The 144,179-nt window shown below is 41.8% G+C and overlaps 1 protein-coding gene across 1 annotated transcript; it reads left to right on the top strand.

Annotated features, from left to right (window-relative positions):
* Positions 1 to 40,722: 40,722 nt before the first annotated feature.
* On the top strand, positions 40,723 to 122,527 carry LOC311144885 (pre-B-cell leukemia transcription factor 1-like). Its single transcript, XM_084181053.1, has 10 exons — positions 40,723 to 40,953; positions 41,700 to 41,773; positions 106,493 to 106,734; positions 107,566 to 107,756; positions 108,822 to 108,957; positions 109,844 to 109,873; positions 115,793 to 115,958; positions 116,558 to 116,635; positions 118,248 to 118,337; positions 120,762 to 122,527. Exons 1-9 carry the CDS (start codon positions 40,760 to 40,762, stop codon positions 118,292 to 118,294), a joined length of 1,158 nt encoding a protein of 385 aa, XP_084037179.1. The 5' UTR covers positions 40,723 to 40,759; the 3' UTR covers positions 118,295 to 118,337; positions 120,762 to 122,527.
* The last annotated feature ends 21,652 nt before the right edge of the window (positions 122,528 to 144,179 follow it).

Raw genomic sequence — 144,179 nt, 5'->3', positions numbered from 1 at the left:
AAAATAAGGCCTTACCTTGAAATAAAAGAAACATTTTAATCTCCCTCTCTTTCAACATCGGCAACAACACCTCCAATGACAGTTGTGGCTTTTGCTTTGACTGTATGCTAGCAGGATAATCCATATCGCTAATCATCTTTGCTGACAGTGTTGTTTTTGTTTCCATAAGTGGATACATTGGTCTAATTTAAAGCCTCCTGTAGCTCAGTTGGTAGAGCATGGCGCTTGCCACGCCAGGGTTGTGGGTTCGATTCCCATGGGGAGCCAGTATGAAAAATGTATACACTCACTAAAAACTTTAAGTCGCTCTGGATAAGAGCGTCTGCTAAATGACGTAAATGTAATTTAGCATGTATGGTAAAGCCTCAACCCTTTGCTACCTCTTTCAATTCATATGAGCTCGAAAAAAACTGAGTAAAGACATTTTAATTGTTTTGTGTGACTACAATCTAATTGAGCTGAGTGTGAAAGCGGACTGATCGCTTACTGCCGGCCTGCCCGGCTTCAGTTGGGTCATTATCATTCAAAATGAGGCATTCTAAAAAACACTGAACAAAAATATAAATGTAAAGTGTTGGTCCCATGTTTCATGAGCTGAAATATAAGATCCCAGAAATGTCCCATACGCACAAAAAGCTTATTTATCTCAATTATGTGCACAAATTTGTTTAAATCCCTGTCAGTGAGCATTTCTCTTTTATTAAAGGTATTTGTGACCAACAGATGCATATCTGTATTCCCAGTCATGTGAAATCCATAGATTAGCGCCCAATTTATTTATTTAAATTGACTGATTTCCTTATATGAACTGCAACTCAGTAAAATCTTTGAAATTGTTGAATGTTGTGTTTATATTTTTGTTCAGTGTAAATTGCACGGGCGCCTCACATGCAAGCCTTGAGTGCACCTTTCTGCCTGTCTTGAGAAGACAAGTTGGGGTTGTCACTGGATAGGTATTAAACATATCAGCTAACTGCATCATAATATGATATAGCAATCTGATGTTGATGTAATGCAACACCTGCACATCTAGTTGGGCAGGAACTCAAACCACTATCTGGCCAAGCTGCAAAGCCAGAATATAATTCTATAATTTATAATTCTATAATTTCTCTTCTTAAAATCTGACTTTAAACCTAACCCTAAACTGAACCACACTGCCCAGTGAACAAATGAAAATAATTTTTTTGAAAAAACTTGAGCGTCTCTGTCGGATGTCCAAGGCACGTTGATTTTCAGTTCTATTTGAGATTTGAAAAGACGTCTTTTTGAGGTCGTTGTTTCAACGGTTCCATTTCGACCTAATTTCAACATGGAATTTTGACTGTATTCGTGCCCTATATCCTCCCCCACCCCCATCGCAACCAACTACATGTAGGCAACTGGTTCAACAATTATTTGATCTATACTCAACTAAAATATAAACGCAACATGTAAAGTGTTGGTCCCGTGTTTCATGAGCTAACATAAAATATCCCAGAAATTGTCCATATCACAAAAAGCTTATTATGTTCATCACCCATTTCGAATTACGGATTGTTGTTTCTACCATATTAATGTGATGTTATTCCATCCACTAATGTGTAAAGAAATATAATGTGATTGCAATGCATTCATTAGCATGTTTATGCCATGTGTTATTGTCACGATCGTCGTAAGTAACGGACCAAGGCACAGCGTGATAAGCGTACATCTCTTTAATAGTGTACTTAGAAACACGATACAAATAACAAAACAACAAAATGAAACGTGAAGTCCTCGGTCATACACAAACCTACACGGAACAAGATCCCACGAATCACAAGTGCACAAAAGGCTGCCTAAGTATGGTTCCCAATCAGAGACAAAAAGCAACAGCTGATTCACGTTGCCTCTGATTGAGAACCACCCCGGCCAACATAGAAACACATAACCTTAGAACAGAACATAGAAAACGAAACATAGACACTACACAAAGAAACTAACACCCTGGCTCAACATATAAGGGTCCCCAGAGCCAGGGCGTGACAGTACCCCCCCCCAAAGGCGTGGACTGCGACCGCGCCAACTAAACCCAACAGGGGAGGGGCCGGGTGGGCATTCCACCTCGGAGGCGGATCCGGCTCCGGGCGTGACCACCACCCTCTAACAACCCCCCCGTAGCGCCCCTGGTCTGGTCCCGCTGGCTGGAGCTGGACTGGACATCGGTGGAGCGGATTGCTTAGGCTCCGGTGTGGAGCAGCTGACCGGTACCTGACCAGGCACCGGTGAAACAGACACGGGCTGTGCCGGACTGATGACGCGCACCACAGGCTTGGTGCGGGGAGCAGGGACGGGCCGGACCGGGCTGACGACGTGCTCCACAGGCTTGGTGCGAGGGACAGGAACAGGCCGGGCCGGGCTGGCGACGCGCACCACAGGCTTGGTGCGAGGGGCAGGAACAGGCCGGGCCGGGCTGGCGACGCGCACCACAGGCTTGGTGCGAGGGGCAGGAACAGGCCGGGCCGGGCTGGCGACGTGCATCACAGGCTTGGTGCGAGGGACAGGAACAGGCCGGACCGTACTGGGAACACACACACCACTGGCCTTGTGCGGGGATCAGGAACGGGCCGGACCGGACTGGTAACACACCTCAGTACCTCTCGCCGTGCCTCTACACTCTCCTTCCCTCTAATGACCAATGGCCCCCGTAGCCTGGTGGCCTTCTCTCCTAGTCCACAAACTCGCCCTGTATCTGCCTCCAGCAGCCCCGTCGTCCATGCCGTGTGCCCCCCCCCAAATAAATTATTGGGGTTGCCTCTCGCCTGTCCGACGACGACACTGTTGGCGCCGTACCTCCTCTCTCGCCTGGGCATCCTCCCTCATCACCCTCCGGTAGCGGACGGCCTTCTCCTCTGTGATTCTCCCCCAACCGAGGAGGACATCTACCATAGTAACCTCCTGTTCCATACCCGGCGTTTGCTCCTGCACACGCTGCTTGGTCCTATTTGGGTGGGATCTTCTGTCACGATCGTCGTAAGTAATGGACCAAGGCACAGCGTGATAAGCGTACATCTCTTTAATAGTGTACTTAGAAACACGATACAAATAACAAAACAACAAAATGAAACGTGAAGTCCTCGGTCATACACAAACCTACACGGAACAAGATCCCACGAATCACAAGTGCACAAAAGGCTGCCTAAGTATGGTTCCCAATCAGAGACAACAAGCAACAGCTGATTCACGTTGCCTCTGATTGAGAACCACCCCGGCCAACATAGAAACACATAACCTAGAACAGAACATAGAAAACGAAACATAGGCACTACACAAAGAAACTAACACCCTGGCTCAACATATAAGAGTCCCCAGAGCCAGGGCGTGACAGTTATCACATCTATGGAGGTGACATTCATGTTTTCACAGAAGTCATTTGACCAGTGTTTTAGTACAAGCTTTATAACAGAATGAAAGGTATGCATATGGGTCTAAAGGGTTAACCCTATACGCTAGGCACTTACATAAGTCTGACTTTGTAGTATCATATTCAAAATTAAAGAATCAAACTTTAAATACAAAGTTGCACTTGCCACAAGTGATCAGCTTGGCAAGACTTGGTTTAAAGGTCATCATATCATGTCAAAAATAACATTATTTGAATTATCTGATGCTGAATTGCAAAACCTCCTACTCCACATAATTGCCACGTGTCAGAGGTGTTGTCAGATCAATTATTTCTTCTGCCACATATTAGAGTTAAAAATAAATTATCAGGTTGGTGCTGTCAGAAAAGTTGATTATCCCCCCCTTTAAGAAAACGTGACCCAAAGCCCAACAAACAATGCCAGTCGTATTTATGGGGTTCCCACATGCGCACCTGAACTTTTCATTAGGCTGTCATAACAGACTCACCGTAACTACCACAGAGCAGAGCTAAACATTTATATTTGTGGCTAATTAAAAGGTTTTAATCTGGATTTTTTAAATATACAATAATAGTCCAATATTAGCAACGTGTCTGACCTTGCTCATTGACATAAAGGTCCCATTTATTGTAATCTTTAGGTAATACTAATGGCCACAAATGATACGTTATTCAGTGCTGATAACCCATAACCCCAGGTTGTCCTTGATATGTGATTACTTTAAGTGATATTTTCTTATCTGTACAATGTTGTGACCCATCTGTAGATTGAAAGAAAATGGACATACAAAACTTGAATTGTATTTAATGGAAGCAGACAAGGTGTAGCACGTAGTAAGCCGTTGCTGTCTGTGCTAATTCTGACAGGTAAATGTTGTTTCCCTAATGAAGGAGGGTTTCTCATTAAGAGCAGCACACAGGGTTGTGGCATTGATGGCTGGCAGACACACGCCTGTGTCAGGACAGACTTGGCAGGAAGCAGCTGCACACAGGCAGCCTAAATAACAAACAAAATAAATAAATAAACCAATAAGGCTCTCAGAGTGAAATCAAAAGTGTGTACTTTTGGTGCCATAGGGTAATCTTCTTAATATGCTAAGATTGAGTGGCCTGTGTGTGCCAGTTATGTGCCCTATGACCCCTGGCACATTGCCACCACTTAAACAGGAGTGACAAATGTACTATAGTTTGTTTTTCGCTCACCCATGAAGTCCAGGCATCAAAAGCCCATTGAGTTCATAAATAATTCACTCTGCAAGGTGATCTATAATGGTAATGCCAAATTCTATAGTAATGATGCAACAACAGTGCCAAATGATTTCAGTTGAGCATTTTATTGTTCAGATGCACTTTTAAGGAACTCTGTCTCCTTAAATCATATTCGTACAATAAAATCAATGTGGTTAAAACATTCCAGAAGGATTTCAACACCATAAGGATGAATTACATATACTGAAACTCTATTAATTTCAGCGGTACATGGTGTCATATTTAGATTTAATAGAACATTTTTAATTAAGCGGATTGGAAAAGGGATCCTCTCCTCCATTACCGGATGAAGGATAACTGGGAAAGTTTAGCAGCCACTCATTAACACTTTCTTAAAATACAAAAGTACATGCAGATTTTTCTTTTGCCTTTCATTTTATTCCTTAAAAAGATAAAATAATATTGAGAGGAGGGGTGTTGAATATAGTCCAGGCATAATTAAATACACCGAAGGGGTGAAAGTGTTCTCTGACAACGCTGGTCGGAAATGTTGCCGTGAATCAAAATTGGGTAGAACATTTATATATCAAGCCATGTCAAAACCATGGAAGTCTCAAAACTATAGGAGAATCTGTTGTAGCTAGTACAGGTCCTGTGTAAAAAATGGTAGCTATGAACAGCATTAAAACCAGTTTTTTCCTTTTTCATTCTTATTCAATATTTGATCAGAACAAGGTTATCCTAACAATATAAAATGGTTGGAGTTTAAAAACCCCTAGAGTCTATTGACACACTGGTGCGTCAATCTAAGAAATCCCCATCAAAATCCGTCAGTTTACGCTAGAGATACGTTTTTTTGCATGGGCTGCATCTCAATCCACCGCATCCGCCTATGTCGCCCTTCCGCATCTGCGGTGGAAAGTGGCAGAGCTACAGCGCTGTTTGTCAGACCAGGAGACATCCTGAAAGTCAGTCTTCTCACGAAATCGTCTGTAGCATCCGAATGCTTTGGCCTACAAAATATTACCACTCTATAGAAAGGGGAGACTCTCACGAACATGATGGTGTTCTTCGTTTTGCTCTACGACCCCCACAAATGTCACGGGGCTCATCTAAATGTAACACATACAAATTAATGGAGGTTTTGTGCGAACAAAAATAAGGGGTTAAATGTCCAAAAAAACAAAAATATTTCTTGAGCTTTCTTATTTCTTATATCTCCTAGATATAGGACAGACACTTTGTCTGGGAAGATAGAAAATGGCATGGGGCCCTTTCCAAGTTAGCATGCATGCTAATCAATATATTAGGATATATTAGGATGTAGTAATGCACACTGTATGTAAACAAATACAGTCTATTTGCAGCATTGTGTGTGTATTTTTACAGAGCGGTTAAGAATTCAAAAAAGAAAAGGGAGACAGGCGGTAACAGAGCATCTGATAAAAAAATAGAGGTCATGTTAAGGTATTCTTCGTTTTGCTGAGTGCTACAGAAATGGTCCCACTTGGGATGATGCTATACAGGACACACGCTGCTAAAACACTGCCATACAACCCAATGATTTCTACTTGATCCTTCCGAAGTTGAAGGCTCATGCTTGTGGAAATCAACTTCCCCGATGCTAACAACGCTCTACCCTAGGCTTAAAAGATAATGGCCTAAAATATAGATAGAGAGGAGACAGATGTTTACGTAGTGAGCCAGCATTAAGACAACATGGTGCCCCCCTCCACTGCAGAGAAGCCCGATTAGTAGCGTTGGGAGGAGCGAGGGTGAAATAAGAGGGCCTCTGGCTGTGTCTGTGAATAGATCATTAGGACACCTCTTTAGCTTCCCCGTGTGACGATCTATTGTGCTCCTCTCCTGTCAGAGAATCATTATGGCCTGATCATTAGTGACATTGCCACATGCTCATCACTCAAAGTGGTGCCATATTGGCAGATGAACAGCCCCTGCTCTTGGACCACAAATCTGGAGCCTCCTGACTGAGAGTTTGAAGGAATGTTCACGTGGCATCACAATGACAGAGGAGTGATGCTGCCTGCCTGCCTGCCTAGACCAGACCAGATGGACAGACTGCAGGTCTTATTTGACATGATTGGGGTGTGCTGCTCCCCACCCTCAACCAAAGGACATGTGGATTTATACCTTCTCAGAGTTCAGGTTTCATTAAATATGAAGTGGGGAGATAAATCTATGGAGAAACCATTCAACACATTAGTAGCTAGCACCTAATTGTTTGTTTTATGACCAGGAAGTGTAAGACAATAGTGCTGCAACTGTAAAGTCAGATCATGCACGTAAACTGTATGTGTAGAACTTTGACCTCAATTGTGAGGCCAATGACTCGTAGTAATTTGCATACCTCAAAACGAAATACAAATCCTATATAGAATGTAATCCTTATTTAAATTGCTGAATCAAACTACATACTGTAAGTTCCACTACCTTCCTTGCATTACAGCTATTGTTGGAGTTTTGAGCATTACCCGTAAGTATTGTTTTATTCCTTAGTGACTGGGAACAAAATTGTTGCCCCTTTTCCAGTGACACATAAACAATGATAAATCAATTGTCTCATGTGACTGAAACACCAAATAATGAAGTAATGCAATTTTATCATTTACATTTTGGTCTTAATTGTTGACTTCAATTAGTAGAAGTACCAGCACGGCAGAACACCATGCCATTTTTCAATTAAAAGGTCCAGATGTTTTGGAGGCTTCAGTAGACAAAGGCAGTTATGAGAAATGCTTTATCTGTAATAATCACTACAACATCAGCTCCAGGCTGCATTTACATACTCATGTTTTATTCCAGCCCTCTTTCCAATGTACCACTTAATTATACTGAGGGCATCACAATGCCAGACCCCCATAGCCCAAAATGTATTATTTTACTGTTGTGTTGAGAGGCTACAATCAAGTCTGCTGCTGAATCCACATGAAAACATAACACTCACCTACCACATATACAGTGTACAAAACATTAGGAAAACCTGCTCTTTCCATGACAGACTGACCAAATGAATCCAGGTGAAAGCTATGATCCCTTGATGTCACCTGTTAAATCCACTTCAATCAGTGTAGATGATGGGGAGGAGACAGGTTAAATAAAGATTTTTAAGCCTTGAGACAATTGAGAAATTGATTGTGTATGTGTGCAATTCAGAGGGTGAATGGGCAAGACTAAATATTTAAGTGTCTTTGAATGTGGTATGGTAGTAGGTGCCAGGCGCACCGGTTTGAGTGTGTGAAGAACTGCAAAGCTGCTGGGTTTTTCACGCTTAACAGTTTCCTGTGTGTATCAAGAATGGTCCACCACCCAAAGGACATCCAGCCAACTTGACACAACTGTGGGAAGCATTGGAGTCAAATTGGGCCAACATCCCGGTTGAATGTTTTCGACACCTTGTAGAGTCCATGCCCTGACGAATTGAGGCTGTTCTGAGGGCAAAAGGGGGTACAACTCAATATTAGGAAGGTGTTCATAATATTTTGTACACTCAGTGTATATTGCAAGCATATAATATATTTATACATGTTCATACATCCATATACACTATGCATGACAATGGTAATAGTGGCAGCCAGCTATATGTTTTGCAACTAGCTACACTATCTGATATTACAGTGGCAACCCCATATACTGTATATGATATTAAAAGAACACTGTCATTAAGAGTGCACAATGAATACATGGAAAAACACTTTTTAGACAAATAAGCAGACTATCTATTGTTATGTTGTAAAGGTCACAAGTTTTGTTACGATGAGCAGGCAAGAGTGAATACCTCTGTGCAAGGCAAACAACCAGAACCAATTCAGTGTGCATTCTATTTCCTCCTCCGAAACAGCCAAGCATGAAAGAACCATTTCCAGGGTGTGTTAGAGGTATCTGCTATAGAGATACAGTGAGTGGTGTGGCACGCATTGAGGTCTAATCCAAACACACTCTTCTCTACAGAAGCCAATCAAATCTGGACCTAATTTGTAAACACTTATCTGCTTGGGGAGTATTTCAACATCAAATTTTCCAAGGGAAGTGATTATCTGTACTGACAGCAGTTTGCCACCTTTTTATTTTGATATTTTCTACATTTATGTAACTAGGCAAGTCAGTTAAGAACAAATTCTTATTTACAATGATGGCCTACCAAAAGGCAAAATACCTCCTGCAGGGACGGGGGCTGGGATTAAAAATACAAATAAAGGACAAAAAACACATCACGACAAGAGAGCCACCACAACACTATATCAAGAGAGACCGAAGACAACAACATAGCATGGCAGCAACACATGACAACACAGCATGGTAGCAACACATGACAACACAGAATGGTAGCAACACATGACAACAACACGGTAGCAACACAACATGGCAGCAGCACAACATGGTAGCAGCACAAAACATGGTACAAACAAGATTGGGCACAGACAACAGCACAAAGGGCAAGAAGGTAGAGACAACCATGATACATTCATCTCTATAGAAATTCCACCTAGGAAAGAACAAATAACAGTGACATTTTCTGAATGAGAGGACAACCCTGCAATCACAAAGAAAACGAACATTTGCTTCTTAGTATTCAATTGATCGATTTATTGAAGTCACGGTGGAAGAGATCATAAGGAGATAAAGATACAGATTTGAATCAGAAACTCTCATCTCGCTAGCATGCTGTTACCCTACTTTCCATGTTCGCTGCAGGCAGGTTTTATCATTTGTTTGAAAACAATTTTCCTCTATCATCGCCAGGCAGGTAATATATGGCACATTACACTGCTTGAAGGAAGGAAGACTTAATACGTTTCTAAATTCAAAAACAAACAGCTCACTTTTGATATTGTTGTTCAGATGGGTTATATTTCTGTTAGCTCATGCCATGCACCCCAAACTTACCTATTTAGTCATCTTCAATAAATCCTCTAATGTAGCTTTCAGTGCAGCATGACAACACTCCTGCTAAAGACAGAGACTGACGTTAACAAACGAGCTGTAATATCATAGGTACACTTGCAAGTGTGGAATGACTTTCCAAACCACAAGTGAAATGAGTTCCTGTTTTAGAGAGGGGTGAAAATCACATTTTCCCACTCTTACTTTATAGCATTGGTTCAATGTCATGGCTAATGGAAACTCCTCCATAGACTGTCGCTCCTCTGTAAATTAGTGCACAAGTCCTCTTCCAAAACAATGACTAATACTGCACTTAATCATAGAAACGCTCAACTCCTATTAAAAATCTTATAGAAGTGGCTAGAATGACAATGATGCATCGGAGCATTGCCTGCCATTGCATTCATCATGTTCCTGACTTAATTAATCTTGAAAGGCTAGAAACCAAATTACTTTAGTTCACACACATTGTTCCCCAAAAGCGCTGAACAAATGTTTATTGTTAATTTCTGGTTCCTAGTGTAATGATAGATATGTGATAAGACATGTTACATAAAAATGAAATGACAGTTGAGAGTCGCTAATAGTTTTTAAATGTTACACAGACACAGCAGAGACCAGTGCTATGCATTGTACACAATGAGTTCAAGCTCCTCATTCCACTGACTGGTAGCTCGGTAGCAGGGGCGGTGTGTTCATTAGGGCGATATGGGCGACGCACTGCCAAACGGGAAAAGGAAGGTTTTTTTTTCTAATCAATTATATCACGGCAACAGTAGTTATCAGTGTTCTAATCTAGACGTCTGATCTGCCACTAAATGTCCAATCAGGCTAAAGTCGTGCTTCAAATGTCCCCGCCCGTTTTGGGGCGATTTCAGTCAGGTTGAAAATCGCCCAGAAGTCTCTCATAGCCTCTAATGTAAAATCAATTTTTTTCAAATATCAGAGCTTTCAATACAATCTCTATGGGTTTCTGAGGGCTTGCACTTACGCGCTTTCGTCATACGTAACATAACCATGAACGTAACTAAGAAAAGAGCGGGTAGCCTCATCAATCAATTCACTACTACTGTCAAAATGGCTAGCCTTCAGTGCAACTCGATTGTCTCTTTGAAAGAAGTTCCTTTTTGTCGGCGAACAAATCAAGATAAATTGGCAACGAAACAATTAGGACCTCCCAGACCAAATTTAATAATTCAACAGGTTTCTACTAAGCAGAGTCGTGAACACTGTCTACGAGAATCGAGACGACCTCATAGAATGTTTTGAAGCCATTCGGACGGGTTCATTGGGTTCATTTGACCAGCCCACCGTGAGAGAGGCATCTGGCTACGTGAGGATGCTACATGATGAAGACTTTATTTTTTTCCTGCGGCTTTTTCACAAAATCATGCCCCACGTCGACATTCTGTACCAGAAGCTACAGAAGAAGGACATCGATGCTGTCTTTATCAAACGTGCCCTCGACAGCTTCACAAGCAGTGTGCAGGCCATAAGGTAAGATTAAACAATATCATTCGATCTTTCTCAAAGCAGAGCTTTATTTGAAAATGTATGCATGAAAGGAGACTGCATTTGTGTTTGAAATTACATTATTCTCATTATATATGGCCAGTGGTGTAATCTAGCTTATTTTATATACTATGTGTACTGTACAGTGGTGCTCATAAGTGTATGAACACATTCTAAAGTTGACTAAAAAGAGGAATAAAAAAATAAAAAAATCATCTTTTGGAAATTGATCTTAATGACTTAATTAAAAAAGTTGGAAAATCCAACCTTTAAGGACACCAATTTTCTTTTCTTTTTTATTCCTCTTTTTAGTCAACTTTAGCATGGGATCATAAGCTTATGAGCACCACTGTATACTGTGCTGAACATCCAGGCTATGTGAGACACAAAGGCTAACTTAAACACTAAAGACTTTATGCATCCCTGCCCATTTTAAGTGGAACTGAAGTATTTGTACTATACATGGATACATTGCATATACCTGTGCATCACATAGACAACAGTACTGTACAAAGCCAACAAACACATTGGTCTGTTTGCCTTCAGGGACTCCTCTCAACAGCAGCTGCAAGAAGCAACAGGAGCCAAAAGACCCAGAACAGCTTTGAGAGAAGAGGAGAAGCAGAGGCTGTCTGAAGAGGTCTGCAACACCATCCTGGATCACACCAAAGAAAGGTTCTCTTTCTCTGGCCACCTTGTGAGTGCTACCTTACTGCAAGCAGACATGTTTGAAAGGTACTGCCATTCATTTCCTGATGAGGCTCTGAATGCCACTGTGAATGCATACCCCATGCTGAGCAAGGCAAAGCTCAAGACAGAACTATCTCTGATCTATGAGAATCCTGAATTCAAGGGATGCTGTGGTGCACTGGCACTGTACCAGGTTCTCATGAGCTACAACCTCCAGGAGACGTTCTCTGAGACTGTGACTCTGTTGAACATCCTCATAACTACTCCCATGACAACAGCTGAAGCTGAGAGATGTTTCTCAACTTTGACACGAGTTAAGACATTCCTGCGAAATTCAATGGGCCAGGAACGTCTGAATGCACTGGCCATGCTTTCCATGGAGAGGGAACTAGTCCTCAGCATGCCTGATTTCAATGAGAAAGTCATTGAACGCTTTGCTGTATTGAAACAGAGAAGAGAACAGTTTCAGTACAAGTAATGTAGCCTCTCTCTCTCTTTGTCCCTCCCTGTCTGTCTCTTTAACACACACACGCCCAAATCAGTTCACAGTTGATGTTGTTTAAAATAGTTATTTTTCATTTAAAAAAAAGTTTTTAAAAAAATAATCTGTTCATGTTCATTTTTACAAATCTATACAATTGGCCAGAATATGGTTGTTCATATTTACAAATCTATACAATTGGCCAGAATATGGTTGTTCGTTTTTACAAAGCCATACAGATAGCTGTGTTTACCTTTTCTAGAAATTACTTTCAAATTCTGTTTTCAGGCAAAATGTCTATCACTGTTCATTTTCACAAATCTATACAAGAGGGCAGAATATGGAAGTCTATAAAAATGTCTTATTACCAATAACTTGCATCAATGTTTTCAGTAGCCTCTATCAAAAGCTCCTGCTTGCTTGTTGTGAATTATGCTCAGGTGCACATATTTCCAATTCAACCATGAGGCAAAAAATGTGGTAAAAGCTCTTGTTGATCCTGCAATCTGAACAAATACCAAGATGCTGTATTTTCAGCTGATATTTCATTTGTTTATGGAAATGCATATTGTTTATGCAGTGTTGAGGAATGTGAAAGAACACCCTTGATTATTTTTACTGTGATAACTTATTTTGATTTTGTAAGCCAACACTTTTGAGATCAGTCAATAAATGCTTCTGGTATTGACTTATATGCTGCCCCTGTCTTCATGTTGTTGCTGGACATATCTTTTAAAAAATGTGTGTAGGTCACCTAAATCATCAGAAAAATTGCCCCCCCTGAGAATTTTTTCAGGAGCCGCCACTGCTCGGTAGACACATCACAGTAATGATAACATCAATAACAGTAATTATCTTTCTCTCTACATACTCCCTGATTGTAGACACCCCCCACATGCCGTCTCCATATTCAAATACAGTATGTACATGTTTTATTTCAATTCTTAATTGTCAGATTGTAGTCGGTAGTTCACTATGAGGCAACCAATCAGTAAATCATATTAATAAACTTTTTGATTGAAACAACAAGCAAGCACTTAATCAGAATACACATTGAGGTAACACTACTTTACAGTCCTGTTTCAGCTGATGTTTTCCTGGTATTTACTAAGGAAGAGTGTGGTAACGATGGGTAACTTACCTGGTACCAAATGGTAGGTAATGGTGCGTGTTTGAATGAACCTTAGAGAAACAATGGAGTAAGTTTTAGGTCATTACTAAATTATTACATTTCTAAATACCAGTTAAATAACAGTCTGTAAAATAAAGCGTAACTGAAACTTCATGAGGTATATGCAAATTAGTCTTTCAATTATTTTCCTGAAAGAGCCCATGCTGAGATGTATACATCTTTAGCTCTGCCATCTAAAAAACAGACATGCATAGCTCATGTTATTTATCTTCCAAATGAACTCATTTTTCATGACTAATTAATATGTTGAATGGAAGAAGAACATTGAAGGAGGAAAGCATTGTTTGTAAATTGCAAATTAATTAATTTAGATATGTATGTTTGTTTTTCTGTAACAAAAAGTGGTGTAACGCAGAGCACGCTGTCGTTACCAGTAGGTAGAGCAAAGCATGTGTATTGTGTCGCTAATGTTAACACACCAAACGGCTTGACAGGGCCTTAAAATATTGGGAAGTTTGCCGGTCTTTTCAGGTGCCCACATTTTAAAGTACATCATTATGTCACTTCTTTAATGTACCATGATCTATTAGGGACATGGCAAACTAACAAGAATATTTTTAAATGATGGGTTTTATGGCTTTGTGTTGGTGATTAATTAAATAAAAAGATGGCGTTTCACAAATCATCGCTTTAATTAGTCTGTGAATGTCACAGTGGCGATGCTACCTCTGTTTGAGGCTGGTAGGTGGGGGGTGCCAGCCAGAGCTACAGCAGGTATAGGGGAGCTGTAGGGGGGAGGCGAGGGGGGTTCCTACGCCAGCCCCAGGCAGCCTGATCTGCACACCCAGGTGCTGGTGTCAGCTGGAATCCAGCTCCAGCTGCTCACACAATAATTATTCCCATTCTTTCCGTAATTCTTTGTCTACTTTCTTTTGGTCTTTCTTTCGGTCTATTGTTTGTCTACCTACATATTTTCCCGGGGTCTTCAAAACACCTATATCAAAAGCACTGCAATGTTTGTATAGTTACGGAATATTGTGCATGTTGTAGAACTATAGTAATTACAGTGTTATAACACAGGTATAGAGAAACTTAATGTAAATCGTAACCAAACAGTCAGCATGTCAGTCCATACTGCATGTCTTTTCTTAGTCATAATGTATTTAAAGTGTGTAGGCCTATACCCTTACATACTTTACATTCGCTAAGTAGGCAGTTTTACAATAATGTTGTATAATGACATACAAAATGCATTTTTTTTCATTGTTCAAGCCACATTTTAATAAATGGTTTATAGAATTAACTATGCACATTGTCTGTATAGATTTTGTGTAGAAGAAATCATAGCAGTAAACGGCAAGTGTATGATAGCCAATATCCAATTCACCTTCCTTTAAACCCTAATGTTAAACCCTTTGACACACTTGCTTAATCCACTTCCCTTTATCTAGAACCTATTTAAAATAATGAACAAGGTTCATTTCATAATGATACCATTTACATAAGTACTGTATTGTGACAGTCCATATAACTGCTGAAAGAGATTTTTGTTACACTCTACTAGTTCTAGGTCATGTGAGTTGTGTTATCAGTCCTTGGCAATTGAAATTACCAGGGTTATTTTTTCTTTTATCTGATTCTCTAAAGAGCCCTGAAAAATCCGCTCTTTTCACGGAGATCCATCCTCAATCACGGTTAATGTTAACTTCATGTACACATGAGAGGGCTGATAAAGAGTCATTAGTCTCGTTAATGCAATCATGGGTCCTCTCCCTCCATCCTTTTCTATTGAAAACCGCTGTTCATTTCAAAGTTGTTCTGCTTTATTAAAGCTCATTACCATTTGTCTTTTAATAAGCATTTTTTTAAGTCATTACCTGCAGTGGAGTTAAAGGCTCAGCTATTAAAAGGTTACTTTGATGTGAATAATGGCCTCCTGATATACTCAAGTTAATTACTATTGGAAACTGGTTCTACTTTAATTGAATGCTGAACGCCTAATGAAGGATATGCCAGAGTAACAAAATTGACAAAAATTATTCATGGTCAACAGACCTATTTATGCTATCTCTTTTCACAAGGATAATGTCCTCCTCTAACACTAAAGAAACCCATCTTGAAGGAATTCAGGACTTTACATTACCCCCCCACCCCTCCTCCTCAATATAATGCGGGATACGAGGAACATTATTTTTAAACAGTTGAATTGAGTCTCAGATGTTCTCACTGAATCAGTCATAGCCTACTTCGCTAATGACACTCCCCATTAAATGAGTAAGAGAAAACATTTTAATAATTTCACTAATTTTCTTGCTTCCTATTCAACTTCTTTTCGAAAACCTCAATGTCAAATACCTAGACATGATTTGAATTCAATAGCATTCATAGTTCTATCCTATCTGAAGAAGAGTATTTCTAGCTATTAATGAGTGCTGTCAGCCTGTTCAACAAAGTTGGGGGCAACTTTAAATAGTAATGGTCAAATTGATTTCCTAAAGTTATGGTACATTACAGTAAGTCTTCCACAACTCTTCTCCTACAGAGCTACAATAATTCCTAAAGTACAGTTATGACCTGTGCCCCAGTTAACCTAACCACATATGCAGCACATGATTTAGTACACTGTATATACAAAGGTATGTGGACACCCCTTCAAATTAGTAGATTCGGCTATTTCAGCCACACCCGTTGCTGACAGGTGTATAAAATTTAGCACAAAGCCATGCAATCGTCATAGACAAACATTGGCAGTAGAATGGCCTTACTGAAGAGCTCAGTGACTTTCAACGTGGCACCGTCATAGGATGCCACCTTTTCAACAAGTCAGTTCGTCAAATTTCTGCCCTGCTAGAGCTGCCCCGGTCAACTGTAAGTGCTGTTATTGTGAAGTGGAAACGTCTAGGAGCAACAACGGCTCAGCCGCGAAGTGGTAGGCCACACAAGCTCACAGAACGAGACCGCCAAGTGCTGAAGTGACTGTCCTCGGATGCAATACTCAGTACGAGTTCTGCCTCTGGAAGCAATGTCAGCACAAGAACTGTTCGTCAGGAGCTTCATGAAATGGGTTTCCATGGCCGAGCAGCGCACACAAGCCTAAGATCACTATGCACAATTCCAAGCGTTGGCTGGAGTGGTGTAAAGCTTGTCGCCATTGGACTCTGGAGCAGTGGAGCGTTCTCTGGAGTGATGAATCACACTTCACAATCTGGCAGTCCGACGGATTAATCTGGGTTTGGCGGATGCCAGGAGAACGCTACCTGCCCCAATGCATAGTGCCAACTGTAAAGTTTATTGGAGAAGGAATAATGGTCTAGGGCTGTTTTTCATGGTTCGGGCTAGGCCCCTTAGCTCCAGAGAAGGGAAATCTTAACGCTACAGCACACAATGACTTTCTAGATGATTCTGTGCTTCCAACTTTGTGGCAACCGTTTGGGGAAGGCCCTTTCCTGTTTCAGCATGACAATGCCCCCGTGCACAAAGCGAGGTCCATACAGAAATGGTTTATCGAGATCGGTGTGGAAGAACTTGATTGGCCTGCACAGAGCCCTTACCTCAACCCCATCGAACAGCTTTGGGATGAATTGGAACGCCGACTGCGAGCCAGGCCTAATCGCCCAACATCAGTGCCTGACCTCACTAATGCTCTTGCGGCTGAATGGAAGCAAGTCCCCGCAGCAATGTTCCAACATCTAGTGGAAAGCCTTCCCAGAAGAATGGAGGCTGTTATTGCAGCAAGGGGCGACCAACTCCATATTAATGCCCATGATTTTGGAATAAGATGTTTGACGAGCAGGTGTCCACATACTTTTGGTCATGTAGTGTATGTGGAGCAGTCAAATTACAGGGGGGACCCATCAAATTGTTATCAGCCTTCTTGATTCAACTCTCCAATGACCATTATTGTAATCATCATACTACTGTATTCTTTTTATGTTGAACTCTATGTTATCTGCTTCTCACAGACTTTAAGAGACCATGTTTAAAGCTGTCCCTTTAATCTCAGCACAACAATTTCAATCGTTAAAAAAAGCCTAATTACAAGAATGGCTGCAGAAAAGGCTAGTGCAAGGGTTCCTACATCACATTAGTATTCAAGACTTTCCTGACAAATTTTTTTTGTGTGTTTTTGTGATTTTAACACCAAGCTGCAGAACACTTTACATTTTCTTATAGAATGTGTTATGGATTACTCTGACTTTAGGGACAGAGAGGCTACAAACGCCCACTATAATGGATAGTGAAACCAGGACGTGACTATGCGGGTGGCTAAGAGTCACTTCCTGGTTTTAGTGAAATTGGGTTAAATCCCAAACACCCGCTTCCCCTCGCCCCTCGGCCCTCCATTTGAGCGTTCAGGCGCTCCTCCCCAATTTGCATAAGTGTCACAAAGCTGAGGGAGTAAAAAAAATCGATGGTGTAAGGGCTAATTTGACCCGCAGACAGCCACTTTGACCGAGCCGAAGTGCTATCCTGACACGCACTGCAATGTTTGCGCAATTTTATACCAAATAATAGATAATTCTATGCCGCAGGGGGATTTGTTAATTTGAATTTCTTGCTCGTTTTATTATTTAAAAGTGGAACATAAATTGCATCATTCAAGTCAGGAGTATGTCCCGAAGATGATGGGTTTATTGATCTCATCGCCACTCTCTGAAAGTCACCCTCCGAGTTTCGTCAGCAACACGTGACAACGGAGGGCCCTCCGATCGAGTTGGTAGGGGTGAGGGGGTGGTTTGGGATTCACATAGGGAGTGAGTGTGACAGGAAGGGGAGAAGCCATTTGGGGGATTCGATTAAACTGGCCCCGGCACCTGGTTGGGTAGACTTTGTTCCGGGTTAAAAGTGATTGAATTCATTATGGAAACGGGCGTGAGCCTGGTGTCGCGTTCTGGCTGAAGGCGAAGTCAACAAAATAAAAAGTGACGCAGGTTAATCACGGGAAGTAATGAGTAGGATTCTGTGTTTTCACATGCAAAAGTGTTTGCTTTTGATAAAAATGCTTTATTTGCATTCCCAATTAAACATAGTTTGAACATTCAAACATACAGAGCCTTCAGAATGTATTCATACCCCTTGACTTGTTCCACATTTTGTTGTGTTACAGCCTGAATTCAAAATAGATTTGCACACCTGGATTATACAATATTTGCCCATTATAATTTTTTTTATCCAAGCTCATTATTGATCATTGCTAGACAGCCATTTTCAAGTCTTTCCATAGATTTTCAAGCCAATTTAAGTGAAAACTGTAACTAGGCCACTCAGGAACATTCAATGTCGTCTTGGTAAGCAACTCCAGTATAGATTTGGCTTTGTGTTTTTGGTTATTGTCCTGCTGAAAGGTGAATTAGTCACCCAGTGTCTGTTGGAAAGCCGATTGAACTATGCTTTCCTCTAGGATTTTGCCTGTGCGTATAGCTGTATTCCTGTTTTTATCCTAAGAAACTCCTTAGTCCTTGTCGATGACAAGCAAACCCATTACATGAAGCAGCCACCACCATGCTTGAAGATATGAAGAGTGGTACTCAGTGATGTGTTGTGTTGGATTTGCCCCAAACATAACGCTTTGTATTCAGGACTAAAGTTAATTGCTTTGCCAAAAAAAAATCAGTATTACTTAAATGCCTTGTTGCAAAAAGGATGCGTGTTTTGGAATATTTTTATTCTGTACAGGCTTCCTTCTTTTCACTCTGTCATTTAAGTTAGTATTGTGGAGTAACTACAATGTTGGTGATCCAACCTCAGTTTTCTCATATCACAACCATTAAACTCTGTAACTGTTTTAAAATCACCATTGGCCTCATGGTGAAATCCCTGAGCAGTTTCCTTCCCCTCCGGCAACTGAGTTAGGAAGGACGCTTGTTTCTTTGTAGTGACAGGGTGTAATGATACACCATCCAAGCCTAATTAATAACTTCACTATGCTCAAAGGGATATTCAGCGTCTGCTTTTTTTTATTTCATCTACCAATCGGTGGTCTTTGTGGTTGAATCTGTGTTTGAAATTCACTACTCGACTGAGGGACCTTAAAGATAATTGTGTGTGTGGCGTACAAAGAACAGGGTAGTTATTCAAAAATTATGTTAACCACTGTTATTGAACACGGAATGAGTCCATGCAACTTATTGTGTGAATTTGTTAAGCATATTTTTACTGCTGAACATATTTAGCCTTGCCATAACAAAGGGGTTGAATACTTATATTCAAAAACTTTCGACAAACAAAATTCCACTTTGACATTATTGTTTACATGCTTTGCATGAAGAACGATTTGCCTAATCATCCTGTTTCCATCGACACATCTGAAATCAGGCTGACTGATTGGCAGACAATCAGCAATCAAAATAAACATTCTACCATGTTAAGCATATTTGATTCTTAGTTCTGCCATATAACGTTTGTATGTGATAACGACTTCTAAGACTCATACGTTCAGTTATTCCGAACTCATGTCCTAAAAATGTGAAAGATTTCTCAGAAAACCAGGTGTTTTAATCGGCATATGCTTACTTCGATTTTGACCTTATGCCGATTAAGATAAGCAGAGGAAGGTGTTTACATGACTATTTCCAAACTCTGTCTACTGCCATAACACTCCTGTGGTCTAAGGCACTGCATCGCAGTGCTAACTGTGCTAACTGTGCCACTAGAGATCCTGGTTCGAATCCAGGCTCTGTCGCAGCCGGCCGCGACCGGGAGACTCATGGGCGGCGCACAAGTTGTCCAGGGTAGGGGAGGGAATGGCCGGCAGGGATGTAGCTCAGTTGATAGAGCATGGCGTTTGCAACGCCAGGGTTGTGGGTTCGATTCCTACAGGGGGCCAGTATAAAAAAAATATGTATTCACTAACTGTAAGTCGCTCTGGATAAGAGTGTCTGCTAAATGACTAAAATGTAATAATCAGTTTAATATCGAATTATTAGTGTGCATGTAAAGGTACTCAATGACTATGGGGTTAAAGTGCAGACTGTTAGCTTTAATTTGAGGGTATTTTCATAGCCCCAGGAAGTAGGGGTGCTGAGGGTGCTGCAGCACCTCCTGAAAAATCTAAATATACAGTATATTTTTAAAAAATTTCACAAATGTAGTGAACTGGACCTTTACAAGTCCTGTATTAGCTGACCAATATAGCCGTCTGTAGAGTGGGCACATTTATTTTTTATATTTATGCCTCTGTAACTTTATCACTCATCATTATTCACGATTCATTCAGGACTATTCATAATCATGGTAGCATCCACATTAATGTAGAAGTGTATAGAAACATATTCTATTCTTATTTACAATAAAAGTGGCTCCAAAATGACACATTACATTATTTACCATTTGTCCCAATGCTTTTGGTCCCCTAAAATAGGGGGACTATGTACAAAAGGTGCTGTAATTTCTAAACACTTCACCCGATATGGATGAAAATACCTTCAAATTAAAGCTGACAGTCTGCACTTTAACATCATAGCCCGATTCAACCCAGGCCAGTTTAATCAAATCCCCTGATTTTGACTGCCATGTTGTTGTCAGAAATGTTTGGGAACTAGGAAACTGGGGTGTATTCTCTAGAAACCAAACAGAACCAAACAGAAGCAAACGGAACGAAACGGGGAGGGACCTACCTGAAATTATCCAATAGGAACTCTTATTTTCGTTGCAAAACAAAATGCTTTGCAGCTGTTTGGACTAATGATTACACCCCTGTTTATGGTTTAAAATAATAGTTTTCTCAGTCCAAGTGAGAACTTTCTAAATTACTTGTAAGGGATATTTTATCGATCAAGATAAGTCACCACAAGCCAGGTCTGCAAGTAGATGCCTACCTGGCTCCTCATTGGGAAGGAAGAACACCAATGTCCCAGCTTCCAATCACACCCTCTCCAATCCCATTCCTAGCCACACCTCACTCCCTCCACCACCCCCAGAGACTGACAGCTGGGCTTAATTACAGCATTTAAAGATGCTCTCACTGGCAGACCACAAAGCTTTCAAATCAGCAATTTTCACTCATTTGCATTATACAGTAAGAAAAATAATAATAGCCATGATGATATCACCACCTAACAAATTACACAGATTCCTCATAGCTAAAGTGAAGATTTTCTTAATGTTAAATATATAGTGAAAGAACACATCATTCTAAACTTCCATTTTTATTTGTCTACTTAAAAATGTATCGTAATTGCCTTTTTAATTAATCTAGGCTGAATGCACCGCATTAACGTTTTTCGGCAATCTGCTTCCCTCGCTCTCAAGGTTGTGTGACTTTAACGCAAGGCCTAAGTAAGACTTATGAGTGTCAGTGTGAACCCTTTCATAAATCCCCTGGCCCTTTTTGCTGGGTACTAATTAGTACAGGTCAGGATGTCATCTGATCACTTTCTTCAAACGAGATTGCATTAAGACAATGGTAAAGAATAAAACAGGTTATACGGTAGAACATGCAGGAGGGATAGAGAGGGCCAGTCTAAAATGTAGTCATGATGAAAATAATTTTGCCAACAAACATTAAGTATTCATTAAAGGCATCATTGAGATGCTGTGGATAAATCATGATCATTGACAGTCTCCATGATAGACAGGTTATTTGCAGAACTTCAATGTGTCTTTGAAGCCCACAGGTCAGCCACTGTCAGCCGAGAGATACTGAACATTATAAATGAGAGGGTGGACAGCCGACATCCAGCAAAGACATGATAAAGATACATTATTTAGACATTGTTTCTTGATCAAGAAGATGCAACTGCTATTGAGCAATGGCATTATTTTAAGATCAAATATTTCATTGTTTAAAACTGACTATTGCATGGGCTGAATGGCTTTAGAGTAGCACAGATATTGTTCACATTTCACTTAATGAGTAGCCAACAAAGAAGCCAGTCACAATGATGATACTGACAGACATGCTCAACAAAAGGAGTTTGAAGTATGGTAACAATGGATAGCATTTTCAATTGTATGATTCTATTGATAGGAACAAAAAATAAGGGGATTGCTTTTAACATGTATGATGCTGTAAGTGTACCTGAATGCACTGACACTTCATTTGGACAAGGTTTTTCTTTTTCAGTCACTGTTACTTTCTCCATTGTACCTTTCTGTTGCCTGCTTTTTTTTGTGCTTTTTATGTCTTTGAGCTTAAAGACAAGGACATATAACAGAAAGAATAGAAATGATGGAAATGATCACACAGTGCTGTCCAACATTAATCAACTATTTTTCTCAGTTGTGAAATATAAAGTGTCATTTTTTATCTCTGGCATTTGTCATGAAAGATGTCTGCGGATACGGATAAAACAAAGTGAATCTGTCTACTGCTTAACAGTGCCAGTTCAGAGAGAGAAACAGTATTACAATAACAGCCAAGTCCAGGTCCTACAGTATAGTAAGTCCTGAAGAGTACTTTAAAAGTCATGATTCTCAACATAGCAGAATAAAAACAACAAAAGGGAAAAAAGTCATAAAATATCTTGTGATACGCAGCAGTAGTAAAAGAGAGAAAAAAAAGTACACAAATATTATCTGAACATTTTGCTGATCTCTCCAAACAGATCGATATGTCCACTGGACAGGAAAGTTGTCTCTATCCCACCCAAACAGGTGCTTACATTACACTGATGAATGGAGCACCCTGCCAGATTACTTGATTTGATAAGCAGTCGGTAACATAATACATCACAAATTGTTTTGTCAACAATTTATGGCACTATTTATCAAATGACCATCGCAGTGGACTGAGTTATGGTGTCATTTCTGGCATGATGTCAATACCCAAGTTGAGTTGAGGGCAGCCTGGCTACAGTGATTTAGACACACTGTGCTATGACCTTTGCACAATGTTTAATTCATGTAGCAGGGAAAAGTGCTGTACCATTTAAAAATCATACGGAAGGAATACCAATAAACTGATGTGAATTGTGGGTGTGTCATTCAGGTAACAAAATTGCTTTATTTATCATAGTCATCCTAATTTTCTCATCTTTAAGATATCTCTCTGGGTACATTTGAATAAGATGGGATACTGTATATTCAAAGTCTATGTTTCAAGTTGTTTACAGAGTATATTGAATTATATGTTTCACATCATTATAGGCTACAGCAATCAATGATTACACAAACAACTTTTATCCTTGACAAGAACAAATCAAATCAAATCAAATTGTATTTGCCACATGCGCCGTATACAACAGGTGTAGACATTACCGTGAAATGCTTACTTACAGCCCTTAACCAACAATGCATTTATTTTTTTATTAAAAAGTAAAATAAAACAACAACAACAAAAAAGTGTTGAGGAAAAAAGAGCAGAAGTAAAATAAAATAACAGTAGGGAGGCTATATACAGTGAGGGAAAAAAGTATTTGATTCCCTGCTGATTTAGTACGTTTGACCACTGACAAAGAAATGATCAGTCTATAATTTTAATGTTAGGTTTATTTGAACAGTGAGAGACAGAATAACAACAAAAGAATCCAGAAAAACGCATGTAAATTTTTTTATGAATTGATTTGCATTTTAATGAGAGAAATAAGTATTTCACCACCTCTCAATCAGAAAGATTACTGGCTGCCAGGTGTCTTTTACACAGGTAACAAGCTGAGATTAGTAGCACACTCTTAAAGGGAGTGCTCCTAATCTCAGTTTGTTACCTGTATAAAAGACACCTGTCCACAGAAGCAATCAATCAATCAGATTCCAAACTCTCCACCATGGCCAAGACCAAAGAGCTCTCCAAGGATGTCAGGGACAAGATTGTAGACCTACACAAGGCTGGAATGGGCTACAAGACCATCGCCAAGCAGCTTGGTGAGAACTGTCAATCTCCCTCGGCCTGGGGAGGAACTGTCAATCTCCCTCGGCCTGGGGCTCCATGCAAGATCTCACCTCGTGGAGTTGCAATGATCATGAGAATGGTGAGGAATCAGCCCAGAACTACACAGGAGGATCTTGTCAATGATCTCAAGGCCGCTGAGACCATAGTCACCAAGAAAACAATTGGTAACACACTACGCCGTGAAGGATTGAAATCCTGCAGCGCCCGCAAGGTCCCCCTGCTCAAGAAAGCACATATACAGGCCTGTCTGAAGTTTGCCAATAAACATCTGAATTATTCAGAGGAGAACTGGGTGAAAGTGTTGTGGTCAGATGAGACCAAAATCAAGCTCTTTGGCATCAACTCAACTCGCCGTGTTTGGAGGAGGAGGAATAATGCCCCGTCAAACATGGAAGTGGAAACATTATGCTTTGGGGGTGTTTTTCTGCTAAGGGGACAGGACATCTTCAACGCATCAAAGGGATGATGGACGGGGCCATGTATCGTCAAATCTTGGGTGAGAACCTCCTTTCCTCAGCCAGAGCATTGAAAATGGGTCGTGGATGGGTATTCCAGCATGACAATGACCCAAAACACACGGCCAAGGCAACAAAGGAGTGGCTCAAGAAGAAGCACATTAAGGTCCTGGAGTGGCCTAGCCAGTCTCCAGACCTTAATCCCATAGAAAATCTGTGGAGGGAGCTGAAGGTTCGAGTTGCCAAACGTCAGGCTCGAAACCTTAATGACTTGGAAAAGATCTGCAAAGAGGAGTGGGACAAAATCCCTCCTGAGATGTGTGCAAACCTGGTGGCCAACTACAAGAAACGTCTGACCTCTGTGATTGCCAACAAGGGTTTTGCCACCAAGTACTAAGTAATGTTTTGCAGAGGGGTCAAATACTTATTTCCCTCATTAAAATGCAAATCAATTTATAACATTTTTGACATGGGTTTTTCTGGATGTTTTAGTTGTTATTCTGTCTCTCACTGTTCAAATAAACCTACCATAAAAATTATAGACTGATCATGTCTTTGTCAGTGGGCAAACGTACAAAATCAGCAGGGGATCAAATACTTTTTTCCCTCACTGTACAGGGGGGTACCGGTGCAGAGTCAATGTGCGGGGGCACCGGCTAGTTGAGGTAGTTGAGGTAATATGTACATGTGGGTAGAGTTAAAGTGACTATGCATAAATAATGAACAGAGTAGCAGCAGCGTAAAAAGATGTGGTGGCGGTGGGGGTGGGGGGGCAGTGCAAGTAGTCCGGGTAGCCATGATTAGCTGTTCAGGAGTCTTATGGCTTGTGGGTAGAAGCTGTTGAGAAGCCATTTGGACCTAGACTTGGCGCTCCGGTACTGCTTGCCGTGCGGTAGCAGAGAGAACAGTCTATGACTAGGGTGGCTGGAGTCTTTGACAATTTTTAGGGCCTTCCTCTGACACCGCCTGGTATAGAGGTCCTGGATGGCAGGAAGCTTGGCCCCAGTGATGTACTGGGCCGTACGCACTACCCTCTGTAGTGCCTTGCGGTCGGAGGCCGAGCAGTTGCCATACCAGGCGGTGATGCAACCAGTCAGGATGCTCTCGATGGTACAGCTGTAGAACTTTTTGAGGATCTGAGGACCCATGCAAAATATTTTCAGTCTCCTGAGGGGGAATAGGCTTTGTCGTGCCCTCTTCACAACTGTCTTGGTGTGTTTGGACCATGATAGTTTGTTGGTGATGTGGACACCAAGGAACTTGAAGCTCTCAACCTGTTCTACTACAGCCCCGTCGATGAGAATGTGCTCAGTCCTCTTTTTTTTCCTGTAGTCCACAATCATCTCCTTTGTCTTGGTCACGTTGAGGGAAAGGTTGTTATCCTGGCACCACACGGCCAGGTCTCTGACCTCCTCCCTATAGGCTGTCTCATCGTTGTCTGTGATCAGGCCTACCACTGTTGTGTCATCAGCAAACATAATGATGGTGTTGGAGTCGTGCCTGGCCATGCAGTTATGGGTGAACAGGGAGTACAGGAGGGGACTGAGCACGCACCCCTGAGGGGCCCCCATGTTGAGAATCAGCGTGGCAGATGTGTTGTTACCTACCCTTACCACCTGGGGGCGGCCCGTCAGGAAGTCCAGGATCCAGTTGCAGAGGGAGGTGTTTACTCCCAGGATCCTTAGCTTAGTGATGAGCTTTGAGGGCACTACGCTGAGCTGTAGTCAATAAATAGCATTCTCACGTAGGTGTTCCTCTTGTCCAGGTGGGAAAGGGCAGTGTGGAGTGCAATAGAGATTGCATTATCTGTGGATCTGTTGGGGCGGTATGCAAATTGGGGTGGGTCTAGGGTTTCTGGGATAATGGTGTTGATGTGAGCCATGACCTACCTTTCAAAGCACTTCATGGCTACAGACATCAGTACTACGGGTCGGTAGTCATTTAGGCAGGTTATCTTAGTGTCCTTGGGCACTAAGTGGGTGGTCTGCTTGAAACATGTTGGTATTACAGACTCAGTCAGGGACATGTTGAAAATGTCAGTGAAGACACTTGCCAGTTGGTCAGCACATGCTCGGAGTACACGTCCTGGTAATCCATACTCTAAGCCTATTCCGAATCTAACATATTTAACCCTAACACACCAAAACAACTGAATAACTAGAACTCACGATTATCGTTATTGCTTGTTAGCATCCTCAGTAGCTACAGCTTCTTCTATGATAAATGAATAACAATGATCTCACAGTACTTTGCTTTGCTTGTTGATCATATCTGGCATATTGATGACTCATTGATTTATAATGCATTGTTTGATGTGGAAACTACTATCATGTTGGGCTAATTCAATGCATAATTACTTAATCAACAACGCAATTCAATTTCCTCCAATGTTTCATGATCTGTTTTACAATGCCAGATTTTTTTTCTTTTTTTGCTCTTTAGTGCAGCCTTGTAATGAAGGCCTGAGTCCAACGTAGTCATAAAATAATCAATGAAACTGCAGCAAACAGTCAGTGAGTGGCAATTAAAGAGAAAGGCCTTAAATGCTTCCTCAAGTCAAACCTCGATCCTGTATTGGATATATGGCCCGTGTCCAACCCACCACTGGCCAATCTTAAAGGTTACTGCGACCACTACATGGACCCACATTAACAGGTCTCCTCACTCTCAGGGTTTATGGCCTGTGTAATAATTTTAAGCAAAGAGAGCAGTGCATTCATTGGAGACAGTGTAACAGCTGGAGTCTAGGAAGGACAAGTAGAGTATGATTGATCATGGGGAGCAGTATAGATGTGTAGCTCTCACCTTCCCCTTGTGCTTACTGCCTGCTCCTGATCTCTCACATCTGTTTTGACTTCCCAAAGAAACAGTCCCCCAGAATACCTCTCACAGTTAAATTCCTGACTCTCTTTTGATGGGTACTTTGGAGGAACTTTGGGGTTAGGGACAATACTTTCAAACCATAGTGTTGGGATTTCCAGTATTTTTAATTGTACATGCTGTATTGAGGAGGGTTAGTTGTAGGGTTATAGTAGGTTAAGGTTAAGGTAAGGGTAAGGATTATGGTCAGGGTTAGGGTCAGGGTTAGGGTTATGGTAATGGGTTGGCAAATGTTTGCCCAAAAACGTAAAAACTTCAAATCGTGAGATCAGGCTGTGTTGAAACAATTGGGCAAAAGGTTCACTGTGCCCATTGTCATTGACCTTGCCAATGATGGTCATATTCTCAAGCTTAATATTCTCATGCTTAACTGAGTACATTTATCTTTCTGGCTTCAATTATTCAACCTCATAAACCACATATCACATCACAAACACTCTGGCTTCCTCATCTTATTCTTTTAAAAGTACAGTGGTGAGCTGCCAGTGTACAGTATCATGAACTTTAGAGTTTATTAATCTAAGGTTGAGCAGTAAAAACAGCCATGGTCTACAAAGCAGGAACGGCCAAAGATAAAGAAGTGTGGGGTGAAAGGCACATGCTCTAACCCAGATCTAGTGGTGGTTACTCATTTCTAATGACCCATTAAATCAGGGCACATCTTGAGACCTCTTTTTCAAACAGACTTTAGACTATATGGTGTTAAAAAAGGGTCTGCAAATTACGAATAAAAAATGACTTCTCATGAATATGTCATAGAAATGTTGGCATGCTAATTGTGCATTTAAAACATTCTTAATGGTTTGTTATTTCCCTCCTACACTAAAATTGCACTTGAAATGAGTTAATGACTACAGTGGGAGTTAACAACATGCAATGGCAGATGCAGTATTTTAAACATACAGTTGAAGTCAGAAGTTTGCATACACCTTAGCCAATTACATTTAAACTAGTTTTTTCACAATTCCTGACATTTAATCCTAGTAAAAATACTCTTAGGTCAGTTAGGATCACCACTTTATTTTAAGAATGTGAAATGTCAGAATAATAGTAGAGAGAATTATTTATTTCAGCTTATATTTCTTTCATCACATTCCCAGTGGGTCAGAAGTTTACATACACTCAATTAGTATTTGGTAGCATTGCCTATAAATTGTTTAACTTGGGTCAAATGTTTTCGGTAGCCTTCCACAAGCTTCCCACAATAAGTTGGGTGAATTTTGGCCCATTCCTCCTGACAGAGCTGGGGTAACTGAGTCAGGTTTGTAGGCCTCCTTGCTCGCACACGCTTTTTCAGTTCTGCCCACACATTTTCTATAGGATTGAGGTCAGGGCTTTGTGATGGCCACTCCAATACCTTGACTTTGTTGTCCTTAAGCCATTTTGCCACAACTTTGGAAGTATGCTTGGGGTCATTGTCCATTTGGAAGACCCATTTGCGACCAAGCTTTAACTTTCTGACTGATGTCTTGAGATGTTGCTTCTATATATCCACATAATTTTCCTTCCTCATGATGCGATCTATTTTGTGAAGTGCACCAGTCCCACCTGCAGCAAAGCACCCCCACAGCATGATGCTGCCACCCCCGTGCTTCACGGTTGGGATGGTGTTCTTCGGCTTGCAAGATCCCCCTTTTTCCTCCAAACATAACGATGGTCATTATGGCCAAACAGTTCTATTTTTGTTTAATCAGACCAGAGGACATTTCTCCAAAAAGTACGATATGTGTCCCCATGTGCAGTTGCAAACCGTAGTCTGGCTTGTTTATGGCGGTTTTGGAGCAGTGGCTTCTTCCTTGCTGACCGGCCTTTCAGGTTATGTCGATATAAGACTTGTTTTACTGTGGATATAGATACTTTTGTACCTGTTTCCTCCAGCATCTCCACAAGGTCCTTTGCTGTTGTTCTGGGATTGATTTACACTTTTCGCACCAAAGTACGTTCATCTCTAGGAGACAGAACGCGTCTCCTTCCTGAGCGGTATGACAGCTGCGTGGTCCCATGGTGTTTATATTTGCGTACTATTGTTTGTACAGATGAACGTGGTACCTTCAGGCATTTGGAAATTGCTCCCAAGGATGAACCAGACTTGTGGAGGTCTACAATTTTTTTTCTGAGGTCTTGGCTGATTTCTTTGGATTTTTTCATGATGTCAAGCAGAGGCACTGAGTTTGAAGGTAGGCCTTGAAATACATCCACAGGTACACCTCCAAATGACTCAAATTATGTCAATTAGCCTATCAGAACCTTCTAAAGCCATGACATCATTTTCTGGAATTTTCCAAGCTGTTTAAAGGCACAGTCAACTTAGTGTATGTAAACTTCTGACCCACTGGAATTGTGATACAGTGAATTATAAGTGAAATAATCTGTCTGTAAACAATTGTTGGAAAAATTACTTGTGTCATGCACAAAGTAGATGTCCTAACCGACTTGCCAAAACTATAGTTTGTTAAAAAGAAATGTGTGGAGTGGTTGAAAAATGAGTTTTAATGACTCCAACCTAAGTGTATGTAAACTTCCGACTTCAACTGTATGTATCTACCTTTGCAAAAAGCACACACATGTACTTCTAAAGAATCAACATTAAAGCTGGAATTAGTAATGGTGAAACTGCCACATCCGTTTGCAATATTACAACAACAAAGAAATTACTTAAAACAACGAACAATGTTTTTTTCCCCTCGAAAATCATAGCACATCATTGCTTGCGCAATAGAACAGCAGAGTATGTATTGCTTTTTTTTTTTTTACCACGATACTGGATGCTCCTCTTCTCCGTTTCATAAAGAGAAGAAAATTAACAAATATGCTGGGGGCGAACAGTGGCGCTGTTTCCCCTAATGCAGATTCCTGCTTTAAAGTAGGCAACATTGAAGATTTTCTTGGACCGGTTATTTACATTTACGTCATTTAGCAGACGCTCTTATCCAGAGCGACTTACAAATTGGTGCATTCACCCTATAGCCAGTGGGATAACCACTTTACAATATGTTTTTTTTATTTTTTTAGGGGGGGGGGGGTAGAAGGATTACTTATTCCTTAAAGAGGTGGGGTTTCAAATGTCTCCGGAAGGTGGTGAGTGACTCCGCTGTCCTGGCGTCGTGAGGGAGCTTGTTCCACCATTGGGGTGCCAGAGCAGCGAACAGTTTTGACTGGGCTGAGCGGGAACTATGCTTCCGCAGAGGAAGGGGAGCCAGCAGGCCAGAGGTGGATGAACGCAATGCCCTCGTTTGGGTGTAGGGACTGATCAGAGCCTGAAGGTACAGAGGTGCCGATCCCCTCACAGCTCCATAGGCAAGCACCATGGTCTTGTAACAGATGCGAGCTTCAACTGGAAGCCAGTGGAGTGTGCGGAGGAGCGGGGTGACGTGAGAGAACTTGGGAAGGTTGAACACCAGACGGGCTGCGGCATTCTGGATGAGTTGTAGGGGTTTAATGGCACAGGCAGGGAGCCCAGCCAACAGCGAGTTGCAGTAATCCAGACGGGAGATGACAAGTGCCTGGATTAGGACCTGTGCCGCTTCCTGTGTAAGGCAGGGTCGTACTCTCCGAATGTTGTAGAGCATGAACCTGCAGGATCGGGTCACCGCCTTGATGTTAGCGGAGAACGACAGGGTGTTGTCCAGGGTCACGCCAAGGCTCTTCGCACTCTGGGAGGAGGACACAACGGAGTTGTCAACCGTGATGGCGAGATCATGGAACGGGCAGTCCTTCCCCGGGAGGAAGAGCAGCTCCGTCTTGCCAAGGTTCAGCTTGAGGTGGTGATCCGTCATCCATACTGATATGTCTGCCAGACATGCAGAGATGCGATTCGCCACCTGGTTATCAGAAGGGGGAAAGGAGAAGATTAGTTGTGTATCGTCAGCGTAGCAATGATAGGAGAGGCCATGTGAGGATATGACAGAGCCAAGTGACTTGGTGTATAGGGAGAATAGGAGAGGGCCTAGAACTGAGCCCTGGGGGACACCAGTGGTGAGAGCACGTGGTGCGGAGACAGCTTCTCGCCACGCCACTTGGTAGGAGCGACCGGTCAGGTAGGACGCAATCCAGGAGTGAGCCGCGCCGGAGATGCCCAGCTCGGAGAGGGTGGAGAGGAGGATCTGATGGTTCACAGTATCAAAGGCAGCAGACAGGTCTAGAAGGACAAGAGCAGAGGAGAGAGAGTTAGCTTTAGCAGTGCGGAGAGCCTCCGTGACACAGAGAAGAGCAGTCTCAGTTGAATGACCAGTCCTGAAACCTGACTGGTTTGGATCAAGAAGGTCATTCTGAGAGAGATAGCAAGAGAGTTGGCTAAAGACGGCACGCTCAATAGTTTTGGAAAGAAAAGAAAGAAGGGATACTGGTCTGTAGTTGTTGACATCAGTGGGATCGAGTGTTGGTTTTTTGAGAAGGGGTGCAACTCTCGCTCTCTTGAAGACGGAAGGGACATAGCCAGCGGTCAAGGATGAGTTGATCAGCGAGGTGAGGTAGGGGAGAAGGTCACCGGAGATGGTCTGGAGAAGAGAGGAGGGGATGGGGTCAAGCGGGCAGGTTGTTGGGCGGCCTGCAGTCACAAGTCGCAGGATTTTATCTGGAGAGAGAGGGGAGAAAGAAGTCAAAGCATAGGGTAGGGCAGTGTGAGCAGGACCAGCAGTGTCATTAGACTTAACAAACGAGGATCGGATGTCGTCCACCTTCTTTTCAAAGTGGTTGACGAAGTCATCCACAGAGAGAGAGGAGGGGGGGGGGGGGGGGGGGGGGGATTCAGCAGGGAGGAGAATGTGGCAAAGAGCTTCCTAGGGTTAGAGGCAGATGCTTGGAATTTAGAGTGGTAGAAAGTGGCCTTAGCAGCAGAAACAGATGAAGAAAATGTAGAGAGGAGGGAGTGAAAAGATGCCAGGTCGGCAGGGAGTTTAGTTTTCTTCCATTTCCGCTCCGCTGCCCGGAGCTCTGTTCTGTGAGCTCGCAATGAGTCATCAAGCCACGGAGCTGGAGGGGAGGACCGAGCCGGCCGGGAGGATAGGGGACACAGAGAGTCAAAGGATGCAGAAAGGGAGGAGAGGAGGGTTGAGGAGGCAGAATCAGGAGATTGGAGGGAGAAGGATTGAGCAGAGGGAAGAGATGATAGGATGGAAGAGGAGAGAGTAGTGGGAGAGAGAGAGCGAAGGTTGCAGCGGCGCATTACCATCTGTGTAGGGGCAGAGTGAGTAGTGTTGGAGGAGAGCGAGAGAGAAAAGGATACAAAGTAGTGGTCGGAGACATGGAGGGGAGTTGCAGTGAGATTAGTAGAAGAGCAGCATCTAGTAAAGATGAGGTCAAGCGTATTGCCTGCCTTGTGAGTAGGGGGGGACGGTGAGAGGGTGAGGTCAAAAGAGGAGAGGAGTGGAAAGAAGGAGGCAAAGAGAAATGAGTCAAATGTAGACGTAGGGAGGTTGAAATCCCCCAAAACTGTGAGGGGTGAGCCATCCTCAGGAAAGGAACTTATCAAGGCGTCAAGCTCATTGATGAACTCTCCAAGGGAACCTGGAGGGCGATAGATGACAAGGATATTAACTCTTCGGAGTCTGGAGCTTTTTTGGCCGTTTTTGGGTACCTTCAATTTTGCCCTGATATACTACATAAAGAAATGTTTACCAGACCAATGTTGGGTATCTTTTTTTTCAGCACAACCTCACCTATATGATCTGTTAGTAAGTTTTTCACTTTGACATACTATTTCAACACACTGGACCCAAACACACACAGAAAACACAAAGTCCGTTTAGAAAAAAGATGGTTTTTTTATTGTAAAACCCTCAAACATGGTGAACCAAGCATTTAAAAAGCTTCAAATTGAACCACAAGGTGCAAATATGAACATATAAAAGTATTTTGGTGATATACAAGCAATAAATAACTATTTACAATAAAAAGTAGGTATAACCACTGGCGTTTTTCTTCTATTCTAACCCTAAACCTTTTTGTGCCACTCCTCAAAACAGTTTCTGTCCAAAATGAAAAAAAAAGCTTCAAATTGAACCACAAAGTGCAAATATGAACATATAAAAGTATTCTTGAGATATATACAAGCAATACACAACTATTTACAAAAAAAGTAGGTATAGCCACTGGCCTTTACCCTATTTGTGCCACTCTTCAAAACAGTTCCTGTCCACAATGACACAGAGAGCCACATCACAGGCCTTGCACTTCCATGGTGTGACAAACCTCTTCTTGTCAACTTGTTTACAGCGTTGACAAACCCTGCGGCCTGCTGTGGCTTTGTCTTTGGCCTCTGCAACATTGGCAATGGCCACAGGAACATGGCTGGTGCTACTAACTCGTGAAAAACTCTCCAAAACTACTCATGAACTGAACTAATTCCTCTCGTTCGTTCTTTCGCAATGGCTAGTTGTCATGGGAATGAATGTTTATATACTCGTGTGCATCCTGAAGAACCGGGTTAGCACAAGCACACGTTTTTTTCCGTTCCTTTTTATCACAAAAGACGACAAAGTTATTATAATAAATGCAAAGCGCTCATAAAAGAGCGCATATTTTGACGCACTTTTTTCATGGAATTGAAATTATCATAACTTTGGTTTTAGTTGGTGTATTTACATGAAACAAACACTCAAAACGTAGCTTCGGGTCTCCATTTCTGCATGAAATCGACGGCAGCCCTCTGCGTCACTTGGTTTGGATGCTGCGCGGTCCTAAAGCCGGCCCGCGATTTGAACGCGCCGAAGCGTTCGCCGACTCGGAAGAGTTAAGCTTAAATGGGCTAGTGACTGTGACAGCATGGAATTCAAATGAGGAGATAGACAGATGGGTTAGGGGAAAAATTGAGAATGTCCACTTGGGAGAGATGAGGATTCCTGTGCCACCACCCCTCTGACCAGATGCTCTCGGGGTATGCGAGAACACATGGTCAGACGAGGAGAGAGCAGTAGGAGTAGCAGTGTTTTCAGTGGTAATCCATGTTTCCGTCAGCGCCAGGAAGTCGAGGGACTGGAGGTTAGCATAGGCTGGGATGAAGTCAGCCTTGTTGGCAGCAGAACGGCAGTTCCAGAGGCTGCCTGAGACCTGGAACTCCAGGTGTGGGGTGCGTGCAGGGACCACCAGGTTAGAGAGGCAGCAGCCACGCGGTGTGAGGCGTTTGTGTAGCCTGTGCGGAGAGTAGAGAACAGGGATAGGCAGAGGCATAGTTGACAGGCTGTAGCAAATGGCTACAATAATGCAGAGGAGATCGGAATGAAATGAACTAAACATCTGGGAAAGGAGAGAGTAGGGCCTCCCTCACCAAAACTCCCAAATATAACTCACCCAACTTCCACCTCAGAAACTATAATTGTTTCACTGAACCACCCGAATAAAAACTCTCCCAACTTCCACTTTAGAAATTAGAATTGTTGTGAGCTACAGCGGTTCAATGTTTCAAGGAATAGACTCAACTTACTTTATTCAGCTAGCTAACTATGACGCCATAGCTAACTAGCATGCTAGCATCCAATAACACACAGTTTAGCACCAATACTTGATTACAACAAACTACCAATAGTGTGTTAACACACTAAACAGATAATTCGTATCCGTGTCTAGTTCCTTTCATAACGCAGCAATAATTAAACGTTGGCTAGCTAGCACAAATATATTGTATTTAGCTGCTACAGTACAGCTAGCTGGTCGTGTTGGCTAGCTAGCAATGGCTGCTGTGTTGACTTTGTTTGAAAAAACGGCGGCGCTGCGAACAAATGTAGCTAGCTAAAAGAATATTGTATCTAGTTGCTACCGTTGCTAATAGCTACTCGGCAGCTAGTCCAGGAGGTGAGTTAGCTAGCTAGCTAGCTTCGTGCTACACCCGGCACCGCCGAATACAATGCTAACCTACAATAACTACCCACAACAGCCCACGATGCCTACCTACAATACCTAACTACAATCTAAATACATAATTTAAGCCTTACTCGACAAAGCCCAAGCTATGTATAAAGCCAAACTTACCCGACGCCAGCTGTCTGGGTGGCAGACAAGAAGACATTTGTCTTCTGCAATCAGTAGCTGTAATTAAGTACAGTAGCTACTAACTACCTAACGTTGATGCCTCAGATAATGAGGTTAGAAAAACAGCTGAATGGTAGGTAGCTAGCTGGCTTAATTACAGGTACTCTTAAGCGTGAAATAACATTGGAAACAACTATCCACCGTTGCTAAAAGTTACCAGTAGCTACCCGCTAGCTAGCTTTATTGGTCTAGGTAGTGGGTTAGCTAGCCTCGTGCTTCGCCGGGCTCCGCCGAATACAATACTTACCTACAATAATTACCTACATTAACCTACAATAACTACCTAAATAAACGACCTACAATACCTAACTACAACTACCTACCTACAATCTAAATACATGGTTTAAGCTTTACTCAACACCATATAAGAAGCCAAGCTTACCTCCTGCTAGAGAAAACACAACCTCTCCCGACCACTGCTTGCTGGTCTATCCCTTTGTATGAATAAGACCATTTCATAGATTCATTTTGGAACAGTCGATGCAGGCAAGATTTCAATACACAATCACAAAACATCTATTGCATGTTGTATTTCATACAAATTAAGCATGAATTGAGAGCCTGAAGCAAATAAGATATTTACCTCACATTGTCAATAAAAATGTATATAGCTTGATATTTCTGAAATGCAAAATGATCGCAAAAATGAGCAACAAATTCTAAAAGTCAAGCCAAAAGCAGGCAGAATGTGTATTTCTTCACCCCTCTACAGACATAAACAGATGCAACAAACAGTCACAGTACCTCTCATGTTTCACATGTGCAGCAATAATGAAGACAAAGTGCAAGCATTGAACAAATGCCGGGAAATAAATAAACAAAGTACACAAACCAAATGAAAGGCTGTTCATAATTTGGTTAGTAATGTCTCTGGCACCGTCTGCTTGGTCATTTCCTCAAATCTCCCTCAACAAGGGGATCACAGAGGCGACACTCAGACCAGGATCCATCTCACCGCTCCTTAGTACCATCGGTCAGAGGTAGCCACATTACCAGCCGCTCTAGTTCTATTGAACATACAAAATATAAGTCATAACAATAAGATCTACATTGTTAATTCATTTCATTTTGATATATTAAAGCTGCAATCCTTAATGGTGAAACTGCCACGTCCATTTGCGATATTACAACAACAAAGAAGTTACTGCAAACAACAAACAACACAGTTGTTTTCCCTCTGACATCATTGCATGTGCGATAGAAGAGCACCATTTTTTTTTACCATGCTGCATGATGCTCCTCAGCTCGGCAACAAAAACAATAACAATGGGGGTGGGATGGCCAGTGACGCTGTTTCGCGGATCTCAGCTTTAATGCACAAACATTTGGATTTTCAATTCATTTGGAAATGTTGTTGATTCATTCGTTTTGTGTTCAACGGGACTGGGTGGTTTACAGAATTTTCGTGTTTCTTTTAAAAAAACTCTTTAGTATTCCCTTAACCCCTTTCAGACAACAGCCTTCTAAAATCAGACACCCATAACTTCCTCACTTAAACTGTATCCCTCCCATCACAACAGAGCAAGCCACTCTATCAGTAAATGCTAATCTCCTAATTAACAAGCTAATTAGGGAATTACAGCTTTGCAGAAGGATGCCTAAATGAAATATGACAACACAGTCACTGCTTTCTATGGCACCTGTGGGTCTTTTCAGATGTCACATTGAAAAGCATAATATCAATTTGAACAGATGACAAACTGTTGTCTCTGCACACTCATGTGTAGTTCAAACAGACGAGCATGCTCTGCTTTAAAAGTCCTCATTTCATTAGTAATGACGAGTTGATGAGGCTCAGTAATTTAAAGTCCTCATGCATTAAACATATAATGTTATACCATACGTCCTTTCCTCCAATACCATGCCCATTCTCGACAAAGTCCACAGAAGGTAAATCATAAATGATCAGATTATCTCATATCCAATGTAATGCTTAGTTTTTTTGCCATGGGTTCAAGTGGTGTAGCTATAACAGCAATAATTAATTTCAAATGTTCAACTTTTCTTCATCGAAGTGGTGCTTGTTTCAATTAACCCAAATCAACAAAAAATATATACCAGGTATACAGTAAAATTGACTTTCGGTTATGTCTTACTCCTTTTTAGATCAACTGCAGTGGCATTATAAATGCATTAGAAGGTGTTTTTATTAATTTTATTATTTGCAATGGTTTTCTACTGAAGATGATTAGGGAAATTAATAAAAGTAGAATCAATAATTTATTTTATATTAATAATATGGTTTCAGAATTGAAAACATAATTTTATGACAATAGTGCACGCCTGGTTATGTAAACATAGTGTGGTGAATTTGTAATGCTACGGTGTCTTTTTGCAGGGGGCTGTCATAGTACGGAAATGAATTATGTTGACATATGACTGAAAACAATGGTGAAAAGGTATGGTATGCAATGCAATGAAGAATCATGCACTGCAACAGAGGAGAGGAGCTCGAGCTGTACCTTTGAGCCCTCCTTGACAGGTATGCAGTGTGACTTGACAGCTCAGTATTTCAATGATAAATGCAGTAGTCCTGGGACTCCCATTCACTAAACTCAAGAGTGTGTTGAGTTGATACTTCAAGGTCAAGTGAATAAGAAAGGAGCGGAACCACACAGTTCACTTGGTAGAAGCTGCTTGCCATGATCTCAACACTCAGACCTTTGAGGTTCTTGATTCAGTCCTCTCTTGAATGTATTTCATTAATTTTGTGAAGGTACACAGTACACAGGGTGGTGTATAGTATAGTGTAGTTCACTCAGTGGTATGACTTTTCCCAAAGGCTAGATTGTAATCTTGATTTTTTTTGTGATGCAAAACCTCTTGGTGTTCCTTTCTGATAAACAACACTAAACCACTTTTGTCTTTGTATTTTTTGATGACTGTATAGTCCAATATAAGTTTTTAAACATTTTGCAATTTATCTCAAGAGTTTTGACAGAATGAAAGAGGCTATACATAACTTTTGCCTCTGGGAATGCTGTTGAGCCAAAAGGGGTTCCCTTCAGTTTTCATTAGAGGCTGTACCTAAATGTAGTTACCGTTTTACCTCAAAACAGTAAATCAATTTCGTAACTAATGAAACCACATAATATTTTCTTTTAGGCTAACAGGGCTTTTGCTCATGGGCATGGATGAGCCCCTTTTTGTCTAATGAGGTAATTTCTGTAGAATATCTGTCCATTTAGGGGACTCCTTTTGGCTCAAAAACACCACCAGAGGCAAAGATTCTGTATAGCCTCTTTAATTCTGTCAATGTTATACTTACAATGAATTAAGATAATAACTAAATGTTGTGTCGTGGTTCATATTGCACCACCACAGTTTGTGTGAGCTACACCATCACCAACATGTGGAGCTCTCCGACAAGTTTGCACAGAGATACTCTTCACACACTTGCTATTCTGGAGTATTTGTATGATGGTGACATTTCATTAAAACCTGTCTTATATGAATGGTGGGTAGGTAGATGATGCTTAAATGTTGCCCTAGAATTAGGAATTAGACTACTAGAATACTATTTAATAGGAGCTCTATGGTTGTAGCCTTGCATCCAGCTCAACAACTTGTCTGCTGCCATAGCAACTGCAGGGGAGCGCTGAGCAGTGCAGCCTGCTTGTGCAGTGGATGTCACCCGTAGCAACGACCAATCAGAAGTTTATATCATTTTCAGAGATCTGTATATAATGAAGAGATGCTCAAGTCTCCGCCCTAACAATGGGAGTCATTGTCCCAAAGGCGGGAAGGAAGGCGACAAGCTTAGGTTCAAAATAAGCCCATAGAAACGCATTGGGCTTATTTTTGACAGATTTTGGGGAGAGTGAAACCTCTCGCTTTGCCTCTTCCTCTCTGTCCTTTTGTTCAAGTACATGAAGGGATGTGGTGGGTGGGCTTTCAGGACCATGCATCGGCCAGCAATAGGACACCCTGGTCATCAGTCGCATTCAAACACAGCGTTGATTGGTCGAAGAGGTTTACTTCCAATATTATAAACATGTCTACTGCTTGCCTACCCTATGAGGCAAGGCTTGGTAGAGACGACCATACATACCATAGCCCTGAGAAGCGAAGAGTCAGTGCAATTCATTATCAGTTCTGTATCAAACTATAAAACTCTGATATGCATTTTATTTTGTGTGTTACACTCACATTTTTTATTATGTGTGGAGAATGACGGCATTTTGGTGCACGTGTAAGGCATACGACAAGTGGGACTCCAACGTTATTTCATCATTATACTAACCATCTCAAGCACAGTTCTAGCATTTTATTTTCGGGGTTCCAGAGAAAAGTGACAAGAATATAGACCCCTCCTCTGAAGGGAGGAGCGTGCATTTTTATTCCGATTTTGTATTTTTTGCTCTGACACGTCTGCAGTGAGTGAGTGGCATTGGCACACTGTCAATCGCTCACTACCGCTGCCATCAAACAACATAAAGCACACACAGGCAGAGGCTCGGGCTCATAAATTTCAGCAGGCAGATATTTTTGCGCATCGCTTTAAAGCGTGTAGCCTAATTAATTTCTCGCTGTTCTTTTTTCTATAATTTTTCCACTAACGCTATTAACTTTTTTCTACATTTCATATTTTTTATTATTGTATTTGGCTACCAATGCCGCTCATGATTTATTTAATTTTCAGTTATCTTGGAAATAATTGCTATACATTTACAGGTAGCAGGTACTCATTTACTACCTAAGTGTTGTATTTTGTTTTTAATTTTTTGTTTTTTTTCATTCACTTGCTCATTGCTTAATTTCACTTTGGATATTTTTTCCTGCTGACAATAATGGGGATTTGAACATTTACAAGAGGAATTGCAAAAAGAAACATAATCAAAAGAAGACTGCTAATAAATGAGAGATCAGCAAGGATCAGCAATACCCAACACGTCAAATCTAACGAGAAAGACGAATTGACAAGAGGACTCGTGCAGGATACGAGGGACAGCGGCTGTCATTTTGACAAAGAAGTTTTGAAGAATTATAGCTTATGCATTTTCGGACAAAAACATTCATAACTACACACACTTCGGACCGTTCCTAAAGAAAGAAGATAGTAAGAAAGTGATTACATGGACACGCGATATTGATACCATCACTGGTACTCACCTATTTATTTTTCTTATACGCGTAAGCGCAATATCACCAATATACAGCTCCTTAACGCAACACATGTTCTAGTAGTTTTTGTATGTAAGTTTTTCAAGCTAAGTTTCCATTTGTGTGGCTTAGTGCATTGATTCTGTTGCGGCTGACTATGGACGAACAAGCCCGGATCATGCAGGCTCTCGGCGGTGTCAGCTTGGCTGGCCACTCCGTACAAGGAAGCATGGGACTGCAGCCTCCACATGGACACGATGGGACAGATGATGGGCGAAAACAAGATATCGGTGACATTCTGCATCAAATAATGACCATTACTGACCAAAGTCTGGACGAGGCGCAAGCAAAGTTGGTTCATTTACATGTTTTCTCTACAAAACACTTTACGCACCATTACGCACTATAGCTAATGAATATCCATGTAATAACAGGTAGCTAGGCTATAAAATGTTGCTCCATACCTGAAACCCATGGTCAATTAGTTGCAGGGGCCAATGTAGATGAAAAAGTTAACACCTGTCATCCAGTAATTCTAATAGTTTTGACACGCTTCATTGGCTCGTGTGGTCTACAAACAATTTTAGGGGAAAGTGCAGGCTATATATTTCATTTACATATAATGTTGCGTATTGGTAGGCTGGGCTACTGTAAACATTGATTGATGCGTACTTGTAGAATAATGTGTTTCACAGTAACTCCTGATATTTTAAAATAACATTGGGTAATATCCTATTTTAATTCCGTGGCGTTATTTTCCATTAGTAATAATTTTGAATGTACAGTCTTGAGTAATTTCAATTGTGAATTTTCAACAAATAAACTTTTTTAAACTAACTTTGAAGTCTTACCGAATAGTTAGTATTTCAACAAACAATGCATCCATTGTCATTCGTGTTGACAAAGCACTCTGTATGCTACAACTTTGAGATGCATGTCAACATTAACTACAGATCCTCCATGTGCAAAGTGAGCAAGACCTCGAAGTTATTGTAAAGAGCAAGGACATTATTCAGAGTAATTTCTTACACGTTTTAACAACTATGGTGTTATAGTGACTATATTTCAATGTTGGTTCTTGTCTCAAACTGAAACAGGAAACATGGACTGAACTGCCACAGAATGAAACCTGCTCTCTTCAGCGTCCTCTGCGAGATCAAAGAGAAAACAGGTAAGATTTCACATGCATTAAAGTGTAGGATTAAACAACACGAGGACTGTAATAATAGGCAACATTGCGGAGCCTCAACGCATTTGCACACCGCCATCTTTATTCTCCCCTAGGCAGACTTATCCGATGTTATCAAGCGGGAGACAGAATCAGCTCCGCAATGGAGCAAATTTGCAATGGGAAAATGTAGGTTATGGTTTCAGCCGTTGAGAAGCATCCGCACCCCACAAAAAGGTATATGTGCTCTCACGTAGAAATTGATAGAGGGTTGTTATTCGATGGTTGCATCGGGGTGGCATGGACAAGCTGGTAACCTGCACATGTTTACGCTGTGCGTCACATTCCGCTGTATCGCACAAATAAAGGACATTCACATGCTTTGGTGTTTTTAGGCTACACCACAGAACGCGCATTATGTGAGCTGTTTCTGAACTATGCGTCATTGTCTTTTATTAACGTTGAAAGTATAGCCTACAGTCATTATCCCTGTTTTCACTATTTAAATTAATTTAAAAAATGTGTCAGTTACATTGTAATCTCCTGCATAATGAGGTTTGGTGACCACAGGATCACTATTGACATTATTGGCGCTAGTCTATCTAACCATTGTTGCCATCTGTAACGCACATACAGCATTCATTGGATCAATAAAGTCACACGTTTCTAACGTGACAAGCTAAGTGCAGTGAAACTGTTTAAAGTATATATAACATCATTGTATAGCCTAATAGAAAACACATAAAAATTATTGCCCAGCATGCGTGGACACAGCCTTTAGAACCAGTCTCTGTGCACATAATTTGACTTTCCTACTAATACAAATGGGTAGCATACAAAGGAGTAACTGTATTAGGGTTAACATATTGTTAGAAAGTAGGACATGATTGAAGATTTTAATTATTGTACGTTTTTTTATTTTTATATATTACATTTGTTTGGTCATCTTAGTAGCCTTCTGCAAGATGATGCGTAAAACACGAAAATATGAAATAAGCTCCCCCCAAACAACAACATTGTGTGTGTGTCCACTGTGAGTGAGTTTGTGCATGCACAAGCGTGTGAGTGACAATTGTGGCACCATGCGACTTTAGGATCACCTTTTTCAAATTCTAACCATAATAAATCCACAAACCGAATAGGTTATTAATAGTGGGTTAACCTGTCTTGTGCACCTTTCTTGTGCGTCGTGATGCCATGCAATTCTGACATCACAGAAAATGCTGCAAATCAAATATGATACACTGATAGCACACAATTTTATCATAATGCGCCTTTTAATTTCTGTTGTTTGCTCAAGGTCGAGTGGCCCTGTAGGTTTTGGTGAAAGGAGAATGCTCATAAGAAGCCACAAACCACATGCTACAGCCAATGATGTGATGCTTTTGTTAGGACAGGTAGACAGTCATTCCAAGGCCAGACGCATATCGTATGGACCTAATACAAATAATATAACGTTTTTATATGACACCAAATACTAAGGATTTTATGCCCACACTATTGGAGAAGGTCTTTTTCATGGATAGGATTCCTCTCACAATGTTGATGAGCCAAAAGGAGGTTACTGCTAGTCAACTTCTCACATATAAACCTATTACAAAAATGTGTTTGCACTGCAATGTAAAATACAAATAAACGTTTTCAGTATTGTAGGTGTATATGAAAAATATTCAAAATATTGCAATTAATTATTATTGTTAAAGGGTGTATGGCTTATTTTTTTGGGGCAATACCCTATTCAGTGTAATAGGCAGAGGCTCTTATTCTTGTCCAAAATATTGAACTATTTTCCTAAAACTTTATTCAATACATTTAATATAAAATGTCATTTTCATTTTAAAGATTTCAAGTTGTGGAAATTTCTTATTCTATATCAAGCTGTTGCCAGGAGCATTATACTTACGCTTGCTAGTGAATATTTGATATATTTGGTATATTTGATACCAGTGGCAAAGTTGCAATAGTTAATGACTACAAGAGACAATACATAGGATTACAAGAGTGATGTAAGCATTTGGCATTTTCCCCTACATGCTGGTCAGGTCAAAGTTTTGTATATTGGTGTTCGTAGAGAGAAGAGTGATGACAGCTGTCAAATACCGGTAAACTCTTAAACCTGTTTGAAAACACAAGAAAAGTGGCCTGTCATACAAAAAACAACTTTTGCTATTGCTTCAAAATAGTGATGGCTTGCCAGATTTGTGGCCTTTGTGTGGCTTATAATAAGCAGAAGTGACTTGGGGAAGACCATAAAACTTAATGAACTTCTTGGCCACAGGAGGTGTCCACAGGGGCAGGAGAAGGGCCCGCTTGGCTGCCTAGCCTACTTGAGGCATTTTTTATGCCTGTCGAGAAGAAAGAGGGAAAGCGAGAGAGCGATCGTGTAAGAAAAAGGGAGAATATGATCACTGGATGGTTTAGGTCTATGTAATAGTGTGTGAGCGACTGTGCATATACTGTATGCTTCTGTGTGTGCATCATAGATGAATCCATGCATCAATATAAACACACACACAATATGTATGTTTCCCTATACACTTTCAGATCTAAACCCCACCTGTAGAACTCAAATCTCCATAGGCACAAATTGGATTACTTTTTACATATTTATATTTTATATTACATTAAAGATCTAATTAAATATGCAGGAGGAATAGAGTCTCCAAGTATGCAAATTATTTAAATGAGCTTGTTTACCAGCTCAGTTGTTGTAATCTTCTTTAATCCCTTTGATGGCCCATGTTTCAATGTATTTTTCCACAATAACTAAACCACTAAACAATATTCTTCTGTACTACTTTGTTTGAGCACTCAGTTTAGAAATGGCTGTGTACTAATGCTTCTGGTGGTACATTTTCTCTATCTCAGTCCCTCTGATCAGTGTGTGTTTTGTGTGCCGTTTGGCGTATGAAAGTAGCTGTAAAGTTATTGTTTTTACTTTAAAGAATTTAAATCCACTTTCTGTTTTGAATTGAGACGTGCCTCAAAATTCTAGGTGTGTGTGTGTGTGTGTGTTTTGCTTGTTTGCAGTTTTGTCTATATCTTATATGTATGAAAACATTTGACATGTGGACATTATTGATCTCATTGTAACCAGATACTCCAGGGCCTTCATTTGATTATACTTTATCAATAGTTACATAATACAATTCAATGCAATTAGTACCTGTACAATGAACATGTATGCATGACACAAGTTTGATAAGATATTTTGTCGTAAATCAAAGGAGAGAGAGATGTTTGGAAATATAAAATGCTCATTATTATTCTTGGATCACACTGTACTAAGCATAAATAAAAACAGGCTAAATCAAACCTGAAGTGTTTGTAATGTAGCCATGTAAACAATGACAGCAAACATACTTGTATTTACATCTGTTTAAAGAGTCAATGGATGATGTGTGTATCTGTCTTGAGTGTGTGTGTATCTGTGTGTGTGTCTGTGTGAGTGTGTATCTGTGTGAGTGTGCGTGTGGTTAACATGTGGTTTGGAGTCACAGCCTCCCCCCTTTCAGCCATTGACAGAGCTCAGCTGGTCTGGTGGCCTTCTTGACTGGGTTGTTTTTCTCTCCCACTGTGGGCCATTCACATGTCCCTGTGATTCTTTGCCCCTTTCATGTCTGTTCAAGTGGCACACAATCCCAATGTCATTTAACCATGCAATGATCCCATCCGGTGAAAATAATTTCCAACCATGGATTTGACAGCAGTGCAACAAACAAACACGGCTGTAATTATTTGATGTTTACAGTATGTGCTTCAAAACTGTGCAGAAAATGTATTTTTGGTAGAAAAGCAGAGTAGTTGTATCAAGGCTCTCTTGAACAGCTCCAGTGGAAAGATGTGAAACAGTACATGATATGTATCTAGAATCTTTACATGAATATGTATGTTAGAAATACGACAGCCATTTCAACCTGTGTGGAGATTTTTTTAAATGTATGTATGCCTCCCACTTAGAATCTCAGAAACTCACCAGGGACCTCGGTGCATGGCGGCAAGGGCAGGGGGTTAAGTTAAATCTATTTTTCCACTTGGGTCAGTAGCCCGTGTTGTGTGGTTGGGAAAGCGAGAGAGATGCACTTGACTGGGAAACAGACAGATGGGTTTTGCAATGCAAGGCTGTTTGTAGTGTTCTTATTGTAGACCTAGAGCAGATTTCCTCATTGCTAATACCCTAGAAGTATTAATTCACTTTGATATGCTAATTAGAGGGCATTATGCAAGAAATGAGATTAAGTGGCAGCATGAAGTCATTTGCTTGTCAGTAAATTGAGTGTTTTTAGCAGGAGGGGTTTGTTTTTTCACTTTCTCTTGGTTTTGCATTTCAATGAGCTGAATGTGAGATATTGCTAAAACTGCTAGAATTCTGTGCCCTTTTATCCGTTTTGTTTTTTCTCTCTCATTATGTTTGACACTAGCAATCTGCAAAAGATCACACTGGTTTGTTCTTCGACATTTCCTTTTTTCCACACCTCTTCTGAATTGTGCCCAGCATGTCAGGGGCAGATAAAGAAAAGTAAACTCTAAAAAGATAAGTATGCTGTCATTTTGTTTTTTGCCATAGCTGGTCGGGAGATCTCAGTGCTAATCAGATGTGCTGGGTTTGTTTTCTCTTGCTCTCCTTTTCCCCTCTCTCTCGCCCTGGAAGAGCGGCTCACAGCAGCAGCGGGAGCAGCAACAATAACAACGGTGAAAGATTACCTCCATATGGTATTTCTGACCAGGAAAAGAGAGGTTCTGCAGCAGGACCCCTCTTTGATGTGAGGTTTAATCAATAGAAAGAGATTACAGAAAACTATTACAATCTAAATCACAGCGCGCCACAGAGAGGCTTAGTCCTCTTCACAGCTCTCTCAGCTGCACTGCGCTCCTCTTGGCTGCGAATTGACCTGTTGTTTCCCTGACCTTTGACTCATCAAGTTCAGAAACGGGAGGTCTGGAGAGGTAACAGAGTGCAGGAGGCTCTGGCTGATAAATGCCCAGATCCAGTGTGTAGAGCAGAGGATTAGAGAGACTAGCTACACTAACAGACTAGGGGAATGTCAGCATTGTGTTGGACAGCATTGTGTTAGCCTCCTGACACTACTGAACACACTGCTGAACATGCTACAATATGTGTCTGTTTGTTCATCTATGTGCACGCTGTGGTTATGAACACTGGACTGACTGAAATAATTTCAGAGTGAGGTTGTAATTAACCACATGCAAGGCTGAGTAAAAGCCTTACCTTGCGTAAATATTGTTAGGTTTTAGGGGGTAAGCATTTCTCAAACCTTTAGGGAACATTCATTTCAAGGCTCTCTGACAGAGTTAATGAGCCGCCTTAATCTAGTTTGTTGTTAATTTGACATCCCATTATTATTATTATTATTATTATTATTATTATTATTATTATTATTATTAGTAGTAGTAGTAGTAGTAGTAGTAGTAGTAGTAGTATTTTTATTAGTATTATTAGTATTATTATTATTATTATTATTAAATTGAGAAAACAATCTAAGTTAACGATTTCAGTATCCTTACCATGGCCAAAGATCAAAAGTCAATATTTGTGAAGACTGCCTTGTTCTTTACCATTTGTTTTTTTATAGTGTTGATTTGTGCATAATGCCACAGTCAATGTATGCCGGGGAACAGAAAGCCATTCAGCAGACAGACAATTGACTTTGGCTGCTTTTTGTTTGAGAGTGCCTCAGTGATGTGGCTGCAGTGACTAGATAGCGCTCGGCAGAATGGTTCCCTCACAGCTGGGTTCCTGGCCGTCTCAATGGCAGGGCCACTTGTGCTTCCTCTGCAGCGGGCAGCGGCCAGGGGATTGGGAAGATGGGGCTGTTATCTAAGCAGCTCCCAAATTCCCTCCTTTCTCCTAACAACAGAGAAAAAAGAGAGAGCATATGACAAAGAGAGAAAAGAGAAAAAGTAGGGTGCATATCAGTATCAATAGGGAGAGAAAATCTGTAATCTCGTGCTTTCACATGCTCCGAGTATTTGTTGTATTTTGTTATCCTGAGTCCTACAGTATATAGCAGCACCTCCATCTGATTCTGATCTGAATTAGGTGCTTTTGAACGATAATCTGCTGGTGCTGATGTCCCTCCATCTGTACTCACACAAAACCTTGCACTTGCCTCTCTCGCTCCCTCTTCTATAGCTGGAAGCGTTTTCTGTGGGCTCCTGTGCGAACAACAGCCCATAATTGTTTTTTTGCACATACGTTATGCAAATGAGTCTTTATGGCAACTGGCATAAGAATTAGCATCCTCCAACAATATTTTAGTAGGTTAATTGCAACATTTCTAAATTGTACATCTGCGTTGTTAATTAGGCATGACAGAGGTGGTGAAATAGCTATCTTCAGGCTGTGGCAGCCAGGAGATGCTTGGGATGCAAAAGGGAAGGATTGATTGAAATTGAGGGGTTACAGCTGTAGGAGTGTGGCTGTTAAGGAATACTTCTTCGTGTCTGCCACACATTTATTCCACACCTTTGACAACGGTAAAGCTTGGAGCAGCATGGCCCTTGCTTGCTTTCTGTGCACTCTCCATTGTCCTCAGTGTTCTGGTCCCTCTCTCTGCTAACCAAACAGAGTATCCCACCTGAACCAACATGCTGCTGAAGCGTGATGAATAATAGGAGAGAGAATTAGAATAAATCTCTCAGATCCTCCTCAGCATTGGTCATCCCCCTCCATCAGGCGGAAAGGATCCTCCCACACTGACCCAGTCTGGGTATCAATGACATTGTCTTATATTTGCTAATCTCATTTAATAAATGTGGTCCCTGCTCCCCCACCCCCAACTCTGGAAATGAGCTCATGTTTCATTTAATTACCTTCTACCTCAGATCCCTCGGTTTGTTCCATTCTTTGTTATTCAAGAAAACACAGTGAATATGAACATATAGAATATTAACTCATAGCCAGAATTCTGGTATTGTAATTTAATTAGAGTAGATAAATTCAGTTGGCTTAAAAAAATAAATGTAAATGGGAATACGTTTGTTTTACGTATGAGTTACTCACACTATTTCCCTGTGATCGTTGCATAGCTAGGCCCTCCTCTCCAGGAGCGAGAGGTCATAATGTTTCCCCCTGTGGGCTAGATGGTGCCCTTATGTTCATGGAGGAACTGAAATGTTGGAGATGTTTTAGGGGCACGGCAACATGAAGGAGGTATCTTGTTCTCTATCAGGGCCCCGGCGTCTGTTAGCAAGGCATCTCCTCTAATATATTACCGCAGCTGCGCGCTCTTCAGACCAGAAAGAGACCGGCTGATGAATTTGACATCACCTTTGACTTGTCAGCTATTCTTTGCAGGTTAACCAAATCGTGCTCAGTATTGAAACGTTACATTTTCATTTAAAGTGAATGTTCCACCAGCCACCGCTGTTTTCAATATTTTATACTTTTCCCCTGACATGTGTATATGAAATAAGTACAATTTGTGATGTGTTGTCATCAATAATTTTGTCAGCAAGCTTAAAAAGCCATCCACCCACCACAGTGTTTATGTCTACAGCAAAATGTAAAATTACCATTTACCCATGCACACCTCGCTGGATGGTTCCTGTCAGAAATAGATTTGACAGCGAGTATGTCTGTTAAATCAATTTGTTTTATGTTTATTTAATTACGTTTTCTCAATTATACATTGCTAGATTTGTGTAGGTAATATTCAGTTCAAGCCCATTGAGGACTAGTCTGAAAGTGTCTTATGGAGCGATAAGTGATATTGATTTAGTAAGAGCTGATCACAGATCAGGTCAGGTAACAGAGACACTGGACCATGGGGAAGACTATTATACAGTTAAAACAATGATACAACTAGAAACAGAGCAAAGGTTTGGTTACCGGATGTTTCCTATAGAGTTTCTTTATCTGAGACCAATCATGGTCTTAATGTTTCAACGCAGCATCATTAGACGGTGGAGCTGTATTGCCATATAGCAGTTATTAGTGTAAAGAGGGTCAGATGGAGAGACTGGTCCGCTGTCAGTAATGATACTGCTATTTATAGGTCCCCATTTCATTAGCTCCAGTGTTTCAGGGAAGAGATTTTCTCATGGGGCAATAGATGCCTGATGTTCATTTACTCTCCATACACATTAAATGTGGACAACCAACATGCCATAATGGTTTTTAGGACAGAGGTGCCCCACTGCTGTTCACAGGAAATACATTTTGATGATGTTATTTGTTTTGGTGTTCATCTATTTTATGATTTTTTTTCTTCTTCTAGGTTATATGATTAATATAATATTATCCATCTAATACAGTAACAGGTAGAGTGATTGGAACTCTTACAGGTGATAATTTTTTCTCTCAGAGAAGTGTTGGCATTTTCAGATGCACCTAGGCTATTAGATGTACAGATTTTATTTGAGCATTTATAACAGTACAACATTGCAAGGCTGCTGCCGTGTTCAAATCATTATCAATGTTATCACACACATGCTATACCATGTTGAATGACTTCATGCATCTAAAATAGAAAACCTATCAATGCGTTATTGTAGTCCGTTTTCTCCCTTACCATATGTATTTTCACAAAAGGTATTTTCTAATGTTCTATCCTTATTTGCTCAGCTGAAATTAAGACCCTTTTCCATTGTTCCACAAGCCATTGTTCCACATGGTTCATACATTAGAATGATATATTGAAGTCAGAAATGGGAAAAAGACTGCAATGCAATGAAAATTTAATCAGCGTCTTCTGCTGCTGCTTTAATAAGGCAAATAATTCTTATTGGCTGCTGTGTTAAGATTTCTAATATTTAATTCATAACAAACCTTGCATTATTCTGCCGCTGCCCTGACAAGCCCCACACTGCTGCCTGCCAAAAGACAACCATAAAAACGTTAAAGCAGATGTAAATGTCTAATGGCAACTGGATGACCAGCTTTGAAGTCATCAATAAATACTGTACTGCCTTACATTATACTATTAAATTGGGACAGAGATTGTCTATTTTTACTCAACATTAAGATAGTAATAGAAAAAGTAGAATATTTATATTTTGAAGGTCAGATGGAAACAACAATTCCATGATGGGGCTATATTTGTTTTAAAGGCAACATATTGGTTCCTGGTGTTGAACACGCAGAGAAAGCTTATATTATTGAGTGATCCAGATTTACTGTCTCTACTCCTAGAACAATACACAAGGGACTGAAATCCCCTTCCTCTTCTTGCGTCATATTTTCTTCAAGGTTTGGTAAATGTATAAGCCTACTCTAAATGTATCTTTCTTTTTCTTCACCTAAGCCCTTGAAGTTCATTTTTGTGGGCTGAGGCAATGGAAAGATGGCAAGTGGCCAACGGCTAGGTTCTGGCTCATGTTACAGTGAAACGGCGGGTCCTGTTTTCGTCTCTTGGTGAAATAGCTTAATTGGTGTCAGAGCCCCAGGGATAAAGGCCTCTTGCTCTGAAACATAGCCACACCGGCCCTGTATTCCCTCAGCCAGGACGAGCGGGTAACGCCTGGTGGTGAATGAGGACTGAGCCATGCCATAACAATACGCAATGATGTTTGGGATGACAGAAATTAATACGCTCTTGCTCCCAGAAAGCCATGATTAATGACGGCGAGCAGGGGAACGCTGTCCCTCCTTTTACTCCACATTGATGGGCATTGAAAAGCGAAAAAGGCTGGTTTCTCTTCTCTTTAGAAAGTGGAGGTCACCCAGAGTACATTACTGCTATTTTTCGCTCCCTTTTTTCCGGTGGGATATTGGATGGTTCCTCCTAATGAATTTAGGATGGGTCCGCTCCCCAGATTTGTGAGCTGGTATCCTGTCCACTAGCATGCTGTTGGGAGTACTCAGTCTTTCCTGGAGTTATGGCTGTTAGGAAGTACATGGGAAAGGAATAGCACCTACTGATATATGGAATTACTAATATTACAACATAACAGGTATTCACTGATGTTTGCTTGATTTGATTAACAGATGTCCCTAATATCTTTACTACATGTCTATAGATATTATAAAACAGTTAATGACATGTTGGCAACCTAGATCCATATATCAATATGATTGATCATGTCTGTACACTTGGAAAAGGAACAGAAAACAAAAATAAGATATATTTGATGTTGTAAAGAAAGGATGATGACAATGTGCTTTTTCATAGTATGTGTGTTTTTGGATATTAACAACATTCATTTTATTTAACATCTTGAACATTGAGGATTTTCTGAAAGTGAAAGATTCGGGAGCCTGTGTGTGAACACACTGAGCTGATGTGCAGTAGCCATGATATGAGTATCTGTTGTGTCCTAGCAGGAGACACATTAATATTTAATCCTGTGTGCCACAGACATCCCCAGAGCCTTCTGTTCAGGCCTTACTTTCACTAATGTATTTTCCACCTTACCAGGTATTTCATTTCTACGTAATGGAGAATTAAAGCATGCATTAGGATGATACCAGGCACCTTGTAAGGGATTTCTAAGGTCATTTCTATCTGTACATTGCAGTGAAAATTCAAAAAGCAAGTTTTGCCAATGGACATTCTGCTGACACAGAGTATTTCCCTCACTTCTGCTTCTCAAATAAGCACTAGCTCTGTCAGAATGATTGATACATATTTAGGTAGCACTTTTTTTCTCGTAGCACTGTGGAAGGTAGGAGTGTATGCGAGCAGCAGAGATGTCAAAGTTTTAAACTGTGAATCAGTAAGCCTCATAAGGGTGTCTCTCTGCTCTCAGACGGATGTGTAGGAAGACAATGTCAGCTTTGATTTGTCAGTGATTTGAACTGTTACTATCTCACCATTCGTCATTTCAATTGTTTCCTGTGTATGAAGGCTCAAAGCTCCCATCAACAACATCTCACAAAGTAAATGAATCAGCATAGTTGGAAGGGTTTGATTACTATTTAAACCTCTACAGTTTTACTATATATAGAAAGTTGCTGGACTGTGTCAGTCTGTACTCTGTACTGTATATGTAATGCCCTCAATTTGCTTTCGGTCTTTTAATACAATTATGCAAAGTAAGAGGCTTCCCATGCAAATGTGCACATAGCTGGGTTAGAACAGAAGGCGTGGTTCCCCTCATTCTCTAAATAATGAAAATATCCCCTAAAGTAGTGTGTGTGTGTTTTTGTGCGGGTCGGCCGACCCGTCAGGTCCTGGAGTGAAGGCTGGGTGCGAAGGCGCCTGGTACCTCTGTCTGTAAGTATGCAGAGTGGAAGAGTTAATTTATTTAATGACTGAGTGTCTTTTATCTCCCGAGCCCTGATTAGAATCCATGCTTGATGAGGGAAGTGATAGAGTGGTGTGCACCAGCCTAATGCACGTAGACCCACGGGTTCCGATTCCTCCATCCTCTCTCCTCCCCACTCCCACTCTATCCGTCTTCTCCGCTTCCTCCAGTAAAGATCAGAAACTAGGGTTAAGGAAAAATTATGCTATAGAGTCAGATATTTTACAATTATTGTCTGTACACCTTTGATCATTGTGTAGCCTACTTTGTATATGATTTAGTATGGTGAGCTAAAGGGAGTGATGCTGGGAAATCCGAGTGAGGAGTAACGTTACATTGTGATTAGTTGTGTGTGGCGTGGGGCGTGATAAAGATGAAGGGCTGTGGAGCTGTATGAACGTGGGAAAGCCAAACAGTGTGTGTCACTTTGGCAGCAGTGGCTGTCAGCAGTGGGGAGCTGCAGTTGTAAAAACCATGACCTCGCTCTCTGCCAACATGCCTCTTGTGGAGCCAAAGCACTGCCCTGCAGATCTGGGCTGGTTGTGGGAGGGAATACAAAAAACACAGAGGACAGTGGAAATAAGTGCTAAAAGCCCTAATTGTGAACGGGTTGAAGTAATGACATACTTCTCTGAGCTATCATGACTAGAGAGGTGAGAGAGGGGGAGAGAAGTGGCGCAAAGGGAGAAAATACTCCCTGTTCTAACATTTCCATAAGCCATCATCAGTAATGGAACAGCAGCCTCACAAACCAGAAATGATTTCTTCAGGCATTTCTGTCAAGTCTTATTCAAATAACACCAGCCTCACATTTGAATAACAGCCGACATTTTGAATTAATTAATCAGACAAGATAGTCTAGGCCTCTTCTCATTAGTCTACAGGTCAGGCTGGGGAAGATATATGCGCTGGTGATGATATACTTCTCTTTAATAGTGATTTATGGAGATTTTGGATTGCGCTCAATTTGTCAAAGGGCCTGGTAGCAGAAGACAATAGGACAGTATATATTTCATTACCTAATCTTTGATTGATTCCATGATGCTAAAATGTATAATGTTGTTGTTTAGATGCATGGAAATCCCTGGTTGAGGCTGCAAACCTGCATTGAGAGCAGAAACACACACACACACACACACATACACAAACATGCACGCACACACACACACACGCACACGCACACACACACACACACACACACACACACACACACACACACACCACATTTTAATCTCCTCATAGACCTTTCCCATTTTACTTTTCCTATGCAATTAAGCGAGGGCTGTAAATTATAACTGTGCCGTACTTTAATTATGACAGTGTAAAAATAGAGTTCCTATCTTTGAGAGGATTTCATTAACTTACTGATTATCCTGTGTGTGCTAAAAAATTTCTTCCCGAATAATAAGAGGAATTGTATTTACATTATGTAGTAGGTATGTACTGACACAGCCAGCCTTGGGCTATTCTGGCTAGTGAAATATAAGTACCTAAATAGAGACAACATGTTCATGTCAGTTCCCAAGTCAATAAGGATCTTGACATTTGCTGACAGTCTAGTGTTAAACTATTTTGGCTTTCAAGTTGTTTTCATACTGTACTGTAATGTAATGCAAGTTTAGTATTTAGTATAGGTGTGAATCCAATACATAAAAGTTTTATGACATGCTCTCTTTCTTGTTTTTTCCTGGCCACAACAACTTGATCTCTACATGTATTTCTTTCATTCTTGAAAATGGTAATTATCCACCATGCTTGACCAGGATGTAAGCCAAGAACAGTTCAAATAGTGAAATGAACTTACAATTATATTCAACCTACTCTGTTTATTGCTCTTAGAGACTTGTGTTTGTGGTTGCAGATTGAAGAATAGTAATGTTCTTGCTGGCTGTATATGTCTGTGAGTGTGCATGTGTGTTCCTGCTAGCTTGCTTTGGGCCGGTGTTATTAACACTGTGTGAGAGGATGAGGCTGCGGTAGGATCTGTTCATAATTCTCTACATGGGCATGACTTTGCAAGCGTGTAATTGGGCATGGGCCTACACTTATCAGGGTAAAGGCTGCTTGTACAACCCGGAGGTGCAGAGAGACTGCTGATCTCCACCTGCTAGAACTGCTTAATAATACTGACTATTCAACTACGACTGAGGTTATAACACACACACAATATTATATTGATTATTGTCTGATTGCCTTACATTGGTGGAACGTGTCAGTGTGTCTTTGACTCAGTTCATTTTGCACAAATCTGTCATTTTGGTGGTTTCGATGGTTGAATATAAGACATACCGGGGTCTGGGTTGTGGACAAGTAATTAAAAACGGTATCACCTCCTCACTGGCCATTTGGCTAATATGGCAGGACTTGTGACATCACTACATGTGTGTGTCAGAATGGTATGAGCTGCTGCCATTCTGGTGTGCAGGCAGCCCACACAAAATGCACCACCGTTGTGACGAAACATTCAAATAAATTGCTGTCAGCCTGCTGAAACACCAAGTGCAGAGATTTCTATCTGACGTGTGGAAGACCCAGACATGCGGTCGTGACAAGTAACGCTGGAGCACCTGTGAGAGACTGACGATAGATCAGGATATGCCTGATCCTCTGCATAACAATACCTATCATTACTTGATATTATTACTCTTCCTTAAGAGAGAGCTCAAGATGGAGAGATATTTGAAACGTGGCAGCGTTTTTTTAAAGCCTGGGTAATGAATACACGCCTGCTTTTAAATTTTTTATTTTACTGCATTAGTCATTATACAGTAAAATGCAGGACTGCTGATATTGAACTGCCAATTCTCTTTGCATTATAAATACATGTAATACGTTTCAACTCCCCTTTCTCAAAGAAGAGTATTTTCTTTGAATTGCAAAATTGGGAACGATGGGTTTACCTTTTACACAGTTCTGATTGTGATTTCTAAACATGATGTTTCAATGATAGGCTTCAAGTGCTTTACAATTAACACTACAACATTTTAGTCAACTTTAGAATGAGAAAAAGCTCTGCAGAAAAGCCAGAGGACACATTGTAAAATCTGCCATCCATTCTCCACTGCATTGTTAGATTCTACCTTATAGGTTGTTAATGAGGAAAGGCCCTCATTATGATTTTAAGGATGAGAGAGGAAAGCTTTTAATTAATGATATGTAAATGGTTCTGAATTGATTATGTTAGAATATCAAGAGAGATGGGTAGAAGCTGTGGTGTAATATATTTTAATTAAGAATTAATTAAAAATGATGGCAATTTTATAGAGCCTCACAGAAAATAGTGGAATTTACTCTCTGTCAGAAGTAAATTAGACTTTGATTAAATAAACGAGCACATATTGTATTTATAGAAGAGTTATTTTTAAACTTTGCCAGGAAGAATTACACCGTTTTTCAAAAATAATTAGCCTATGTCAGTGGTCGACCACTAACTGAGTTTGCCATGGGTTAATTGTGATTTATCCCAATTATAATTTATTAGATTTCCTTGATTTGTGTCAGCTGAAGTTTATGGATCAATAAAGCTGTATTTCATTTCATGTATTTAGTGCCTGAAATTAGATTGGACATAATGAAAGCAATTAAAGTGCATAGAACTGCATCACACAAACACATAGTATATTTATTACATACGTATATGTATGTACTTATCATATATGACAAGTCAATTATAAACCACAAAGATATCAATCAATTTTTTGAAGTATCATACAATTTCTCTAAAAAGATTAGTTGTGACTAGTATGAGACCCTAGTTAACCTGTATAATAGTGATATATTCTTTGGAGAAAAGAAACAAATATTTGAGACATTAGGTGCAGTAATCGTGTGCAGTAGTTTATCAAGGCAGCACAGGCCTTTGTTCTCTGTTAATACTAGCATGCATGCTCTTTGCAAAACTCTGCGATCAATGGCAGAGAGGATGGTATCACAGCACTCGGAGCAGGCATAGCTCGGGGGGAGGGGGGGAGGGGGGAAGGGGGGGGGGGTCCCTGGTGGTTAATTTTGATTGGAGCACAGAGTTTTGTGTTGAAAGGCCAGGGAGAGACAGGCTGTTGGAACCAAATCCCCCTGGATCAGTTAGGGCTTTGCAACAAAAACACCTTGATATTCCGAGGGAACATTTTGCTTTGGAAAATAATGAATTGAAATGAATGAGCTATTTAAAAACAGAAAAAATAAACAATGAAATGGATATATTTGACTTGTGAATGTTTGTGTGTTTACATTGTATGAATGTGTGTCCTGTGTAGTGTATTGGGTGAATTAGTTAAATATACAGTACTTATGTATAACTGTACCACAATATTTTATAGTGTATATTCTATTATCAAGTATTGATTTGTTATTATCAGTTTTCTATTGAACATATGTCAACAGTACTGTATTCAAAAGGCACATACATTATGGCTGTTGAGATGAACCAGACTGTTAGCTGAGTAGTGTTGTTAAGAAGCAGAGAGCGAGAGAGAGAGAGAAAGAGAGAGAGAGAGAGAGAGAGAGAGAGAGAGAGAGAGAGAGAGAGAGAGCAGAGGAGAGAGGGGTTTGTGAGGGGAGGAGATGAGGGCTTTGATGGGGTAATGAACCAGTTATGGGAGGCAGTGTGGACATGGTGGCTGAGAGGGGATGGGGTATCAGTTCTACTCCCCCTTAACCCCCCCCCCCCCCCCCACACACACACACACACACACACACACACACACACACACACACACACACACACACACACACACACACACACACACACACCAATGGCTGGCCAAGCCTCTCTCTTCTCTGACACCTGCAACCAGTTGCAATACATCACTGTCAGGATTGCTTTCCCCACCCATCTGCATTTGCACGTTAGTTACCCATGGAGGCCCTCATCAAAAAAGTTGAGCAGTCCTGACACAAGCTCCCTGGTGGGAACACGAAAGGTGAGGCGATGTTGGGAGGTGCCATGGCGGGTGTCACTGCTGGCTGCACTCTCTCCCAACACAAACCTGATTAATACTGAAGGCAAAAATGGATTGTTAGCTCATTGGCTGTAAATGCTAAGTTAAATATTGAACACATCACATGAAAATCTTGGCTTTGGTTCTTGATAGCTGATATAGGCACACATTTAGCAAAAGAGATTACATCACACTTCCATAGCATATTTCCATTGTCGGTTATCGTAAAGGGAGTATAACACTGAAATAGTCTGAGTCTGAGGTAATCTAGGTTCAGAGTCAATGGCCGTCTATTAATGGTTCCTGTATCATCTGCGAGGTTGTCAATCAAATTGGCTGTGAGTCTGGTCATTGAGGAGGAAGTGAATGCATGGCGTCTCCAGTGTGTGTGAGCTCACTGTGGCATGGTGGGGGTAGTAGTCATCTGACAGTGCCACTGTTAGCTAGCGGTCAGTGAGTGGAGCGGTGGCTCCGGCCACGATGGCGGGGGGTCAGCATCTGAACTCGCTGATGGGAGCCAGAACATGAAACAATGCCGGGGGAACGTCTGGTGGGCGAGCTGCACAGAATTACAAGCGAGGGAGTGGGCCTGCTGAGGCAATTACGGCTTAATGGGGTCATTTGGAAGGCAATTGCCAGGGGTTAATGTAGTATGGAGAGATGAGGTGAGATTGAAGTGAAATTTGGGGCTAGTAAATGTGTTGAAATGAAAAGGGAGCGAGCAGACATGTTGTGCATCGACGAGTTGGGAGGTTGGATGGGGGCACGAGAGCATAGGCACTCCGAGCAACACATATGGACACATGGCTCTATCTTTCACACTCATACACACACACCATATGCCCTGGAACCACTACCTCTCTCCCTACTGGAGGTCTTTTTCTTCTCTGTCTCCTCTCTGTCTCTTATGTCTGCCCCTCTGTTCTTTCCATGGCCTCTCCTTGTTGGCTGCTCTCTGAACAAGGGCTGCAGTGTTTCACCCCTGCTGATGACAAGGAAGTCTACAAGGAAGTGTTATTTTACAGATGCATACGTTTCAGCGGTTGTGATATAATTTCCTATGTCGTAAGTAGGGTTGTAAAGGGAGGGTATATTACTGGAAACTTTCTAAGTTTACCGGTAAACTACCAGAATTTTGGTATCTTTCAAGGATTTTATGAAATCTATCACAAGCCTTTTTGGGTACCTCAGATTTTTTACATCTGTAATTATCTCTGGCCCTCTGTGTGGCCTTTTCACATGTAAAATATATGAAATAATATAAACCATCAACCTAGTGAATACCATTGTTGTTTAATGTGAGGGTTTCAGCATGAAATATCCTTATATTTCTTTGTACACATTTTTATTTATTTTACTATGTCAGTATGCATTTGTTGTCAATGTTTTGACGTCGAACTGGTGGCAGTTGGAAGAGTTCCAGAGTTAATTGAAAATAATGCCATTGTTCTAGAAACTCAGGGACAATATGGAGACCGACATAATGAATACTATATATAGATAGATTAAAAAAAAAGTTATTTAAGTATAAATTACCGAAGTTACAATAGATTACCATAGATTTTCTGTTAATTACCAAAATTGCTGAAAATTCCGGTTACTTTGGTAAACTACCGGTAGCTTTGCAACCCTAGTCATAAGTGTGAATACTAACAGTTAGGATGATCATAACATATCAGTTTGATGAATTCTGGGTGATATAGGATAGGGAAGTCCTCAGTTAGAGACATGTCAAGCCCTCCTATCAGTTATGATAGAGTGGTAAACATGTTAGAAAAAGTAGGACAAGCACCTCAATGGATGGGGATAAAGAGGGTAATTATGCGTTTTTACGTTACCCAGTTCATTACCTTAATTGCCAAACATAATCCTGGTTTGGAAGGGTGCACTGGAGTTTTGGGAACAGATCTTTGCCAGGGCCTCCTAGCCCAGGCTTTATCCCCTGATCCCCTGGCCTGATCTGCAGCAGGCAGCCCAATCCTGCTAACGCTAAACTTTGATCAAAGCCAAACTTCCTTAAGGTCAGCCATGTGAATTCCCCTGGAGCCACTGTGTGCGCTGAAGCGGACTGCAGTATAGGAGGTTGTAGAGCACTGGGTACCTTGCTGCTGCTGCCTGTGACCGTGCTGGATCACTGGCCAGCAATAGCATTATCATCAGCCCTTTCAAGTCTTCAGCGTTTTTACACGATTATGCTCAACACTGGAACTTAACATCATCCATGGGTGAAGATTCCTAGAGCAGTCTCTCTCTCTCTCTCTCTCTCCCTCTCTCCCTCTCTCTCTCTGCCTCCCCCTTTCTTTCTTGCTCTCGCTCTCCGTTCGCCCTTTCTCTCTCACACACTGTCCTGCCATCTCTGTGAAGTCGGCGCCTCCCCTCCCCTTCCCCTCTACACATAGTTTTGGCCAGGAGCCGGCCACTTCACTGAGGCACATTTTCCCAGGCTCCCAGAAGGCTATTTTACTAGGATTCCCATTAGGTCTTAACCCATTACCAATGTTCCAAATAATTTACAGAAGAATTGATTTACTTTATATGCTAATGCATTTATTTGACATAGCCTGCTCAATGCTAATGAACGTCAGCATTTCACATCCATGTCTTACTCGTTTCTTCTGTATAGACTTCATGATTTTCTGTTGAAGTTTTGTGACAGTTGATATACATATTTACATGATTTTGCTGTATGACAGAATTTGCACTCAAATGCCTGCAGCCTTTATTTGTGTATAGTTTAGTTGTTACTGGAATACTTTACATAGCGCTCTCTTGTCTGGTCTGGTCAAACTGTAGCCTCTCAACCATAGCACAGCCCCATGTGGAGGAAGGATTGTGTCAGTGCCATGGGGAATACTAGTATGATGCAGCTACAGTATGTTGTCATTTCAGAGTGACAAATACACACTGGCAGAACATCAGAATGGGGGAATGGAATGGTGTCACTGACAAAGTGCCCTGACCTCTCGGGCCCCTGGCCTCCAGAGGACCAGGCACAGATTCACCTCAGGTCAGCAGTGGTGTGAACATGGTGCTCCCCCATGGAGAGCAGCTCATCCCATCGCAGTTCAGATTCTACTGGTGGAGAGGACAGGCATCAAACCCTTTTGCCTATAGAGTGGGATAGAAATTAGGTTAAGACTTTGTTTGAGATTTTCAATGGTAAACATGTATACCCTTTCTGTATTTTTATGATCGCCATCTTGTTGCATTTTAAAATACCGTCATTGGTCCCTATTAAATCTTTGTACCTAATATGAGAACAGGCCATAAAGCAAAGCCTTTACAACGGCAACAGAAAAGAAGATGTAGAAAGCCTAAAGCTACCAAACGCCTCGCTTCACCTGCCTCCATTTCATGTCACCAAAGCATCCCATCAAACCCAGCCTCTTTCCTGTTGTAAGGTAGGGGAAAAATCAATGCTGCAATCTTTTTATTTTTGCCTTCTCCAATCCGTAATTGAAATGGAAAATCAAATGAACGGCAAGCAGATAATTGTTTTATCAATATTCCCTGCCTGCCCTACAAGGGTCAGCGCAGAATGATCATGAGTCGGGGATATGACGAGGACAAAATGTGAAATTGAACAGCTAGGAGGCAATAAATCATCAAGAGTGACCAGCATGTTGCTGGAGCAGGCAGCTCTCCCCTCGGAATTTGTCCTAAAGCTTTCCACGCTAAATGGGGAATATTCATCTCATTATGGCTGCAGTTAATATTGTTATCAAATAGTACTCTTAGAATTCATGCCGAAAGTCAAGGTCAGTTTTGTTATTATTGTTGTCATTGTGACTCTGGTATCAAACCTATAATAGAGGGCATAGCAGAATGGCATACGCTTGCTGAGATGAGAGAGAATATAACAGAGCAAATTAAGATTAGAATCCCTATAATGTAAAGCATAAAATATAAGTGCATGCTGTTTTGTCATAATACAAAAATGTCTTACCTTTTGCTAGTTTGTGAATTAGCTTTTAGGTACATGTCTAGGAAGATTATATTTTAAATTGTTGTCATTGTTTCTAAATCTAATCTTAGTTTTTTGTGCTCCACAGACATAGACGATGTATCTCTTGTCTCATAGAATTGCAGTGTTTTTATCACCTTTGTCCTTTAACCATTTGTTTTGAGAGGTGATTAAGAGGACTGGGTGTAGCTTGTGGTGATTGACAGCACATATTTCTTCCTTTCTATGTCCTTAAATGAACACATAGTGCCAGATTTAAAAATCTTGTAAAAACTGCAGATAAAACTGTTGCAGAAAATCGACATCCTAAATCATGTATAGTCCCTTTCCATCAGCCTCATTCTCTTGCAAGGCATTGACAAAAATATGAAATTGATTTGGTTGAAGGGTGTTAAAGAGGCGACAGGAGAATGTCACAAACAATGAATGGTCGCAGCTTGGAGGAAAATCAATGGAGGAAGAGAGCAACTTGGCAGGCGCACACTGTTCCAGGAACAAATCTGCCTTCTGGCATTGGTTGCATGATCAAAGGGAAAACTTGATAGGTTTAATGAAGGGAGATACTACACTGCTCAAAAAAATTAAGGGAACACTAAAATAACACATCCTAGATCTGAATGAATGAAATAATCTTATTAAATACTTTTTTCTTTACATATTTGAATGTGCTGACAACAAAATCACACAAAAATGATCAATGGAAATAAAATGTATCAACCCATGGAGCCACCCTCAAAATTAAAGTGGAAAACCACACTACAGGCTGATCCAACTTTGATGTAATGTCCTTAAAACAAGTCAAAATGAGGCTCAGTAGTGTGTGTGGCCTCCACGTGCCTGTATGACCTCCCTACAACGCCTGGGCATGCTCCTGATGAGGTGGCGGATGGTCTCCTGAGGGATCTCCTCCCAGACCTGGACTAAAGCATCCGCCAACTCCTGGACAGTCTGTGGTGCAACGTGGCGTTGGTGGATGGAGCGAGACATTGGATTCAGGTCTGGGGAACGGGCGGGCCAGTCCATATCATCAATGCCTTCCTCTTGCAGGAACTGCTGACACACTCCAGCCACATGAGGTCTAGCATTGTCTTGCATTAGGAGGAACCCAGGGCCAACCGCACCAGCATATGGTCTCACAAGGGGTCTGAGGATCTCATCTCGGTACCTAATGGCAGTCAGGCTATCTCTGGCGAGCACATGGAGGGCTGTGCGGCCCCCCAAAGAAATGCCACCCCACACCATGACTGACCCACCGCCAAACCGGTCATGCTGGAGGATGTTGCAGGCAGCAGAACGTTGCCCTCCCACGGCCTCCTCCACGTCTCCTGATGTACTGGCCTGTCTCCTGGTAGCGCCTCCATGCTCTGGACACTACGCTGACAGACACAGCAAACCTTCTTGCCACAGCTCGCATTGATGTGCCATCCTGGATGAGCTGCACTACCTGAGCCACTTGTGTGGGTTGTAGACTCCGTCTCATGCTACCACTAGAGTGAAAGCACCGCCAGCATTCAAAAGTGACCAAAACATCAGCCAGGAAGCATAGGAACTGAGAAGTGGTCTGTGGTCACCACCTGCAAAACCAGTCCTTTATTGGGGGTGTCTTGCTAATTGCCTATAATTTCCACCTGTTGTCTATTCCATTTGCACAACAGCATGTGAAATGTATTGTCAATCAGTGTTGCTTCCTAAGTGGACAGTTTGATTTCACAGAAGTGTGATTGACTTGGAGTTACATTGTGTTGTTTAAGTGTTCCCTTTATTTTTTTGAGCAGTGTATAAAACTGACAACAGAATTATAGATATTGCGGCACAGTGAAGTTCTACTTCAGAGCAAGCCCCAGCCATGCAGTAGGCCTGATTGAAAATACATTTTAATTTGCTGCTTAAGGGAAGTAGAGAGACTGCTTTTGCTCTGCATAAACATACTGTACACTACTGTAGCTAATCCGTGAAGGTACTCGCAATACAGCAGCCATCACTGCAATATTGAGGTATTATATGTTTCTATATAATATTTATCTATCCAGAATTTATTTGACTGATACCTTGTGACAAGCTGTAAACATGGTAGCATGGCTAACATGGATACTTTCCAACTTGTGCCAGTTGTAAGTTATTCAACATATGGTGCCATGCTGCATTATAGTGCTTGTAGTGAAGTATTACACTCTTGTGATGTGTATTGGCATGATTCAAATCATGACAAAAATGTATAAGTAAAAAAAATCCCATGAGTCAGATTAATCTCTAACAGTGTCGATGATAACCTGTAAATGAAAAAATATATAGTATTGGCGAATATCCTTCAAGTGGACATAGTGTTAAAAATCCCCCCTACTTTGTTTGGATTGCAGTTGTAAGCCTGATGCCATATGCTACTTTCCTCTTTAGCTGGGATTATGCCATCATTATTGCTGATAAAAGCTGTTTACTGCCTTGGCTCCAAATCGATGCTCAAGGCGCTCTGAAACTGGCATTCCCTCTACAGAAGAGTTCATTTCATGCCAGCTGCTCAGGATTCCACCCTTTTGTAAAAAAATTCACAGGTTTTTAGAATGTTTATTTTCCGGTTAGAATAAAACAATTCACACAATAGGTGTGCTTTCTCTTCCAATTGGCCATATGTTTTGACAATATTCCCTTTCCATTTGTGTTTGAGCTAGATTTAAGGGAATAAGGATATGTTTAGTTCTGGGAGTTTTCCACCAAACAGACTGCATAAACATTTGTTTTCAGTATTCCAAAAATCACTTTTATGTTTTTGTTTTTAGAGTAAAATGTCTGGCATTTACATTTCAGAGATCACCAAATAATATCCAGAAGCGCTGCTCAGCCCAGTGTTATCAATCAGTGCCATATCAGTCAATGCAGATGCAGGTTGACAACTTTGTTAAGATAACAACCAGTTCCCAGGACTATCAGGCCCCAATGACCTTGTGTGTCTCAAATTAATAATGTAAAACCAACATCAGATCACTACCCACTGGTTCCCAGGCATTGATGCATGCCCTTTACCTGACCAGCTAAAGTCCCTCCACTTAGCTAACCCACTTAGCTAACTCATCTGTTTCAGGGGCTCTAACATTCCTGCCAAGAAAAACAGGCAACTCAAGACAGAATAGCAATTATTGATTTCTAAAACATGATTACATGATTTGATCTTTTGCAAATAATGGCAGATTCCTCTCCACAGTTTTGAAGTAAGAATAGGTTTTCCTACCATACCCTTTAGATGAGCTAGAGCCAGTGTAGCCAGAAGTCCCTCTCGCCTTAAAGCAAATCCACCATTGTCAGCACGACACGTACAACACATGCAGCATGGGCAAATTATGCTTGTCATCTGTCAGCTTGTTGGGATGTAGAAAACATCTGCAAAAACATCCCCTCTACTTTTTGGCTCCATGTCCCTTAAATAATGTCTCTCACTCTTTCTGCCTGGCTCTGGCTCCTGGGGTACCCAGGGAAATCACACTGATCAATATTTCCCATTTCAGAGGAATTGCAGTAAACATTAAAGGAGAGTCGGATTGACAGTAGCCTTCTACTAGGCTCTAATCAAACTATCATTTAAAACCATTGAGCGAATGGTTAAAATTCAAATTCAAATGTGATGTAACACAAGTGCCTAGGAAGGTTGTTTTTAGTATTTTAGTCGGTTGCCAAAGGTTACTGGCCTTTCCTTCTCATGATATTCTAACTCATTAGTGTGGTATGACAACGCTTTTGGAGAAAAGTCTGTTTGTTGGTTTTTGTATGCGTGCATAGGCATGTGTGTGTTCACAGGGCATACATCAGAACATGCAATCCAAGCACTTCTTTGTATTGATCAAAGGCCATTGAGCAAAATGGCTTAATTCTCTCTTAACCATTTCAGTGCAGGCAGCAACTGGAGGAACTGCTGCTTATTGCTGGCCAGCTGGCACGTGAGCCGAGGAATAGTACACACACTGTGACTCTCAGTGTGTTTACTGTTCAATATGATGTACAGTGTGCAATCTCAACAGCATTACAACTCTCCTTTGGGCTACTCGTACTGCTCCCTCCTTTGCACAGGCCTCTGTGTTAGTTAGCTAGCTCGGGTTAATAATAGAGGTGATTGTCAGGAATGCGTGAAACCCCTCTTGCTGTGAAGTAATGTCATTACGTATCAGTACATTTGACAATACTTTCTTATTTAACATCAGAGAATGGCTTCTGACTGTTATTACGTATGTGTTTTTGAATCATAGGGTTAAATGTCTTGCTATGGTGTCCTGGCTCACTGAAGGAAAAATTGCCATAATTCCGCAATATGTAACTTTTTGGGCAACCTGACCAAATTCACATAGAAATGTGTGTTATAGGGCATCCCGAGTGGCGCAGCGGTCTAAGGCACTGCATCACAGTGCTTGTGGTGTCATTACAGACCTGGGTTCGATTCCAGGCTGTGTCACAACCAGCTGTGACCGGGAGTCCCATAGGGCGGTGCACAATTGACCCAGTGTCGCCCGGGTTTGGCTGGGGGGGCTTTACTTGGCTCATCACGCTCTAGCGACTCCTTGTGGCGGGCGCCTGCAGGCTGACTTTGGTTGTCAGTTGAACAGTGTTTCCTCTGACACATTGGTCCAGCTGGGTTTGGTGGGTCATGTTTCGGAGGATGCATGACTTGACCTTCGCCTCTCCATATAATAATAATATGCCATTTAGCAGACGCTTTTATCCAAAGCGACTTACAGTCATGTTACGTATGGGTGGTCCCGGGGATCGAACCCACTACCCTGGCGTTACAAGCGCCATGCTCTACCAATTGAGCTACAGAGGAGTTGGGGAGTTGCAGCGATGAGACAAGATCGTATGATGAAAAAAGGGGGGACAAACAAACAACAATGTTATAGAGCTGTCATTCTCATTGACCCAGTGTCGTCCGGGTTTGGCTGGGGGGGCTGTTTGTTCAATGTGCGCTATTTCTATGCTTCCTGTTCTTAAGTTTCGTTTTTGCATCTTTTACTTTCGGTTTTGTACACCAGCTTCAAACAGCTGAAAATGTTTATGGAAAATATATTTCAAAGCGGTTTAGATGGTACAATGATTCTCTAGACTATACTTTCTTGTTTTGTAAACAGAAATTAGCCGAAATATTTGAATTTGAGCAACCAGCAAATGGTGGAGCGATTTCTGCATAGTGAACCTTTAATACTGAGAAATACAGTGAACTCCAAAAGTATTGGGACAGTGACAATGTTGTTGTTGTTTTGGCTCTGTACTCCAGCACTTTGGATTTGAAATGATACAATGACTATGAGGTTAAAGTGCAGACTGTCAGCTTTAATGTGATCCTACCCTGATTACGAATAATCCTGAATGAATTGTGAATAATGATGAGTGAGAAAGTTACAGACGCACAAATATCATACCCCCAAGACATGCTAAGCACTCACCATTACAGGGGAGGTTAGCATTTTTTTGGGGGTATGATATTTGTAACTTTCTCACTCATCATTATTCACAATTCATTCAGGATGATCCGTAATCATGGTAGCATCCACATGAATGTAGAAGTGTTTAGAAACATATTCTATTCTTATTTACAATAACAGTGGCTCCAAAATGACACAATACATTATTTACACTTAGAAAAAAGGGTTCCAAAAGGGTTCTTCGGCTGTCCCCTTAGGAGAACCCTTTTTGGTTCCAGGTAAAACCCTTTTTGGTTCCAGGTAGAACCATTTTGGGTTCCATGTAGAACCCTCTGTGTAAAGGTGTCAGAGTGTGATTTGAAGAAGTCAGGCGCAGGAGGGTAAATCACAGAATACAGAGTTTATTCCGTAGTACACAGTTACGCTGGATAGCGTCCAGTGCGCAAAACAGGCGCGCTGGAACAAATACAGGCACACAGGGAAAATATACCTCGGCAATACAAAGTACAGGTAGCTCCACCGAGCTACACTCATCTTACATGAAACAATCACCCACAAAGACAAGGGGGCAGAGGGAACAATTATACATGTACTAATGAGGGGAATATGAACCAGCTGTGTGTAATTGACAAGACAAGACAAATGGAATGATGAGATATGGAGCAGCATTGGCTAGAAGGCCGGTGACGACGAACGCCGAAGCCTGCCCGAACAAGGAGGGGAGGCAGCTTCGGTGGAAGTCGTGACAGTACCCCCCCACCCCCCCCTTTAACGTGCAGCTCCAGCAGGAGGTGGAGGGACCTCCCGCATCTCAGACTCCTGGAGCAGACCAGCCACCACCGGCCTGAGGAGAGACACATGAAACGAGGGGTTAATACGGTAATAAGGGGGGAGTAATAACCTATAGGTAACCTCGTTGATTCTCCTCAGGACTTTGAATGGCCGGCAGGGCAGGCGGAGGGGCAGATTCCGGGTCGAGAGCCAGACCTGATCACCCGTATGAAGACCGGGGTCTCACTGCGGTGGTGGTCAGCGTTGGCCTTCTGACGACGCACGGCGCGTTGGAGGTGGACGTGGGCAGCGTCCCACGTCTCCTCTGCATGCCGAAACCAGTCATCCACTGCTGGAGCCTTGGTCTGCCTCTGGTGCCACAGTGCCAGAACCGGTTGGTAACCTAAAACACATTGGAATGGCGTTAGGTTAGTGGAGGAGTGACGGAGAGAGTTCTGGGCATATTCGGCCAATGGTAAGAACACTGACCACTCCCCCGGCCGGTCCTGGCAGTAGGACCGCAGGAACCTACCCACATCCTGATTTACCCATTCCACCTGCCCATTAGACTCAGGGTGGAAACCAGAGGTCAGGCTGACCGAGACCCCCAGACGTTCCATGAACGCCTTCCAGACCTTGGATGTGAACTGGGGACCTCGGTCAGACACTATATCCTCTGGTACCCCGTAGTGCCGGAAGACGTGTGTAAACAGGGCCTCCGCAGTTTGCAGGGCCGTGGGGAGACCGGGCAGAGGAAGGAGGCGGCAGGCCTTGGAAAAGCGGTCCACAACGACCAGGATGGTGGTGTTACCTTGGGGGAGGGGAAGATCAGTCAGGAAATCAACACTCAGGTGAGACCATGGTCGTTGTGGAGCTGGTAAAGGTTGTAACTTACCCGCTGGGAGGTGCCTAGGTGCCTTACTCTGGGCGCACACCGAGCAGGAGGAGACATACACCCTCACGTCCTTAGCCATGGTAGGCCGGGAGTATGGGGGTGTCTCTGGGCCTCTCCTCTGTGTCCTAGAGCCATGACAATGCGTCTGCCTTCACGTTCTTCGTACCCGGGATGTATGATAGTGTGAAAACAAACCGGGTGAAGAATAGGGCCCACCTGGCCTGGCGAGGATTCAGCCTCCTCGCTGCCCGGATGTACTCCAGGTTACGGTGGTCCGTCCAGACGAGGAAAGGGGGTTTCGCCCCTTCGAGCCAATGCCTCCACACGGTTAGGGCTCGGACAACAGCCAACAGCTCCCGATCACCAACGTCGTAGTTCTGCTCAGCCGGGCTGAGCTTTTTAGAGAAGAAGGCACAGGGGCAGAGCTTGGGTGGCGTGCCCGAGCATTGAGATAGGACAGCGCCTATCCCTACCTCGGACACATCCACCTCCACTACGAACGGTAGGGATGGATCGGGGTGGGCCAGTACCGGGGCTGAGGTGAACAGAACCCTCAGGTTACTGAAGGCCCTGTCAGCCTCAGCCGACCAGCGGAGCTGGGACGGCCCACCCTTCTGTGAGAGTGTGATTTGAAGGAGTCAGGCGCAGGAGGGTAAATCACAGAATACAGAGTTTATTCCGTAGTACACAGTTACGCTGGATAGCGTCAGCAGTCCAGTGCGCAAAACAGGCGTGCTGGAACAAATACAGGCACACAGGGAAAATATTCCCTGGCAATACAAAGTACAGGTAGCTCCACCGAGCTACACTCATCTCACATGAAACAATCACCTACAAAGACAAGGGGGCAGAGGGAACACTTATACATGTACTAATGAGGAGAATATGAACCAGCTGTGTGTAATTGACAAGACAAGACAAATGGAATGATGAGATATGGAGCAGCAGTGGCTAGAAGGCCGGTGACGACGAACGCCGAAGCCTGCCCGAACAAGGAGGGGAGGCAGCTTCGGAGGAAGTCGTGACAAAAGGGTTGCACATGGAACCCACAACGGTTCTACCTGGAACCAACAAGGGTTCTTCAAAGGGTTCTCCTATGGGGACAGCCGAAGAACCCTTTTAGGTTCTAGAGAGCACCTTTTTTTCATATTCTACATATTCTATTCTTATTTACAGTAAAAGTGACTCCAGAATGACACAATACATTATTTACCATTAATTTCTATTGGGCACAAAATAATCAGAAACACAGCCAAAACAAACAGCAAATGCATCCAACAAATGTGTGAAGTCACAAGCTTGATGTAGTCATTACGTGCTATGAATATGGGACCAAATACTACACTTTTTACTACTTTAATACACATATAAGTGAATTTGTCGCAACACTTTTGGTCCCCTAAAATGGGGAGACTATGTACATAAAGTGCTGTAATTTCTAAACGGTTCACCCGATATGGATGAAAATACCCTAAAATTAAAGCTGCCAGTCTGCACTTTAACCTTATAGTTATTGTATCATCCAAAGTGCTGGAGTACAGAGCCAAAAACAACAAAAAATGTGTCACTGTCCCAATTATTTTGGAGCTCACTGTATTTATCTAATCCCTTAATGTCAAGGTTTAGGCCGAGGATATTCTTTTCATAGCTCTTGGGTATTGTGTAGCACTTTCTCACTCATGCATGACTGTCTGCACACCAAATAAAGCTTTAACCCCATCCAGGAAACACTCAGAGCTCCCAAAGGGCCTGCAAGCTCCATCAGGATCTCTGTGAGTGAGTCATTGCCAGGGTTAATGTATGCTAGTCACAACCATGCTCACTATGGCATATGACATAACTTTGCCGCAGAGTTGTATTCTTGCTCAACTTTGAAGGCTAGTTTGCATACTCACATACTGGCACAGGACAGCTTGAGCTGCAGTTGGGAAAGTTAGGGCCAGGGCACACAGGACTGATGTTGAGAATTTTGGAGAGGGCCTGTAGGTTGGGTATGGAGTAAGAGGGACCTAAGTCTACTTGGGACTCCATTATAGACGTTGAGAGTTGGGGCCCGGGCTGAGGCTGGGTGGCAGGACTTTGGTAGTAGGGGGATTATAGTGTGCACTCAGCCAGCTCCATAGGGCAGGTGGTGACAGGGCATGTGTGGTCTCCCTCACAGGTGTGTGCAATTAGCCTGACAGCTAATCCTGGACAGCCATGAAATAGGACCCCTTCCAGAATGCCTGTGTGTTTGTGTGTGTGTGTGTGTGTGTGTGTGTGTGTGTGTGTGTGCGTGTGTGAAATTAACAGCTGGCTTTTTTGATATACTGTATACAAATAATAGATAGTATTACACAAGATGAATTGCATAAGTGTAGCTACTTATTCTTAAGATCTAATGCACTTACTGTACAATTTCAGGAGGGTATTCATACCCTGTTTCCTTCCACTATGTTGGAAAATGCGCATGTCATTTATTCAGCTCGTAGTAATGGGAATGGACTTGGAAGAGAAGAGAAGCTAATGTATTGGAAAATGTCCCTTTCAGCACCTCAGCATTACTTGTCATAGGTCAGGCTTAAAATGCAGCTTGATACAGTTATTAACTATAATCCGGGCATAAACACAAATCCTCAAGCACCAGCCCAATTAATAATTTGCATAATTAACATGCATTTTAAACAGAGGCTGGCCCTGTGGTTGCCAAGGCAGGGCTGGGGGTAATTAGGGCTAACGGAGCAGTACCTTGGGCCCTTACCCACGGACGCACTGCACTCATTCTCAGTAGAGGGATTGACAACTGCAAGACAAGCTCTCCCGGCTTAGAGCGAAACCCCCTTTGACAGAATTAATAGTTGACAAACTGCTCCTAAAGCCCCGGCATTGTTTCTGTCAGTTGTTTGGTTTGATGTCACTGTTAGACATTATAAATCAATAGTGTCAGGATTTGGTAATGTTTATAGCAAGCCAAGGTTTATTATTTCATGTGGCTGTCATGGACAAATAGCATTTATCATAGCTGTCTATAAATTACTGGAGACAGAATGTTGGTTTACCCAAACCCACTCCGCTCTTGCAGGGCCCATTCCGACGTCCACTTACATATTTAAAGTAATTTATTTTCTCAGCCGTGGGCCAACGTTAACCCTTTACTTTCTCACTCTCCTGTGGGACTCTGTCTGTGTGTTGATTACCAGGGTGCTGCTGCCACATTAACACCTCCAAAAAGCTGATCAAAGCTAATTCAAAACAGACCCTGTCAAATATATTTTAGACGCTCACTAACTATCTAGACTTTTTCAGACGGACTGTTGTGAAGATGGAGAAATACTATGGTAATCCTCCTCCTTTAACAGTATAAATATGCTTTTGTGTATTTCCTGATAGCGTCTGTCTGAGAGATCTGAGAAAGGGAGTGTAGACTTCTCAAGGAAATGCCAAACTGACTAAGTTCAGGGAGTGGTCATGGTCATGTCATGTCAAAACAAAGTGTAGCCTACCAGGTCAGACGCTGAAGAACATCTACTCCCCCTCCATCAGTAAAGCACAGATTTATGTGTCAAATTCAGACATACTGTAGCACATCAGCCACTCTGGGCTGAGCCCAAAGAAAGGCCCTTAACTTAACCTTTGTTTCAGAGCTGCACTAATCAAAGCAATTAGAGACATCACTTTTGATAAGATGATAAATGAGTCATCTTTCACTACAAATTTGTCAATGCAGTACAGGTACATCAGTTGTTTCTGTATTCTGTGATTGATGTCTTGTGCTCTATTAGCCATAGTATTTTATTAGCATTTTACATCCAACTTCTATGACAATTATCTATGACAAAGAAAATAGATTGGCCTAAATAGTGTCTATAGTTTTCTTGATCATACAGCCCTGATCAGAAATCTTCTCTTTCTCTCTCCCCCTTTTTCACCTTTATGGCTCCCATGGTAACAAAGGGTATCATGTTTGTATTGAAAAAGTATCTACTGTGTGTTATGAAATCAGCAAAAATGGAAACAAGAAAGGGAGAGCTGAGGCTTGGGTATTGATCAGCAGTGCCATCGACTATCAGTTCTACTTTCAGTAGGGAGGTCATTAGTTATCCAAGTGCGCAAATTCATCCCTGGATTTGAGTGCATCCGTTAGAATGCTAATTCACTACAATGATCTGACAGAGAAAGGGGGTGGCTCAGAGAGGGGGGGGGGGGGGGGGGGGGGGCGATGGGAGGTGTAGGAGTTTGGTGTGGTTCTGGTGGAAGAGGAGGAATGCGGTATATGGGATATGCCTGGGTAAGGGGTTCAGAAATGTCCCCTGCTGTCTTTGCCCTCTAGCAGTAATGATGCAAAAGAAAGATGACATTTGGTGTCCACATTTAACTTGCATTTGCAGTCCACTTGAGAGGGCCAGTATGCGTGACCTACCTTGATTAAGCCCGGGGCTGCCTAGGACAGTACCCTTTAGACTGAAACAAAAAGTGGGACTGCAGAGGAGAAAGCTGAGCCTGTATAATTGGGCCAAGTAGAGCGGCGGGAGGCAGCCAGTCTCCGCTTTGCCTTTTGTATATTCATGACCCCCCCGACTTGATTGATGGAAGGATAGCATTTGGTGACACTGTCATTTGCAAGTTGAAAAGGTAGTGCAGTGGCTGGAGCGGCGCTGTGGCTGTGCCTTAGAGGGGGCAGTAAGAGGAGCCTCATTTCTATGCTGATGATATCCAGCCCCTTCTCATTTTCTTTGTCTCCGTTAGAAGGACATCTGCTGACACCACAGAGTTGAAAAAGAACCAAATTGAAAATGAAAAGGGGGGAAAAGAAACATCCATCTGTGTGTTTGCATGTGAAAAGCACAGGCTTGGGGCACATTTGTAATCAGCTCAAAGTTGTGTAATTGGTCTGCATATTTTGTCTGATCATGTGTTTCTTTAAATATTTATTTATTTCATTGATAACATATATTATTATAATTGTTTTGCTTCTCTGCTTATTATTGGCAATTTTCTTGTACACAAATACTCAAAATAGTATATTACATTGGTGATTTTATTAACAAGGTAATGTAGATATTAAACACGACTCACCATGTGTTCATACATATGGATTGTTAGAAACACTTTGCTGCAATCACATCATTAAGTTTGTTGCTGCACTTGAAAGGAGAGGCTATAAAATCAGTTTCAGAAATCTCACTCTGTTCCCTTGTAAACACTTCTGCTGTCCCTCCAACACAGCAGCCCACACTTATCAGTGCCACAATTTATAGCTGGCAGTGCGAAATGTTCGCCTGCAACTCCCATCTTTGTATTTACACCAATTAACACATAAACTCTAATTACCCAGATCAAGGCAGTTGGGAGTCCATAAATGCAAAGCGACATGGAGAACCTAGCCAACTGACAAAGAGGGAAGGTGACGATAAATAGGGAAGTATCAATTAGGCAGAGGTAGTGGCGGTGATGCATGTGCTGGGAGGTGTCATGCAGGGGGTGGAGGTGAGAGTCAGGAGTGTGCCATGCGGGGGCGGACAGGTCTACAGATAGCTAGCTACAGACAGAAGCTGTGGGGTCCTGCAGCTCACACATTGACACACTGTGTAGTGGTGATGACACACTGACTGCATCTCACATTGCTGCTTTAACAGCACGTTACCCCAGACACTTTTTTTATGGATATAAGGTGTTGTTTTAGGTGATGGTGTCTACATGTGTAATGATTAGCACCTAGTCACATAGAGTAACACATTCAACCTACAAAGTTGAACTTTTTATGACACTTGGACTGGTTTTATTTTTTTCTGTAAGGAGTTGTTCAAAATGTACAGTAATAGCATTATGGGGAGACTTGCATAGTGGCTTGACAGACAACCTGCCAGTTTATGTTTGTATATAATAGATGAGCTTTGCAGACTCAATCGTAGAGAGGAAAAAATAGTGGCTTCTTATAATGATTTTGAATGGATCACAGACCACGCTTTTACCGCATGTTAATCCCAATACATTTCACTTGATCAAAGACCACAGCAGTAAAAAGGTATGGCTCTGCACATGAATCTAGTAAACGCATAAAACAGGCCTGGGTCGGCTCTATAAATTAAACACTGGCTGCAATAATGCTGATCTTATGAAATTCTGCAAGTGTTGGCTCCAGCTCTGTTAGGAGGTCTTGTTATCCACGTTTCTCAATCTCAAATGCTCTTGTATCTGCTCTCATTTCTCTACAATACTGGGGTTTAGCAGCATAGCAAGGATAGGATGGCTAAATGATGGATCTGCTAAGGAGTTGTTTACAAGAGTGTATAAAGCATTAAAGAGCTGCCAGAAGGTCCATTAACATAAATGTTTAAATCAGACAAACAAACTTATTTACCCAAATGAAAATGTTCCCTGCATTAAGCTGGCACAGACGGCCCCAGCCTAACAATTTGTGCCCCCTCTGCCACCCCTCCCTCCTGCACCTCACCCCACCCACACCTCACCCCACCCACACCCCACCCCACCCCACCCCACCCCAAGCTCAATCAGTAGTACCAGTAGTGTTTATGTAGAAACTACCTGGGACAGCAGATTTGGAGTTCCATGTCACTGCTGAAGCAGCATCTTTGCCAGACACCACTCCAGGAATCTGAAAATAATTGTCAGACTTGTATATTATAACTGAGTTTGTCGGGTTGCTGTGAGGTTGTGCAGAGCCTCTGTAAAGGACTACATAGTTTATCTTGTTTTCTCTCTCTCAACACATAAATGGGCCAAACTGGAACAACTGATATAAGGGCTAGTAAAAGTGTCTGATTTTAAATACTGTTTGCATGCTACCCCCTGGAAGACATTTCATATTCAGCAGATTTACATGGACATTATTATGGTTTCATGAACCATGAGCTTTATAAACTATTGTCTCAAAAGTGCATGGGGATTTCTCATGCTTTGCACAGGCACATGTAAATGTGTGTCTATGTCTGTGTAGCTCTGACCAAAGCCAGACAGATACCCCACTGAAGAGGAGCTCATGACTTTGGTTTAAGTGGTTCAAGCCATCTTAGTAAAAGAGAAGAGAGAGAGAGAGAGGTTGTTGCTGCATGACCCCATCTCTATCCCTCACTCCCTCCCCCCTGAAACCTCCTGAAAATGTTTTAACTGATTTAATTTGCCCCATGTGCCACACAAAGATAATTCCTGCCAGTTTTCAGGCATCTTTTCTGCTGTGATAGCAGTTTGAATAAACTATCCTCTCATGCAGTTGACCTGGAGGGAGAGGATTAGAAGCAGAGTTTGAAGCTAAATTAGCCCTTTCATATGCTCATGTTTATGCTCCCACATTAACTTGATTTCCAACCTCTTGGTTTCTTTAGTCTGTGATGTGTCTTGTGTTTAGTACCAACATACATCATCTCTGACCACATGACTCACGGGTAAACCAAAACATTGTTACGCAACGTTTACGGTTGTGATTGAGTAACACTTTCAGGCACATATATCTGTTGGATGTTTTAGATGTTCGGATGCACCATTGGAAATAGATTAATTGAAACAGAGACAAAAAAGGCATTTGGATTGATTCCTCCATTACCTGGATAGACTGTTGATTTTGGGGAGAGTTATCGCTGTTTTCCTAAGTGTGGCGTGGAGATTTGCTGGAGGGCTGAGTGATCGATTCAGCAGCCTGGAGCATCCTAGTGTGTTTATACATGACTTGTATGGCAGCTTTCATAAGACATTTACCTCATGATTTGCGATGAGCTTATGTGTGAATAATTAATGGCAATTAATCCTTAATTACAGTAATTAGGCAAGTCACAGGAAATTAAGCTGCAGCTGGAGAAGCCTGTGCCTAGGAAAAGGGAGGACTGGGGCTGAGAGAACGTGCCATTTAGTGACAGTGGAGCTGTGGCACAATGAGTGTGTGGCAAGCTTGCGCCAGTGTGCCTGTTTGGCAGCAGAGGCAGGGCGTGTGGAGAGACAGATGCTCCTGGGCAGTGGGCCTCTGTCACCAGGCAGCCAGTCCTACTCTGAAAGCACAAGGACAGTGCTCATCGGCTGTATGTGTATGTGTGTCCACCCCATAAAACCCACCTACCTATAAAACACCCTGGAAAATGGCCCATGACCCAAACACCACGTAGCTATTTCAGTTTTCACAAAATGACGTTGCCCTCTTTTGGAAGGGAGGGATGCTGAGAGCATCAGACAGTCATTAGATTCATTTCCTCCCTCTTTTCTTATTTTTAATAAAACAGAATTTACAACTTGGTGGAGCACATGAGCTATAAAACTTGAATGCCAAGTTTTGCTCTTAAGACCTGGTTTAGAATCTCAGCTGATGTGTCTTGAAGGACCGAGGGTTCTGGAATAATTCACTAATATCTGCAGCAAAACCATTAACTTTCCTACGACTGTTCAGGGAAGGAAACATCTAAACAAGACCGGTTGTTTGGTTGCTTATTTAATTGTTTGGTAAGCATTGGAGATAGTAGGTTGTTTTATTCTTGGCAAAGACTGAGTAGGGGAGTGGAGGAGCAGCTCTACTTTTCGTTCAGAACCCATTTGTGCTTTTCCATGCTTGCCTTGATGAATTTCCGCTTCTTTCTGCTCCTGTTGCTTCCAATTACACTCTTATTCAGAATCCTAATTGATATGCCAGTCCCACTAGATGAACCATGGCTTTTTTACCCTCCATTTTTCCATAGGCTACTTAGTCTAACTTCCTCCTATGACCAAATTGGGTTTATGAATATCTCAGTTAGTAAAGACACTCTGAATATAGCTTAGTAATTATGATTATTTTCCCCAACTGTAGCTATTTTACCAACCTTAGTATCATGTTGAAATTATGTTCATATACTTTTCATATTGCAATGGAATCTGAGCTTGTATTTCTTCTCCGTTATCTACTCCCTACATATCTACTCCCTGAAGTAGGTTAGACAATGCTCTTTGCTCTTTAAGTTACTGCACACATTCATTTTTTGTGCATAGAAGGACTGTTTTACTAATATGGAGTTTAAGTGGCTTGGGGATGCATCCAACTGTGATATTACATTAACCCATAGTGCTTGGCCGTGTCTGCCAGTGACTGCAGAAAAAGAGAACATGCTCTGCTCTACTCTATAGCCTTCAAAAATGCTATTTGAAATAATAAGGATTTATAGGGTGCTAAAAGATGCTCTCCATGCTCCTGACTTAGAGCCACTCCTCCCTCCTTTCTCCTTAAGGTAACTGCCCAGTGAAAATCTCACTTTTAAATGTTCATATTCTGTTAACTCATATCCAATTAATGTTGTTGACTCGCCCTATACTCGTACTTGTGGCCAAAGCACAAATTGGAGAAACAAACCTATCTCAAACTCATGGGTTGAGAGAATGCCAAGAGTGTACAAAGCTGTCATCAAGGCAAAGGGTGGCTATTTGAAGAATCTCAAATATAATATATATTTTGATTTGTTTAACACTATTTTGGTTACTACATGATTCCATATGTGTTATTTCATAGTTTTGATGCCTTCACTATTATTCTACAATGTAGAAAATAGTACAAATAAAGAAAAACCCTTGAATGAGTAGGTGTGTCCAAACTTTGACTGGTACTGTATCTTCTTGCAAAACCAGATATACCCCATTTATGTCCTATTCATTTGATAAATTGTGCTACATTTAATAAAATCCCACAGGCTGGGCTCAATAATAAGACCAACATGTTATTGTATCTTACTTTACAACAAGGTTAGTTCTGCCTAACCCTACAACAGACACCTGTTCTGCTGTCGCACACAAAAAATCTCCTTTCTGTTGTGTTGTGATGGGCCAGAGGGTGGATGGGTAGCAGTACATTAGCACCAACAGGCTCCTGCTCCTGCAGCCCAGGGGGATAGCCAGCCTACCCCCAGAATGACAAGGTCAGCATGTTCTACAGAACCTGCCCATGATGGGCCTCTCTATAAGTCAAATAAATGAGGCTGTGTTAGCCGTAAACTCAGAGCTTGTTGCCCGTAAGCTACAGGAGCAACGCTTCCAAATCTCCTCTTGAGCAGGTCAGACTATGCAGGGGTCCTGACTCCTGAGAAAGGCTTTGTGAATGAGAGATGGACAACACTGGCTTAACGGCATTTCTCCATGCTGGCATGTTTTCACCCCATATGCTTTACCACATAGAGCCAATCACGATCAATGTAAATGCCCTAAAACAAGCAAGCTAAATAGCGTACCTAAATTGCTTACCACAATATACACTAAGTTTGCAAAACATTAGGAACACCTGCTCTTTCCATGAAATAGATGGACCATGTGAGTCCAGGTGAAAGCTATGTTCCCTTATTGATGTCACCTGTTAAATCAATTTCAATAAGTGTATTTGAAGGGAAGATTGTTAAGCCTTGAGACAATTGAGACATGGATTGTGTACACTGCGTGTACAAAACATTAGGAACACCTTCCTAATATTGAGTTGTAACCCCTTTTGCCCTGAGAACAGCCTCAATTCGTCGGGGCATGGACTCCACACGGTGTCGAAAGCGTTCAACAGGGATGCTGACCCATGTTGACTCCAATGCTTCCCACAGTTGTGTCAAGATGTCCTTTGGGTGGTGGACCATTCTTGATACACACAGGAAACTGTTGAGCGTGAAAAACCCAGCAGCGTTGCAGTTCTTGCCACAGTTAAACCGGTGTCCCTGACACCTACTACCATACCCCGTTCAAAAACACTAAAATATTTTGTCTTGCCCATTCGTCCTCTGAATGGCACAGAGGGTTGAACAGTCAACACAGTGAGAGCATCAATGAATCCCTATGAAACGTTTGAGCCTCTCATGGAGAAAGCTTATTATTGTTGGAATGTTTTTCCAGGAGGCCAGATATTCTTTGTGAACGTTATTGCCCAGTAATATAGGGTATTTTTTATGTGTGAAGCACCTACAAAGAAACAGTCAGCAGCCTAGTGAGATTGAGTTGTGCAATTCACAAATAAGTGGAAAAGTCAACAACAGCAAAAAATAACTGCAATATATCATTGTGCACTTTTCAAAACTATGTCATTTCAATTAATAACTAAAGTCTGATCTCCAAAGGTATGCTTCTTTAATACAACACATAAAGCAAGACAGGTGCTACGGAAGAAACAACTATTGTGTGGTACTAATTCATTTCCTCTTTAATCTGTGTGATCATGTGTGTGAGCAGGCTGTGGTTATGGTTGTAATGATAATGAGTGTTGTTGAATGGCAGCCTGTAAGAGGCTTCCTTCCTGCCCTGCCGGTAGAGACGTGCTGAAGACACCTCTGCTGATCTGCTAATGGACCAGGACCTGTAAGGCTATCCCCTGGCCTCGCCATGACCCATATGTGGAACTGAATTCCTCAGATGTTTGCAGGATCAAGTCACTTAATCTGTAGCACAGGCCTGGGCCAGAAACAGAGGACAAGGGAGAGAGAGAGAAAGAGAGAGAGCGAGGGAGGGAGAGAAATGGGGAGGCAGGAGCAGACAAGCACAGCACTCTGCTGGAAGTTGGAGGGAGCAGCCTATGTGCAGACTAGAGAACTGCAAATGTCTGGCTTTCAAGTATCTTTCCTAACCAGTTTTAGACCGCTAAATGTTGGATTTACACATAAGAATATCCTGAATCTCATTACTGGTAATTGCATAAATGAAAACAATCTATACCCTTTTAGAAACAGGCTTGAATAGAATATTCATCCAGCATTGTTCTGTTAGCTGGAACTCAGTTTGTGTCTCTGACTGCATCCCTGTCGCTCACCAATCGTGAGAGACTTCCCATCAAGCCCCAACTGCTCCCACATGAAAGCAGCAATCCATAATTTCAGGTCTGTGTCACACACAAAAAGCAGGCTCTCTGTGCCTAATGGTTTGTCGAGCCAGATGCGAAAATTATATGGCTTAAATGGAATGAAACCTGGAGAAATATTTGAGAATCAAGCAATGATGTATTCTGAAGGGTGGAGAGGCTGGGCTGGGCCAGTATAAATAATGTATGTGCCGAGGCTCCTAAACATAAGCTGGAATTTGCTTCAGTACTTTTTTGTTCTCAATCACCTTGATGAAACAGTCCTGAAGTAGTCCCTTGAATAGCAGCTTGAATAAGACCACTGACAAGCAGATTTTCCACCCCTGGCGCGAGGCTGCTTTCTCAAGTTAATGTTCCTCGATAAAGTGTTGCACAGAAGTTAACCAGAAGAGCCTCCACTCCTGACACAAGTGACAGCATTTGCATCAATTATGTAGTCTGTGGCGGCGGAGAGGGAAAGAGAGAAGAAGGGAGAAAGAGGGAGAGGAGAACGGTTTGTAACAGAATGATGAGGCAAAATTAGCATTTCTACTAAAAAAGCATTCTTTAAAAATTGTACATGAAAGCAATAGCGGCATTACATTTGGTAAAGGAGCGATTGAGTCTATGCAGCATTTACTGTAGACACTAAACCCCAGGCAAAAGAGAGGGGAGCGGGTATTTCTTTGTCTGCTTTTCATTGACTGTAAGTTGAATATCTAGTGGCAGAAGCAGGACAATGTAGAGAGAGAGAGAGAGAGGGGGAGAGAGAGAATCCCTGCTCTGAGTGAACCTCCAGCCCCCTGATTGCTTTGTCAAACAGAGCAGGCCTCAGCTGCTCCATAGACTCACCAAAGAGACCGTCTCTCACAGCCCAGCGTAAGAAGCCAAATAAACTGCATTAATGAGGAGTGCACTGCAAAGGCTGTACTTTGTTCACAGGCTTACTGCAAGTGATGGGGCACTCTGTATAGGCATTTTCAGAAGAGTAACGATGCCTTCTCCAAGGGATTTCTTATTATGAATGTGATAGTTTCAATTATATTACCACGTGTTTACAAAATGCACTTCCTTCACCATATGAGCAGTATTTTTAGTCCAACATCATCAGGCTGTTGTGGCTTCCTAAGAGATGGTGCCAGTGTTGCCTGGGTCCTGCCACCTGTGTGGAGAGAGATGCCCAGCTGCTGTGGCTGTACTGAGCCAGTGGCAGTGGCGTGACCAAGCTGCACTGGCAGCACTGTGGCCACACTTCCTGGCAGAGGAACTTATTTTAAACCATGTCCCAGATTTAATGTACCCCAGCGCAGCACTTCTCTTCTGTGTGTCCATCCCGTTCACACGTGCCACTGAAATACACACTCAAAGCTGTTGTGCCATGGTCTCCACACACACACACACACACACACACACACACACACACACACACACACACACACACACACACACACACACACACACACACACACACACACACACACACACACAGAGCACCTGTCACTGCCTTTTATCCAACGTCAACCTTCAACTGTCTCGCTTATCCGTAGTGACACTATACAAAGAAGAACAGCGCCGGAAGAAGATGGCTGCCGTTTTACAGCCCTCTAACCAATTGTACTATTATGTGTGTTTTTCCGCGTTATTTGTAATTTATTTTGTACATAATGTTTATGCCATCGTCTCTTATAACCAAAGAGAGCTTCTGGATATCAGGACAGCGATTACTCACCTCGCGTTGGACGAACACTTTTTTTTCAACGAGGCGTTCGCGAAGGATATTCTACAGACTCCAGACAAGGCCCAGATCCCCGTCATTCGCGTGAGGAAGAGACGGAGATACCGTGGACGTAGGTCGGGGTGCCTTGTAAAGATCCGACGGCGAACGAGTAAACTGCCTCTCCCATCAATCCTATTAGCCAACGTTCAAGCTTTGGATAATAAAATGGACGATTTAAGATTACGGTTATCCTACCAACGGGACATTAAAAACTGTAATATCTTATGTTTCACGGAGTCGTGGCTGAATGACAACAATGACAACATTCAGCTAGCAGGCTATACGCTACATCGGCAGGACAGAACGGCAGACTCGGGTAAGACGAGGGGTGGCGGTCTCTGTATTTTTGTAAACAACAGCTGGTGCACAAAATCAAATACTAAGGAAGTCTCAAGGTTTTGCTCGCCTGAGGTAGAGTATCTTATGATAAGCTGTAGACCACACTATTTACCAAGAGAGTTTTCATCTATACTTTTCATAGCTGTCTATTTACCACCACAAACCAATGCTGGCATTAAGATTGCACTGAATGAGTTGTACAAGGCCATTAATCAACAGGAAAACGCTCATCCAGATGCAGCGCTCCTAGTAGCAGGGGACTTTAATGCAGGGAAACTTAAATCCGTTCTACCTCATTTCTACCAGCATGTTAAATGTGCAACCAGAGGGGAAAAAACTCTAGACCACCTTTACTCCACACACAGAGACGCATACAAAGCTCTCCCTCGCCCTCCATTTGGCAAATCTGACCATAACTCTATCCTCCTGATTCCTGCTTATAAGCAAAAACTGAAGCAGGAAGCACCAGTGACTCGGCTAATAAAAAAGTGGTCAGATGTCGCAGATGCTAAGCTACAGGACTGTTTTGCTAGCACAGACTGGAACATGTTCAGGGATTCTTCAGACAGCATTGAGGAGTACACCACATCAGTCACTGGCTTCATCAATAAGTGCATCGATGATGTCGTCCCCACAGTGACCGTACGTACATACCCCAACCAGAAGCCATGGATTACAGGAAACATCCGCACTGAGCTAAAGGGTAGAGCTGCCGCTTTCAAGGAACGGGACTCTAACCCGGACGCTTATAAGAAATCCCGCTATGACCTCCGACGAACCATCAAACAGGCAAAGAGTCAATACAGGTCTAAGATTGAATCATACTACACTGGCTCTGACGCTCGTCGGATGTGGCAGGGCTTGAAAACTATTACAGACTACAAAGGGAAGCACAGCCGCGAGCTGCCCAGTGACACAAGCCTACCAGACGAGCTAAACCACTTCTATGCTCGCTTCGAGGCAAGCAACACTGAAGCATGCATGAGAGCACCAGCTGTTCCGGACGACTATGTGATCACGCTCTCCGTAGCCGATGTGAGTAAGACTTTTAAGCAGGTCAACATTCACAAGGCCGCAGGGCCAGACGGATTACCAGGACGTGTACTCCGAGCATGTGCTGACCAACTGGCAAGTGTCTTCACTGACATTTTCAACATGTCCCTGACTGAGTCTGTAATACCAACATGTTTCAAGCAGACCACCATAGTCCCCGTGCCCAAGAACTCTAAGATAACCTGCCTAAATGACTACCGACCCGTGGCACTGACGTCTGTAGCCATGAAGTGCTTTGAAAGACTGGTCATGGCTCACATCAACAGCATAATCCCAGAAACCCTAGACCCACTCCAATTTGCATACCGCCCCAACAGATCCACAGATGATGCAATCTCTATCGCACTCCACACTGCCCTTTCCCACCTGGACAAGAGGAACACCTACGTGAGAATGCTATTCATTGACTACAGCTCAGCATTCAACACCATAGTGCCCTCAAAGCTCATCACTAAGCTAAGGATCCTGGGACTAAACACCTCCCTCTGCAACTGGATCCTGGACTTCCTGACGGGCCGCCCCCAGGTGGTAAGGGTAGGTAACAACACATCTGCCACACTGATCCTCAACACGGGGGCCCCTCAGGGGTGCGTGCTCAGTCCCCTCCTGTACTCTCTGTTCACCCATGACTGCATGGCCAGGCACGACTCCAACACCATCATTAAGTTTGCCGACGACACAACAGTGGTAGGCCTGATCACCGACAACGATGAGACAGCCTATAGGGAGGAGGTCAGAGATCTGGCCGTGTGGTGCCAGGACAACAACCTCTCCCTCAACGTGACCAAGACAAAGGAGATGATTGTGGACTACAGGAAAAAAAAGAGGACTGAGCACGCCCCCATTCTCATCGACGGGGCTGTAGTGGAACAAGTTGAGAGCTTCAAGTTCCTTGGTGTCCACATCACCAACGAACTATCATGGTCCAAACACACCAAGACAGTCGTGAAGAGGGCACGACAAAGCCTATTCCCCCTCAGGAGACTAAAAAGATTTGGCATGGGTCCTCAGATCCTCAAAAAATTCTACAGCTGCACCATCGAGAGCATCCTGACTGGTTGCATCACCGCCTGGTATGGCAACTGCTTGGCCTCTGACCGCAAGGCACTACAGAGGGTAGTGCGTACGGCCCAGTACATCACTGGGGCAAAGCTCCCTGCCATCCAGGACCTCTATACCAGGCGGTGTCAGAGGAAGGCCCTCAAAATTGTCAAAGACTCCAGTCACCCTAGTCATAGACTGTTCTCTCTGCTACCGCACGGCAAGCGGTACCGGAGTGCCAAGTCTAGGTCCAAAAGACTTCTCAACAGCTTCTACCCCCAAGCCATAAGACTCCTGAACAGCTAATCATGGCTACCCGGACTATTTGCACTGCCCCCCCACCCCATCCTTTTTACGCTGCTGCTACTCTGTTAAGTATTTATGCATAGTCACTTTAACTCTACCCACATGTACATATTACCTCAACTAGCCGGTGCCCCCGCACATTGACTATGCAACGGTACCCCCCTGTATATATAGCCTCCCTACTGTCACTTTATTCTATTGTATATATAGCCTCCCTACTGTCACTTTATTTTTTACTTCTGCTCTTTTTTTTCTCAACACTTTTTTGTTGTTGTTTTATTCTTACTTTTTTTGTTTAAAATAAATGCACTGTTGGTTAAGGGCTGTAAGTAAGCATTTCACTGTAATGTCTGCACCTGTTGTATTCGGCGCATGTGACCAATAAAATTTGATTTGATTTGATTTGACTATAGCAAAGTGCTTGACTGCTTTTTGCCAACAGACTGCAACACTTTAACTGTACTTAGTCATGCATCATTATGGCAGACTCAAAGCGGTGTGTCTGGGAATGCCTGCAGATGGTGGAGGCAGAGCCATTTGGAAGGGAAGGAACTGTGACAATGATGCTTATTGCATGAGTAAGTGTGTATGGACATGAGGGTGTGTCTGAGTAACAGTTACTGAAAGGAAACGCTTGTAAAAGACAAAACAAACAAACAACAACAAAATGACCAAAGGTCAAAAAAATTATATTGTTAGTGCTGAATAATAGCACCCAGAAGAGCAACAGTGGGTACAATAAGTGCTATTTCAGCATGCTTGTCCAGAACTATCTGTTTTTGAGATATTATATTGTATATGAAATCTGCATGCAGGTCTTTGTTGGGAAGAGGCTTGTATGTGTGTATTGATCAGACATTGTTTCCTAGAATCAATAATATTAGCTGTGTTAAAAAGCAACACCCTGCTGTCTTTATAAAGTCTTAACCCTCTTGCATCCAGCACATTGGCTTTGTACGTTTCCAAAAACTAATCTTGCAAAAATTGTCATACCATAACTGTCACTTGCCACTTTCTCTTTTGTTCAGTTTATTAAAAAAACTGTTACATTACAGCCTATGTTCCACATGGGTATTTTCAACAGATCTGTGCTGCTTTTGAAAAATAAAACTGTTAACCACTTTCAATAGAAGCTGATTCACGGTTCATAAAAAGGACTGGTTTCTTTATTCTTAAAGGGAATAATGAAACCATTAATGAAATACTCACTCATGGTGAAACAAAATAGTATCTTTATTCCACATGATCATACAGTGACATATTCCTTTTGACATCATTGTGTAAAAGCAATTTCTCACCCATATTAATTCTACTCTGTCACATTACCACATCTATACACTCCCGGTTCTATACAAGTAGGTGGCCTGGAGGAAAATAAATGTATTCGTTCCCTATGGCATAACAAATGCATATAGGTTCCTCATTTCATCTCCAATCTGTGTTATTTCTTTAAAAATTCACAACTGCCTGCAGTCCTCTTATATATCCAATTTGACAACTTTTTAATCTGTCATTACGCTGTAATGAAGTAATCGCCAACTGTCGCAAAAAATATATACAATTATACTTGGAAATAGGAATTGAAATGATTCAAAGGGTGTGGGCTGTATATTTGTTTTTGCACAACTAATAATATGAGCTTGAGAGAAAAAAGGTTGTACTTAGTTCAAATACTAATTTATTCATCATATTCACTCTGCCCACACATACAGTAGGCTACTAAAGCATAGTCTGCTAGTGTATTACCATATCCGCTCTGGCTGTGCTAGGACTCTGTGTGCCCTGAGGACAGCTTGGTAGGGAGGGACACAGGAAATCAAAGTCATGGTTTTCATAGGACTACTGGACATCTATTAGCCCACTGCACTTCTGTCCTAACCTATTCCACACATTCCTTACTGTTTCCTTTCTATTCTATTCCTCAGTTTGACACAAAAGGCTATTGGCTAGCACTTCTAAAATGGCATAGAAAATGCTAGCTACTAATGGGAGTCAAGTACATGGCTGTCAAGTACATAATCACTGATGTGACATATGTAGTATTTTCTACAGTGCACCTTTTTGTTATAAAACAACATTCCAAAAATTCCTATTGACCCTGTACAACAATGGACCCCAACAATATAACATATATCTTAAAAAAAATAAATCCAAATAGACAGTGTCTATAGAGGCCTGTAAGATTACTACAGCAGTCCAATCTGAGTTGCAGTCAACATGACAGATGCCGTGTCTCCAAAAACGTATTTTAGTCGGGAAGACTTTGCCTTTGTTAGTGTGACCTTGTTGCCAGGCTGGAGCTGAAGATTTCTGTGTTTGTTTGCTTAAAACAAGTTGCACAGTTGACTTACGAGATGCTCAAAAGTCCTTCACCTATCAGGGAGAGTCACAGAGCAATGATAATTACTGGCCGTCTTTTCTTAGCTCGTTCTGATCTTTAGTGATCACAGATTATCCATCAAGCTAGAGAAATAATTACCCTGAATGTCTCATGAACAGACTGTTAGCAGATGCTCATATACCACCACTGTCTCTACCAAGGTGAATGTGTTTGCAATTTCCCCCTGTATCCCTGCTTAGTGAGATGGCCAGACAAGCCTCATTTGGACATCAAAGCAAATAAATAATGAAACAACTCAAATGAATGTAGTACCCCTGGTCCAGATGAATGGGTTTAGTGCCCCGGCCCCCACCTAGCCCCTACCTCATCCCTGTTCAGCCCTTATACCACAAGGCCTCTCTACCAATATGGCCATGTTGGGCCCCCACTGTGAAGCAGCATGGCACTGGGAGTTGTGGAACCCAGTCCCCCCATAGCCCCAGGCTGCCTCTACCTTTTGTATGCTGCTCAAGGTTGAAAGGATCCCAGTTGGGTGTTTAACAATGCGTACGGCTTGGACCCGGAATAACACAAGCTACTGTATCTTGAACAAGAATAGCAATGCTGCAGCACACTGGACCTTGAGGAATTTCTCCCTCCTATTTCCGGGTGAACTATTTGTCTTTGAGTGAATGAAGATAATAATATAATAATATATGCCATTTAGCAGACACTTTTATCCAAAGCGACTTACAGTCATGTGCGCATACATTATCAGTTGTCTCAATTAGATGTTTTTGATCCAGATTTTTCATCAACCCTCAATATGGAGGCCAGAAAGTAGTTATGATGAAACATCATTACTACCATTCCCAGTGTATAATTGGCAGGTTATACTGTTCTAGAGTCACAACCATTGGAATAGCCTACAATAGTTACCCTGTAACATGATAGTAAGTCAATGTTCCCTGTTTGTAAGAGAAACTCAACAACTCCTGGACTGAGAGACATTTCTTATAGGCTTCTTGCTGCTTTTGCTGGTGTTCAATTTAATAGCAGACAGAGCACTTGTGACTTTTAGTAACTGCATACTCTATAGTGACTCTACCTCTGACCCAGAGTGAGGGAGGCTAGATTTATGAAATCCACATGTTTAATACATTTTATTTTGTCCAGGGGATTTGTATCGCTTACCGCAGGATTTTAGGCTTGCAACATTCGGTGTATAATCACCAGTGGTGGTATTGTCTTAGGGGAAAGAAACAGACTAATGTTTGTTCCTGTAGATGTGTCTTATGACACCTCCCACTCCACACATTGTTGTGCAGATGTGTGCAGTACATGCATCCATGATACTTCATACGGGTCATGTCATGTCATTTCAGCAAGTCACCCACCATCTCAGATTGTTCTGAAATCATTTCTGTAGTTAGAAACAGATAAGATTAGCATTCCTGAAACATTATTTTGCTGACATTTTATTTGATCACTTTGAAACTAAGCTAATTGATTGCACCCAAATTGGCCCTTTTAATTTATAGGATTCACATAATATTCAACAAAAATAGTACCCAACATCTGATTTGGACCAAACTTCATCCTACATTGAGTAAGACATGAGGAATCAAATAAAATGCTCAAAACCACCCACGGACCCCCCACACCCCACGCCAATCCCACCCCAACAACCAGTATACAGTATCGGTACTATGTCTGACAAGTAGTATGGAGCTGTGGCTTGGAGTATTGCTTCTTCATCCTTTGTAATGTATTTCCTGTGAATCTGGTGATGTTTTTTCAATTAGCAATTGAAGTCGCTTGCATTATTTGCCATAAATTAGTGTGAAAGTAATGGGTTTTGCCAACTAGATGCCGCTGTTCTATGGTGTTTATTAAATGGATCACAACATTTTCTTTGCAACTTTGGGTAGAAAACCAATAGCTTCTCTGAACATGAAAAAAAGAAACATCACCATAGTCACAAGGAATAAACTACAAAGGATGAAGAAGCAATACTCCAAGCAGCAGCCTCAAAATCGGATGTTGGGTACTATTTTTGTTGAATATTATGTGAATCCTATCAATTAAAATGGCCATTTGGGTGCAATCAATTAACTTAATTTAGCTGACATCTAATTATATTTCAACAAAATAAGGTTTCAGCAATGATAATGTTATCTGTTTCTAACTACAGAAACGATTTCAGAACAATCTGAGATGGTGGGTGTCGAAATCCTCTTTCTTGTGCTTTTTGAGGAGGAATAATCCCCCCTAAAAACCTGCAAAATAAATGGAAAACTGATAACCACATATAGCGATTGAATATAAGGTGCGTTATTGAAAGGACTGAAGTTGGCCTCAATGTGATATACGACTTGTGGTGATATACGACCTGTGTGTATTCTAACTTAAAGCCACAGATATGATACATACAGTATGGTACTGTATGCAGCCTGTTTGCAGAGGAACTTTTCCCATTGGTAAACACATCCTGTTAGGATAACAGCTATGGAGACAAGGGAAATAACACCAAATGGACTAGACCAAAGAGAGGCCAGTCAGTCACTGAACTATTAGCTTTTCTGAAGTGTTGACATAATGTAAAAAGTAGAAAGGCATGGCTTTGCTCTCACCTGTAATCAGGTAACAGTTTTTATAGTGTAGTGTTTGCCTTCGTAATGGTGTTTCCATTTAGGTAAGTCTGTGTCATCACCCTCCCATTTGGAGAGCAAACAGGAAGGGAACTCTACCTTCTGGGTGCTGTCTGTGGTGGGGGTCAGAGAGTGGTACCATCTCCTGCTGCTGGGCTTTGTGTGTGGAACGAACAGTTAGCTGACTGAACACGGGACGGCGGAGCATTCATGCGGTTCAGTTCGTTTCGGCCGTAACATGGACTTTTAACGACGTGATAAAACTTGCTCCTTGCTGAAACAAGAAAACAAGTATTTGGTTGCCTAGGTAACACCCCCCACAATGCAGCAGCATCACACATACACAACCAGTCAAAAGTTTGGACACACTTACTCATTCAAGGGTTTTTCTTTATTTTTTACTATTTTTTACATCGTATAATAATAGTGAAGATATCAAAACTATGAAATAACACAGTAGTAAACAAAAAAGTGTTAAACAAATCAAAACATTATATTTGAGATTCTTTAAATAGCCACCCTTTGCCTTGATGACAGCTTTACACACTCTTGGCTTTCTCTCAACCAGCTTCACCTGGAATGCTTTTCCAACAGTCTTGAAGGAGTTCCCACATATGCTGAGCACATGTTGGCTGCTTTTCCTTCACTCTGCGGTCCAACTCATCCCAAACCATCTCAATTTGGTTGAGGTCAGGGGATTGTAGAGGCCAGGTCATCTGATGCAGCACTCCATCACTCTCCTTCTTAGTAAAATAGCCCTTACACAGCCTGGAGGTGTGTTTGGTCATTGTCCTGTTGAAAAACAAATGTTAGTCCCACTAAGCCCAAACCAGATGGGATGGCGTATCGCTGCAGAATGATGTGGCAGCCATGCTGGTTAAGTGTGCCTTTAATTCTAAATAAATCACAGACAGTGTCACCAGCAAAGCACCCCCACAACATAACACCTCCTCATCCATACTTTACGGTGGGAAATACACATGCGGAGATCATCCGTTCACCCACACCGCGTCACACAAAGACACGGCGGTTGGACCCAATAATCTCCAATTGGACTCCAGACCAAAGGAATCTATTTCCACCGGTCTAATGTCCATTGCTCGTGTTTCTTGGCCCAAGCAGGTCTCTTCTTCTTATTGGTGCCCTTTAGTAGTGGTTTCTTTGCAGCAATTCAACCATGAAGGCCTGATTCACACAGTCCCCTCTGAAGAGTTGATGTTGAGATGTGTCTGTTACCTGAACTCTGTGAAGCATTTATTTGGGCTGCAATTTCTGAGGCTGGTAACTCTAATGAACTAACTCTGGGTCTTCCATTCCTGTGGCGGTCCTCATGAGTGCCAGTTTCATCATAGCGCTTGATGGTTTTTGCGACTGCACTTGAAGAAACTTTAAAAGTTCTTGACATTTTCCGTATTGACTGACCTTCACATCTTAAAGTAATGATAGACTGTAATTTCACTTTGCTTATTTGAGCTGTTCTTGCCATAATATGGACTTGCTATTTTACCAAATAGGGCTATATTTTGTATACCCCCCCTACCTTGTCACAACACAACTGATTGGCTCAAATGCATTAAGAAGGAAAGAATTTCCACAAATTCACACCTGTTAATTGAAATGCATTCCAGGTGACTACCTCATGAAGCTGGTTGAGAGAATGCCAAGCGTGTGCAAAGCTGTCATCAAGGCAAAGGGTGGCTATTTGAAGAATTTCAAATATAAAATATATTTTGATTTGTTTAACACTTTTTTGGTTACTACATGATTCCATATGTGTTATTTCATAGTTTTGATGTCTTCACTATTATTCTACAATGTAGAAAATAGTAAAAATAAAGAAAAACCCTTGAATGAGTAGGTGTGTCCAAACTTTTGACTGGTACTGTAGAAGTAGAATGAATAGAACGGGCTTGGAACCTCTAACCATCGCAATTTGACTGGTAAACTTGCGGGTATACTCGCAATGGTTGCCTGGTATTGTGATGCAATACTTTCCATGGTAATGTAGAATGTTCATTCAAATTATGTTAACTGATGTTGCTCATTTGTGCTGTGATTTGTTGATTCAACTCAACTGGCATTACAAAAAAACAAATGTTTTCCTCTCCTCTGCTCCTGACTGCATGTGCTGCCATAGAAATAGAATGAATAGAACTGGCATCCCCATTCAAGTCAATGATGGCATGATGGGTGGACTGGTGGCCATAGCGAGTGTACCCATAGGAGCAAAGCACAAAGTACAATATGTGCAAATGTATTTTTTGTAATATCAGTTGATTTGAATCAACAAATCACAGCACATATTTTAGCACATATTTTACTTCGTGCTTTGCTCCTATGGGTACACTCGCTATGTCCACCATCATTGTCTTGAATGGGGATTCCCATTCTATTCATTCTATTTTCTATGGCAGCACATGCAGTCAGGAGCAGAGGAGAAAATACATGTGTGTAAAAACAAATATATATATTTTTGCTACTCTAACGGTTATTAAGGTGACCGCGGTCATTTGGCTGGCCAATTACCGTCCTTCAAAATTCCATGACCATCACAGGCCTACTGACAGTTCCCTTTGTGGAGGTGGATGCTTTTTTTACATCTAGGATGTAGGCGAGTTTAATGTTGACAGATATACGTAGCTAGTGTCAAGTGATAGTCAGAATGTATGAGGGCTCATAATGCTGTTGTCATCTTGTGGTGCCATGCTGAAAATAAGCAGTTCACCTCTGTTTTCATTCAGCAGAGCCGCAGCAGACAGCTCGGGCTTCTCGTCTGTATTTATTGACTTGTTTACTAGCCTCAAACAGGGCACTTTTATACAGGCCTGCTCAGTCTTAAGACTCTCCAGACATTTACATTATTCCTGGCTGAGTTACACACACATATAAAAGGGCACGTCCCCAGGCCAGAGCGGGTATGCGCACTTCACACACACATGGACGCCCGACAAAAATGCTCAGAAACACTTGATCATACCTCCATGCACTGTACAGTATGTCACAGGCGGCTACACATTACCCATGCATACAGGCTACATAGATACAGTACACATTCTATACTACTATAGAGTTATTTTTATATGATTTTATATTTATTTTCAATTAAATATTAAATATTTGAAGCTCTTTGTATTTATTTTGGGGTATTATACATTGTAGTTGAATATATATTTGTTATTCTTTGCACATGCCTCTATTAATAAAAGTAACGATTTGGAAAAGCTATAAACATCATCTCTCCCTGGCTAATCTGCAGAACTAAGATGTCCAATATGTTGGCCAATAAATGATAATGAATATGAACACCAGAGTCACAGCAGAAGCGATGATCCCCAACCCAGCCTAAACCCTCAAACAGTATTTACATGATTTTTATTTTCTGAATAAACCTATTTTCTCTCCCACTGTGAGGATATTGAACCCTTTCACACAGATGTCATCTTAACCAAAGCTTATTAAAAAGATGGACATCAAAGTTGTGTATCCCCATTTATCTTATACCTCTCTAATTGGCCACCACAGACAAGAGAACAACACACTCCAAAATAGGAGATGTGGAGCCGTTGATCTGGAGGGCTAAGAAAGAGGATGTCTTAAGATCTCTCTGTGGATTCATTGCCAATAAATCCTATGGAATGAAAAGGCAGTGCTTTTCAAAAGGGTATGGGATTTCACAAACACATTATGAAAGGCGATACCGTGAATTAAGTGAACACTTACAGTGGCTTGCGAAAGTATTCACCCCCTTGGCATTTTTCCTATTTTGTTGCCTTACAACCTGGAATTAAAATGGATTTTGGGGGGGTTTGTATCATTTGATTTACACATCATGCCTACCACTTTGAAGATGCAAATGATTTTTTATTGTGAAACAAACAAGAAATAAGACAAAAAAAAACAGAAAACTTGAGCGTGCATAACTATTCACCCCCCCCCAAAGTCAATACTTTGTAGAGCCACCTTTTGCAGCAATTACAGCTGCAAGTCTCTTGGGGTATGTCTCTATAAGCTTGGCACATCTAGCCACTGGGAATTTTGCCCATTCTTCAAGGCAAAACTGCTCCAGCTCCTTCAATTTGGATGGGTTCCGCTGGTGTACAGCAATCTTTAAGTCATACCACAGATTCTCAATTGGATTGAGGTCTGGGCTTTGACTTGGCCATTCCAAGACATTTAAATGTTTCCCCTTAAACCACTTGAGTGTTGCTTTAGCAGTATGCTTAGGGTCATTGTCTTGCTGGAAGGTGAACCTCCATCCCAGTCGCAAATCTCTGGAAGACTGAAACAGGTTTCCTTCAAGAATTTCCCTGTATTTAGCGCCATCCATCATTCCTTCAATTCTGACCGGTTTCCCAGTCCCTGCCGATGAAAGAAATCCCCACAGCATGATGCTGCCACCACCATGCTTCACTGTGGGGATGGTATTCTCGGGGTGATGAGAGGTGTTGGGTTTGCGGCAGACATAGCGTTTTCCTTGATGGCCAAAAAGCTCAATTTTAGTCTAATCTGACCAGAGTACCTTCTTCCATATGTTTGGGGAGTCTCCCACATGCCTTTTGGTGAACGTGTTTGCTTATTTTTTTCTGGCCACTCTTCCGTAAAGCCCAGCTCTGTGGAGTGTACGGCTTAAAGTGGTCCTATGGACAGATACTCCAATCTCCGCTGTGGAGTTTGCAGCTCCTTCAGGGTTATATTTGGTATCTTTGTTGCCTCTCTGATTAATGCCCTCCTTGCCTGGTCCATGAGTTTTGGTGGGCAGCCCTCTGTTGGCAGGTTTGTTGTGGTGCCATATTCTTTCCATTTTTTAATAATGGATTTAATGGTGCTCCGTGGGATGTTCAAAGTTTTTGATATTTTTTATAACCCAACCCTGATCTGTACTTCTCCACAACTTTGTCCCTGACCTGTTTGTAGAGCTCCTTGGTCTTCATGGTGCCACTTGGTTGGTGGTGCCCCTTGCTTAGTGGTGTTGCAGACTCTGGGGCCTTTCAGAACAGGTGTATATATACTGAGATCATGTGACAGATCACACAGGTGGACTTTATTTAACTAATTATGTGACTTCTGAAGGTAATTGGTTGCACCAGATCTTATTTAGGGGCTTCATAGTAAAGGGGGTGAATACATATGCACTTACAACTTTTCCGTGATTTATTTTTTATAATTTTTTGAAACAAGTTATTTTTTTCATTTCACTTAACCTATATGGACTATTTTGTGTATGTCCATTACAATTAAATTACAGGTTGTAATGCAACAAAATAGGAAAAACGCCAAGGTGAATGAATACTTTTGCAAGGCACTGTATGGCATGAGTGCCCAGTTTCTTTGTTATTGTGTGTGTATGGGCATGCAATGTACTGTATTTGACCTGGAACCTCATAGTCTGCTTGATGTCTATGGGGATTTTTTTTTACATAGAAAGCAGTGACATACGGCTTTACAGTCTGAAAAGGTCAGCTAGTGGCTACAAGGAAATTGAGATTAAATGTATGTTTCCACACATCTGTTATAAAACTCCAAGTTGTCTGGAGGTATTAAATGTTAGCCATTTTAAAAAGGTTTATAGCTACAGCCCTTTGCCACTCCATCACTACATTAAACTCAGAGGCCAAGCTGAGTAATGGGCTATGTTTTCCACACAAAAACGAAATCATTAATTGCCCACATACAGTAACCAAATGCCATCAAGAGCCCATGCTCTCATTAACCTGGCACCTAATTATCTGCTTCCAGTTTGAGTCATGACAAGCCCCGGCGTCTGAACCCAGTGCTTGTCGTGTCAGCAGTGGGCTGCAGCGCTACCGCAGCCCAGCCAGCCAGCTAGCAAGCCAGGGCTCCATTAGGTGTGTACCAGACAAAAGCCCTGTGCCGGAAAGGTTCCCTCCGCACACGCCGCCACAATGTTCCTCCCGTTAATGCCTTCCCTTCCAATTAAATCTGCAACTGTTAATTACTGTAATTATGGAGCGAGCCCCTCGCTCTGTACTCTCCACCCCCCTCTCTCTCCCGGTACGCCGAGACGAGATGGCACGGGAGCTGTTGTCTTGCTTCGGTGAAGCAGTTGTAGAGAATTGAGTAGGGAGAGGGACTTGATTCACATGATGGGGGTGACGTGGGGGAGACTGCACGGTTCATCTTGGATAACTGGGGGAGGAAGTCACAGCCCATGGCCACTCCTCCAGACAAACTCATTAAATGGTGTGTAAAATACACTTTGAGAATAATTAGAAACAAATAACCTTTTTTTACCTTGTTCGTTGGATACCAGACAATAAGCAGTAGCACCATAAATACAGAACAATTACTCATAAAATCAAATTAAACACAAAAAACTAAGGGTTTTTCCCTTTGGCAATTTGTTGTTGGAATTATTATTCAAATTGTTATTTTGTTGTGAATCCCTATTATAATAGTTTATATTAAACACCAATACCACTGTAGGACTGTCACAGTTGTTTTTGCGATGGATATGATGTGATGCGTTGTGCAAAAGGAGAGCTGATTAAGAGTAGATTGTCAGCCTTTCTGGTAGTCTCTGTTCCTCTGTCCATCCTCTCTGGCCTGCTTCTGTCACATGGCCTGCTTCTGTCACATGCTGTTGTTGGGACTGGACATTGATTTGTCCAGCTCCTTCTCACAGCCACACTGCAGACCACAGCAACCTGCAGCATCAGGCACAACAATACGCCAGCAGCTACGATGCTCCTATTCAGGTACATGTGACTTTGGCTGACTTGAGCATTCTGTCCCTCCAAATTACATTCACTATTTACCTTAGGTCATAAACACTGTAAAAACAAATGTATATGTGTTCTCCTTGGTGAGCTTCTCATCATGTCTCACCGCTCAGCAGAATGAGATTATTTTGTGTGTCAAAGACACCCATTTTCCACAGGTACAGCCTCTACCTCCTAGTGTAATTGGGACTATATATGTTAGCTCGGCTGTGAAGGGAATGTTAATCTATAATTTGGAGTCATATTCTTCCCTAGAAAATATATTATTCAGTGGGAAACAGCTCCTTCTCCTTCAGGCATTGCAGTCTCTACCGTGGATACACTGCAACGAAATCTAAATGATAGACTGTCAACTCTCGTGTAGAAATGCCACTGCAAATAATAATTTGTCTGGCACTGGATCATGGTCTGCTGTATGTTCCCAATGCTGCTTTATGGTTTATGTGTGCATGAGTACACACACACACACACACACAATTCCTCAACCCTAAACCATTTCTTTAGAGGAATACAGTAAAAACATGGGATTAATAACAAAAGTAGGATTATTTGTTTCACCCTTAGCCTTTAGAATAATGTATGAATGGTTTCATGCACATGATGTTTAGATGAAATTGTATCCGTATATATGCCTGGTTGTCTGTGTGTACAGGACCTGCTGTGTGACCTGGTTTCATACAATCTTCTAATTAGGGAGCTGCAGAGAAGGCAGAGAGAGGAGGAGAGATTAGTTGCCTTTGGGTATTTCATAAGTGGCTTTCAGTGCCACATTTGCATTATGTGCTTGGGGTCTGAATTAAAAATATGTGTACCTTTGCAGTAAATTGAGGCTAGCAGCTAAAAACCAAAAGTACATAAGATATGAAATGAAATAAGAGGGAAAAAGCAGCAAATTATGTTAGTCATATTTTAAATTCTATATGAATACTTTATTGTAAATCAAATTGTCTTTGTTACTAAAATAGATCAAGATGCAATTTTTTATGAGGTATATAAATAAGTAATATTTTTATACTAGGTTTATGTTAGTATTGATGGTAAATGCTTCATTAGGTAAACAGGCAGAATTGAGTTAGTGATTGCTGCTGATCCCTATGCTGGAGCCCCATGCTGTATGTGTTCTGTAGGGTCAGTCAGTTTGCTGATCTGTAACGGAGGACCTGTCCACTCATTTGGCCAGTCTCCCCGACCGCTGCGTGCGGCCGCCACAGCTAGGCCTGGTCAGTCATCACTGCGCCATTTGGCCGCCTGCCCACCACAGTCTGAGAGGGCAGGATTCAGAGTGGACACACACATACACAGTCTCCCTCCCTCAGTTTTCTCCCATCCTCTCCCCCTGGTCTGTCATGCCTTATGTCACTTTCCACAAATGTCCGTGCCACAATGGGACAGTGATTCATTTTGGTGTGCTCGGCAAAATGTCTAGAAGATGTTTGTTTGGGTTATCTTTTCCCACCCCCTAACCCCCCCCCCCCCCACCCATCTCTCTGATTCGGAGTAGCCCCCCCCCCCCCCTCCCCCACCCACCCATTACCTTGTCAAAGCCTCCTTTGGGGGAGGAGAGCATCATCATCGAAGGACAAAGGCTACCTGAGCTGACAGGGATCTTCTTCTCTGACCGGAGCCACTTTTTGTCACGTCTTGTACCTCCACCCCCCTGTGCTGTCCATTTAGAGTGTGCTGGTGGTGTATGATGGGAGAAGTCTTGACCCAGCACCGGGGGGCTGTAACACTTCACTGTCAACGGGCCTGATTAGCTTATCACTCACCGTACTGGGAGGAAATACATCATCATGCTAGACAGGGATTCCCCAGTTTAGGGTCCCTTTCCTACCCTCTATTACTCTGCATTTAATGGGCATGCTCACTTCATCCCCACAGTTTCTCTGCCTGCCTCTACAGTCAAACCCTTTGCGGTTTACATTGAATACATCGAGAACTCACATGCTTTGAAGTCTCTTTTTATTGAGATGGAATAGTAATGTAATGTGTGTATCTTTTCCAATTGATGCTGTTTGAAAGAGAGAGTGTGAGCACGCATTGACAGACATGTGCAGAGAACTGTCAAAGCCACTGTTTCTGTCTGTGGGGAAATATAATGATTTAGCCCCTGAATTAGACAGGATCCGTTTCAGCTCTTTCATGGTAAGAAAGAAAGTGAAACAAAATGTGGCTAATGTGTGCTAGCTTTCCCTCAGTGTGGTATCAGGTATGGCAATTACCCTGCCATTAACATTGGGAATAGCTAATGTGTATTAATGTGTTAATGGCATGTTAATTATGTACATGCTTGAGAGAGCCCGCAGGCATTTTCTCAGATTCTCTGTACTATGTGGATGTAGGCCAAGCTTATAAAATACTTTAAGGACATCAATGAAAGAGAATCTTTATTTTTCATTTGCCAGAACAAAAGATTTCCAATGGTAATTTGATGCACTTCCCTGCTTCCAAAGAGGACAGCCACTGATCCGGGGGCTTTGAAAATGAGATGATATTAAGTGAAAAGAGACATGGGAACAAGGCTGTAGTGACACGGTGCTCTTTGTGATAGTGTTCCTCTAAGTCCTCTGTGGTCTCTGGTGTGTTGCTTTGGCAGTGTGTTCCAATCACATGGTGGAAGTCAGGGATCTTCATTAATACTCACAACAGAGAGGGCTGAGAGGAGAGAGGAGAACCACAGCCTGCCTGCCTCTGTACTGCCTGGGATTGTTTCCTGGTTTAAGAGAGATGACCTTTGCAAATATTGACAGAAAATAAATTCTGTTTCGATTAGTTAGCTTTGGGAGACCTTTGTGGATCAATGCAATTAGATGTGCAGTGTGTCGATATGCACTGGGCCTATTCGTTGGAAGCAGTGAGCAGGAAAGGAACTGCAGGGGGTCAGGGTTATGTGTATCGAACAGGATATTTTGAAAGCAGTGGAAGTAACTGAGATACAATATGTTCTTTCAAACACAGTTCGCAAACAATTCACAACACTATTGTACAGTTTATATTCTTCCATGTTCTTAGCCCTCTATCTAATCACATGCTATAGAGAGAAAAAATAATTAGGCCTCTGATTAAATCTGTGGAATAAATATTCAAACAAAAAAGAAAAAATCCTCTACTCACTTTTCCTCTGGGATGTGATTTTATGGTATTCTTCACTCTGTTCTCTGTGACAGTGTAGTACTGCAGTATGAACTGGTAGATAACCCTGCTCCAGCCCCTGAACCTGCTCCTCTCCTCAGCAGCTCACATTAACCCAGCAGGGCTCTACCTTTATGGCTCTCCTGCTCACACTTCAGTGATGAGAGTAAACAAGCACCGGCCAAAGGTCAGCTAAGCCAACTGAATAAAAGAGGGCACAGGGGGAAAGAGGTGGGAGGAAAGGAGAGCGGCCGGAGGCACTGCTCAGATCACTGTCAGAACTTCAAGCAGGGGTGATGAACGAGACAACGGCCTGAAACTGGAAATTATCATAAACAGAGGAGGGGAGAGAGGCTGTGAGAGAGGCCTGCTTTGTCTTTATCTGTCGAATGTGTTATTGTCTCGGATCAGATATGACATTGAAACATGTACAAATAAAAAGTCTAACCAGACCTCGCTGATATGAATGTATTAATCACATTGTCGACTTCTATTCCTTTCAACCCTAGAGGAGAAATTAGGTATTAAGTAACATGAGCACAGATTTCAATGATGAGAGAAAAACAAAAATACAAGGAGAGGGAGAGAAACACCCCGCTGGGCACAGGCGTCATTTCAACGTCTAGTTTTGATTGACATTTGGTTGAGTTGTCAACTAACGTGAATTCAACGGGAAATCCCCCCAAACTGAATCACCATTATATTGGATTTGGCTTAAAAGTTGGGTGAAAAAAAGACAATTCACTTACATTGATTACTTTTTTCAAATCCAATCAGTTTTCCACGTTGATTCAACGTCATCACATATACTGTAATTTATTTTGTTGAAATGACGTGGAAACAACGTTGATTCAACCAGTTTTTACCCAGTGGGACAGTAGTAGATAGACATTGTGAGGAAAATCGCAGCACTTGGTCTTTTGGCTGAGAGCTGCTCCCTACTGTATGTTGAGCCAGGTGGAGGGTGGCAGTGTTTGTTATGGATGGGCCTCGATAGCTGCTCTGGCACAAACACACCCTAGTGGGCTGCTGGAGGGGCGGCACAATCTCAGACCAGTGGAGTAATCATTTTTATCCTGCTGATTTCCCAAATAGAAATGGACACTTATGATAAAAATGTCATGGCCACTCCACACGTCAGCTTCCTAACATGATTACATGTCACTTCCTAATGTCTCGGTCTGTTTTCCCAAGCTCTGAATGGCCACATTATTGGTCATAGGAACTTTGCGGTAATATATGGTAAGAGACAAGTAGCTCTTTATGGCCTGTGATTATTTGGTTGGAATGAAACCAGTGATTTATGTCCATTTAACTGAAAAGCCCTGTAAATTCCCCCAGCTGTATTTCCCCTGGATAAAGAGGGGAGTGAAAGTGACAACATGGGTTTGGTGTGCAAATGTGCACGGCTGCTCTTAGAGTTATAGTTAATAGACCTGACATGAAAATCGTGCCTACCTACTTACTACCATCTCCAGCACAAAGGAAAGTGCAGACTTAAACAAGTGTCTGCAGCAAAAGGTAGACAAAGGTACTGCACTGAGCAAACCTGTTTTTATTTTTAAATGTTTTAATTTCACCTTTATTTAACCAGGTAAGCCAGTTGAGAACAAGTTCTCATTTACAACTGCGACCTGGCCAAGATAAAGCAAAGCAGTGCGATAAAACAACAACACAGAGTTAAATATGGGGTAAACAAAACATAAAGTCAAAAATACAACAGAAAATATGTACACAGGGTGTGCGAATGTAGTAAGTTATGGAGGTAAGGCAATAAATGGGCCATAGTGCAAAATAGTTACAATTTCGTATTAACACTGGAATGATAGATGTGCAAAAGATGATGTGCAAATAGAGATACTGGAGTGCAAATTAGCAAAATAAATAACAATATGGGGATGAGGTAGTTGGGTGGGCTAACGGTTTGGTAGATCAACCTCTAGATATTGCCACCACCAGAGATACTATACTAATAGCTTAGCATCTTTGCAGATATGATGGTGATGGGGGTAAAGTTAGTGGAGCAATGGCATATTGTCCACATGAGTGATTTGGCTTGGCAGACCTGATGCTACAACTCTTCCAGCATCAGTGTCTCCAACGCAAATGGCCCCATTCATCCTCTACTTTCACACCATTACACCTACAAGACAAACATCCAGCCAATCCACAAATAGACACACATTTGTCTGACATTAGCATCTCTGTGATGAGATGTGAATGACGGAGTCAGGCGCAGGAGGTAAAACACCGAAATCAAGAGTTTATTCAGTGTACAATAATGTAGCGCATATAGCGACAGAACGAAACTAGCACAAGGGAAAATCAACCTTGGCTGCATAGAAGTAAAGAGCTCAACCGAGCTACTCACTCTCACAACAAACAATCACTCACAAAGGACAAGGGGGCAGAGGGAACACTTATACACAGACTAATGAGGGAATGAGTACCAGGTGTGTGTGATTTTCCAACAGTCGGGCCAGTACTCTGCGAACCAGGGACACATGCTCGGCGCGCGTAGCGGAATACACCAAGATGTCGTCGATGTAGACCACTACATCGCGACCAAGCATGTCCCGAAAAACCTCATTCACAAAGGACTGGAAGACTGAGGGAGCATTCATCAAACCATAGGGCATCACCAGGTATTCATAATGCCCCTTGGTTGTGCTGAATGCTCTCTTCCACTCATCTCCCTCTCGGATACGCACCAGGTTGTACGCACTCCTGAGATCTAATTTAGTGAAGAAGCGTGCTCCATGTAATGACTCAACCACTGACGGAATGAGGGGGAGAGGATAACTAAATCTAATCGGCTCCTTGTTCAGTGGTCGATAGTCAATGCACGGGCGCAGACCGCCGTCTTTCTTCTTCACAAAAAATAAACTCGAGGAGGCGGGTGAAGTGGAGGGACATATGTACCCCTGGCGCAGGGACTCGGTGACGTATGTCTCCATAGCCTCCGTCTCCACCTGCGACAGGGGATACACATGACTCCTGGGAGGTACAGCGTCTACACAAAGGTTTATTGTGCAATCCCCCGCCAGATGAGGTGGTAATTTAGTCGCTTTATTTTTTTAGAAGACTTGTGCCAGATCATGGTATTCGGGGGGAATGCGCACGGTGGAGGCACCGTCTGGACTTTCCACTGTGGTTGCACCAACAGAAACACCCATACACCTACCCTAACACTCTAGCGACCACCCCGCTAGAACCCTCTGCGGCCATGAGAAAGTGGGGTTGTGGAGTGTTAGCCATGGAATACATAACACCACAGGGAAAGCAGGAGACTCAATGATGGAAAAAGTGACCTGCTCACAATGCGTCTCCTGTGTGATCATGGTGACTGGTACCATGACTACCTTTATCAACCTGGACCCTAATGGTCGACTATCAAGTGCTCTGATGGGGCGTGGAATGGATAGGGGAACTAATGAAATGCCCTGGCGGCGTGCAAAAGTTTTGTCCATAAAGTTCCTAGCTGCGCCTGAATCGACTAGCGCCTTACACTGGGGAACTCTCATGTGATCAGGGAAGTATATGGGTATAGCACAGTGCTCAGCAGAGGGCTCTGAACAAGAGTGGGTGCTCAATACCTGGGGTGATGCGAGAGTGCCCTGCCGGCCGCCTCCTGACCCAAAAGAGCGCTGACGAAAACATGTGGTGGAATGTCCCTTTGTGCCATTCGAGTGGCACTGGCACTGTCGTCCTCCTCTCTCTCGGTGCGCGGTACCACCCAGCTCCATGAGCTCTGGATCCGCGTCGGTCGGGGCGGGAACGGGCAGACCTCCTCCAGGACGTCCTCTGGTTGCTTATTTAGACGAATGGCCATGTCCACCAGTTCGGTAAAAGACAAACTGGTGTCACGGCAGGCTAGCTCCCGTCGGACGTCCTCCCGTAGATGGCACTGGAACTGGTTGATCAGGGCCCGCTCGTTCCACCCGGACCCTGCTGCCAGGATCCGGAACTCCAGCGCGAACTCCTGTACTGTCCTCGTCCCCTGCCTCAAGTGGACCAGCTGCTCACCCGCCTCTCGAAAACCGCCCGAAATAGGCAGGAGAACTCCCTGTAGCTCCTCCTCTCCAAACCGCGTTGGCCCACTCCAGGGCGTTCCCTGAGAGGCAGGAAATGAGGACAGACACCTGCTCTCGATCTGATGGCGCCGGCCTGACACTGGAGCAGTACAGCTCCAGTTGGAGAAGGAATCCCTGACATAGAGCCGGCGTCCCATCGAACGCCCGTGGTCGAAATATCTGGATCCCTCCGGGTGCTGTGATGTAGGTGGCTGGATCCGGTTAGCCAGCTGGTCTCGACAGATCGGTTCCTCTTCTCTCCAGGTGTTGGACGACCTGAAGAACCCGATCCATCGCTTCCCCCAAGCTGGCCATGCTCCTGGACCCTTGTGGAATGCTCCTGGACCCTTGCCACGATTCCAGGTGTGCGCTCTTCTCCCGCTGACTCCATAGCGGGTGAGTGATTCTGTGATGAGGTGTGAATGACGGAGTCAGGCGTAGGAGGTAAAACACAGAAATCAAGAGTTTATTCAGTGTACAATAATGTAGCGCATATAGCGACAGAACCAAACTAGCACAAGGGAAAATCAACCTTGGCTGCATACAAGTAAAGAGTAGCTCAACCGAGCTACTTAATCTCACAACGAACAATCACTCACAAAGGACAAGGGGGCAGAGGGAACACTTATACACAGACTAATGAGGGAATGAGTACCAGGTGTGTGTGATTGACAAGACAAGACAAATGGAGTGATGATAAATGGAGCAGTAGTGGCTAGTAAGCCGGTGACGACGAACGCCGAAACCTGCCCGAGCAAGGAGGAGGGGCAGCCTCGGCTGAATTCGTGACAATCTCCACATCTGAGCTACACACATCAAACACACCAATGTCAACGGGGAATGTTATGAGAGAAATTACATCATGTTCATTTAAAATGACCATAACAGTGTCACTGTTCTCAGCTCAATTTTGTGTTTATGTGTCTGAGAGCGAAAGCGAGAGAGAGAGCAAGACTTAACACACTCCAGTGCCTACTCAATAGGTGTGCTGGGTCAGTCTGTCAGTCAGTGTCTGGTAGAGGGCCTCTCTGATTGCTAGGCTACTGCCTCACACAATAGAACCACTAATCTTCTTATTTGGAATTCAGAGGCTCACCATATCTTAATGAAGCCTTAATGAGCTGCTGGAAATCCCTGAATCGCAGGCAGATTATTGAATTGAGACAACTCTGGTAATCATAACGTCTGAGTGGGCACTCAGTGTATACTGCAGATTGGGTGCAGTTTTTAAAATCAATTTATTGGACTGTATAATACAGGTTTATTTGGCTGGTAATTCTGACCTGCTGCAGTCTTTTTTCTTTTGCAGCCATCATGGCAACATTCCCAATGCCTGCAGGTGTGCTCCTATGCTGACTGATGGCTAATCAGGATTTGTTGAAAGATAGGAAAGAAAGAAAAGAGAAAAAGAAACAGCAGGTCCCGATAACAATAGTAAAAGTCAGCACTCAACGATTTGTGGGTGGGTGTGTGTGCACGCGCGTGTGCCCTGAGATTTCTTAGTAGCACAGTAATGAAGTGCACAATTAGCAGAAAATAAATATATTGTCTATGAGTAGCTCTCGCAGATTGTTGTAAATGAAGTAGAATAATGCCAAATATGTGTTTAATCTCAGAAAACAAAGAGACAATTGGGATTTAAGGCTTTGCGCTATGCCGAAAAGGTAGACATGCTTCAGGTATATTCCTCTGTTTAGCATCCTTTCGGAGAATAGAAGCGCCACCTCGCAGTTGAGCATTTGTCAGTTTATGGATGTTGCTGTCATGTAAGGCGCCCTGTACACACAGTGTGCAGCACAGTGTGTAAATAAAAGAAGGCAGGCCCGGGCTTGGGCAACAGGAATACAGCACATACACAGGAGGTACCCAATCCATGCCCACAGGGGACTACCTGTGCCGCACTATAGCTTTACGACTCTGCTAACGTAATGGCGTTAATTACCCCTGCAATGTTTGCACATACCGGAATTCAGACATCCAGTGCTATACAAAAATCATTTTGGCTTTAGTGGCTCACTGCTCAGGATACGGTACAAGACGATACTTGTGAGGCTGGCACTTAAGCTGCATAATTTGAGCTGTTGTATGTTTTTCACCCTAATGGAAATCACCCAGTCAGCCATGGAGGGGTTTGAGAGTATGTGTCTAGGTGTGGTTCTTGGTGAGCCCATCAAACTCACCCTCTGGTTTAAAAGGAACACTAAACACATAACGGAGTGATATTATTATTCAGTTACCATGGAGGTTCTGCCCTATCAAACAGTCCACTTATCAAACGCCTTTGTGTCTGTGTCATGTCTGGAGGTCTGGATGTCATCATGTCTAAACCCCCCCCTCTCTCTCTCTCTCTGTCTGTCTGTTGTCTCTCAGGCCTCAGCATCCGTGGTTCCCAGGAGGAGGACCCTCCTGACCCCCAGCTCATGCGCCTGGACAACATGCTGCTGGCGGAGGGCGTGTCAGGACCAGAGAAAGGGGGCGGATCAGCCGCTGCTGCCGCTGCAGCCGCAGCCTCGGGCGCAGCCTCAGACAACTCCATCGAACACTCGGACTACAGATCCAAACTCACCCAGATCAGACAGATCTACCATACAGAGCTGGAGAAATACGAACAGGTGGGTGTGAGTCACACCTTTAACCACCTTTACATCTTTAAGCTTCATAGGCTTGCATGATGTTTTTCATTCTCACTTTGCCCTGATGTTCTAGAATGATTGCAAGTAATATTAACCACCATGAGTACAAACCCGGGAACAAAATATTTCCCTTGTAATATTTTAAACATGTATATATTTTGTGGTTCGTTAACAAAGTCTGGGGAGTAGTGCAGTCGTCTCAGTAAAATGAGAATATGATCAACTCATTAGGCTGCCATGTTGAGCTTCAGCAAAAAAACAGAGTAGTATTATAGGAGAAAATGAAAGGTGTAACACTGATGCCTCAGCAAGGCGGCGAGGTAAATTAGACTAATTTACTCTTGGCACTCTGAGAGGAGTGAGGAAGGGGACGAGAGGAGAGGGCACACAACACTGCCTGGAGTGAATGCATCTTTCCTAGGGGTGTTTCCAGGTTTTAATTATCGAAATGTAAATACTTAACGAATTTTACTCAGAGTAATGAACTAAAGTGTGCACTACGTAAATGAGTTATTCTAATTAATCATGTATGAACTACTGGTTTAACAAAAAGCTGTTTAAATTCTCTCTGTGCTGGGCCAAAGCCAAATTGCAAATCGGCATTTGCATTCATAGATGACTTCACCTATTAAGTCATTGAAGTGCTCAGCAGTCGTATAAATACTGGGCTGTGTTTTTCAATGGCACGATCAGTGAAGATGCTTTTAACCAAGGGATGCGGGTCAACTACTGAGAGAGTTGTACCTAGCTAAAAGATACAGCCAGGATGACACTAACAGGGCTGGGTTGTGCTCTGTGATTTCTCTGCAGGCGTGTAACGAGTTCACCACCCATGTGATGAACCTGCTGAGGGAGCAGTCCCGCACGCGACCCATCTCTCCCAAAGAGATCGAGCGCATGGTGGGGATCATCCACCGCAAGTTCAGCTCCATCCAGATGCAGCTCAAACAGAGCACCTGTGAGGCCGTCATGATCCTGCGCTCCAGATTCCTTGATGCCAGGTCAGTGTGTATATATGTGTGTGTGTTCCTGTGTGTTTCTCTGTCTTCCCAAACTTTTCTTAGACTGTGACCCACAAAACCAATGTTTCTAGCCTGGAGCATAGGAAGGTACCCAGAGACAGAACTGTATGTAGACATATGATCGTAATAACAACATTAGAGAAATGCACTTCCTATCTGGGAAAAAATGAATCCACAACATACAGCGTCAAACAGCACACTGCAAATATTCACAGATGATCTTGCCATAAAGCGCATGCGTTATGTATTGTAGCCATCTTCTCAAAACAATAATCCGCTAGCACCTGAAAGCAGTTTAGATTAAATGAAGCAGGAACAAAGTCATATGTAATTGGTGGAGTGGAGGACATCAGCAGGTGTTTTGGATTACTGTAATCACAAACAGTTTGTGGAGGGGAGCTCTGAGGAGAGTGGGAGGAAGTTCAGGGCCGAAGCAAACCAAGCAGAAGCACATTTGCTTCCCATTGCTCGCGTGAAGTGCAGTAAACAAGGCAAAATAAGTTAATGCTCAATAACATGGTAAGTAGTGCCCTGGGGGGAAGAAGGGGTCCCGGATCTAGTTAGAGTTGGTTTGTTCCCACTGAAGTTCCCTGGGGCCGTGGCACTTCAGGAACAATGCTCAGCTGGGCATGTCGTGATTTCTATAATGTACTGAGATGCACTCCGACTGGGCAATTGGGCCTAGCTCTCCATCACCAAGCCTGCCCATCCACTGCACTAAACACTACACATTACACGCTTGGACTGGAGATCAGAGACCAACAGACCAAATTAAGCAATGTACTGTATGTGTTTGTGTTGTGTGTGTTTGTGGGTCTTGTGGTTGGCGGATGGCGGATGGCTTGGTCTGTGTTGATGAGGATGGTGCTGAAAGCAGGACACAATATTCCGCTCCTGACGCCTCTCTCAGACCCCCATTCCTCCTTATTTTCACCATTTATGTGTGAGATTGATTGTGCAATTTGTCCGTTCCAAATGGATGAGTTAATGCTGGTCTCTCTAATGAGCTTGCTTGGCCTTTCTCTCATTTTGTTCACTTTTCAGGCGGAAAAGGAGAAACTTCAGCAAGCAGGCGACGGAAATCTTAAACGAGTATTTCTACTCGCACCTCAGCAACCCATATCCCAGTGAAGAAGCCAAAGAGGAGTTGGCCAAGAAGTGCAGCATCACAGTATCCCAGGTGGGTGCAGATTCCTTGTCTCATACGCAGTGGCTGTTGGGTAATCAGGGGGGAAAAGGCAGTAGATGAGGCCCCTGGCTGCAACTCCAGACCAGCCTGGAAGGACTATCAGAGCCCAATGTCTTTATCTTACCTTGACATTGAGCCTAATGACACCTCAGTTAGGGTGGGTTCAGCCTATCACAGCAGTAGCCATGGGGAGGGGAGGTCAGTGTCCTCAATATTGGCCTCAATCAGAGGCCTACAGTGGGTTAGCCCTCCATAGCTATCTACTCGGGGCCTGTTAATCCTCCATATATGTCCACTCTGGGCCTACAGTATGTTAGCCTTTCAATAGCTGTCAACTCTGGGTCCCCTGCCATTTTCTTTCTCATTCCCATCCGCCATGCGTGTTCTCTCTGTCTGCCCGATCAGTCCAGGTGACTGGATGTCTACCAGTATAGGTTATCCAGTAAATAAATATTATTTTTTTAAGGTGTACGTGTGTGGTCACAGTGGCTTGTACATGGAGACGACACTGCTTCACCCACTAAACATTTTGTTTTTACAGACAATTTATGTGACTTTCCCACTTTACCTTTAGCCTAATAGTTGGGTTAACCTGAAGGCAATATAATCTCTCACACCCAACCCCCACACCCAAACCAATTTAACATTCTTATCATGCTGCACTCTGTTCTGCTACTATTGTTACAACTTGAACCATTTAGATTTATGTATTCTAGTTCAGATGTTAATCCATGGTTGTTCCAATTTGAGAATAACCGATACAATAAACACTGATTTGCAATGTTCTCTCTTTTCTGTGGGGAGGGGGTGTGGAGGGGTATATTGAGTGTAGTCATGCAGTCAGATACTGTAAAAGCCCATTCTTTTTTGCCTTCAGGGGGTGGGAAGCACCATCACAGTATCACAGGTATGTCATGACTTCTCCTGATCCACTGTTGTTGTTTTCATTCTTTGTATATTTTATTTGTTTCTGTATGTGCACCTTCACAGTCTACCACTGCACACAGCTCCCCTCCCTCACACAAATGGACTGATATCCTGGCATAAAAAATCAATCCGATGCTATTTTAATGTAGGCATACCATGCTTACAGTTTTACTGTACGTTTGGCACCAAGCAAGCTCCACTGTGATACATCGAACGTGTTATTTTGCTGTTGAATCTCACACGTTATTGTGTGAGCAAGTCATATGCAAAGACTAGGGATCATACAACATTTCCATTGTATTTTCAGCTCACTTTTGACCATTTGTTATGATTGTTAACTACCATTTCAAGATACCCATGCCACCACACTGTGTTTGTTTTGATGTCTCATTTCATATCATTTAACTTTTTTGTTATTTCTATAAGACAAATGATTTGTTTTCTACACAGTATGCATTTTTTGTTCGTTGTAGATAATTTGCTAGTTCTGTCCTTCTTGGTTTTAGAACATGCAGTGTATGTCTAATGTTCTGCTTTCTACCAGTGTGCTTCATGTTAGTTGAAGGAGTGGACATTGACCCTCACAAGTGGAACAATTCTTTGTTCTGAATGTTTCACTAAACAGGGCACCTTAGGAGTTCACAGGAGGACAAATCAGTCTATGTAGAAATTCACTTGAACTCATCTCAAGCCCCATTAGCAGGGTTCTCCTTGACAAGCCTAGGCCACTGCAGACACTCCTACTGACTACTTTTGAGTTAGACTTCGCCAAGTCCTTTTTTGAGTTTGTCATTTGAAAATAATCAAGCATAGGAGGAGAGCCTGGTGAAGTCAGAAAAGTGAATCCAGAGAATGAACAGAAATTTAGTGTTTGGGTATTTCCAAATCACCTCAAATGTAATGGTGAGCTTCAATGACTGTAGTAGAACTATGTGAATCAATAAGCATTAAATATCAGCCTGAAGGTTATCATAGATGTCTAGGTGGAATGTACTGCTTTAATTTATGGATTGATTAAGTAGGTTTGGGTGGGCATTATACAATGACTATATTATTCTCTGACTAGAAGGAACGGAGTGTGAGTTTCATTGCATGAACATCGTTTTGAAAAAAAGTAACCAAACTTAGATCTGTAAAACATGTGCACCAACACTTAAAAGCCTGAATTGGACTTATCATCCAATAAAAGGCATGGATGACTTGTTTGCTGGTAAAGTAAACAGCATATCCTTGGATTATACCATCTGAGGCCAAATGTGCTTGTTTGTAGTGACCATCAGTGATGCGAAAGGAGCTAATGGTGTTGTTTAAAAGATTACCTCACTTCATGAGGCAATGGCCCTCTAAATGCAGGATGCAGTCATATTATTTCACTCTGTCAGTTTGCATGTGTGACACTGGGCTCCTAAATGAAAGTGTGGGATTGGACGGCTGTGGTTTGTGTCTTGGTTTATGGATGTGTCAGGGGCCATAATTGATATAATCTCCAGACAGTGCTGCTGTGAGGGGGCACTCTGCTCCCAGGGCACGGACAGGGACTGGGACAGGCAGCCCTCCAGACGGACAAAAGAGAGAGCTCAGAACACAGGGCTGACTCAGCACCGCAATCTGTGGTTGCCCAGTTCAGAGCCTTACTCTTCAATTGAGCGACACTTATCAATATTTCAGGTCATTATATATTTAGGCGAGGGTGCGAGGGATGCCTTGGGTTAATGTGTTAAGTATTAATGTTCTCTGTTCTATTATTGATAATATTAGCAGCAGCACGGCCACTGAAACCACCTTTGTCTGTATAATTAAGACCCAAGTGTGAGGCTTTATTAAAGAGTCTCCCCAAGAAGACCTTATAAATCCAGTTGTATTGAGATCTTGGAAAGATCATCTATTCCCTTTCAATGACAAGAGCAGTGTATTGACCCGGAATAGGGTAGAAATGTTAGTGGATTATTAACTACTGTTACATGCCCTCTCTAGTGGGTCGCTGAGAACTAACCCGGTGTCGTGTTCTTGCAAGGAGTCTGCATGGCCAGTATACAATCGCTCCCTTTGATGCAGCTGCTGAGGTCAGGTAATTCAGTCTTTCAACCTGGCTCCCACTACATAGGGAAGTCAATTGAATGCACGGTCTGCCACAAGATAAAAGGGAATTAGTTCTGTGGATTGGGTTGTGGTCCCTACCTGATGGTGCCTGCATTTACACAATGTTTAGCGCAACCTGTGAATCACCAAAGCCAGAGTTCAGTGGGCAGGAGAAAAATGTGTGTAGATCAGAGGAAGTGGCCCCTTAATACCCAGGCGAGGTGATACTAACACTGCTGAGGCTGTGCAATCTAACAACACCAAACAGTGGTTAAATACAGTCATAACAGCTTGTCCTGAATAATAGAATAATACTGACCAGGTCATCACAAACTGATATACTGATATATTAAATACCATTTCACCATTATACAATCTGTCAAAGCAATTCTGTTTTTGATTAATTGATTGTAATGCTTTTCTATTTCAAGCATTCATGTAACTGTTGAATACTGGATAGTGAATTATTATCAATAATATGTCTGAGAACTACTGTTCCCATCACCACGTTCAGCACCAGTAGAACTATAGCACATCCAAAACCAGTGATAGTCACAATGATGATGATTACGAGTATAAAAATGTTCAAAGGCCTCTCATATATTGCTAATCCAAGCTCAGTGTCATAATCATTGTGTTTATTATGCACTATAATGCCATGTAGATGGGATACATAAAAGTGTTGGGTAGTTTTCATTATATTGTGGCCCTTGTGTTAACACAGCGCTGCTGATAAGTGACTTTTTTATGATGCGCTGTGAGGCCCATAGATGCCATTGAAGCAGACGGGTATACGGCATCAGCCTTGGTCCTCCATGTGTTTTCATAAAGGATGGATTAAAGGCAGCTCCAGCCATTACCCAGAAGCACAGACAGACAAGCAGCTCAGTTTAGCCATTACTATTCGATGAAACAGGCCAGAGGCTTTAGAGAGCTGGCTGGATGCTTTTTTTTTATCTATGTTTTGTTTTTTCTCTCTTAAATGTTAGCCCAAGTACTATACCGCAGAATCATCACTGTTATTATATGCATTTATTTTAATTAACTTTAATAATGATAATTGTATACTTTATTTAGTTCTGCATTTACTAAAATATAACAATGTCATTGCATTTGCCTTAAAGTGATTTCTCAAAGCAGGGTAATGTGTTTTTGTTTCCTGTTAAATATATACAGTAATATCCCATTAATGATACCACTCAGAGAGAGGTTTTCTATGGTCTGCAGTGCTGTTGGTGATCTGGCTCAAAGGGTGAGACTGCCTGCATCCTGTCTGCTCTTAAAATCCACTGTAAGCAGGTTAAGTAAAAAGGATGATGGCTAGGGCTTTCATTGCATCCAATTAAACCTTGCTTGTTAGTTTAACCTCTAGGTAAACCCATCAAACAATTGATGTCAAGGAAACCATGCCAACAGTGGCTTCGCCTGAATGGTCATTAATTTTAATTGCCTAGATATTAAAGATTTAGAAGCACAGAGACATGCAGGATAGAAAGATCTGATGTCATGCAAATCCAGTCAGTTTGTGCTTGCTGCAGTATTGGCGGGCTGCTGGAGATATTAAAATGTAAGCGCAGGGGTGGAAATTAAATAAAGCTTCATTAGGGGCAGATGCTCTTTGGCTGGTCCGGCAGCAGGCTGTAGGAGTTGAGAGGGGAGCCATAGCACGGCGACAGGCCACTCTAATTTATAGGCCTATTAAAACACAACCCTAATCTCATTATTATTCCACTATTATTGCAGAGCCAGCATTCACACACTGGTTTTACCCCATGCAAAGAAAATGTCAATCTTTCTTTCTTTCTACTATGAGGTTAGACGGTTTTATCTCTATCACCGTGCAGTAATAGTGAAGTAGTAGTCATAGTGATATAATATAAATATTGAAATGTAGAAATGTAAATATAGAAACTGCACTATAGAAATCTAGAAGCTTTTAATGTTAGCATTTACTAGTATCGTTAAAGTGAGGTTTCAGGTTTCAATTTAAAGAGACACAGCAAACATTGTCCTGAGATTTGTATTTCATATGGATGCAAAAGTTCCTCATAAATGTTATGTTATACAGTGCCTTAAGAAAGTATTCATACCCCTTGACTTATTCCACATTTTGTTGCGTTACAGCCTGAATTCGAAATTGATTAAATATATTTTTACTCACCCATCTACACATAATACCCCATAATGACAAAGTGAAAACATGTTTTTAGAAATGTTTGCAAATGTATTGAAAATCAAATACAGACATAATGTATCTAATTTACATAAGTATTCACACCCCTGAGTCAATACATGTCACCTTTGGCAGTGATTACAGCTGTGAGTCTTTCTGGGTAAGTCTAAGAGCTTTGTACACCTGGATTGTACAATATTTGCTAGATGGTTGTTGATCATTGCTAGACAGCCATTTTCAAGTCTTGCCATAGATTTTCAAGCCAATTTAAGTCAAAACTGTAACTAGACCACTCAGGAACATTCAATGTCATCTTGGTAAGCAACTGCAGTCTATATTTGGCCTTGTGTTTTAGGTTATTGTCCTGCTGAAAGGTGAATTTGTCTCCCAGTGTCAGTTGGAAAGCAGACTGAACCAGGTTTTCCTCTAGGCTTTTGCCTGTGCTTAGCTCTATTCCGTTTCTTTTTATCCTAAAATGCTCCGTAGTCCTTACCAATGACAAGCATATCCATAACATGATGCAGCCACCACTGTGCTTGAAAATATGGAGTGGTACTTAGTGATGTGTTGTGTTGGATTTGCCCCAAACAAAATGCTTTGCATTCAGGACATAAAGTTAATTTCTTTGCCACATTTGCAGTTTTACTTATTGCCTTATTGCAAACAGGATGCATGTTTTAGAATAGTTTTTATTCTGTAAAGGCTTCCTTCTTTTCGCTCTGTCATTTAGGTTAGTATTGTGGAGTAACTACAATTGTTGTTGATCCATCCTCAGTTTTCTCCTATCACAGCCATTAAACTCTGAAACTGTTTTAAAGTCACCATTGGCCTCATGGTGAAATCACTAAGTGGTTTCCTTCCTCTCCGGCAACTGAGTTAGGAGTGTAATGATGCACCATCCAAAGTGTAATTAATAACTTCACCATGCTCAAAGGGATATTCAATGTCTGCTACCAATAGGTGCCCTTTGTGAGGCATTGGAGAACCTCCTTGGTCTAAATCTCAATTTAATTAATTTAAAATCCAGGATGTAACACAACAAAACGTGGGAAAAGTCAAGGCGTGTGAATACTTTCTGAAGGCACGGTAGGTCTCACGGTTACTCGTTGACCTCACCATAGCACCACAATGCCTGTGTCCTGTGTTTTGCAGGCCGGCTGACAGAATGTGCAGTGGCCAGCCATGGGTTTGATGCTCTGCACTGATGTAGTATGCAATATTCTTCATTAATATTAATCTGTGTATCTGTTAAAGACACAAGCAAGTTCTACCACCAATGCAGAAGCAAACAAGTCTATACATTTCTTTGAGTATAGTAACAGAACGTGTTTCCTTAACACTAGGCCTGGCAATGTAATACAGTCAGGAGAACTTTTCAGTTTGTGTTGTGGGAGACGAGCAACCCCTGGTGTGTTGGCTTTGTCAAGAGACAAACAGAGAGCATGTCATGCTCCCTTTTATGAAAACGCACAAGTGATTCCTGATTATTGCTTAATTAGCCTGCATACCCAGTGGACATTACTGCAGGGGCTGGGAATTGGGTACTTGATGGACCTAAACGTCTTGAAACAATCACACTGCTCAGTGCACAGTGCCTTGGCTGCTTGACGTCTGACACCTCGGCTCTCCCTCTGCTTTCTCCCCCAGGTATCCAACTGGTTCGGCAACAAGAGAATCCGGTACAAGAAGAACATAGGCAAGTTCCAGGAAGAAGCTAACCTGTACGCTGCTAAGACTGCAGTTACAGCAGCGCATGCAGTGGCCGCCGCAGTGCAGAACAGCCAGACCAACTCCCCTACCACACCCAACTCCGGTAGGCACCCCTGTGCAGGCCCTAACTCTGCCATCCAACCCCAGCCCTCAGCCCCCAGCCCCCCCATGCCTCACCCCCACTCACGCACCATTCACTCAGGCAGGAGTGACAGGCACTGCTCCCAGCCTGGGGATCACAGTCTCCTGTCTTTGAGACAGTCGATGCCAAATAAGACAAGCAAACTCATGCATAAAGAGTGCGTTCTTGGTTTGTGAACCGAGAACAGATGTATTTCTGGGAAAAAGACAATTCAAAATGATGTCACTGAGGTTTTGTTTTCCCTTGACTTTTCCTCAAACCCCCCTCTAATTTGTCAAACTGTAGTTCCAATGTATGTTAGTACATTTTATTTTAAGAGAGATTAAAAATAATAGCTGGGAGCAGTTACAGTAGACTCTGAATAGGTAACCAATGTGGAATAACAACAATAATGCACACAATTATTAATGAATAGGACTCACAAATGATAATACAAAGTCATCCAACACAATGTATAGTCCAGGAGAATGACTGTGATTTTGGACTTGGCTGACGTGACAAGGGGATGTGATCTGGTAAGCGATAGCTATTTGAAGTGGTCCCCTTTTTCTTGCACCCAGGATTCCAGATGAAAGATGAAGAATTTCAGCTGGACTCTGCAGAGAGCAAAAACACTCTTTTAACCAACATGTTTACTGGTACTGCTCTTTTCATAAGCTTCTTATTGTCCTTGTCATTGGCATATGATATTTCCCCACTAACAGTAGACAGGGATTATGGGATGTGGAACAAATTGGGAGCTTAAAGCGACCAGCCACATATTGAATCTCTGTTTGTGTCATGTGACTTTCATTGTTTGTTTTGCCTCCTTTTTGTGGAAAATCAGTATAGCTTCTCAGAGTTCTGACATGACCATAATCCTCTCCTCTATCTTGTATTTCCTTGTTTTCCGTCCTTTACTTTTGTAGTTGCTTACTTTCTGGGAATCTAGTAACTGAGTGTAGTAGTGGGCGTTGTGTTCCTATGTACAGTAGATTGTTTCTACGTTTGTGTCTTTCTGTGTGTGTGTTTAGTTAGTGTTTACTCTTCCCTCGTAGCCCTCTATATAGTTATTCAGCTACTTACATCTTCCCTTTCCAGGTTCTTCAGGTTCTTTTAACCTCCCAAACTCTGGGGACATGTTCTTGAGCATGCAGTCTCTGAATGGGGATTCTTACCAAGGGGCACAAGTCGGAGTCAATGTGCAGTCACAGGTAGGAGCCAAAAACAGGGACAGGTCCTGTGTGCAAATGCACAGAGCCGTCCCAGTTTTGCCTGTGTGCTGAGCCATCCACAGTGCAGTCTGAAGTACAGTAACTAAGACATGCTGCCCACATTGGGCCAGCTCAAATTCCCACAGTCAGGTCTATTCTGCAAAAGTGAGCAACACTGTGAGCTACATTTTCTTTTTTACTGACTGTAATTCGCTTTGGATGGAATATTCTGGCCTACCTAAAAATATCCCACCCCATTGCTATCAACAATTATTTCTAAAAGCCTCCAGAAAATGGATTTATTTCATCTGTAACAGACTCGATTGAAGTTTCCATTTTGTGAATGCATTTGGCTTTGACTTGAGCTCTTGGGTTGGTGTTGGGTTTTATGCTTCCCTACATACCTCTCTTGTATCCTTTCCTGTCTTTGTCTCATTTTGGTTGTGTTGTATATTGTTGTTGTTGTTGTTGTCATCCATTATGTTATTTCTTCAGGTTCAGAGACACATAGAGGAACATAACCATACGCATGTCAAATGAACCCGTTAGAACTAGAGACTTATGGCTTTAACAATTTAAAGAACATATGAATCATGTCCATACAATACAACTGTATTGTCCATATGTCCGCATCATTATGTCCATTCTGATGTATTCCTCCCCCCTATTTGTTTGTGCGTATGGTTTTGTTAACAAAACACATTGTTGTGTGTTTGAATACTGTATGTGTATAGTGTGGCCATGCTTTTCCCAATGGTATGTCTCAATGTTAGAATTTAGACATTTTCCACAATAACTTTCCAAATAGCTATAGGTAGAGTAGACATTTGCGCCAACATCTAGATAACAGTGGATATACTCTAAATACATTGGATAGTGCACACACCCATCATAGCACCATGGAGAGGTTAGTCTGGTTAATGTGTTGTCTGTGTCTCATAGTCCCTTTCCACATGGAGTAAGTCCTGTATGATTTTAAATGTGGCATTGAGCATGTGTGTTCATGTAAACCCCCACAGTGTGTTGACAGCCATGCCCACTCTCTCTCTCCCCACAGGTGGATACCCTGCGCCATGTTATCAGTCAGACGGCAGGATACAGTGAAGCTCTGGGGGGGAACACTATGTACAGCCCAAATTGCTTGAATGTAAGTGTCTCGGTTTTCTCTTCCTGTAGGTACCATTCTGGAGACCGTGGTTAATTACAGTACCTTGAGCAGACCTTGTCCAAACTGGATCCATTCTACTGTAAACATTAGACACATTATGGTAGCAAGCTTAGCTCAGATACAGAACACCCCGCATTGCTGCCCACTGTGTGATAAAAGTAATATCTTAGGCAAATTAATTGCACTAATTTATTTTATTTCTTGACCCGTTATACATTTACTTTTCTTAGAAAAAAGTGTTGAATGTTACTTTAAAAGGTTTAATGGAAATCTAGGATGTCAGGAACATAGTGAGAATAGATAGTAGCAGCTGGGTAATCTGAGCGCAGTGAGCCAGGGAAGTGAGAAACTCCATTCAGCACTGCCGTAGCAAGTGATTGAGCTTCTTAAAGGATGGAGCAAACATGTGACATAGGAGATTAGAGATTGTAGAAATGTTGTCACATTTTCATTGCAGGAGGATAAAAGCAGTGTTTAATAAAACACACCTAGATCATAGTGCAGGTGGAATAAAAATACATTTCATTTAAAATCCCCCCGTTTTTGCTTATATAAACATCTTGTAATACCTTATGTGACTGAAACCAAAATGAAATAAGTAGGCTTTTAGTTGTATCTCTATGTTTAGTTTAGCTGTTTAGAAATGCTTAAGAGACTTTACCATATCCTTATCATCATGATAAAATATGAAAGGGAGATTGCCTGCAGCCTTTTCCAGACGTGAATTCCATCTTCGTTGATGAGGGCTGATATGGTGCTTTTTTGTAACACAGTGCATAATCTGAAGCCATCAGAGTAAAGATGAATTTGTTTGATGAGAAAGGATAGAGGCAGAGGGAGGGAGAGAGAAATGGTTACTGACATATTTCCCTTTGCAATATCAGAGAGAAACTATTCCCATTTGTTGTCTTCATGTTGCCATGGTTGGGACAGTAGTGATGTGAAGGCTCGGTTATTTTCAGTTTAACAACTTGACAGCTATTGTTATTGAAGGGCATTTTAATAGCATGAACTAATATGTCAATTCTGATAGAGACATATACAAGTTATACATTTTCAGTACTGCAAAGAGGTGAACCTAATACTTTTGACATTGCCAACCTTTGCCAACCGTTTAGATGTTTTATTTTCCATACTTGACAATCACTCAAAATCCCAATTCATTGTATAAAAGTGGGATACATATTTGGAAGTATATTAAATGATCACACTGTTTTTTCTCTCGGGGGGTTACCATGTAAGCAAGCACACACACTTGCTAAAAGTTAACACAGTCTGTCATTAGTTTCCTGGACGGCGTTTGGTGTCATTTTGGTTTTGTTGAGTAGCCTTTAGCCCGCAGGCCTTTAGAAGAAGTGTCAACCTCGAGCAGGCTCAACTGAAGTGTTTCTCACTCTCTCACGTTCCTTCACTGTTTAGGCCAGAGCTCAATTAATCACCACACAAACATAAGCTCTGAAATACAACATTACTGGCAAGTCAACACATCCAATAATGGCACCTGCAAAAAGAGGAAAAACATCCAGGCAACAATGAAAACATGCTTTGGATAATTCATTTAAAGAGATGGAGAGGTCTTCTCATACAGCAATACTCTTATTTCAATGCAGTACCGACATTGTGACAAAGCAGACCAGATAAAGCTATTTATTGACCTATTCCAGGCGATCTAAATCGTCAAAATACTAATTCCACCAATGAACCACGAGTGCTAGAGCCCCCAGTGTACAGTAATGCAGACGGATTGTTTTGATAATGAAGTGCATCATAGATAAATTAGCATACGCTAACCTTTTGTTTTGTTGATGGTGACGAAGGGGATCCAGCAAAGGCTAGTCCCTGCCGCGAGCCAAGCGGAGTCAGGCTGGCTCAGACTGGCTCTCTTGGAAAGGCCCTGCCCCGTCACTTCCACTCAGCATTCCCCACCTCACCCAGCCCCAGCCTTCCTTCTTCCTGACTGACATAAGAATATGTAGCGACAAGCTGTCTGCCACTGCTGAAATCTGATTAGACATTGATTTCAGGGATCGCTCCCATTGGCTGAGGCATAAGGCAAATTTGTTTCTAAGAGTCTCATGGCTGATGCTAGTATAATGCAGTGAATGGCCATTGGCTTTCCAGTTATACTCTTTTTATTTAATAATTAGTAAATGAGCATATGTACACAAACATACTGTACACAATGATAATTACTCTTTTACCTGTATTTTGGTATTACTGTATTACTAAATATATTTTATTGTACAGAGTCATCTTATTCTGCCTCACATGAAAACGTCTTTGGGGGAATAACTGGTCTTGATTACAAATAGAGGTTCCTTACAAAACCATTAGGTTGTTAACATGGACTTCTTTCATTTGTAGTATTTCATTGTGAGCCCTTCTCTTCTGCTTCCTTCCTAGGCTAATGGGGGATGGCACGATGCAATGACTCCATCTTCTGTAATCTCCCCGACAGAAGGACCTGGAAGTGTGCACTCTGATACCTCGAATTGATCTGTTATCGATGCATCTGATCCCCAAGCTGTAGAGCCTGAACTTTCACTGACTGACCAACCAGAGACGATAAACTTTTTTTCAGAACTAATTGTCTGCTACATCTACCAGAGTCCTCAACCCCCCCTCACAATGATGTTCTACAATATGGACACCTGATGTTTTCTTGGTAGTTCAGTGAAGTCTTCGCTCAAACTCCATCAGTCTCATGATTATATTTCACCATTGCTCTAGTTTATGTTTGTCATTTGAAGGGGTAAGCACATACATATACCAATCAAACAAGGCCCATATCTTTAATGCGCAACATTAATTTCAATTGACAATTGATTTAAGAAGTGATGTTCCCCAAGCTGAATTTATTCCTGAGTGGATGGCATTTGGTGTTGTCATATGCATTCTAAAATGTTTTGGTTTTGAAATGCAATATATATCTTTTTTATATATTTTGTGTTTTGTTTTAGATCAGTTAATTCCCTTGGCTCTTGGTATCTTACCTACTGTATATTGACTAACAAAGTAGCAGTTCCATCACTGAATGCAAGGAGTGCAACAAATAAGATATGCTACTGTTGTAAACTCACTGGCAGATTGGGAGAGTTGCTTTCAATATTAGTTTTGCCTTACAACCACCAGTTTGACATGCAGTCCTTTCATTGACAAGACTAATGGGATAACACTGTATTTTGGGACAAAATCTTCAAGCATAATGACAACTTTATATAGTTTAACATTCTGTGTGAGGTGAAAGTCATGTGATATTCAAATATGTTATTTTTGGCTATTGGTTGAAATAGTCATGGGTCTAACAGTAAATCCAACCAGTTATAGCACTTCCTTTTGGCATGTGACAAGATACCAGTCACACAAAATATGTTGTATATAATATAGCTTAAGAGTATTTATACATCCCACCAATCAATACACAGCTTTATTACCTCATTCAAACTCATAGAAACCAATAGATTTTCAACATTTCTATAGCTTAGAGTGCTCACTTACTACCTCTAAACAATATCACCACCATAGTTTTTGTCTTTTTATTTAACATTTTTATTTAGTGGTTTTGATTACATCGTGTAATGAACTCTTTGTTTTTGTTCATGTAATCTAATGTATATTTTAATCTTAAGAAAATAATGTTGCTTTGTAGCAACTTTAAAAAGACAAAAACAAGAAAATGTATGATGTTAACAATAAATTAATACTAAGAATAATGAGGGAGAAAAAAAGGCATTTTTAAAAATAAGAGGGAGAGGTGCAAAATTGTTAATTGGTGGATTTTGAGGGAGGCGCTAGGAGAATGTTGGTCATAAATTAACAACAAACAGTAAAACTGTTGTAAATACTGAAGAACATTTTGAATGTTGCTCATCTTGTTACTAATTCACACAAAAAATCATTATAAAAACTGTAATGCATAGAGGTTTCAGTATTCAGAACTGTACATTTCAAGCTCTGTTTGACAGGGTTCAAACTTTCTTTCTCTTTTTTGTATTGTATGTGATTCTGAAACTGATAAAGTCATGGAAAATGATTTGTGGCAGTGATTCTAACGTATTAAAAATGTTTAGTGTTTCTTTCTAACCCGACTACACCCTGGACTGAAAAGTCTTCCTTGTGGTAGTTATGTGTAATTTCAAACATGAATAAACGTTTTGCTTTTAAAATGGAAATTCCTGTTCTTATTATTCATTTGTACATTACTACTAACAATCTTTCCCCATGTATATAATTTCCATTTATTTGACTTTGACATTCAGTCATGATCAGAATGCATTACAGAAACTAGTAAAGTCTAAAGTAATAGCATATCTATATATGGCTCATAAGACCCCTACAGTCATTGCATAAAGTATGACCAATCTAGGTAATTCATTCTATTGTGGCACGCTAAATATCAAACTATCAACCAACCAATCATTTTCAAAGGAATCCATCTCTTTGAGAATGATCAGAATGAATTCAGTCCTTCCCTTAACCTCTTAAGGATCATACCCTTTTTTTCAATTTTCGCCTAAAATGACATACCCAAATCTAACTGCCTGTAGCTCAGGACCTGAAGCAAGGATATGCATATTCTTGATACCATTTGAAAGGAAAAACTTTGATGTTTGTGGAAATGTGAAATTAATGTAGGAGAATATAACACATTAGATCTGGTAAAAGATAATACAAACAACATAACATGCGTTTTCTATTTTTGTTTTTGTTCCATCATCTTTGAAATGCAAGAGAAAGGCCACAATATAATATTGCAGTTTAGGCGCAATTTAGATGTTGGCCACTAGATGGCAGCAGTGTGTGCAAAGTTTCAGGTTGATCCAGTGAAGCATTGCAATACTGGACTATTTTGTATCAAGTCTGCCCAAATGTGCCGAATTGGTCAATTGATACATTTTCAAGTACATAACTATAGAGAACATACAAAAATGATATGGTAATACAAAATGTAAGTCTACACACTCCCAGGAATGTCATACATGATGGATCATTAGCTTATACACTAACTTTCACACATCTAGATGGGGGGTTGGGTGTGGAGCCAGAGACAGCAGGGGTTCAAACTGTAGAACCCAGTTCCCTACATTTGAATATAAACATGGATTTTATCAAACAAAATTATGCTACATTTAATCTCTGGGACCCTTAGGATGACAAATCAGAGCAAGATTACTGAATGTTAGTACATTATTTACCTTCAGAGGTGAATGTATCAAACCAGTTGCCGTGATACGTTTTTTGTTGTTGTGCACTCACCTCAAACAATAGCATGGTATTTTTCACTGTAATAGCTACTGTAAATTGGACGGTGCAGTTAGATTAACAAGAATTTAAGCTTTCTGCCCATATAAGACATGTCTGTCCTGGAAAGTTTGCTAATCACATTAGCGCACATTAGCTCAACCGTCCCGTATACGGGACACCGATCCCGTAGAGATAGACAAGGCTATAAGACTTCAGGGCCCATTTCAGGCATTTGCTTTGATATGAATAAGAAGAACAGCTTGCAAGATGCCATTACATGTGCTAGGCTGACATCTGACAAGATCATATTAATAGTGCTAATTGTTGCCTGAGCCCTCTGACAAATGCAACTAAATTAATTGCCTCAATTAATTGGGATGTTTGCAGATTTGTGATTAATCCAAATCCTGGATTATCCTAAACAAACAACATGTAAAAACCAATGAATGAATGTCCAATCAATGTACAATGAAGTAAGCTTCTCATGGACGTCTGCATGGAAATGCATTTAGATGCAAAGAGTATTGAAGAGCCTGCCAATTATGAAGATTAGAGTGAAGATGAGGAAAGAAATATGTCTAATTGAAAAAAAGAAATTGAGCACAGAGACAGAACTTAGTGTACAAAATGTAATTACCCAATGTGACTTTCCAACAGGAACTTGTCTCAAAAGACTGCTACAGACTATCATGCCTCTCCTGTTTCATAACGCTGTTTAAGTGGTCTTTGCTCTCATTTGAAACTGTCTGGAAGGTGAAGACTTAATTGAACCTGGTTTGGAGGTTATTGCGAAGGTGGCATGCTTAGTGCAATTAACTAAAATGTCAGGCTGTTCTAATTCCAGTTATTCTGTCTGTCTGTGGTAGAAAGGCTGTCTCAATGGATCATTGGTTACCAATTTAAAATGGAAATTGACATCCATTTATTCCCATTTTCGTAGCAGACTCCTTGGAAATGAACCGTGCATTTACTGCGACTGAAAAGCTAAGCATGCAGCTATGTAAGGGCTGTGTTTACAGTAGGGGGGGTTTCTACTAAGCTAACATATGGAATTGTTTTAAGATGGCCATACCATGGATCTATTTGATTTGGAATTTATAATACTGTTTCCATTGATAATCCTTGAGATGTTTCTACAACATGATTGGAGACCACCTGTGGTAAATTAAATTGATTGGACATGATTTGGAAAGACACACACCTGTCTATATAAGGTCCCACAGTTGACAGTGCATGTCAGAGCAAAAACCAAGCCATGAGGTCAGAGGATTTGTCCGTAGAGCCCCGAGACAGGATTGTGTCGAGGCACAGATCTGGGGAAGGTTACCAAAACATTCCTGCAGCATTGAAGGTCCCCAAGAACACAGTGGCCTCCATCATTCTTAAATGGAAGAAGTTTGGAACAACCAAGACTCTTCCTAGAGCTGGCCGCCTGGCCAAACTGAGCAATCGGCGGAGAAAGGCCTTGGTCAGGAAGGTGACCTAGAACCCGATGGTCACTCTGACAGAGTCCAGAGTTCCTCTGTGGAGATGGGAGAACTTTCCAGAAGGACAACCATCTCTGCAGCACTCAGGCCTTTATGGTAGAGTGGCCAGACAGAAGCCATTCCTCAGTAAAAGGCACTCTCAGACCATGAGAAACAAGATTCTCTGGTCTGATGAAGAACAAAGATTGAACTATTTGGCCTGAATGCCAAGCGTCACGCCTGGAGGAAACCAGGCACCGCTCATTACCTGGCCAATACCATCCCTACGGTGAAACATGGTGGTGGTAGCATCATGCTGTGGGGATGTTTTTCAGCGGCAGGGACTGGGAGACTAGTCAGGATCGAGGGAAAGATGAACGGAGCAAAGTACAGAGAGATCCTTGATGAAAACCTGCTCCAGAGCGCTCAGGACCTCAGACTGGGGCGAAGGTTCACCTTCCAACAGGACAATGACCCTAAGCACACAGTCAAGACAACTCTGAATGTCCTTGTGGCCCAGCCAGAGCCCGGACTTGAAACCGATCAAACTTCTCTGGAGAGACCTGAAAATAGCTGTGCAGCGACGCTCCCCATCCAACCTGACAGAGCTTGAAAGGATCTGCAGAGAAGAATGGGAGAAACTCCCCAAATACAGGTGTGCCAAGCTTGTAGCGTCATACCCAAGAAGACTCGAGTTTGCAATCGCTGCCAAAGGTGCTTCAACAAAGTACTGAGTAAAGTCCCCTGTAGCTCAGTTGGTAGAGCATGGCGCTTGCAACGCCAGGGTTGTGGGTTCGTTTCCCACGGGGGCCAGTATGAAAATGTGCGCACTCACTAACTGTAAGTCGCTCTGGATAAGAGCGTCTGCTAAATGACTAAAATGTAAAGGGTCTGAATACTTATGTAAATGTGATAGTTCATTTTCTTTTCTTTTTTTTCATTTACAAAAATTTATAAAAACCTGTGCTTTGACATTATGGGGTTTTGTGTGTAGATTGATGAGGAAAAAAACAATTTAATACATTTTAGAATAAGGCTGTTACGTAACAAAATGTGGAAAAAGTCAAGGGGTCTGAATACTTTCCAAATGCATTGTATATTTGATGAAACATCGAATTTGTCCTTACTGCTATTAGCCCATAGAAACGCATTGAATAACACATTCATACATGGCAAAACAGATAGTCCAAAAATAAATCAAAAGGATGTATGGTTTGAGGTGTCTGAGATGCATCTGAGAGATATCGGAAAGCATAAAACACTGGTTCCAAAAAATCCTATTCATTTTCATTCATGTTTTACCGGTCTGTACCGGGTTGTCTTCAGACAAGTCTCGTGAAGCTTGTAGGCGTCGTAGCAAAACGAAGAACATGTTCATGTTCGTGAGAGTCTCAGCTTTCGATGGTTGGGTCATAGTCTATAGCTCAAACCGTTCGGACATGACAGACGTTTTTGTTGGAATGCCGACGTCAGCGACTTGACATGAGGCCCGTGAAGCTTGTGGGTGTCATAGAGTAAAACGTAGAACACGTTCGTGAGAGTCTCAGATAGTTTCGAGCTTAAACAGAGGGATTTTGATGGCAATGTTTTTATCTTAGCTAGTGTTACTCTAGGTAACACTAGCTAAGAGCATGGTATACACCAAGAAATCTATTCGCTTTGAAAGCTCAGTTTCAACTGTAAATTATGGATTAAATACCACTAATTGAAAACAGACCAGCATTGTAATTCATATGGCATTATTTAACCTGGCAAGCTGGCTACTGTAGCTATACCTACATCAGGCAGTATGAACCAAGAGTGAGAATAAATCATTTGTTACTGTTGTATTGATATTGTATAGCTCAATAATACTGTTACAAAACTCTGAATGAGTACTGCACATACAGTAGTGATGTGCAGTTCGCAAACGATTAATTATTTTTGAACAACTCTTTTTACTGACTCGAGAGTCATTATTCGTTTTTCTTAATGACTTGTTCATTTTAGTAATTTGCTTGACCTGCTGGCCGCAATGAGTCCTACAGCATGATTGATATACGCTCCTCCGGCTCAGGAGCTCTAGTCCAGAGACATGCTCCGACCAAGAACTGTCTGTCATATATGCACACAGGAAAATAGATCATGCTGCAGGAAGCATAGAGAAGAAACAGACATGTACCAAGAAATAATCATATTTGTATAACTAGCGATCAACAAATGTACATAGTTTAAAGCACACTTTTACAAGTCTCAGTCACAAATGACAGCTCCAATGACATTTGAACGAGAGGCTTGTAGAATCATAACACTTTTGAGTCCTCAGTTCATCATTTGCCGGTAGGGGGTCTTGCGTGCTCTGGGCATTAAAGATTCAAATGAATAGAATTAGTCGAAAGATTCGTTATTTTGCCTGAATGAGTCGAAAAGATCACAATCAGTAAAAAGAGCTAAACTTTCCATCACTTACACCCTATGCGTTGTGTAACATGAATAAATAAATAAGACCCATTTAAGTAAACAAAACCCATTTAAGTATTTATTTATTGTTAAAATATTATCCATTGGGTTTTATATAATCAAATAAGCAAAATGACCAAAAGACCTTTAGAAATAAAGAAGTTACATTTATCAAAGAAGATGCCTACTAGAGCTTTCTCTAAGGTTCATTAAAGACAACATTTTCCAAGTAAAGTTTACCATGGAAATCATGCATCATTAAATATGGAAATCTTGAATTATATTAACATTCTACAAGATCTGAGCTGACGCCAATTAAATTAAAGAAAGATATAATTTATTTTATTAAGGTAGAGTTCATATTCTGTTAAATGTAAATTTGACATGCAATTTTCTACCGTTTCTGATTTATTGCTGCTAGTACATTGTTCAAAGACCCATGTTACATTTCAATAGGGAAACAATGTTTATACATTAAAATTTAAACTGCTCTTATTGCCTGGCTCTACTCCCACCAAATGAAATTGGTATGATTTAAAATATAAATTAATAAACACATTTGTAATTCTGCAGAGAAAGGCAATCTTCCTATTTTTCATTAGGATCCTTTAATATTTCATTGAAGCACCACACACCCATTACAGCACAAGACCTGCCTGGCTCTCCCTGCTTGGTGGGTGATGTATAGACAAATGCATTGCTTTTCCACAACACATTTGATTAACAATGTGCACAGACATCTCCACTGCAGGAAAATAGCAATGGAGATGAAAGATGATTGCTGTTTTCAGTTTGGTTCTGTGTGTATGTAAATGAACTAGGTTGAGTATGTTAGCATTATGTAGGCTTATTCTGCTGTTTAAAATTGCCATCTGTCACCAAATAACCTACACTAACGTTAGGCTACCAGCACATCCTTAATAGCGGGTAAAGACTTCTGAAAGAAACATCATAATATTATTTGAAAAGCATGTACATGTATTTTGCATGCCCTCTTGCATTTTGATAATGTGATAGTTGTAGGGAATTCAGCAAATATAGGCAGTCTGGATGAAGTCAACACTCATTACACAAAAGCTTCAGTTTGCCTTCAGTGGGTATGGTTATTTTATAATGCACTCCTTTTACTTCGTCAGAACTTGCTTTGTCATGTGCATATAACACACGACTCAAGCTGTAGACTAGTTTGATTTATTAAGTATGAGCATAATGGGGCCTGGACTCACTATATTGAGTAGATCTGGAGTGCTGATTTCTATAAAGAGATGAGTCCTAAGTGGCCTTTGAGCTATAAACAGTACAGTTAATTAACATTTGATCCCACCTATCCTTGCATCTCTGGAGTTAATTCTCAATTTCATTGCAAAGCACACTGAAACCATTCCACCATCTTTCCCTGCCTATAGCTAGTACAACATACGTTCTTATATGAGGATAGCAACAAGGCTTCAAGTAGCCTCCTCCCCAAACTGATGGTGCCTTATCTTGTTGGGTAATGGCAGGCCTGTGAAGGCTTGTGACAGAAGACAGATGTTCTCTTTACCTCTCAGCAGAGGCATGTCAGCAAGCATGGCATTATTTTGTGCTGGTAAAGTACACTGACATCAAGTCCCAAAAAATTGAAAAGAGAAAAAGGCATATCAGTGAAATCAGACCTCTCTCTCTCTTCTCTCTCTCTCTCTCTCTCTTCTCTCTCTCTCTCTCTCTCTCTCTCTCTCTCTCTCTCTCTCTCTCTCTCTCTCTCTCTCTCTCTCTCTCTCTCTCTCTCTCTCTCTCTCTCTCTCTCTCTCTCTCTCTCTCTCTCTCTCTCTCTCTCTCTCTCTCCCTCATGAGCAAGTCATAGATTATTCTCTTTAAATGCTCTATGTACCTAGAGCACAGTCAGATCAGTAGGTTATATTCTGTAATGGGAAGTCATTCACTTTTGGTCTGGTGCTGTGTGTTCTCAATCCCTTGCTGCTACATTTATATTTTATAGCTCATGTTTCACTCAGTATTAACAGCTGTGGGTTGTTTTCACCATCTGCAGACATTTACTTTGAGTTTACTTGACTTTGTTATAATAGCATGTTTTCTTTTAGCATCTCTCTCAATAGGCACCGTACCACAATCTCTGACAGGTGCTGAGGCATTTGCTCAGGAGACACGGAGAGTTGAATTATTATTGTATTATTTAGTCTAGAAATAAACAAACAAGTTCCTTACAAGCATCATGTGCTACCAAGTCTCCATTGAGTAGCTATTACATATCACATGTTCAATTGTTCTGTGCAGCCTATTATCATTCACATCAACTAGCAAGTACCCCCAATGCCCCTTTCCAGCTCCAACAGGCTACCGTTAATGTGTAATACTTCCCCGGGCGTACCATCTCATTTGCTCCTCACTATCTCTTTGTTCTGTGACCTTTTTACATTCACCTTGCCTTGTTTCACCTATTTCCTATCACCAGACTAGTTCAAGTTCTGCTCCACAGTCTAGTTTCAGTATAATAACTTGACACTTCACATTGCATTAGTCTTAGTCCCGACAACAAGGTTATGTGACCTATAGTGTCAGAGAGCATACTCCATGCTTGCCTGGAGTAGCTATTTATCAAGACAGCTTTGGGCCACCTATGATTCAGAGCAGAACAAATACTGATGTGAGGCTGTGGCTAGTCTGCTGAGGCGATGTTTGTGTGGCAACAAGACCTTTAGGGACCACCATAAAGGCTGTACAGTAGCTCTCTCTAGGAATAGTAACCATGTTACAGGACTTGTTAGCATACTTAGTGTAAGCATACTGTAAGTCCAGGAGTTTTTCGTGACCTGACCAGGTAAAGCTCATGAATATATATTGTACATTATACCCACTAGTATGAGGTAGCAGGAAAGATGTTATGCTATCACGAATGCAGATCCACAGTATAAACATCAATAGATACATAGCAACACCACTGTTTGTGTACAGAAAAAGTGCTATCAATTAAGGGCAAGGAGATTCCAAATGAATTACCACCCAATACCCCAAACTCTTGATTAAAGACAATGAGCGCAGAGGCTAGCCAAGCGTTGAGCCGGCCAGGGTGGGGTGGAGAGGGAGAGACCTAGGGCCGGAGAGAAGGAGGCTTCTGCTGTGAACCCTGAGGAGGTCATTAGGAGACCAGTGACCTCATTGGTACAGCGCTCTTACAAGTCACCCACTGGCATGATGTCATACTTCACATGTCATCAATCATCCCAGCACCCCTGGCCACTAAAAAGGACGAGCATATAGATACTGACCATTCAGGAATACGATTATGACAGATAAACGTGCTAATGTGAAACTCAATGGAACTGATAACAGCAGGTTTAAATTGATTCAGTGGTCAGTTAGGGCCTACAGTATATAGTTGTTTTTAACACAAAATACATTGCCTCCTCTATCTAGAATATTTGGGCACACACACACCACAACATTGATTGGTTTATGTAGTTAAAGTGTTTGTTGTGTATAAATGTAATGATGTAACCAGCTGGGGCATCCACCAAAGCCAAACCATTAAGGTATAGCTAAAGCTTGAAGACTAGGTATCAGTTCTGGTTAACACAAGTTTTCAGGTCTTGCATCAGCTAACCTCCTTAGCCACATAAACATAGTATTCAGGTGACTTTCACTCCCCCTAGCTACGTCTTTTTGAAATACTCCTGTATGTGATCTGATACAAATTTCTGCATGCGGCTGCTGGCTCCCTGGTGTAATGGAGTCCGGGCAAGGGCCGCCAACCTGGAATCCAATATTAAACCTAATTTGTAGTCAATGTCACCTATGTGCAGCAGTGCTTGCCATGTAGCCTGCCTCTGACCAAGGGTCCTCACTTTATTATGTACGCCTCTGGATAGGGTGGTGAGGAGAGTCCTCTAGGGAGCCAGGCTCCAGGCAATGACCATGCAAAATAAAGGAGGTTTTTAAATACATAAGCTAAAAGTAAAATACAGCAAAGGGGCAAAGTAATTTTCGCAAATTAGTATGCTTTTATTTTTTGTGTCCGTTGTTTCATTTGTCAAAGTACCAAATTACTAAAGTCAGTGCTTTTGATATGGTGTATGAAAAGTAATACTGGAATTTCCCGCAAGTATAATTGCAAAAATATAAATATAATTTTAAATCTCAGATTATTCATTGCTTTTCTGTGCCAACTATGTTTTTGTGTGTGTGTGTATGTGTGTGTGTGTGTACATTGGTTCTTGGAGGACTGCCCGGCCTTGTGTCTGCTTCCTGGTGGTGTCTGGGAGCTCAGGTCTTCAAGGCACCAGGATCAGTTTCCCTCTGTAGCTGTTGTCACTAGCATGGACCCAACTAATTCATCTTGCTAATGGCAGGCGGCTCAGTTGAGCGCTATTATTGTGATTTTCTCTTTTCCTTTTATGATGCTGGCTGCAGTTCCTCTTTTTCCTTGAGCTAATACAATTAGCAAAAGTACACTTAAGAGATAACAGCTCTGTCTGTCCTCAGTTCCCTCAACCCAGTTTATTTGGATAAATTATGTACAAAAGTACAAAATAAAAAAGTGAAATACAGGAGTGAAGATACTGCTATTCAGTCACAGAATAAGACAATTACTCAAGTAAAAGGCATCTAATAATTGTTATATTAATATGATTCGTATTTTCAAAAAACAACACATTTATTTTACTAATTGTCTTGATATGAATACTGTAAAACTTCAAATAGCCGCCTGTTAATTTTAATAGCCACATTTCAGCAAATGAACACCTGCTTCAAATAAATGCCGGGTCTAAATGAATAGTTTACGACTTTACCATGGACACAGCTCTGATATTCCCATGGTCACGTGCATTCAAAATATTTAATACAAATTCTGTCATCGTTGCTAGCCATGGCGCCACCAAAAAGAAAACACAACATCAAATTCATGGTGCTGAAGCACGAAATCGGGGGTGTATGACAGGCAGCCTAGTCTTTGCACGTCTGATCACGATGGATTTGTTATTATTACATTTAGCAGGCACTTTTATCCAGAGCGATATTTAGCAGACACTTTTATCCAGAGCGATATTTAGCAGACACTTTTATCCAGAGCGATATTTAGCAGACACTTTCATTAAGTGTCTTGATTGTTCACGTAGTTGGCTCGGGGATTCAAACAAGCAACATTTCAGTTATTGGCCCAATGCTCTTAACCGCTAGGCTACCTGCCACCCATTGTAATGTTTATACTGGTCATACTGGTCACAATAAACAGTGTAGTGTTTGCAACATTTTACTGAGCAAAAGCTGTATGCATTAAGGAAATAGACGCCTGGCTTTAATAGAAACCTATCTCTAATAAACACCGGTTGTGTTCAGTGATTAAAGCAAATAAATGACCAGGCTACTAATTGAAGTTTTACGGTATATATTTTTTCAATGGGTATCAATGTAAAGTAAAATGGAGGGAATGTAGTCAGTTCACTGGGGTATGACTCTCAGGAGACCGGTAGACATGGAACGACCCCAGCCTGATTTCCGTCAGGAGGAAGGTCGTCGCCATACAAATGAAGAACATGAGAGGTGGTTGGAGGTCTAATCAAGACCTCAGACTGCACTCACTGGGAGCAATTAAGTCTCCCTCTTCCTCCGATCCAGCATAGGTAACCAGATCTCCTCATCGACATTCTCAATAAAAGGGTTATTTACAGGGTGGATAAAATACTCTGGCCCAAAGCTTTATAGACCTCCGAGACTCTGTTACTACATGGAGAATCACATGAATTTGCACTTTGTGGTTTTAAGCCGTGGTTCAAAAGATATTGCTTGTTTTGTGCTAAAATTGGTCTCATCCACATGTATGGATATGAGGAGAATACATTTAGGAAGTGATGCAACTAGAAATGACGGCATGGCCTGTCCAGAATCTGTGTCTCGTGTCTTCATGGCATGGATATCAAAACCTGGCACAGTGTCCAGCCCACCACAGGAATTACTTACCATCATTGCTAGTCTGACACAAATGAAGTCCTGGCACTTGCAGTCTACCCTTTCAGACCACAACACTTAATCATAAGCCATCCTTCATTTGTTTGGTTGTCAAAAACGACTGTAGTCAAGTCTGTAGAGGGTGGCAGCCTGTTTGTTTACAGCTCCCTTTGTCACAGTATGTCAGGGCAGTAGGGGCTGGTTGGAAGTGGGTCGATGGTTATTCACATACTGATCCTTTGCTTGACTTTTTCAACCCAAAAATTCCTCCAGGACAGTTCTCTCGTTAGCCCCTACAGCTATGAATTAAATGTACAATCCTACTAGTAGTACTGTCACCCTTCACCTTTGCAGTCTCTCTGGGACACATGACCACAGAGAGAGGTAGGCATACAGACTGAGGCACATCAAACCAAATTAGCACAAACAGGTTTTCATCCAATGAGAATTCCCAGCTCAGAGAGGAGTTGGGGCAATGGTGAGTTTTGCATTCGAACTCCATTTCCAAATTGTGTCTAGCTAGGGGTATGGAACACATTTTCCCTTTTTCCTCTCGCTCCCCCTAGAGAAATCAGCCTGTCTCTGTGTCTTCTCAGAGCATCTGCTTTACCCATCTACACATCCCTGTTGAGTCTCCATCCTCCTATTGATTCCTTATGAGAAAATAACCTGCATGTCTGCATGAGAGTGAGTCAGGATGATGTTTCAGAATGGCATTGTTCAGGATCGCTGTATTTAATGTGCAACTCTGGGAGTACGGGCTGTAAAAACACACACAAAGGAATGTTTGCGGATTTTCAGTGGATTAGCTGAAAATTATTTTCGCAATAAAGGTAATCATCAGAGACCCCACATCTCTTCAAATCTAACATAGAGAAGCTGAGCAATATGGATGACAGCATTTGTAGTAGCACCAGACATTCATTAACGGAAAAGAAGCAACTGCTCTGGAGGGTTAATGGCCCTATGTCCCCAGGCAAACACAATGAATAGAAATGGGATGAGAGGTTAGGGAATATGAGCCGTTCTCCATCCCCACCACAGAGGGAGTTGGTACAAGGATAAAGCGACACTAGAGCTATCCATCCAACCTGAGAAAACCTTCACAATTTAAATATGGAGGGCTCTTTCAAAAAGAATGTCACATTTAATGCATTGCAGCTGAAAGATGCACACTATTTATACAGGTTATTGGAGTGAAGGTAATATCCTGCATTGTTTAATTATATCACACATTGACTAATAGTAGATTTTCAGAAGGGCAAACTGTTGAACTTTTAAGCACAAATTGGTCCTCTGATCAGTTGACACTTTATGCTAAAGGCAAGGGCATCTCTGGGATTTGTTCCGGCTATAGTATCTTATACAGAAATAAATGTTGCGTTTTAGATGGGGTTATCACTTAGAGAGGGAGATAGGCCATAATTTAGCGTGAACTCCCACAGTTGTTTCCTGCCACTCCTTCATGTCTCTTAATTACCCCCACTAGGACACACAAACTCCCCTGGGCTCTTTACCAAAAAGCAATAAACACTGTATCACACTGATTTACCAACTGGCAAATTACTGCAAGAGAGGAACACGAAAAAGTAAACCAATTAAACAGAGAGTACAAGTGTTGCTGTAACAGATTGGACAGTGAAGTAGTGGATTCACCTAACATGGGGCACCATTTATGTAGGGTGTTATTCTAACATAAGATTCACTATTTACTTCAAGGTTATAGTGTCTGATCGTAGCCTGATAGGTATGCCAGTATATAAATAACATGCAGCAATAATTACTTAGGAATAAAGCAAACCAAAAGGGCTTTTATATGTACATTTCGACAGGTAAGAGCAAACTTGGCCTTCGTTAGGTACAAATGACTCTTTTGAAACAGCACATTTCAGCAGAGGTGTCAAAACAATACATGTTTGTGAGGTAATACTGCCAACTTGCAAAGTGCCATCCTTATTCATGTCTGTCATGGGCATATTGTAATCAGAATGCCCACAGAGCCTTCATAACAAGTGAGTACAGCTCTGAGTTGCTGCCATGAGAGTGGGAGAGTGAAGGGGATCTGTGAACGTGTCGACATGTCATAGCCATTAAAATCTAGTAAACCTCAACACTAAGACATTGTCCACCATCTCAAAACTGATGGTCTAGTTTTGCTGCTCATCAGAATTGTTACAAAGGTTGCATTGCATAGCAGTCTGCATGTTACACTTCAAGGTTTGGCATGTGTGGAAAAGTGCATGCATCAGGAACTTAACTTGGCTTGTTTGTTTATCTTAAATGTAAATTGTAATAACAGAACCTTTGAGGCATAACTCATAATTGTCTAATATTTGAACAGCCATTCTTACTTTTATGCAAGCTTTGTGGCTTTCTCTACCCCACTGCAAATCAGTGGTATGAAAACCTATTGAGGCAATGAAGGTCAAATAACTTTATTTAGTCAACAGTAATATAAAAATAATGTTTTATTTACCTGAAAAGATTAGCTGAGCAATGAAATACAGTAAGTTGTGGCTGTGGTGTTTTGAGGCACTTTCTGAAAAATGTGTTTAGCACTTGTACGTGAGGAGAAAGAAATGAAGAGGAGTGGAGAGAGTCTGCAAGAGAGGAAAATAAGTGAAATGTAACTCATAGGTAGCGATATTTTGATAAAGTAATCATGGTTCCAGGAACAAGCTTGAGACCCCGATATCAGCCTTTGGTGATTCTGCAGAGCACTTCAGAACATGGCAGCATCAGATTTACAAATTGAAAATCATTAATAACTCTAACCAGGATGTGATAAATCTGAAATCACTCTCGATGAACCTGGACACACTTTCATAAATCAAAAAGATTACTTGGGGATTTTAAAAAATCTGACGTCAAAGTGTCAGGCTTACTAATGGTTTTTGTAGATCCCTTACCGTGATAAATCATTAATCTGAGATACATTTGAAGTATGTCAGCAGGGCAATATGTGATCTCTTTAATATTAGGAAACAGGGAAGGAGCACAGGACTAAGTTGTTGTGTCTTACACTGATGAGGGTAGTTCTTTTGTTGTTTTAGTGTCCACATACTGTAGATCAGGGGCTAAACTTAACAATGTACAGGAGGTTACCAAATACGTGGATTTACGACTACTCATAAGATGCAATATGATGATGACGGTGATAACGACAAAGATGATGATGATGATGATGATGAGGAGGAGGAGGAGGAGGAGGAGGAGGATGATGATAATTATGATGATGATGATGATGATGATGATGATGATGATGAAGAAGATCGCATTCTCTATCAAATGCAAGTGTTGTTCAAATAGCCCATAAACCCACTGTAAAGCTGATGCAATACAGAATTGTACAGTACATGACCAATTCATGTTTTTAATGATCAAATACAACATGTTTTGATAAATAGATAACAAAGCAATCATAGATTTCACTGAAATTAATGTTCTTCTGATTCATTCTAAATCCTGAGCATGTCCATATTTAAATGCTTACAGGCTTGAAAAAATCTTGCTTGGAAAATATGTTTGCTTTATTCTGAGAATGGTGTTCCTGAGTCTTAGGACCTCCGTTGTGGAGAGGGTGGTATTGACCGTGGTGTCAGCAGGGGCGCCTCTGTAATCTAAATGTCATTCACTGAAAGGCATCTCCAACAAACCCCACAGCTTTCATACAAATGTGGGTCCAAAAGATTAAATGACTCTTTCTCTCTTTCCCTCACCCCCTCAGTCCCTCCCCCTTTCCCATGCACCACTTGCTTATCTGCTGTGATTATAGTCATTATGTACCAGCCGTGTCTGAACCAGACATGCTCAGCAAGCTGCCTCTGCAACCAGCCCTCCTCAATTTAGGCCCAGAAAAGCCACACAGACTTATGGCCAGGACCTTATTCAAATCAGAAACCTACACTCAAAGGACTTCCCACACAATAAGTACAAGTATAACTGTTATTTTACAAATCTGTAACACAACTCTTGCTCCACATTATGAATATTTACAATAGCACTTTCACAAACACCTATTAAGTGTGATGGCCTTTCCACTATAATGATAGCAACAATGTTAGAAGTGATGTACAATACCGGTCAAAAGTTTTAAAACACCTACTCATTCAAGGGTTTTTCTAGATTTTTTTACTATTTTCTACATTGTAGAATATTAGTGAAGACATCAAAACTATGAAATAACACATATGGAATCATGTAGTAACCAAAAAAGTGTTAAACCAATCAAAATATATATGATATTTGAGATTCTTCAAATAGCCACCCTTTGCCTTGATGACAGCTTTACACACTCTTTGCATTCTCTCAACCAGCTTCATGAGGTAGTCACCTGGAATGCATTTCAATTAACAGGTGTGCCTTCTTAAAAGTTAATTTGTGGAAATTATTTCCTTCTTAATGCGTTTGAGCCAATCAGTTGTGTTGTGACAAGGTAGGGGGGGTATACAGAAGATAGCCCTATTTAAAAGACCAAGTCCATATTATGGCAAGAACAGCTCAACTAAGCAAAGAGAAAATACAGTCCATCGTTACTTTAAAACATGAAGGTCAGTCAACATTTCAAAAACGTTGAAAGTTTCATCAAGTGCAGTCGCAAAAACAATCAAGCGCTATCATGAAACTAGCTCTCATGAGGACCGTCACAGGAATGGAAGACCCAGTTACCTCTGCTGCAGAGGATAAGTTCATTAGAGTTACCAGCCTCAGAAATTGCAGCCCAAATAAATTCTTCACAGAGTTCAAGTAACAGACACATCCCAACATCTACTGTTCAGAGGGGACTGTAAGAAAAAGAGACTTGCATGGGCAAGAAACACGAGCAATGGACATTAGACCGGTGGAAATCTCTCCTTTGGTCTGAGATATTTGGTTCCAACCACTGTGTCTTCGTGAGACGCCGTGTGGGTGAACGGATGATCTCCGCATGTGTCGTAACCACCGTAAAGCATGGAGGAGGAAGTGTTATAGTGTGGGGGTGCTTTGCTGGTGACACTGTCTGTGATTTATTTAGAATTCAAGGCACACTTAACCAGCATTGAATGAAAAGCAGCGAACAAGTGCTCAGCATATGTGGGAACTCCTTCAAGACTGTTGGAAAAGCATTCCAGGTGAAGCTGGTTGAGAAAATGCCACGAGTGTGCAAAGCTGTCATCAAGGCAAAAGGTGGCTACTTTGAAGAATCTCAAATATAAAATATATTTGATTTGTTTAACACTTGGATACTACATGATGCCATATGTGTTATTTCATATTTTTGATGTCTTCACTATTATTCTACAATGTATAAAATAGTAAAAATAAAGAAAAACCCTTGAATGAGTAGGTGTTCTAAAACTTTTGACCGGTAGTGTACAGTATTTGTATGATTGCCTCTGGATGGCAATCATACAACACAGATGCTCTTTTCATGTTCAAAATCTGTTCCTACCTACATTTCAGATTTACCTCTTCTCTTAGTGGCAGAGGTGGAGTTTAAATGTGATGGAGCAAAACTAATGAGATGGCTGCTTTTGTGTTTGATGTGTAACATGTTTGAAGTGCTCTCCTGAAGATAGTGGAGTGGTGGGGCGAGTTCATTGTTGCTCATCTCTGTGGATGATTATCTTCTTTCGCTACCTATCGTTGAAATGCCTGTCAGATAGTAGAGCGGATAATGATCTATGGTATTCACCTGCATACGCTCAGCTGAGGTCTAAGCCGAAACTAGTATGGGGTATATATACATATTTTTTTAAGATTTGTGGGTTAGGTCATTACCATTATTATTCATATTTCCCCTCTTAGTAAAACAATTATTCTTAGTTATCCATTGAATGAAAGTGACAGGAAAGCGCCACCAAACAAAAGTTACCGCGGTTACCACTGCTAACCAGTGCAAGCTAAAGAGATAACTCTTACAATACTCTCCCCGCATATTCCACATGTAACAGTACCCTTCAAAATAAACTTCACTCACTGGTTGTGTTTCATGTTTTAGGGCCTATTATGTACCCATGTGCCCTTAATGGTTACAGTACTTTTGCGGAATAGAAGAGTTAACCGTTCCACCAATATGTATTGGAAGCTATAGATTTAGGTAGGCCTTTAAAATCCCCCTCCACTAACTATTATTGTAGATGGGTTGGCAGTCTATAGTCGAGCCTGTAAAATCTTTCAGGAAGGGTCATTAAGGATATTTCATTATCTCCATATTGCCAAGGTCAGGTTGTCCATACATCCACTTTACAGCTGCTAGGGGAATATGCAGTGACTGTAGTATAATAGACCAGAAAATGTCCACACTAGGAATGATGGGAAATCAATATTGGGCCCAACTCATCAATACAAACCCCATTTTCACAAGCAGGAAGAAGGTACTCAACAGAAAAATAGAGAAAAATAGATTGAATCAAAAAAGGAAAATAAAATAAAACAATGCTTCAGTGTTCATAATATGTTTTTTTGTTGCACAGTATGCTGTGAGACTCCTTCACAAAGGGTGTTTAAACCAGTTTGGCTTGATTTTGTTTTAATCCACCACCACTGGATCAAGCAGTCCATAAATGTCCTAGTACAGTCATGTAACTACATTAAAGAAGAGAGAAACATGGGCTGTGACAACGATTTCCCCCATTTATTACAGCTGGGGGCTCAGAGCCCTTCTATGGTTTGTTATAGAGAATGTTGATACCTCCTGCTCATCCGAAGGCAATTGTGAAGATTTAATAACTAAGACAACCAATCAAATGCAGGTAACTATGTTCAGAGCAATTAATCCTTAAGAGTCCATTGAAGCACAACAATCTAAGTAACATAATAAAAAAATCCCCTTAGAAATCTGTCAGTCTAAGCTAGAGATATAATTTTTTTGTAGCGTCCGAACCGTTTGAGCTACAAACCAATATGACCCCACAAGTGTCACGGGACTCGTCTGAAGGTAACCCATACAAATGAATGGAAGTATGGAGGTAGTTTTAAGCCAACAAAAGTAAGTCGTTAAATATGTGTCCAAAAAAACACAAATATTTCCTGAGCTTTCTAATATCTGTTAGATATAGGACAGACACTTCAAAACCTTATTCCTGATCATTTATTGTTTTACTGCCTTTTTTGCCATTTATGAATTTGTTATTTAATGCTTTTCTATGGGCTATAGTAATACAGGCCAAATTCAATATTTTATCAAAGGATTTGTTTATATTTTTGGGGATACCTAAATGGGTCCTAAAATTCCAAATCAAATAGCTAAATAAGCCGTAGTATGACCATCTTAAAACAATTCCATGTTAGCTTAGTAGAACTCCCCCTCCCCCAACGGCTTAGACTTTTAGAGTTAAGTACATTTTTACTCCTGAACTTATTTTGGCTTTCCATAACAAAGGGGTTGACTACTTATTCACTTAATACATTTCAGCTTTTCATTTGTAATTAATTTAAACATAATTCCACTTTGACATTATGGTGTATTGTGTGTAGGCCAGCGACAAAAAATCTCAATTGAATCCATTTTAAATCCAGGCTGTAACACAAACAAAATATGGAAAAAGTCAAGGGGTGTGAATAGTTAATGAAGGCAGTTTATATTACCAGTTTCACTGTGGTAATATAAAACGACTGATTGCTACATAACATCTGTACTGACAGGGCGGCAGGTAGCCTAGCAGTTAAGAGCGTTGGACCCGTAACCGAAATCTAACTACATGAAGAATCTGTCAATGTTCCCATTGAGCAAGGACCTTCACCCTAACTGCTCTTATAAGTCGCTCTGAATAAGCGCGTCGGCTAAATGACAAAAAATGTAAATGTAAACTTTTGTGAAAGAAACATTCTTATGAATCTGTTGTTCATCACAGAATGTACTATGTAATATGGCAGGGAAATAAAATTACCTGTGTTTGTTTAACCAGCCGGTGCCTAGGGCACTGTTCGTTCATGCAGGAAAGCTTCCGTCAAATGGAAATCATACAACAAAACTGATGCAAAAAAAATGGCCTCTAGAAACAAAGTTCTGCAGCACATATTAAGGGACTATAGTAGTCCAAAAGATGCCCAGAACCCAAGGTTTATTTCAGACCAGTAAGTGAGACTTACGTACAGTACCAGTCAAAACTTTGAAAGTTTCTTCAAGTGCAGTCGCAAAAACCATCAAGCACTATGATGAAACTGGCTGTCATAACGACCGCCACAGGAATGGAAGACCCAGAGTTACTTCTGCAGCAGAGGATATATATATATAAATATATGCTATTTAGCAGACGCTTTTATCCAAAGCGACTTACAGTCATGCGTGCATACATTTTTGTGTAATGGTGGTCCCGGGGATCGAACCCACTACCTTGGCGTTACAAGCGCCACGCTCTACCAGCTGAGCTACAGAGGACCACCAGGATAAGTTCATCAGAGTTACCAGCCTCAGAAATTGCAGCCCAAATAAATGCTTCACAGTTCAAGTCAAAGACACATCTCAACATCAACTGTTCAGAGGGGACTGTGTGAATCAGGCCTTCATGGTCGAATTGCTGCAAATAAACCACTACTAAAGGACACCAATAAGAAGAAGAGACTTGCTTGGGCCAAGAAACACGAGCAATGGACATTAGACCGGTGGAAATGTGTCCTTGGGTCTGGAGTCCAAATTGGAGAATTTTGGTTCCAACCGCCGTGTCTTTGTGAGACGCAGTGTGGGTGAACGGATGATCTCTGCATGTGTAGCTCCCACCGTAAAGCATACAGGAGGAGGTGTTATGGAGTGGGGGTGCTTTGCTGGTTTATTTAGAATTCAAGGCACACTTAACCAGCATGGCTACCACAGCATTCTGCAGCGATACGCCATCCCATCTGGTTTGGGTTTAGTGGTACTATCATTTGTTTTTCAACAGGACAATGAACCAACACACCTCCAGGCTGTGTAAGGGCTATTTTACCAAGAAGGAGAGTGATGGAGTGCTGCATCAGATGACCTGGCCGCCACAATCCCCTGTTTGGGATGAGTCGGACGGCAGAGTGAAGGAAAAGCAGCCAACAAGTGCTAAGCATATGTTGGAACTTCTTTAAAACTGTTGGAAAAGCATTCCAGGTGAAGCTGGTTGAGAGAATGCCATGGGTGTGCAAAGCTGTCATCAAGGCAAAGGGTGGCTATTTGAAGAATCTCAAATATAAAATATATTTTGATTTGTTTAACACTTTTTTGGTTACTACATGATTCCATATGTGTTATTTCAATATTTTGATGTCTTCACTATTATTCTACAACGTAGAAAATTGTAAAAAAAAAAATCAAGAAAAACCCTTGAATGAGTAGGTGTGTCCAAACTTTTGACTGGTACTATACATATATTCGTTATGCCTGAATGGATTTCCGATATGAGTTCAAAAGATACTCACAATGGATTTTCAAGCACCTTTGTCATTGAAGTCTGTTTTCAGGTCTTTTTTTGCTTATTTTGCTTTGCATGACTCCTGTCACAAACTTGGATACCTCCTGCGCCTCGACCTGTTGTTTCGGCCTGATGTTTCCGAAGTTTTCTTTTGTTTTCTTTTTCTTTTGTTAATCAGTGTTAGCCAGCTAGCTAGCTAGCGTGGTTGCAATGGAGCCCGCTTCGCCTGGAATAGCTAGCGAATGTTTCCAGTGCTGTAGAAGCTGTGTTTATTTCGATCTTGTCCTGGACAATATTGACAATCCGGAGTTCCAATGCGGCAATTGTTTACTTGCGGAGGATGACAGGAAGGAGGTGGCTATCCTTAGCAAGCAAATTTCAATTCTGCGGGAACTTATGGGGAAAACACAAATTGGAACTTTCTTGTTCTCAACTCCTGTGGCTGGACGTCGCTCGGGCCTGATGGATGTATCCCCGCCTTATCGTCTGTCCCTATCCGAATGGCCCATGCAACCTTGAACTTGCCTGCCAAGGAAGTCGTCTCCATCTGCTTCTCCTCCTCCATCTTGTAGTGGAGTAGACAGAGAACAGCAAGAGGATTGTTCCAATCACTGTTGGTCCCATGTCACATGTCGTGGAAACTGAAAGCAGCGGCATGCTGCTAAGAGGACTGGAGTGTCTGCAAGAGGTTCAGAGCAGATTGACATAAGGAATAGCTTCACCGCCCTTGTGCCTTATCTACCTGTGCCTTCATCCCTGGGATTGCCTGTGCCTGCGACGGCTGTGCTGACTCCAGCAGCGGCTTCATCGTTGAGTTCGGCTCCTTTCCCTCTCTCTGAATCTGACGGGGCACTGCCTGCTGTGGGAGGTCTGGACCTATCACCGGGAGCAGTGGACGTATGCTATCCTGCTTCTTGTGGGCCCGTGAAAGGTTCAACGAATTGTGTGAGGGGTAGGATTTCTCCATCCTCTTCTCCGGCCGTTGTATTGGGCAGTTCAATGGTGAGAAATGTTTCAGTCCCTGGAGCAAAATCGTTGTTCTATCCAAGAGCACAAGTACAGGACATCAATAAGCTCCTACCAAACATTTTAAACCTGCATCAGGAAATTGAGTCTATGATAGTTCATGTGGGATTCAATGACATTATGAAGGGCAGCTCAGAACAGCTGAATATGGATTTTAAAGAACTGATTGGGTCTCTGCTTGACACCAACAAACACCCCATAATATCTGGCCCTGTGCCCTCCCTAAACCGTGGCATTGACAGTTTCAGCAGACTGTTATCCCTCCATAACTGGCTACGAGACTATTGCAGCTCTGTGGGTGTAACATTTATTGACACTTTTGATGCCTTCTGGAAGCAAAGCTT

The sequence above is a fragment of the Coregonus lavaretus genome (assembly GCF_964263955.1).
Source record: "Coregonus lavaretus genome assembly, chromosome: 17".
In the NCBI taxonomy this organism is placed as follows: domain Eukaryota; kingdom Metazoa; phylum Chordata; class Actinopteri; order Salmoniformes; family Salmonidae; genus Coregonus; species Coregonus lavaretus.
Note: the sequence above shows the minus strand (reverse complement) of the source record. Positions and strands in the feature narration are given on the sequence as shown.

What these genes read in the sequence shown, in the direction of transcription:
- LOC311144885 (XM_084181053.1), top strand. Translation starts at nt 40,760, where the DNA reads ATGGACGAACAAGCCCGGATCATGCAGGCTCTCGGCGGTGTCAGCTTG. An exon ending in CTGGACGAGGCGCAAGCAAA is followed by an intron (nt 40,954 to 41,699) that starts GTTGGTTCATTT and finishes AAACTGAAACAG; the next exon opens with GAAACATGGACTGAACTGCC. An exon ending in GCAGCATCACAGTATCCCAG is followed by an intron (nt 108,958 to 109,843) that starts GTGGGTGCAGAT and finishes TTTTGCCTTCAG; the next exon opens with GGGGTGGGAAGCACCATCAC.